Below are 139,982 nucleotides of genomic sequence, written 5' to 3' on the forward strand. Positions count from 1 at the left end.
CTGACATGGAGACACAAACATCAGCCCGCCTGCTAGTGCCCACACCGCTAATCCTAGCCTTTTAGGAAGCTTAGATCCAAGGTTTACAGTTCCAAGACAGTTCGGCAGACGCTGGTCTGCAGGTGTGCTCAAGTCCCCAAGTTCAAGTCCTGGCATTGGCACACATATGCTTAGGGGTGTGTGACAGCCTCACAAATGCCCCTAGTGAGAGGAGCCATCTACAGGAAGCAGGGCACAGAGTATCTGGGTAGGTGACAGGGATGTTCCACAGCCTTGTTCCCCAAGGACTAGCTCCCTGCCCTGGCCTCCACCTAGCTACTCCAGGCCCTACCCTACCTACCAGAACCAGCCTGCAGCCTGTGGGGTCCCATGGCTGGATGGGGCCTGCAGGGGCGACTTGCATGTCACCTCTTTTGCCAGCTGCCGCCCCTGCTGAGCCACCACCCCTCCAGCCTGCCAGGCAGCCCGGGAAGGGCGCCCAGGCCCCTGCCGGCACCTCCCAGGCTGCGGCCCTCGCTGGCTCCACAGACATAGGCGCCCTGTTCCCAGCCAGAACACCAGCTCTCTGTCTGCACCTGGGCTGGCTTCCGGGGGACTGGGGTCCACACAGACCTGCACTGTGCCTCTGCAGAGCCCCTCCGTGGCATGGCCTGGCTGCGGCAGCACCATGAAGGGTGCTGGCTGCTGGCTGCCCTGCCAGGCTGGGCAGGAAGGTGGGTATGGGCTCCTGGGGCCCCACTTCCCACTCAGGGTGCTAACTTTGCTCCCCTGGGACCTGGGCTACTGTCCCCACACTCCTGTCCTTGGGGTTCTTGCAGGCTGATGGGCAGCTCGTGTCCAGACCTTGCCAGATACCATGTGGGGAGGACAGGGGCCCGGCCAGGAGCGTGTGGCCCCAGTGCACAGGCCCTGGACAGCCCTGGGTGGGGGAGGCCTGCGGTCCCAGGCTGGGCAGGGCCCTTGGGCCAGGAGCTCAGAGTGGCTGGGGAGGTGCCAGCACCTCCGGAGGGATGGAACTGTGGCTGTGGGTTCTCTTCTCCACTGCATTGTGGTGCTGGCCAGGTGTCCAGGTGGGGCGGGGTCCATAGGGACTCCATGCAGAGTGCATGCCTTTATTCCAGGGTATGCCTAGATGGGCTGTGGCAGTGGCCACTCCCGTGCCTCAAAGTAGCCCCTCAGGTCTTCAAGGCGGAGTGGGGGGAAGTAGGGGCCAATGCGCCTGCGTATCCACCACTTGCCCTCAGCTGAGTGCCTGCCCTGTGGGAGGCTGAACTGGTACCGGTAGTGCTCTCCTCGGACCCACCTGCAGGACAAAGCACAGCCTGGAGTCCTGGCCACTCATGTCTCCACCTGTCTCCCTCACCATGTGGCTTCCCAGAGGAGCCCCGGGTCCTCCTGAGTATGAGGCTGAGATGTCTGCCACCTGAACTACACAGTGTTACTCAGAATTCTATTTTGACTTGTTAGTGTGTAGTTTTGCTTTTTGTATGTGTATGTGGGAGGGGAGGGGTGCTGTTCCTAGGGCTTGCACTCAGAGCCTGAGTGCTGTTCCTGAGCTTTTTCACTCAAGGCTCTAGAGCCACAGCTCCACTTCTGGCTTTTCCCCCCCTGTGGTTAAGAGATAGCAGTCTCACAGGCTTTTCTACCTGGGCTGGCTTTGAGCTGTGATCCTCAGATCTCTGCCTCCTGAGTAGCTAGGATGACAGGCATGAGGCACCAATGCCTGACTATAGTTTTGCTTAAGTGGGCGCTTGTGGTGCGTTATGTACACCACAGTCTGCCGGCATTTCTGCACCAGTGGAAGTGAGCTGCAGGAGCATGTCTCCTTTATGTGCTTGCCCTCCCTCATTTGTAATCATCCTGACCACTCCAGATGGGCAAAGCCTTGCCTGCCACAGGATTTAGCCATGGGACGCAGCCCGCAACTTGAGGGCAGAAAGTGCAGCATGCCTGCGCTGCGGTCTCCTCTGTCCTGGTGTCCTTGCTGTGACAGGGCTGGCGCCCCCCATGTGAGGTGGGGCTATAACTCCTTCATCACAAGGATGTCTGGCCCATCATGTAGGCTGGGCCCCATATTGTCTTGTACCTTAGCTGCCCACTGGGAAGCATGGTGACCTCTCTTGCTGATTTTATAGCTTTTGCTATCTTGAGGTTTTCAAAATTCAATGAATTTTGGTTTAAATTTCTTTGGGATCTACTTAGTTTTTTGACTGTAGGTTTGTGCCTTCTGGGAAGGTTTTGGACATTACTTTTATTTTTTTAATAGTATGGGGCCTTAATAAGTCTGAACTTGGGGCCTCACAGTTGCTAGGCAGACAGTTAACCAAGTAGGCTATGTTATTCCTGTTTTGGCTGTTTCTCTTGTGCTTTCACCTGGGATGGCCTGTGACTGTGCTGTTCTGGGTCTGTCTGAGTAGCTGGGCCAACACGAATGTGCTATTGCTCCTAGCCAGGCCTTGCATGTTTTCAGGGCTAGTCTTGGGTTATGACCCTCCTGTCTGTGCCTCTCCTATAGCTGGCATCACCGGGGGTAAACTGCCATGCCCTGCCTCCGCTATTACTTCTTTAGGTGCCCTTCCAGATCTATGCCTTTTCTCTTTTCCTCAGGGACCTCTTTACAGCCCACAGGCTCAGGCTCTGCTCACTTGGGGTCAGGGTCTCCCCTCTGCCCATGTTGGCTCATAGCTTTTTCCTGTCTCCAGTCCCCCCAATCTTCCCTCCTCACCTCTGCTGAGTACATTAGTATGGCTGTGGCATTCCTCAGATCTGAGCCTTCCACTTGGCTCCTCTTACACAGTTCTTCCCTGAGCGGACTGTAGTGCTCATTGTTGCTGTGTGCATACTGACCACTGGTGCATCTGCCAGTGATAGCAAGGCAGGGTTCCTGCACTGCTATCACCTCCTGTCCCTTCCAGCTCTTCCTGGTTCTTGGTATAACAAGTGGTTTTTCATCTTAAAATTTGGGGCCATAAGGCAGAGTGTTTTGCCACTGTCTGGGAAGAGGAGTGTGGTGCAGTGGCCAGGTGTGCCAGGGCTACAGGACAGAGGTTTCATGCAGCTTGCCAGGAGGGCCTGGGCAAAGGGCAGCTGCCCCCAGAGGTAGCCGGAGGCCGGCCCAGGAGGGGCTCTGGAAAGTGCCCCTTGGCTGGGTTGCCAACCTCGGCACAGCTGTGCCGCTGCCCCCACAGCCCTGACAGCCGGGGTGGCTCCAGGGCACAGCTGTCCCCAGGCTTCTCAGGGGAAAACAGGAATGTGTCTTGTCAGAATTCATGGCCAGCAGGATGCAGGGAGGGTCGAGGCTAGCTCAGGACTACTGTTCCCTTAGTTGGTGGCTGATGCTGAATTCCACACTCTGTGGCAGGGTACTCAGCCCCAACAGGATGCAGCACTATTGCTCCCACACCACTTGCCCCACTCTCTGGCCTGGGGGGTCCTACTATCTTCCCCCTAGTTCCTGCTCTGCTCTAGCCCATCACTCCTACAGACTCTTATCTTTCCACAGCAGGTCAGGCACCAGTATCTTCTGGTAGCCCCCACTGCCATCACCAGGAACCCCTTGATCTTCCTCTTCTGTTCCCAGCCCCCTAAACACTCATTATTCCCCATCTCTGGCTCCTGCAGTCCCTCCACACGGCCCAGCCTGATCTCCGCTGGACCGATCCTGTGCCCCTCCGGGTCAGGCACAGAGCAGGCTCTTGGAGGGCTGTGAGCCAGGGTGTGCAGGCTCTGCCACCTCTGCCTGGCCTCGTGGACATCACAGGGTGTGGTGTCAGAGCAGCTGCCTTGCTCCTTGGGGCAGGTGTGGCTGCAGGTCGGCTGCAGTTGAGTAAGGTGACTGGCATTTTTGGACCAGGGGCTCTGGAGGTCAGTGGTCACCTCTGCAGGAGCAGGTGGAGGCCATGGGCCTGGGTGTGGGGCAGGCAGCCCCTGCACTTACCTGGGCGGGGATCGGCCCTCGAAGGGGTTGAGGGCCAGCAGGGACAGGACCTCTGCATCACTGGCCAGGAGCTTGCCGGCTAGGTGAATGATCCACTCGTTGTGCTCATAGGTCTGGGAAGGGAGGCAGTGCTGTGAGGTCCATGCAAGCCCAGATGCAGCTGCCTTGTGCCACCCTGCTCCGCCCTGCTGGCTGTGAGCTTCCATGATGGCCCACATGCCCTCCCTGGCTGGAATGGGGAGTCATGCCATGCTGACCTTGAGGGACCACACCACACCTCTGGGGTGCCTGCTTCCTGCTCTGCCGAGGGCCGTCTTCACCTCCCTGCAGGCACCAAGTGCAGCTGTCCCAGGCTTGCTCAGGGACCGGCTGTCTGTTGGGCCTTCCCCTCCCTAGCCTGGTGTCTACCTGGCCAGACAGCAGAGCCATGGTTGCCAAGGGGCTGGGGGAGATGGACCAGAGGGCCTGCTCTAGGGATGTCTCCATCCTATATTCATGGCCTCTGCAACGGCAGGGGGCCGTGTGAGCCAGACAAGACACTGTTGAGGTAGAAATGGGTCAGGGCTGGTCCTGGTGTCCCCTCAGATGGAAGGTGAACTCCCTGTCCCCCCTCTCCTGGTAGATTCTCGTGATTGCATAGTTCCCACTGAGTCTGTGGCCTCAGGACGTGGCTGGGTCAGGGTGCGGGGTGGATGCTCTCACCTGGAAGGCAGCGAACCACATGAGCCAGTCCAGGCGGTAGTGATAGGGGGAGATAAGGCACGGCTGTCTCCAGGGGTTGCCGGGCTTGCACTTGAACTCATAGTCCTCCCACATGGTGTCAGGTGCGCTGGCGTTAGTGCTGGCTGTGCCCTGCAGGATCACCTCTGTCCTCTCCTTGGTGATGCTGGGGGACCATCAGGGCCCGTGGGTCAGGGCAGCAGGGGATGGGGATGCTGGCATCACGCACACCCCTCAGGCAGGCCCAGGGTGGACAGACAGACCATCTCCCGCCGGGCACTGGTATGTGGCAAGGTGTGGAGAGCACAGGTGCAGGGCTGGCTGTACCTTCCAAAGGCCCCATAGGTGTTGACGATCCTGAGTGGGCTGAAGGAGGTGTTCATGACCTGCCTGGAGCTCAGTAGGTTGAGGACCACGGGTACGCTGAGCCAGGCCACCAAGGCGCCCAGTGCGAGGTTGACAAGGCGCCGCACCCTGCAGCCTGGCCAGAGGGGGAGGTGTTCTCACCCGCAGAGCTCCCAGCCACCATGAGGAGCTGTGCTGTCCCCAGCCTATCCCGGAGGGCCCTGGCTGCCACCCACCCCTCTGGGTACAGGGACAGGCCCCGCTGGCCATGCAGGGCCTCCTGCAGTGTGGCCACACACTTCCCTGGTGTGGTGACATGTTTCCCCCATGTCTCCAAACAGCAGCCCTCCTAGGGGCTGGGCCCACGCTCTGTTCCCTGTGAGCACAAGGGGACTCGCTTTGTCTCACCTACCATGTCTGGGCTGTGGCTGGGCCCCTCGGGCTTTCTTGTCCTGCATCTTCAGGACACGGCCTTTGAGGCCATTAGGCCCCGAGGAAAACAGAAAGCCCAGTGCCATGTCATCAAAGCAGGCGAGGCTGGGCACGATGGTCAGCCAGTTCAGGAAGCTCAGGTTTCCGCTGAGGATGAGGATCACCTATATGGGGTGCAGGCCTGAGTGGAGCCTCCAGGACCTGGGGTCTCCCGCCTTGGCCCCACCCAGGCCCTGTGTGAACATGCAACTCCTGCAGAGACCCTGGATATAGTTGTTACTGCTTATGGGGCAGTCTATAGTGGGCTGGGCCTGTCTGGACTTCCAGGCATAGCCAGGCCTTGCCATGGTGACTCCTGAAGGCAGCCTAAGGCAGAGGCTCCTCTCTGGGGTTTCAGGGCCCACACCCAGCCCAGGGGCGCTGGAGGAGAGGCCTCCAAGAGCTTGAACTTGTGAGTACACACAGGTTCTCACAAGGGGTCGGTGGCAGCAGCTGGTTGGCTGTGGCCACAGGCCTCTCCTGGAACCCTTTACAGTAACTGCACCAGCAGAGTGGTGGAGCAATCCACCGTGCAGAGCCGCATCCCATAGAGCAGGACTGGTACAAGCACTGGAACAATCCACTGTGCAGAGCCATGTCCCACAGCCCAGGATTGGCACGAGTGCTGGAGGGATCTACCGTGCAGCACCACATCCCACAGTCCAGGACGGCCCCATTTTGAAAGCTTCCTGGAACCTGGCGGCCAGTAGGCCTCTGATGCCACAAGGCTCTCTTGAACACTGAAGAGAGGGGAGTTACATGGTGCCTCTAGGATGCTGTGGGGGGTCACAATGTAAGGACAGTGTCCCCAGGCCCATGTCTGTCTGATGGACAGATTTTGCAGCAGTATTTACAGATGACACTGTGCAGTTAGCCTGTGTAGACACTGCCAGACTACTCTCTAAGGAGTGGCTGATGGGATACAAGGCCCAGAGTTACTCGCCAGCACCCCCAACACTTGGTGCTGCCAGCATCCAAACTATGGCAGACATAGACAGAAATGGGCGACAGGGTTGGCCCCAGGCTGGGCCTCTTGAGGTACTGTTGGGGATGCCTAAGCATTCTGGGGCAGCAGTTCTGCTTCTCATGTGCCATGGGCCTGGTGTTTGGTAGGTGTGGGGGGAGGCAGGTGGCTCTCTTTGCAGAGTCAAATCACTGGGCATCCAAACAGCTGGATGTGGCTTCTACTTGGTGTCCCTTCCCATGAGCTAGTGACAGAACTCAGGTAATTTCAGGAGGTGCACCTAACTGAAGCTGGCCAGGGTTGGGGTGGCCTTTGAGGACACAGCCAGGAGCCCTACAGGAGCCAGTGTCCAGCACCCTAGGCAGAAGGGGTCATCAAGGTCTGTCCTGCCTGTGTCCAACTGTGTATGTCTTCAAGAGCACTGTGTCAGGAGGCCACAGGCCACTGTGGGGTGACGGGATCCTCTGTGGCCATGGAAGTCAGAGGGACCACCCTCGCTTCTGCCTGTGCAGTATGGCTGGCTGGTCACCCTATAACCTACCTTGACCCACTTTGTCTCCTTCAAATGTCCACATGAGGACAAGCAAGTCATAGAAATGAGGGACACCACACCTGTGAGCATCCTGCACCACCTGATCACACACCTGTAAGCCCTCTCTCACATCACCAGATTACACCTGTGAGCCCATGTCACCAGATCACACCTGTGAACTACTGTATCACCAGATCATGCCTGTGAGCACCTGGCATCACCAGATCACACCCGTGAGCCTCTCACATTACCAGATCACACCTGTGAGCCCACTGTCACCAGATCACACCTGTGAACCACTGCATTAACAGATCATGCCTGTGAGCACTCAGCATCACCAGATCATACCTGTGAGCCTCTTACATCACCAGATCACACCTGTGAGCCCTCTCTCACATCACCAGATCACATCCGTGAGCCCCTGTACCACCAGCTCACACCCATGAGCCCCTCTCATGCCATCAGATGACACCTGTGAGCCCCTGGTGTCACCAGATCATAGCATGCCACAACCCGAACTTCCTTCCCTTCCTCTCTGCACAGCAAATGGAGAAATGACTTCAGCTTCTCAGGATGCCACACATGAGTGGCTGCAGTGCTCTAGGAAGGTGAGGTAATGGTTCCAGATTAGTAGGATCAGAGGTTAGGTTCTGTGTTGGAGGCAGGGGCTGGAACCTCTGTGGCCCAGGTTAACACTGGATATTGTAACAGGACACCTGTCCCGAAATGTCTGGCTGTGGGCCTCCAGGATCTGGCACGGGACAGGAAGACAGGGACAGAAGAGGCAGAGAAGCGGGAGTGCCTTAGGATATCCAGCTAACATAACTTCAGAGGTACACAGTGAGCACTGGGGGATCAGAGCTGGAGTTCACAAAGGGGCTTCTGTGTCTGATGACCAAGGCCGAGTGAGACTCCTAAGCCTGTACACAGGTAAACTAATGCTAGTCAAGGTCCCTGTGAACCTGTCATGAGATTCTGAAAACAAATGCCCAAAGGACAGCACTGACCTGCAAGGAAATGAGCTTCTGGTCAGAAGAGAGCCCACCACTGAGGAAAGGCCACATGAGACACATGGCAGCTGAAGTGAACAGACATGGACACCGAGGCCAATCAGCAAGAACAGGAATAGGGAAGAACCTAAAATGAACAGGTAAGAATGCCACCCCAGGAACACAGGAGACAGGGGCAGGGGGACCGTGGTTGGAGGATGGCCCTGGGCAAAAACATGAGCCCCTGCCCAAAAACTAACTACTAAAGCAAAAATGGTTGGAGCAGTGGCTCAAGTGGTAGAATGCCTGCCTAGCAAGCAGGACCCGAGTTCAAGCCCTAGTACCACCAAAAGAAAAGAAAAAAAAAAAAACTAAAAGAGAACATAGTCACAGTTAAGGGAAATGAGGCCTATAAAGGAGCAAGTGGTAATCCCACAGTGGGGAGGAGGACCTGTGGCCTGGGAAGGGGCTGTGAATGCTCCACAGGAGCAGGAGCAGCGCAGGCTCGTGGTACAGATGCACAGAACCGAGGACAGCAGCATCTGGTCCATAGGAAGTTCAAGTTCCAGACTAGGAATGTTGGCAAAGAAAATATAAAGAAATAAAGCCCAAAATGTCTCCAAACTACTAAAAGTGACACATGTCCAGATCAAAAAAATCCCAGGAACAGCAGCCAGGGCAGACTTGAAAACAACCAGACAAGGTTCCCCTTGGTTCAGCTGCCAGATGCCAAGGGAAAGGCATTGTCCAGAGGAGCCAGGCGAGGATGGTGGCAGACCGCACAGTGGGTGCCATGCAGGCTGGAAGGACAATGGAGAGGCCATGGAACCAGAATGTAAGAACTCAAGAGGAATGCTGAGAACAGAGGAAACATGAGAAAAAAAAAAAACACCTGCGATGTAAATGGGTCTACACAAAGCAATGCAGAACACTGAGAAATCTGAATACAAAAATATAATTTAAAAAGTTACAGTTGTTGGGGCTGGGAATATGGCCTAGTGGCAAGAGTGCTTGCCTCGTATACATGAAGCCCTGGGTTCAATTCCCCAGCACCACGTATATAGAAAACGGCCAGAGGTGGCACTGTGGCTCAAGTGGCAGAGTGCTAGCCTTGAGCAAAAAGAAACCAGGGTCAGTGCTTAGGCCCTGAGTCCAAGGCCCAGGATTGTCAAAAAAAAAAAAAAAAAAAAAAAAAGTTACAGTTGTCATCACTGAAGATGGACATAAATATTGTCATCGAACTTATTCTTTTGAAGCAGGATCTTGACAAGTAGCCCAGGATGGCTTTGAACTTAAGATCATCCTGCCTCAGCTGCTTGAGTGCTGTGATTACAGGCATGTGCACATGCCTAAGAGCTAACTTTTTGTCAGTCATGGGGCTTGAACTCAGGGCCTGGGCATTGTCCCTGAGCTGCTTTGCTCAGGCTAGCAAAGACCTAACTTTTGATATACTAAAGTGATGTATCAGTGTGCCTGAAGTAAGAGCCCACAAGGTTCATGCACACTGTCCATGGGATGGGGGTCTGTGAGGTTTCTAGATGAGAAACACCAGACTCTGCACTGTGAAGATCAGGCCCTGACAAGTGGTCCTGCACCATTCACATGGCGTGCTGGCATGTTCACAACTTGTGCTGGCACCATTCATGCTGTGTGCCAGTCCCGTTCACATGGTATGCTGGAGGACTTGTGCCTGTTCTCTGTCTGGCGGGCTACCACCTACCTTGCTCTTGTGTTCCTGGCTCTCAGGCCTTGCACTTGGGACCAGGATGCACAACAGTGGCTCCCCTAATTCTTGGCCTTTGATTAGGACTGGAATCGTGCCACTGACTCCTAGGACTGTGTGTCCTGTTCCTCTGTTCGCTGTTCAGCAAAGCAGTGGCACAGATGACAGAAATGGGTGACTGTGTATGCCATGAGGCACCTGGTCCAGGGATGCATCTCGGGCTCTCAGGGCCAAAATGGCTTGCTGCTGTCACATATAACATGATCTTTGCAGCTCAGGGTCGGAGACCTCTCCCAGGAAAGCCTTGAGGCCCCCTCAGCACAGAGTGAAATGGACTCATATTCCAGGTGGCCCCCAGCAGGAGTGTCCAGGTGGAGAAGGTGCTGACCCTTTTCAGTTCTGCATCTAGGCTTGTGCAGTCTACACACAAGTACGTTGTCTGTTCCAGCCAGAGCCTCAAACATGTAGGCACTCTGCAAATTTACACCCAGAGGTTCTCACCCAGCACTTCCATGTGGTGATCCAGCAGAGCGGTTCCACTGGATAGAGTGGGGCCAGCACTGGCCTCCAGCTCTGGTCATGCATTAGAAGCACCTCAGGAGAGCAGAGGGATGCCAGGTGCTCCTGGACTTAGTAGAGGGGCTCTGACAGAAGCTTGTTTCCAAGGACCCCCCTTTCGGGGGGCAGGGTGGGGAGCCACTGACCTAGAGAGGTAGGTCCCACAGAAAAGAGTTGGGGATGGTACTGTTTCTTACAGAACTTTGTGTCTCCCTGACACATTGTGCAGCTGGACAGAGAGTGGCTGTGCTCAGGGTCAGGTCAGGCCCTCCAGCCTCTCTTCATCCTCCCTCATCCATCTGGCTGTTTTTTTTTTTTTTTTCAGTAAGAAGAATGGAATTCAGCACAGAGAGCTTGGCCTGAGTGCTCCAGAGGGATCTTCTCTTCCTTGTTTTCCTTCAGTGCTGCACTGCAGCCCATCTGTGTTTACCACTGGCCAGCACAGCCTTGCTGAGCTCACCACACGCTCTGCTGATGACCAGGCGCCTGGAACACCAGAGGAAGGTGAGCACGAGGCACGAATTCAGCCTGGAGACATAGTGGCAGGTGTGCCAGGGCCAGTAGAGCATAGCTGAAAGGAAGAGGGGGGACTTCATGTGTGCTCTGGACAGGCTTCCTATGGAGGGCACGTGTGCTCACGGGACTTCCCATGGAGGGCATGCATGCTCATAGGAACTGCCCTGGGGTGATGAGTCAGGACTCCCCTCAGCATCAGCATCAGAAAGCAGAAGGGCAAGGCAGGATACAGGCAACAAGAATTTGGTCTGACATCTAACAGCTGACATCACACAGCCCAGGCACACAATGACCAAGAACCCCAGGCCAGATGGATGCACAGACATGTGTGTATCCAGGCAATGGCATGCCGCTCGTCCTGAGAAAGGAGCCCAGTCCCAGCACTGGAGCCTCAAGGCACATGCTCAGACCAAGGGAGACCACACACACAGGAGGTCACCCATAGAAGCAAACAACGGCCAAATCCAGAGATGCAGTGGAGCCAAGCCTGAGGCGGGGAAGGCGAAGCATCTCTACATGGGGCCTGCACATGGGCCGAGGGCTCCTTCTGGACAGAGAAGCTTGGGTTCTGCAGGAGGGTGTGTGGCACTGAGTGTGCATTAACACAATGGACTATACAATGACGCATTTGCCTAGTGTGGTGGTGCATGCTTCTAACCCCAGCACCTGGAAGAATGGGGCAGGAGAACTGAGTTCAAGGCCAGCCTGGGCATCATGTCCAGACACTGTCTTGGAAAAAGAAAAAAGAAATGCACTGTATGTTGTATTTTATCACAGCTCTGGTGGGGGTGCTGGCAGGACTGGGTCCCAGCTGTGTGGGGAGCTGGTGTCTCTAGGGGAGGCCATGGGGTGCCTGGCAGATAGGAGGCAGTGGGCCCTGGTGGCTGGGCACCCCATGCAGCCTCACACATCTGCCACCACAGCCTCCCGCCCACTCCTTCCACTCACCAGCTCGTCTAAGGCTTGGCTGAGATCAACCTAGTGTCCTGACTGCCTGAAGCAGGGATGACCGGGGCCTTCTGGGGTGTCCTTCAGCCAGGGCAGGCTCTCCTGCCCTTCCCACAGGCCCCCAAGTAGACAGTGGCTCTGTGGCAGGAGACCTCCAAACAGCTGTATAAATGGAGCGTGGGAGGCAGTGAGCCCGCGTGCACTCCATTGCTCCCAGAGGAAGGAGAGGGCAACCTACGCAGTCAGGGCCCAGCTCCAGCACCAGGCCTTGGGAAGGGAGTGGAGGCTGCAGGAACCCTGGCCAAGGCTCAGGCAGACCATTGCTTCTCTCCCGTGTGTCCAGTGGTGCCCCGTCCCATCTTGCTGTGGACACCGGGATAGGCAGGTGAGAAGCACTGGTCAGGGACCCTTGGCTTCCAGGGCCTGAGGGGGTAAGGCTGGAGCCTCTGCGTGCACTGTCTCATGCTGGAGCACAGGGAAGCCAAAGGGGTGCCCTCCTCCTCCTATCTTCTTGGAGGAATCCCACATGGGTGGTACCCCCTCAGTGGAGAGGAGGTGGCCCAGAGTCCCCAAGGTGCCTGCCTGCCAGGTCAGGAATCCTGAGATAAAGTTGCTTGTCCTGGCAGGTGCCCTCAGTGCCATCCTGTGCCTGCATGGCTAGCGGTGCCCCATGCAGAGGGTCACCAGTACCGATGAGAAGCGAGCACACACTGTGGGGCATAGAACCTATGCATAGAACATACGCACACCACACAGAGGAGCCGCTGAGAGACCCTACGGAAGCCAGCCTGAGTGGCAGCACACGGTGCAGTCCCAACCCCATGATGTTTGGAGGGCAGAACACAGTGGGGCGGGGGCCTTTGTGAGGCACCATGGAGTGGGCTCGCCTCTGCACACCGTCCCAGCCAAGTGCTGCAAAGGAGTCCGGGTATACCATCACTCTGGCTTGTTAGCCGTGATCCTGCACCCCTCTGGTCTGTACCATCTCTCTGCAAGCCCCAGAGCTGCATGAATGCAGAACAACCCGGACCAGTGCCACCCTGTGGGAAAGGTGACTGGAACTTTCTTTCCCCATCAGACCCTACAGAGGCAGAGCACTACCATAGGAGGGGCGAGCTGGAGGATGGCGCTGGGACAAAGCCTCAGACTTGGTTCTAGTCAGACAACAACCACACCTCTTCACACTGATAAATATGAAAACTGCTGGAGTGTACAGACTCTCCAGCGAGTGCTGCTAGGCCCGTGTGCTTGCCACAGAGCAGACCCTTACGCCCAGTGGTGCTTGCCTGGCCATCACAGGCTCTCTACAGAGGGGCTATCCTCAGATGTGGGGCAGCGTCCACATAGGTATCAGGGTGGGAGGCTAGGACAAGTCTCCACTGACCACCATGCAAAAATCTCACACTAAACCCCAGTGAGTTCACCCAGCAATGGCGGACCGCCTTCACCTCAAACAAGTGCGTTCCACATTCAGCAGAGGCAGTGACAGGATTTACCACATCAACCCATGGAGAGGAGAAAATCATGCAGCCCACTGGCAACAGATGAAAAACATGGCTAAATTCAGCATCCATTGTGACTGAAAACCAGAACCCTAAGATGAAGCCTAGCAAAGTAGAAGCAAGAAGTCCCAACACACGTGGTGAACAACAAATGGGAAGAGTGGGCAGAGCCCTCATGGGGCATCGCCTGGACCTGGGGACGAGAAGGACGCCCTTTCTGCTGGCCACATCATGGCCTGGATAGCGAGGAGGCAGGGGCTGCCATGCCACCAGGGACACAGGGTCACCAATTCTTGGTGTTCTGATGTTCTAGAAAAGTAAACTCGAGTGAGACTCAACAACAAGGGGACTGTGTATCTGGCCCAGGCCAGGGCAAAGCACAAGCCCTGCCAACCCTTACTGCCCTTAAGTGGAGTCCTGCCTGGTGGACGGAGTCAGGCAAGGATGTCCCTCCCGGCAAGGGTCATCAGGAAGCCCTATGGCAAGCTGTGCCTTCTGGGAGGTGCATGGGTGCAGCCTACCTGGAACAGGATCTGCAACACCCCATGGATGAGGCACATCCGGCGCCCAAGGAACACAAAGAAGGGCACAAGCAGCTCCAGGATGTGGTTGCCAAGTGTCTCGACGCGGTGGAGCCACCAGGGTGACCTGTGCAGGTAGTAGGCCAGTGGGTTGGGCACTGGCTGCGTCTGTAGGGACAGAGGAGTTGTTAGCCTGGGCGCAGCCCTGAGGGCCGTGGGGCCAGCCAAGGACTGGGGATTTCTGTGGGAAGGAGTTTGTGAAGCAAAGCTAGTTCTTCCTCTTTGTTTTAAAACCTTCTCCATATACAGGCAAAAGGCACACACTGGGGTTGGAGGAGACACCTCTAAACCATTTGTGCTTAATCTAGGGTGCAAGGGACCCAGAGAATGCTGTCTGCTGACTGGATGGAGTGGCAGGGGGCAGCCTCTCAGCCCAGCACCTGCCAGCAGGAACCACCACCCTGGCTGTGACTTGGCACTCACGGTCTAATCGGGCCTAGCAGGGCCCTTCCTCAGGGGGCTTCCAGGGGCTGGGATTTGAGCAGAGTCCTGAGGGACATTGCCAGGCGGCCTTGAGTAAACAGCAGAAACAAAGGCAAGTGCCAGCTCTCTGCGACAGGAAGGGACAGGAAGGGCAGAGGAGGAGTGAGGGTCTGTCTCAGGTCCTCCCGGGCTGACTTCACCACAATGGTGTTCAGCTGCCAATGCAGGTGGGTAGAGGCCTAGCCCCCTAAGGCCTCGGCAACAGGCAGTCCCTGCCCTGGCCCTCAAATCCTCTCCCAGGGGCAGCTTCTGCTATCTGTCCAATGCAGAGGAGAGTAAGAAAAATAAACAGTGCTAGCTGGGTAGACCAAAGCCAGCTTTCCACTTCCCCATGCAGTGTACACTGAGTAGTGGTAGATGTAGGTGTGCACTGGGCAACGATGGCCACATTTCAGGCTGTCCGTGGCTGCTAGGATAACAGGCACAGACCAGCAGCTCCCTGCATGCAGATGGAGTCTCACAGCCTTTCTGCCTTGACTGGCCTCAAATCACCATTTTCCTGATCTCAGCCTCCCAGATAGCTAGAACTACAAGTGGGAGCCACTGGCCTGGCTTTTTAGCATGTCTGAAATAGTATCACTTGAACGGACTGGGATAGATTACAGATAAATACAATATGTATATGTGTATAATAAATCCTAAAATGACCACAGAAGTTAAATAACCAACAATTCTAGCTAATAAGCCAAGGTAGGAACTAAAGTCATGAAAATATTAAATTCATCCAGAACAAGGCAGAAAAAGATTTTTTTTTTTTTTTGGCCAGTCCTGGGCCTTGGACTCAGGGCCTGAGCACTGTCCCTGGCTTCTTCCCGCTGAAGGCTAGCACTCTGCCACTTGAGCCACAGCACCGCTTCTGGCTGTTTTCTGCATATGTGGTGCTGGGGAATCGAACCTAGGGCCTCGTGTATCCGAGGCAGGCACTCTTGCCACTAGGCTATATCCCCAGCCCCAGAAAAAGATTTTTTAAAAAGGTATAAACAACAGATGGGGAAAGTAGAAAGAGAAAAGACTCAGTGAAGGATACACACCAATATCAAGGCATGCCTATGACATGTTAGCTTGATGAAAATGATCTCAACATTCAACTAAAAGGCGGAAAGTGTCCATCTGGAAAAAAAGACTCAGCTTTGTGCTGTCCATGGGGGGCACTTCAGATTCAGGGGCACTGGCAGCCCATGGCTGAGGGCAGGGGGTTGCCATGCAGGTACAGCTTACCCACCCCGAAGAGGGCAGGGGCTGCGTGTGGGCTGTGCTCACAGGGTAGGTCCTGGGGAAGCCTGGTAGACAGGTGGTATGTGTAGGAGCAGAAGCTCTGGCCAGTAAGGCTGTGCTGAGCCTGGGGCACTGCCCCAGGGGCCAACAGCAGCTCTGGGTCTCAGCAGTTGCTCTGGGAGCCAGGACCAGCAGGCCTTGCGTCAGGTGCTGAGAAGTGGCAGCGAGGGCTGAAGCTAGGAGGCTGGCACCTGTCCAGCCTGGTGCCAGGACTATGGGATGGTCCAAGAGGACTCGCAGTGTCCACCTTCAGCCCTCAAGTGGCTCCAGGTGCAGCTGCAGCTGCAGATGGGGGTAAGGATAGAGTGCCCGGATGGCTCCCTCCCTGTCCACCTATGGACAGCACCTGTCCTAGAGGTGATCAGCCCCTCAGCTTCCACAGGGCAGGCAGGTCTGTCTGGAGGAATGGAGACCCAGGCCCTGGCTGAGGGTAGAGTGGGGACCAAGAGAGCCTGGCTATTGCAGGAATAGTGCATGCCAGGGGGTGATGGTCACACAGCAGCCCCCACCTGCAGCCTGCCCCCACAGACCTGCACAGGACAAGGAAAACCAGTTACCAGTGGATTTGCAATCAGGAAGGAACAGACACCCATGCTGCCAGCCAGCCAGCAGGGAGACACTGTTGAAATCAGTTCATGACCTGAGGTCTGGTGTATGTGTGTGTGTGGGGGGGGGGGTGGCGAAGGAGAGGGAGAGGTCCTGGGCAACGGGAAGGGGAGGTCCACAGGACTCATACCACCAGCTGTCTGTGCTCACCTCATAGTGGAAGTCCATGCAGGTGAGGTCCCTCCAGCACTGGTCTCCCCGGATCTTGATGAGGCCCTGCAAAAGGGAAGCAGACAGTGTGAGTGGAGCCCAGCGTTCTAACACAGAATGAGTACAGAAATGAGGATAAATGATTGAAATTGTGTTTATGTAGATGAATACAGAACAGTGAAAGCTGCTGACATTGTTTTAAGAAGGGAGAGAAGGACAGGAGGTGATAAGGAGTGTGTACACATGCGGGAACATCACAATGAGCTTCCTCTCTTATGCAACCATCACATGATAATACACTTAGAACTGCATTTTAGGCCTGGGGCATGGTAAACAATAATGCAGCCGTCTCTCACATGAGTACACACCCTTGGATGTGGACACCTCACATGGAGGGTGTGGGGACGATGCTGAGGAAGGACAGGGCCCTTGCATACAGGAGATGGAGCAGTGACTGGCAGCAGCTGGGGAGCCCAGGCTTGGGGTGGCAGTGTCTCCTCACCACTGAGGCACTGCTGCCCTGAGGGGCTCCCTGCTGGTGTGTGGCACTGGTGGGATGAGCTTCCAGACCAGCAAGGATCAGACAAGACCCAGGGCTGTGAGGAGTGAGATTCGTGCCAAGCAGTTGCCCCAACCACCCACCCACAACCTGGGGGGAAACATGTGCCTCATTCCTGTTCTCTTGTAAGTTATCTTTTGATCCTCAGTTTGAGACACATTCCATTCCAATTTCTGTGCCTTCCATACTAGGCAAGCTGGAAGGAGAAGCAGCTACATAGAACACGTGTAGGCTCCTCTGATGGTGAGGAACCATCTCTTACTACAGCTACACCTCCATTCCTAGAGAAGTCTGGTTCCCCCACCATCTAACCACCGTCCATCTACTCGTCATCCCACCACCCATCCACCTTCCATCTATTCATCATCCCACCCACCCATCCTTCCACCTTCAACCTCATAACCCCCACCATCCATCCACCTTCCATCTACTCATCATCCCACCACCCATCCACCTTCCATCTATTCATTATCCTACCATCAATCCACCTTCCATCTACTCAGCATCCCACTACCTACCCACCTTCCATCTATTCATCATCCCACCACCCACCCACCTTCCATCTACTCGTCATCTCACCACCCATCCTACCACCTTCGACCTACTCATAACTTCCACTATCCATCCACCTTCCACCTACTCATAATCTCTACTATCCATCCACCTACCATCTACTCATCATCCCACCACCCATCTACCTTCCATCTACTCATAACCCCAACCATCTATCCACCTTCCACCTACTCATCATCCCAACACCCAACTCCCACCTTCTCATCATTCTACCACCAGTCATGTTTGTCACCAACATCCATCCATTGTCCACTCATCATCTACTCACTCAGCCATCTACCCAGTATCTACCCACCATCCATCTACTAATCCATCACCCCCTCAACCCATCAATCCATCTATCTTTTCCTATCAGTGATGAGGCTCTAGGTTGACACTGTCAAGCTCAGGAAGGAAAATGGCCAGGCCAGGCAGTGCACAGATTACTGCTATGTGGTATGCAGAGGTTTCTGCAGCTGTCCAGCAAGTCATTCTGCACAGGGCAGGGCAGTGTAAAACCCAAACATGACCAGTACTAGACCGAGAACTCATAGCATGGAAATGGACTGGTAAGGTGGCAGGGAGGAGCCAGGGCCACACAGCGCAGGTGAGGTGGCAGAAGGAAGCTGGGCGCACATGGCAAGGGCGAGGTGGCAGAGCGGAGCAGCAGGGCCCCTGGGTGATGATATGCATACGTAGTCACCAATGCCTTAACAATCACAGGGGGTTGGGACACAGGAGTCAAGCTGGCTCCTGCAAGAACACATGTTGTCACGTGGGCTGCACAAGACATAGGAACTGCTGTCCGTGAGGGCCATGTCCTGCCTCTCTAGGTACTGCTGTCTCGGCTCACCATCTTCCCCCCTTGCCAGCACAGGGTGCCACGTGTGGCGCAGGGAGCCACGTGTGGCGCAGGGCTCTGAGCAGGGCTCCACGTCCCAGAGTGCTGCTATTTAAAACCTTGCTGGATGAGTTGCTCTGACAACCAGCCACCTCCTAGAACACAGTGAGCTTAGATCACCAAGCTTGAGGAATGGCAGCTAGCCACAGCCAGTGCACTGCACGTGTGCAGCTGTGTGAATATTGGGTCTGGACAGGTCAGGCATGCTGGCTGCCCACGATGGGAGGACACCTTTCCAGCAGAGACCCCATCTTGTCCCAGGTGGTAGAACTGCTGGCTTCTGAGGAAATGCACACACTGGACAGTGAAGCTCCGTGCCACAGAAGCCAGCACTGAACCTGCATTCCTCAGAATCGGGGAGCAAACCAGGAAAAGAAAAGACACTTAAAAACCTGAGGCATCTTTGGGGATGGAGGGTGCCCAGGGCGAGGTGGGGGATGGAGAGTGTGTGCTCTCGGCTGTGCTGCAGACATCAGATTTCCCACGGGTCCTTTCTCCCAGAGTAGTGTCAGAGAAACAAAAGCTTCTTTGAGCCCTTTCAACCCAAAATTAATTTTGAAAAAAAAATTGCAGATAGGTCCTAATATGCCAGATTCTAAGGGAGCCAGCTGACCTTCCACGGTCCTACTTGTAAAGAAGATGCCCAGCCTCGGTGTAGGTGGTGGTACAGATGAGCCTTCAAGGCTCCCAGAACTCAGAGCAGGCCTCAGGCACCAAGAGAAAGTTACCCCGATGCCCACATACAAGAACTTTTGACCCAAGGCTGTGAGGAGTAGCCAAGAGGAGTCTGAAAAATCCTTGGTTGCATTTGGGGCTCGGTGACTACTGAGGCACCCGAGGGTGCTGGGCCTGAGGACGTGGCTGAGGCCTGCCTGGGTCAGCCATGCGGGAGGCCTGCCGCTGGGGCCAGAGGTCAGGACGTCTAACCGAATTCCCATGATGCCTCCCAGTCGGCCCTCGAAGGCTCCAGAGGCCGGAAGAAAGCCCCCTTTCTTCAGTTCAGCCCACGCTAATGCAATAAAACAAATGAGGATGATTGCTCTCATTTTGGAGTGAGGATGCCCAGGACGTGGGCAAGGCGGGGCCGTTGTTTGATCCTGTCTGCTGAGGGATGTGCTGCATTCCCACATTTATTTCATTATATTTAATATGATTTTACGAGAGGCACTTTGAGGCTGAGGAGGAGCTTGGAGACAGGCAAGACCTTTTGTCTCTGTGAGCTTTTCTCACTCTTCTTGCTAATGGTGTCTCTTCCCTGCTCATTAACTGTTCAGTGCCACCCACAGTGCCAAGCCCGCCAAAGCCACAGCCTCCCAGAGCGCCTGGGAGCAGAAGTGGCTCGCTAGCATGGAGACTGCTTTTTTCTGGGGCATCCTGTCAGCGCGGCACTGGCCCACCTGTCCACACTGTTCACCCACTCACCACTGCAGCCCTCCCTGGACACTCTGGTCTCCTGTTGGGTCCAGTGGTCTGTGCTCTGCTCTGGGAGATCTACAATGCCTGAGAGATACAGGTGACATTCTACTTCTTACATTCTGGTGACAAGGGCCAAGGCCAGCCCCATAGTGTGCTGGACAAGCCTGCCTGGCCCCTTCTGCTGCCCGGATACCTGTGGTCAGATGTGGCCATCACCAGGAGGCACGTTGTGGCTGTGGCTTCCCCAGTAGCCTCATTGTAAGATGCAGATATGAGAGGGCTGCACTATGACCCACCTGACACAAAACACATGTCTGTGCAGTCCAGCATGCCCTGCTGTGGCTGCATAGCTGAGAAGGGGCCACAGAGCCTCTGGCTTCTATCCCCTGATGCTCAATTCCATGTTCTACTTGCTCCAAGTCAACCACTGTCCATTCCCATAACCCTGCCTGGCTCAGGCTGCCACCTGAAGGGATCCCATGCCAGAACCTCCCTAGGCCTGGCTGTGTGTGCACTGTGGCTCGGAGCTGTGCCCACACTTGATGCCCCACTGGGCAAGCTGGTCTGTTCTGTCTTCAGCATGCACACAGTCCCTCCCCACAGGAGACTGATTCCACCAGGGCTCTGGGGTGGCTGTAAGGACAAGGCCCTGGCCTCCAAGGGCACACTCCTGGGAGAGGAGCTGCTGGCCTGGAGCAGGTGCCAGGCCCCAGGAGCAGAGAACCCCACTGCCCACATACCACCAGCACTGGGTGCTGTGGCTTGGGGTGCTGTGGCTGTTGTATAGCCAGCATTTTGGTGGGTGCCAAGCAGTGTTTCCTGGCTTCTTCTCATGGTGAATCCTGGACCTTCTTCTACAAGTCATGTTAATCTTTTGTTCAAGCATCATGGTTGATAGCGTGCTCTGGCATTCATTTTTGGATCAGGTCAACATGCTGGGAGTTTTTAGTCCATGGCTTCCCTAGTGGTATTTTCATGACTTTTTTTTTTTTTGTCAGTCATAGGGCTTGAACTCAGGGCCTGGGCACTGTCCATGAGCTTTTCTTACTCAAGCTAGTGCTCTACCACTTGAAGCCACAGCTTCAGTTTTCTGGTGTTAATTGGAGATAAGAGTCTCAGGACTTTCTTGACGCAGATGGCTTTGAACCACTATCCTCAGATCTCAGCCTCCTGAGTAGCTAGTATTACAGGAGTGAGTTAGTGCCCGGCTTCATGACAAATTTAATATCAACAGCATAACTTATCTGTGCCCTGGATCTACCTCAATGTCATCAGCCACTCTCAGAAACCATGCTTCTGTCTCTATCTGTAAACCGGCTTCCCCCTCCATCTGGTTCAGTGCTTCGGCTGCCTGTCCATGTGTGCGGGTCTGGGGCTGGAGATATGTGTGACTCACAGGAGTCCATGTTCCTTTGCAAATCAGTTCTGTACTCATTATCCCTGAGGTCGGGCCTTGGTCTCTGCCTGGCTGGGACCACAGTCCTGTTTATGCTTCCCACTGTGGACAGGTGCACACCACACGACCAGATTGTTCTGCTGGGGTAGAGAACACATGGGCATGTTGACTGGGCTGGCCTTGACCTGTGACCTGCTGGGTCTCAGCCTGCTGAATAAGTACCCCAGTGAGCCACCGTTCAATGCTAGTTGTCTGTGCAGCAGTGTTGCATGCTGCCCTGGACTGGACCTGGACTGGGGTCTGCAGAGGACCTTTCAGGCTGTCAGCTGGAGAACAGGCATACACCATCATGATGCCACGCTTCTTCCACTGAGGTGGAGTCCCAGTAACTTCAAGATGACTGCTGGCCTAGAACTGTATCCTCCCAATCTCAGCCTCCCATGTAGCTAGGATGGCAGGTGCACACTGCCACACCAGATATTGGTTGAGACGGGGTCTCATGAACTTTTCTGCCTAGGCTGGCTCAAACCATAATCCATGTGTTCTCCTATTTTTTTCTATCTGTTGAGATAAAACTCTTCACGATTATTTTGGTTGCTACAGTGAAAGACATTAAATGATTTTCAACTGTTAAATCAACCTTGCATTCCCAAGATAAACCACATCTATTTTATAAACTGCTTTTTTTTGGGGGGGGGGGTACTGGTGATTGAACCCAGGATGTTGGTAGGCAAGCACTTTGCCACTGAACTACATCCCAGCCTGTAAATCACATTTTTTTTTTTTTGGCCAGTCCTGGGGCTTGAACTCAGGGCCTGAGCACTATCACTGGCTTCTTTTTGCTCAAGGCTAGCACTCTACCTCTTGAGCCATAGCGCCACTTCTGGCTTTTTCTGTTTATGTGTTGCTGAGGAATCGAACCCAGGGCTTCATGCATGCTAGGCAAGCACTCTACCACTAAGCCACATTCCCAGCCCAAATCACATCTTTTATACTGCCAGATTCGATTGGCCAATTTTCAAGCATTTTGCAGGATACTAAGGTCCAATTTTCTTTCCTGCAATGTCCTCACGGGGCCAGGTGTCACTGTCACAGGGGTCCAAGTTTGTGCAGGACTACCGTCACCTCCCCTTTACTGCTCACAGTTTACCACTGAAGCTATCGGGGCCAGGATTTTTTTGCCTAGAATGGTGTTCTATTTCAAATTCTATTTCTTTAGCAGATATGGGGCTGTCCAGATTTCCTGTTTCCTTTCTTCTCAGTTTTGGTTGCTGTGTTTTTTTCAAGGATGCTCAGCTGTCAAATCTGTGGCCCTAAAGCTCCTGTGAGAGGCCGCAAGTGCAGCGTCATCTGACACCACTAGAGACGACAATGACAAGTGTGCTCTCAGGGCTCGGCCCTGCACCTGGCTGAGGTGCCTGGCAGCTCCTGGTGCTGACCCAGGGCTACTGCTCCTATGGGTTTTATCTCTTCATTTCTAGTGCAGCTTTTTTTCTGAGTTAATGGCTGGGGCAGTCTGCACATAAGTTGGCTGTGTACTCTATCTGCTGGGTGTAGTAGCCAAATGTACACCAGTCAAGGTCCTGCCAACTAATAAGGAGGAACCTGCAACTGTGCAGAAGCTGCTCACCACTGCTTTCTGTGGCCTGCAGGCTGGGTCACCAAGCCACTAACAATTCTGCAGGCTTGTATTCTGTTCCTCCTTCCTCCTCCATGTGGTGCCTGCTTTTTGATGGAGCAATGACCTGCTACAGCCTGCAAATGTGTGTTTGCTGAGATCTGCTCACTTCATACTATTAAATTCTTTTTTTTTTTTTTTTTTTTGGCTAGTCCTGGGCCTTGGACTCAGGGCCTGAGCACTGTCCCTGGCTTCTTCCCGCTCAAGGCTAGCACTCTGCCACTTGAGCCACAGCGCCGCTTCTGGCCGTTTTCTGTATATGTGGTGCTGGGGAATCGAACCTAGGGCCTCGTGTATCCGAGGCAGGCACTCTTGCCACTAGGCTATATCCCCAGCCCATACTATTAAATTCTTAACTGTTAACATATAAAGTAAAAATAAAAGCGACACTAGGAGAAATGGTAGCATAGATATTAGGGCAAGAGGGGATTGTGGGACAGTAGACACTATAGACTCCACTGCAGACAATGTAGCTGCAGCAGAGCCACTGCCTAGAGCAGAACCCACAGTGTTCCCAGGAGCCCGCTGGCCAGGCCTCCTCCCCTCTCCCAACCACCGTGGATGACAGTTGTGTTCATGTTGCCATTTCTAAGTGCCCTCTCTTGATGCTCATGGGTTCTAGTGGGAGCTTGCAGAGAGCAGGGGCTGCCTGGCCCAGAGAAGCCTGTGCATACATCTTCCAGCAGAAGGCCGAGGGCTGGGGGAGGAGGCGCAGAAAGAGGTGGGACCCCAGGTTTCTGCTCTCTGGGGGGCATCACTGAAAGCAGCGCTCTCCCTCGGGTATTATCTAGGCCTGAGAATTCTGAGCAATAATGACACTGGCTCAATTCCCAGAACCTCTGCAATGGAGAGTGTGAACCCACCACACAGCACAGTTCATCAGGACAATGTAATCAAGGGCAGGCTGGCTCCAGAGCACACATGGAAAATCCATCCTCTGTCCGGGACAACACACAGCCCCAGACCAGGAGCCCAGCTCCACTGACAGTAGTGGGCAAAGAACACAAACTCCACCATATACTCGCTACCAAGACCAGTAAGGGAAGGGGGAAGGGCAGAGTATATTTGCAATGTGCAACTAGAAATCTATTAGTCACTGCTTACCATTTCTTAAGTGTGGCTGAAATAGATTGTACCTTAGCAGAAAACTAGGGGAAAGCATGGGGAAATGCACTCCAGGGGAGTGGCCGGGTCCAGTCAGGGTGCAAAGGTGCAGGGGGAGCATGAGGAAGGCACGTGACTGTGCTGTCTCTGCAGGCAAGGGAGTAGAGACCCTGCTAAGCCTCTGCCTTGCACAGGCGCAGTCTCAGAGTCCCCCCAGCTGTGAGATACAGGTACTAATGTCATGGGAGATGGAGCCAGGTACCAGGGCCATCCTGTCTTTCGAGCACACGGCTCAGCCTCTGATCACGCGACTCCTCCCTGTGAGCTCTCTGTGTAGGGCTATGTGGCTGCCATAGCCTGCCCTCCTTCCATAGGACATGGGTGCTGTCATGTCAGACCGACTGCAGACAGAATGGCCTGGTGACCTGGGGGCTGTGGTGACTTCTTGCAGCCTCCACCCCTGCTGGAGGCATTGCCTGCCTGGGACATGGAAGAAGGGCCAGCAGGGAGGCAAGCACATAGGGCAGAGAGGCAGGAGGTTGATGAAGGGCAGGGGCTACCCTTCGTCACATTGCTGGAGGACGGGGTCCCAGAAGGCAGGGGGCAGAGGACCAGCCTTGCCTCTGCTGGAGTCATAAGAAGGACACAAGCCCCCGTCCAACCGTAAGGGATGTCAGTACAGTCCCCTACTGTGGCTACCGAAGGTCAGGCACTTGCTCTCCCAGTCTGGTGCCCTCACATCACAGCTGTGGGCCTCTCCAACTCAGTCCAGGGGACCGACCCATGTTCTAGGCACATGAACTACCATCAGACTACACGCCCCAAAATGGTTTTGAGCGTCTCTCAGTGGTCCTGGGGCTTGGGTCAGGCTGATGGCAGAGGAGGCCGAGGGCCATGTCTGCAGCTGTACCACTCGTCCCAGCTCTTCTTGGCTCCCACTGAAACTACTACTATCCCACCCAAGACTGTCATGTAATTGCACCTTTTAGTGCACCTGGTAATTTATATCCAGCTGGCACGAACAGTCAATCAAATGTCATAAAAGAATGTGCTAATAATGACTTGCTGTCTCTCCCAGGCATCATGGTACCTTCAGCTTTTGGCACCAGAGCAGCCTGGTAGCTTCTCCACACAGCCAGCTTCTCCACACACCTCAACGGGCATTGCCTTCGCCACTCTGCTGAGGAGGCTGGTGGTGAAAGGACACCAATGGCTCCTCTCTCAGACTCCCTGAGAGACAGACCCAAAGTGGTGGCTGCTCCACAGTGGGCCCTGGAGCCACTGCATGTAGTGCTCAGAGCAGGCACCGAGAGGCAGAAAGCACAGCGGTCTGGTCAGGCCAGGCAGGGCAGCCTGGGTCAGCAAGGGGTACCCTGGACATCACCCCAGCCTGGCAGTGTTTTAGGACTGTCAGTTCCTGAACATAACAGAAGTTCCACTTACTGCTCCGAGCATGATCCTGAAAATCAGCCACCGGAAGCCCCAGAGGATGATGCGGGATGGCGGGGTGAACTCAGGCAGTCGGGACAAGGTCCAGAGAGGGCACAGAAAGATCCCCAGGAACCCTGTTTCCAGCAGCTGTGACTCCCACCCTACAGCAAGACAAGGAGAGGTGGTGACAGTGAGGTCAGCAGGAGCAAGGCCATGATGGCCCTCCCGTAGCCCAGTCCACTAGGCGAGGCCATGGCATGGCATGGCACAGAGACAGCACTGGCCAGGAACATAGCAAACAGGATGGAAGCAGAGTAGCCCAGTGTTTCAGTGACTGCACCGCAGAGCGGCCTGCCCTCCTGAGAGGCAAGCAGCACAAGTGCCACATCTGAGCCCACCTTGGATCTGCTGGTGGGTATTTGTGGGAAGTGGGGTTGTTTTTGGCAGTAGTAAGGTTTGAACCCTGGGGCTTGAGGTTTGTAGATGGGTGCTCTACCACTTGAGCTGTATCCGTAATCCCCTCCCTTGTGGAGCTTGAACTCAGGGCCTTGGTGCTGTGCCAGAGCTCTCTGGCTCAAGGCTAGTGCTCTACCACTTGAGCCACAGTCCCACTTTTGGTTTCTGAGAGGTTAATTGGAGATGAAGAGTCTCACAGGGACTTTTCTGCCACCTCAGCTTCCTAGTATCTAGGATTATAAGCGTGAGCCACCAGTGCCCTGCCCCTTTTAAAAATAGTTATATTATAAAGGTGATGTACATAGAGGTTACAGTTACATAGCCCTAGCCCTTCTTGGCTTTATTTTTTGAATTGTCTCACTTTTGGCCTGGTAGGCCTGTCCTGGGATTCTTCTGTTTACATTTCTTCCCTAGCTGGGATGGCGGGGACATGCCACCATCACCATACCTAGCTAGCTGCGATGGGGAATCTCACGAGCTTTTTGATGAGTCTGGCCTTGAACCACACTCCTCCTGAGAAGCTAGGATTACAGGCATGAGCCACCACAGCCACATAGGAGCCTATTGTTCATTAGGTCTACATGAAACAAGTTGAGCTTTGACTATTTCTCCCAGAGATGCATGCCAGTGCGGACATGGCACCATGCCCAGGGGCCCTCCGTTAGTGGGGGTGGAGGGGATAGAGCCTATTCTGGCCCAGCTGGGAAAGAGAATCCGAGGCAGGGACCCCTGGATCTGAGTGACCCCCCCCCCCCTTTCCCTAAGCATCCAGGACACTGGCTGCCCTACCCTTCCCCGGACATGTTCTCTCTGCTGGGACTGGCATGGAACACGAGGACCACAGTGAACCAGAGCCCATAAACTCAGGTGAGCACTGGCTCGGGGCAGCACAGGCAGCTCCCCACTGCTGCCACCAGCCTCACCAGGTTAGCATTCCAGGGCTCTTGGAGACCCCAGCCTGCTGCCGGGCTCTCAGAGGGTCTCTGATGGGGACCAGACAGTGCCCACACATGTGTGTGCAGGAACGGGGAGAAGCTAGGGGAATGAGAAAGCCCACGAGGGGAAGGGGGCAGAGGGGAACCCCTCCTGCTGTCCCTGTGACTACTCTATACAGTAGGCATCATCCTAAAACAAAGAGCATATGAAATAAGAGCTAATTAGTATTAGATCATAACACAAAGTATGAAATGGATATTTACAAGGCCACAGAACCACAGTAAAGGATTAAGTAGATAAACAGGCAGAGACACATGCCCTGGGGCCAAATTATCAAGCACTGATCCTTATCCTCCAGGGCCCACAGTGCCCTGCCCAGTCCTCCCACTGTGTGTGTGTGTGTGTGTGTGTGTGTGTGTGTGTGTGTGTGTGTGTGTGTGTGTGTGACCCCACAGTGGGCTGAGGTGAGACAGGTTCTCAGCATGTGCCTACCGCAGTATGCAGTGAGATGGGAGGTTTCACCACCAGGGCCTCTTCCTGGACCCACACCCATCTAATCATGAGAGGCACCCCCATACCCTGAACAGCACCCCCAGCTGCCAAGGTCACAAAGCTTTTGGGCGATGTACTCCCCAGAACCTGGAGTCTAACTGCCACCTCCTTCTGCACAGAGGTGGGTGCAGAATTGAAACCTGTAATGTGAGTGACACCAACCAAGGCAATGGACCCGCCGCAGCAGAACCCAGAACCTCAGCTAAGTGCCGTGAGGCGGGGTTGCAGGATGGGTGAGAATGGAGACAGCTTGTCTCCTGGAGTGGAGGGTGTATGGCTGGGGCTGTATGGTCATCCTGTGGCCTGGGGAGTGAGCAGAACATTCTCATCTTCCTGAGACAACTGCTGAGCCTGGAGCTGGGGGCCTGGGGTCTTCACAGTGGAAACCATCTCCATGGCCTCCAGCCCGGGCACGGCTGTGGCCCTGTCCTCCTGTCCTGGGGCACTGGGAAGGGAAGGGTGGCAGCCCCACCTGCTCCTGTTTTCGGCTGGGATCTGAGGAGTCCCAGCAGCTGCTCAGTGCACACAGGGAGGCCATTGTTCTCAGCTTCAGCATGGCGGAGGATGCATCCCCAGAAAAAATAAATAACCAGCATGCTGCCAGGGGCAGCTTCCACGGGCCAGGCACTGGTGGGTGTTCACTGCTTTTGTCCAGCACACCAGGTCCTCGTGGAGTGGGACGATGTGGAGAAGGCGCCTTCTGTGGGACACAGGGACTGGAGACTGAACAGACCTGGCCCAGGGCCATTCCCTGCACCGGGGCCTTTTGTCAGCTGAAAAGTTCAGCACCACTCACTGCCTGTGTCGACCTGGGGCCTTCTCTGGAGGGGACAAAGGTGTCTGGCTTTTGCTCTTCCACAAGGCCCTGTGGTCATAGGGGAAGACAGCGCAGAGCCCTGGCCTGGTGCCAGCATGTAGGCAGGGAGGCTAGGGCACGGGTTGGGGCTGACAGAGGGCAGGAGGAGGGGGCACTGGGTGGTCCCCGGCACCCTGGGTGGGTGGGGAGCTGGAGTCAGACCTGCCCTGGGCCCTTCACTCCTGGCTAGGCTCTGAGGCACCTGCTTTCAGAAAAAATAAAAAATGCAGAAGCGGGTGTCTTCCTTGTTCTTCCATTTGTGCACACTGAGAAGCAGTGCAACTCACTGCCACTGGAAGTGAGAAACCAAGTCACCATGCGCAGGGATGAATGTGCCTAGATACAGCAAGCAGTCAGAGGTGAGCTGCCTGGGCCCCATGGACAGACCATGCTGACACACACGAGTGATATTTGGGAAACAACACCAGAGCCAGAGTTGCTATGTCACAGACCAGACCCCTCTATCCAGAAGGAAAACAATTTCAACATCCAGAGCCCCAAGTCCCCCGATGGCTACTCTCAGAAGAAAACTGTAACCTGGTCTCATGAGCTTTGTTGAAACTATTTCAGCTACTTAGAAAGAATAATTAAGTGTAGCACAGATGGATCCTTCAAAAGTGACAGCCACCATCCACGTGAGAAACAGGAAATCCATTAGCTCTGCCGTTAAAAACAGGGAGAAGGGGGCAATGTGCTCCCCCCTGGCTGGCTGTCACTCTAGCACAGAGCCGTCCGCCCTCCCTCACCCCAGGGGCTTCTAATGATGGCCCTGGAGGGAGCCAGGAGCTTTTAAAAGTTTCCTTAATTTTTGTAGGTTATATTTTAGGTTGAGAAGTTAAGAAATAACATACCAAAATCTTGTTCTGCACTACTGCTAGCAGAAAAGAAGGGCTGTTGGCCTAACAAACACCATGGTGTCAGTACAGGCCATGACATCATGGAGGCCAGGTGAAAAGTGACCACTGCTGCCAGGTCTGCAGGGACAACCACAGCTGCCAGGCCCACAGGGACAACCACCACCACTGGTTCTAGGGAGTGCAGTAGCTATGCCTCAGTGAGTCGGAGCCCTCCACACAACTGCCTGCATTACTTGGAAGTGGACTGTCACTGTCTCAGACACCACACACAGATGCCAGGCTGCCCCGTGGTGACCTCATTCATCAAGTGCCACCGAGGAGCACCATGGGCACACTGTTCAGAGGCCTGTCCAGGCTGGCCCCCACAGGTGGCCACCTAAGGCTTCCCCACCCAGTAGACTCAGTGCCTGTCCTCATATCTGGGACTGCCCATGGTGGGGCACAAGAGGGACTGACCCAAAGCGATTCCTGAGGAAAGGTCTGCTACTATGGCTTCTCCCTCAGGCCCTGCTCGCTCCCCTCATGTCTGGAGACCACTACCGTGGACAGCTGGGGGCCCGGCTACTCACAGGAGCCCCCTCCATACCGTGGGCCTCCCTGGTCACATCCTAAGAACAAGTCCTGGTCTGGGAATGTGGCTTTAATGGTAGACTGATTGCCTAAGATGCATGATTCCTCAGAACCACATAAACAGAAAAGGCCAGAAGTGATGCTGTGGCTCAAGTGGTAGGGCGCTAGCCTTGAGCAAAAGCAGCTCAGAGACAGTGCCCAGGCCCTGAGTTCAAACTCCAGGACTGGCAAAAGTAACAACAAAAAACCAGTCCTATGAGGATGGCTGACTACTACTCAGTCCATGAGAAATACAGCCTGATGAAGGGTAGGTGAGCCATGGAAGTCAGAATTTAAAGCAGAAATTAGACAGAAAAGGAGAGCTCATTTTCCTTTTTGCAGTACTGGGTTTTGAACTCAGAGCCTGTGCTGGCAGGCTGGCACTCTACCACTGAGCCATGCCTCTAGCCTGACCCTCCCCACCCTCTCATTTTCTTGAGATAATGATGTTTCAACTTTTCTGCCTGGTCTGGCCTTGAAGAGAGATCCTCCTAACTCTTAACTTCCCAGGTAGCTATGTTTACAGGCAGGAAAAACCGGCACCCAGCTGGGAAAGCATTTTCTAGTGTATAGATGCTTCTGGAAGAGCTGGCTAAAGGCTTCACGCTTTAAATATAATTACAGCAATTATATGCTTCCGATCCTGAAGTCTTTAGTAAATTGTTAATATGTATTTTAAGGATGTCCTTGGGCACTGCATAGACAGGAAGTGACCTCTACAACCTATGTGCCCTCACTGTGACCCCCATAGCCGATAGGTCCCAGCGCCTGTCACGGTGCTGGTTAATGCTCGGTTGCTATGACAACCAGACTTCCGGCCTGGTGTCCCCTGCTGCTCAGACCCCTGCAGGTGTCACCAGCCAGCCTGGAAACAGGATCTGCAGTGGGAACCCCGGCAGCTTTACAGTCTCTGGACAAACATGGAAATGCTTCCCCCGGACGGAAATTAGACTTAGAGACAGAGATTTTCTAAGATTAATGTATTCCAAATATTTAACATACATCACACTGAAAGGGCACAGAGCACAGAGCATTCCTGCTCTTGTTTCTTTCTTTCTTTCTTTTTTTTTTTTTTTTTTGGCCAGTCCTGGGGCTTGGACTCAGGGCCTGAGCACTGTCCCTGGCTTCTTCCCGCTCAAGGCTAGCACTCTGACACTTGAGCCACAGTGCCACTTCTGCCATTTTCTGTCTATGTGGTGCTGGGGAATTGAACCCAGGGCCTCATGTATACGAGGCAAGCACTCTTGCCACTAGGCCATATCCCCAGCCCCCTGCTCTTGTTTCTTGTGTGTGGAAATGACCTGCGGCTTGCCCAGCCTCAAGCGACAGGCACAACCCTAAGGAAGTGCTGGCATGCCAGCCCCAGAAGCCACTGCCCAGGACAGGACTCCACGCAGCAGGGGCACTGCCAGGACAGGACTCCACACAGGCACTCCAGGGGCACTGCCCACCCGGGCCTCACAGCCTCCATGAGGATGGGACTCCACGCAGGCATTCAAGGGGCACTGCCCACCCGGGCCTCACAGCCTCTGTGAGGACAGGACTCTACACAGGCGCTCCCCACCCAGGCCTTTGAACACTCAGAAGTGCAACATATGTGAGTGAGGAGAAATGTAATGCACTTTAGGCTTAAGCTCAGCTGACACAACGTTTAACTGGCAATGTGGACCTGGCACCTGTGTGCAGCACAGGTCCAGACCCTGATGGCCAGTCACCTTGGGCAGCACCCACACAAGTGCCTGTGAGGTGTGTGATATCCAGAGTGAGCACAGGCAGATGCTCACCTCTGCGTGCAGGGGCAGACCCTGTGCCCCTGAAGGGCTCCTGGGCCTGCAGAGCCAGTGGCAGCCCCATGCAATAGAAATGGGGTGTCCAACCACCCAGACAATTTCACACACAGCACTTGCAGGTTTTCCTGGGTCCTCCCCATATTTGATGGCCTGACTTGTCCTGCCTGGGTTTAACATGTCCAGGTACCATGTGAACTTCTATGTGCCGGAAACAGTGCGGGAGTCAGTATGCCTAGAAGAGGGTAGACATCATCCACCACCTCCACACAAGTCCACATCAGAGGCTACACCAGGGTGACTGGGGACATGCTGCTCTTCCCTCTCTCCAACCCCTGCAGTGCCCTCACCTGAGAAAAGTGGGGCATTACTAGTGCTGCTGAGAGGTTACTAGTGAGAGCACAGCTGGCTGGGGCCAGGGATCCGCTGACGGGCTGGGGATCTGCTGAGGGGCCGGGGATCTACTGAGGGGGGGCTGGAGATCTACTGAGGGGCTGGGGATCCACTGAGGGGCAGGGGATCTACTTGGGGGGGGCTGAAATCTACTGAGGGGCAGGGATCTACTGAGGGGCTAGAGATCTAATGAAGGGCTAGGGTTCTGCTAAGGGGCTAGGGATCCGCTGAGGGGCAGGGAAAGGGCAGCGACCCAGAGCACCACTGCCTGGGGACCATATACACATGGAGACGGCCACGCACACCCTGAAATGGGAGGAACCCCCTCAGCCATCTTGCAGTGTGAGGTAGCATGAGGCTTGAGAGTCTGAGGGACTCACGAGACAGAGCTAGCCTAAAGGGGAGAGGAGGGGCAGGCCCAGGAGCAATGTGAGAAAGGCTCATATCCTGGGGGACTGGTAGGGTGGGAGCACCAGCCATGTGCTCCTGGTAAGGCATGTGGGTGAGGGCAATGTAGAGAAGGGCTGGCACAGAATGTGGGTGAGGGTGGTGTGGGGAAGGGCTGCCACACACACTGTGCACACATGTGGGTGAGGGCAGTGTGGGGAAGGGCTGTAACACACACTTGTGCACAGCTTGTGGGGAAAGGTGGTATGGGGAAAGGATGCCACACACTTGTTTGTGCACAACATGTGGGTGAGGGCAGTGTGGAGAAGGGCTGCCATGCATATTTGTGCACAGCTTGTGGGTGAGGATGGTGTGGGGAAGGGCTTCCATGTGCACCTGGCACAGCACGTGGGTGAGGGCGGTGTGTGGAAGGGCTATGCACACTTGAGACGCATTAGCACCATCTAAACTACACTGTGCCAGTCTCCTCCCACAACCCCACGCATGAGACTGCTATTGTGACACCATGGAGTTCAGCCTCCCCCTCTAAAACTTCTGTTTTAAAACATCAAAGTTTTCATACAATCCTGGCATGAAGATGTGTGCTGGGCAGCCCCCGCCTCTTCCTGCCCCCTTGTGGTGCAGAGGCCGGGTGCAATGGCACTGCATTGCCAGAGAGGCCTGGAAGACAGGTGGTCTGGGGGCACACGGCTGGTGCTACAGGTGCCAGGCAGGTTGGCGGCTGTGCATCACCACTGGTGTACAACCCCGGTGATGGGACTCTGCACCGTGTGGTGTGCACAGGCATCGGGGGTGGGAATCTGTACCTCATGGTGTCCATAGGTGGCTGGCTGCCTGTACTGGGCCAGGAAGAGGGGGCTCCAGCTCACCAGGACCCCTCTGGTGTCTTCCCATGCACAAGTGGACAATGACTCCTCTAAGAACATTGTTCTAGGCCACAGGAGGGAAGGAGGCTGCTCAGGAGAACATAGCTGTTGATGCTGAGTCTTGTACCCAGCATGGAAAGGCCCTGTCCCTGTGGGCTACAGGATCCTTGTGGTACAGAGGGACAAAATAGTCAGTGGAACCCAATGTGGCAGACACAGAGAAGCTGTGAACAGAAATCTTCATGATGTGGAAAAGGGAACAAATGAATTGTTTGATTCTGTTTTCTTAAGATCATGGTTCAAAGCCAGCCCATGCAGGAAAATCTGTGAGACTTTTTTTTTTTTTTGGCCAGTCCTGGGGCTTGGACTCAGGGCCTGAGCACTGTCTCTGGCTTCTTTTTGCTCAAGGCTAGTACTCTACCACTTTGAGTCACAGTGCCACATCTGGCTTTTTCTATTTATGTGGTGCTGAGGAACTAAACCCAGAGCTTCATGTATACGAGGTGAGCACTTTACCACTAGGCCATATTCCTAGCCCCCCTGGCTTCCTTTTGCTCAAGGCTAGTACTCTACCACTTGAGCCACAGTGCCACTTCTGGCTTTTTCTGTATATGTGGTGCTGAGGAATTAACCCAGGGCTTCATGCAAGCACTGTACCACGAGGCTATGTTCCAAGCCCCCTGTGAGACTCTTATTTCCAATTAATCACCAGCAAACCAGAAGTGGATCTGTGGTTCAAAGTGGTAGAACACTAGCCTTGAGTGTAAGAGCTCAGGGACAGCACCCAGACCCTGACTTCAAGCCCCATGACTGACAAAAATGAAGTTGGAAGTGGAGGTATGGTTCAAGTGGTAGAGGGCCAGCCTTGAACAAAAAACAAAACAAAACTTAGAAACAGCACCCAGGCCCTGAGATCAAGTTGCAGTACTAACTGGGAGACAGACAGAGACAGAGAGAGGGAGAAAAAGGTTAAATATTTGCACCACACAATTTGGAGTCAATTGGTGAAACATGACTAGAAATGAAAAAAGTTATACCACAAAAGAAGAGACAACTATTAACTACAGGAAAAACAAAATTTGATAGAAAAAAAATTATCCTAGTTCACTATTTGGTTCGGGAGGTGACACCTTAGGAGAGGCGCAATAACTCAAGCCATAATCAATCAAAACTGGTTCTGCCTACAAGGCAGATAGCCTGTCACTCACAGTGGGGGAGTGGACGACACTGCCTACAGGTTCACACCAAGTATAAACCTGACCGACAGTTTTATGTGCACAGTGCCAGTGGAGATGAAGGGGCTTCCTAGAGAGCAGGGTTTGGGGTGAGGAGATAGCTCTGCTTTGATTTTGGCGGTTCTGGGGTTTAAATGTGGCACTTGCTGGCAGGCCTCATCACTGAGCCATGCCTCCAGCCCTGTACTTCCCGGTTACTTAGGCACTGACCTATTTGAGACTTCTCACTGTAGCTAGGATAACAGGCACAGTGCCACGTCCACTCTTTGTTGAAATGGGGTCTCAATGACGACAGAGTCTTCAGGCTGACCAGGAACTGTGGGCCTTCCAACCACAGCTTCCCAAGTAGCCTGGATTACAGGTGTGAGCCACTGCACTCAGCTTGTATTGCTGCTTTGCACAAACCAGGCAGTATAATTAGGCCAATCCCTGCACAAGTCTAGTGTTTTTTTTTTTTGCCAGTCCTGGGCCTTGGACTCAGGGCCTGAGCACTGTCCCTGGTTTCTTTTTGCTCAAGGCTAGCACTCTGCCACTTGAGCCACAGCGCCACTTCTGGCCGTTTTCTATATATGTGGTGCTGGGGAATTGAACCCAGGGCTTCATGTATATAAAGCAGGTGCTCCTGGCACTAGGCCATATTCCCAGCCCCTAGCTTTTCTTTTTTAATAATGAAAAACACAATTTGGGGCAGGGTATGTAACTCCATGGTAAGAGTGCTCGTCTAGCACCTGCATGGACCTGGGCTCTCCTGCCAGCAACACACGAAAAATTAAGCAGAATAAAGGAATACTCTCTAAGCCATTGTCTAGCTAAAGTTCAAAGAAGCCTGAAGTTGATCAACTAAAGGCAGTTTATAAACCTGAAGACAGCAAGGGCATCAGTGCCAAGGGTCACAGCCCACCCACCTCATGACCAGCCGCTGAGTGGCTGGGGTCTCAGCTGGCAGGGTGGGATGGGGACAGGGACAGGGGGCAGTGGTCACCTGTGAGGACATGGTCACTCCCAGAGAACAAAGTAAATGAATTGTGCTGTCAGCTCAGGACACAGGAGAACAAGAAATTCCTTCTCCCCCTGGAGGAAGCGGCACTCCACAAGCAGTAAAAATTAAGTTAGAATGCAGTTTCAAAAAGTCTGAGGGTCAGAGGTTAGCGGCACTGCACAAATAAAGAGTAAAAATAAACACAAGTTAAAATATTAGAAAATCTGGGACTGGGACTGTGGCTTAGTGGTAGAGTGCTTGCCTAGCATTCATGAAGCCCTGGGTTCAATTCCTCAGTAGCACATAAAAACAAAAAGCCGAAGTGGCACTGTGGTTCAAGTGGTAGAGAGCTAGCCTTGAGCACAGAGAAGCTCAGGGACAGTGCCCAGGCCCTGAGTTCAAAGCCCCAGGACATGGACACATGGACACACACACACACACACACACACACACACACACACACACACACACACACACACACACTAGAAAATTTGGTAAATAGAACTAGGCTTAGAGGAGCATCAGAGGAGCTACCCTGTGACCACTGTTCTGTCCGGGATGAGGGGAGGCAGTGGGGACGGTGGGTACTAAGCAGAACTAGGAGTGTGCTTCTAGTAAGACCCTCATGGCAGGGATTCAGCAGAGGCTACTCCTCTGCCCAGCTGACCCCATAGTGAGAATAAGGAGGGGACCACCTTCCTTATGTGCAGGGGCCGTGCCGGTGCCACATGCAGGGACCACGAGCCAAGCATCCCTCCTCTCCAGTGTAGTACTGATGAAACCAGGCTGAAGCTCAGCCAGAGGACTGAGGATTGGAGTGGAGAGGCGGCAAGAAGGCACCCAGCACTCCAGAGCCCTCTTGGCAAGGGAGGAAAGCAGGCAGAGGAGAGGCCCCAAGCAGCACAGCACTAGTGATCATGTGACTAAGGAAAGGCAGACTTTCAATACATCTTCTGGGTTCAACTCAGTGTCAGCACAATTGCTAGGCGGAGAGGGAAACGCATGTCAGGCCTCCTAGGTGTCAGCATTTAGAATGACTGGAGAGCCATTTCACAGCCAGTACACCACATGTGACCCCATGTCATGGCACCAGGCCACCATGTAATGCTCCCAACCACGTGGCTGGACACCAGAGAGCCAGTGTTCCCCTGGCAGGGCGAGAGGCTCCATGGGGGCTTGAAATGACACTGTGGGGAGCTGAGGATATCGCAGGGCTGAGTTAACAGAGGACCCCAGGAAGGAGGCATGGGCTGGGCCTGTGGGTGACAGCCTGGCAGCTGGGCGAGGCCATGTCTGGCCACTGAGGCTGCCTGTGAGTACAAGCATACTTTAATGAAGGAAACTGCTTTCGTGGATGTGGAGGCTGGGAAGAGAATGGTGGACTGTACTGGGAGCAGTGGACATGGGTGCTGGCCTCGCGCAGCCCAGCATGGAGGTGGGCAGGTCTGGAAGCTGTTTGGTGGGACCTGCTGGGCGGGTGGCTGGACTAATGGCTTCCTGCAGGCACTCTTTGCTCCAGCATTAATGAGTCTTAATAAAAACTTCCAATTGAGCCAGTAAAACCCTCATTAAGCTGTTTTAAAGCATGAATTTAAGAGCAGCCAGGGTAAAGGGTCACATGGAGCATTTAATTCACACCGGCTGGTGGGAGGTGCTGCTGCCTAAGGCAAACACCCAGGGGTTCAAGCATCCCAGGAAGAAAACACCCCAGGCAGCCTGGGCCTGCCAAGGACAGCCCAGAGGGCAGACCAACAAGGGGAGGGAAGAATGGAGCTCCCTAAACCCAAGGAGACTCCAAGCACTAGGACAAAGGACAGAATTCAAAACCCACCCCCAGCATACATGTCCTGCCACAAGACCTGGCCCTGCACAGGGCTGGCCCTGCCTCCCAACTCACTTACCCAGTCCTGGGCTGCCTTCCCACGCTGCCTGCATTTGCAGGGAGTGTAGAGACCCTCGGCAGTGCAGCAGGTGGGCAGCAGGCCCCAAGGCCCAAGGCGGTCCTCGGTGACCTGAGCGTGTGATCATGTCAGGCATCTAAGCAGCTTTGAGAAGTGGTTCTTCCACCACCACCGCCCCTCTTCAGAGTAGGGTAAACTGAGCATTTATCAGTGGAGGTTCTTATTAAAATGAAGGCATCTGAATCCTCAGGCCCTAATGTGTCTACTTTGACCCTGTAAGCCTGCAGGGGTGCTATGCATCCCAGATGCTGGTGTCTTACACCTATAATCCCAGCTATCTGGAAGGCTGAGATCCAGAGGCTAGCCTGGGCAGAGAACTTCTCAGGACCCTTCTGAATTGGGAGCAGTGACACGCAACATTGCCTCCAGCCTACCCCACCCCCACCCCCACCCAGGCCAGCTGTATGGGAGGCTGGGATCAGGAGGGTCCCAGTTCCAGGCCAGCCCTGACAGAAAAGCCTAGGAGAGCTCATTTTAATGGAAGAAGCTGGCGTGGTGGCACCCTGCCAGCCAGACACAGTGGGAAGCAGAGTAGGAAGATCATGGTTCAAGCACACACCCAGCCAGGGAGCAAGACTTTACCTCAAGGAATAACCAGCACAAAAATGGGCTGGAAGCATGGCTGAGCAGCAGCGTGTACACCAAGCAAGGACAAGGCCCTGAGTTTGAACCCCAGTACCAGTAAAAAGGAAACATGGCAATAGTTTTCCTATGAAGGAATGTTCCCCAGGTACAGGATCTGGAATCCTTGCTCCAGACTCCACAGCTCCCTTACCCTTGGCTGCCCCAGCTTCCATCTTGGCAGGCTCCACCTCGGACTTCAGTGCAGGGAAGGGGGTTGGGGTGTGTGTGTGTATCTGCTGAGCCTGGTGTGATTCCTGGGACAAACAGTCTACACACATGCAGCCTTGCCTCCCTCCACCACCACCAACCTCCACCCAGGGGTCAGGCAGAGATGGCGGGAGCACACACCTCCACTGTCCACAGACCACTCAGAGGAGGGGCCCACACTGCCCAGGGCCACCAAATCAAAGATCCCAAAGGACTCAGAAAATGCACTAAAGCACTTCCAAAGCCCTGGGAGAATTCCAGTCTCCTCCTGAAGGCCCCCACCAAAAAAATCCAAGAACTGAGCTGGAAGAGGCCTGTGTGCCCAGCAGGGTGGCCTATGAGGACCCCTGGCAGGTCTCCCTGCCCCGTCACAGCCCTGGGACTGGATGGCCACCCCACTGGCCTCCCCCGTGGCTCAGGCCTGAGTGGGAGCCTGGGAGTGATACCTGACAGGAAGCTTGGGGATGAGATGCTGAATCAATCTTAGGCACAAGGCCAGGGCCTCTGTGTGCAAACCTTGCTCACTGCACACAGAGCCCACACGCTTGCTCCCCCAGGGCTAGCGGCAGACTGGGAGCCCCATGGGGGTCTGCAGCCATGATGGGCAGCAGTGCATGCTGGGAGGGCACTGCCAGGAGCTGCACTGACATGGAAGAACAGGGGCCCTAGTGCTCAGCCTGGTGGTACCCTCCATTTTCTCTACAAGAAGCAGGAGTTCTGAAAGGACACACTGCCCACTGGAAACAGGAAGTGGTCAGCACCACAGGGCATGAGCAAATCACTCCAGAGGCTCTGACTCTGAATTCAGGTTACCCAGAGCTGCTGGCACCGCTCAGCAAGCCTGGCTTCCCACAGAGGAGGCAGGCCACAACCAGTGCATCTTCTTGTGCCCAGGAAAATACAACTGTACCCACCTCTCAACTCTTCTGAGATCATACCTGTCCTGAACACACAGCTCGAATACTGGCAAGGAATAAGCCAGTTCCAAGGCTGCCACAACTGAGCAGGACCTTATCTTAAGACAGTCGAAAACTGTGTTAGAAAAATGTGGTCATGGGGCTGGGAATATGGCCTAGTGGTAGAGTGCTCACCTAGCATACATGAAGCCCTGGGTTCGATTCCTCAGTACCACATACACAGAAAAAGCTGGAAGTGGCACCGTGGCTCAAGTGGTAGAGTGCTAGCCTTGAGCAAAAAGAAGCTCAGGGACAGTGCCCAGGCTCTGAGTTCAAGCCCCAGGACTGGCAAAAGAAATTTTTAAACCACAACAACAAAAAACCCAAACCCATATATAACCAGCAGCTAGCGCTCTGGACATGCAGCAGTGGAGGTTCAACATATTTCAAGGTTTTGACTGCTGAGGGGTGCATGTCAGGGGACACTGTCCACAACCTAGCACCCCAGCCCCCCAGACAGACACAACAACTGAATTAAACTGAGATGAGAAGCGGTGCCCGCTGGGAGACTTCAGTTCCTGTAGACACCTGGAAGGAGCTAGAGAAGGAAAGTCATCTGCTCCTTCACCTGAAGGCAGACACCACCGCTCCCTAACCCTGCTCTCATCCCCGGGACACCAAGGGTGAAGGGGACACCCCCACTCCCTAACACTGCCCTCACCCCCAGGACACCAAGGGCAAAGGGGACACCACCACTCTCTAGCCCTGCCTTCACCATCACAGCTCCAAGTGATGCCTGTAGCATGTGCTTGGTGTGCCTCATCATGCCAGCCAGACTGCCTCACCCCTCCCCAGCACACAGCTTGGGAAGGCTGGAGTGGGGCCAGTGAGGCTGTGGGGTTGTGGGGGCCCACTGAAAGAACACTGCTGTCTTAGGCCTGCCCTGTCATCTGCTCCAGCTGCTCCACCAGCGTGGATTGGGGACCCAAGCCGAACAAGCCGGCACACCTGGTGACCCTCCTCCTTGGCCACAGGCATGGGACACACAGGCCCGCACAGGCACTGCCACCAGTGTGGACTGGGTTCCTGAACCACACAAGCCAGCATGCCCTGTGACCCTCCTCTGTGGCCACCTCCCAGGCACTGACCTCATGGCTCCTTGCCACCAGAGCTGCCTGTAATACACACAGGAGGTTGTAGAACCTCCCAGAGCCATCTGGAAGGCTGAAACAGGCTCTCCACATGGGAATGCCGGACACAGGAAAGAGATACATACCCCATATAGAAACTCGTGCAGATTTTCCTAAAGGTTTTTCACTTACCAAAAGAATACCTGAAAAACAAAAGAAGAAAACTGCATTACAATTTTTTCTTGCTTTGGCAAAATTCCTAAGCTAAGCCATGGCCTCTCTCCACTACACGAGGCCCATCACATGAGCCCAGGACTCGGGTCCACAGGAGTGCCGCCTAGTAGGCGGCAAGGGCACACTCTGCCCCACGAGTCCTTGCCCTGCAGAGCCCAAGTAGGGAAAGTACTTCCATTGGATGTGGATCCCAAAGCTTGAAGGGACTCCACTAGCTTGACACTAGACAAGGGACCTTAAGTCACAGGAATTCGGTGGGCTCTGCTTCCCCTTTCCAGCAACTGGAAGCTCTCCTCCCCAGTGATCCCCCTCACTGGGACCCCATCCAAATGATGATGCTGGTGACCAGGTGGCTATGCCTCCGTGACCCACATCACACCTTCTAGAACAATGATGGACATGGCATGAGGACAGCAAACATCAACAGGAGCATTCCTGCAGGATCTCAGGACAGACAGACTCCTCACTCTGCCCAGGCCAGACCTCTAAGCAGGCCCACCCCTGGCTTCAGGAATGGTGTCTTGCCCTCTCTGCCACACATCAGCACCCAATGGGTAAGGCTGACACAGACAACAATGTGAAGAGCCCTGAAATGCCACAAGGAGTGAGAAGCCAGGCCCAAAGTCCCTGTGACAATCACACAAAATGTCTGGAGCAGGTGATCCCACAGACAGAAGCACAAGTGGTTGCCAGGGACCGGGACAGCTTGACAGCTGAGTGCAGGGTAATTCTTTTGAGTGATAAGAATGTTTTTATGGGCTGGGAATGTGGCTTGGCTTAGTGGTAGAGTGCTTGCCTAGCATGCATGAAGCCCTGGGTTCGATTCCTCAGTATCACATGAACAGAAAAAGCTAAAAGTGGAGCTTTAGCTCAAGTAGTAGAGCAATAGCTTTGAGCAAAAGAAGCTCAGGGACAGTGCCCAGGTGTTCCAGGGTTGTGAATATAGAAACCACTGACTTACATGCACACACCAAATGCTTCAATATTATGATATGTGAATTATAACTTAATAAGGACATAAAGGGAGTAACTGTTGTTTAACAATGTAGGAATGAAAGGAAAGGTCTGAGATTTCCCAGGAACCCACCATGTGGGGTAGGCAGGACTTCTGGGGAGGAGAGGGACAAGGATCACATGACCTTACAGGTGAACTGACACATTCACAGTTGTGGGGATGCTGGCTGCATACGTAGAGGGGGGTCCCCGATTGACCCTCCCCTCCTCCTGTCCTGGGGCCGTATGGCCAGAAGCCACTCCTATGCCTTCTGGGTCTGGAACCGGAAGGAGTAGTTCAGGCTCGGCCTGCCTCCTGGCTCCATCTCGGGTCCACGTGGATGCCTTCAAGATGGCTCCACTGGAGCCCAGGGGCAGTCCTATTGGGGCATGACATCAGCTTGTGGGGGGAGTCCCAGGATGCCACTCTTGCTGAGACAGCCCGGCTCAGCCAATTAGCCAAGTCCTTCCCTTCCCGCCTCCATCACCGTAATAAATCCTTCTCCCTGCCCTCTGGGCGGCTGAGACCCATTCAACCATCAAGGTGTCTCCCTGATGTCTCTCTTCCTGCCGCTGCTCCTGACACGTGAGGGGAGGGGGTGGAGGGGGGTGGAGGGGAGGCGTCGGCAACCTTTCCTCAATTTAGCGTAATCCATGAGAGTAAGCTTTTGCCTTCTGCTGGCGGAAGACAAGGCCGAGTGCTCTTTGATAGTTTTTGGGGTTCAGGCATTTTCCCCAGGAGGTAGGGGAAAAGGGGTCCTCAGAGGCCCCGACACACAGTTGCTAGACAAGCCCTGGGTACACATACTCTACTTCTGAACACACCTCTGTAACATTCCATAAAACCTTTTAACAGCCTGCCTAACTTTGGAAACAGTCCTACCCAATCAATTCTCCCAATGAATAACCTTGCTGTACACAGAGAGGAAAGTGGTTGACGTCTGAAACCCATTAAGAGCAGAAAACAGTTGATTTTTGTTGTTGTTTGCTTTTTATTATTTTAATCATGCCAGTACTGGGGCTTGAATTCAGGGCCTTGAGCTTTTGCTTAGCTTTTTCATTCCAAGCTGATGTTCTACAACTTGAGGTAGAGCTCCACTTCTGGCTTTTTGCTGGTTAGTTGGAGATAAGAGTCTCACAGATAGATCTGCCTGGGCTGGCTTCAAACCACAATCCTCAGATCTCAGCCACCTGAGAAATTAAGATTACAGGCGCGAGCCACCAGAACCCAGTTAACTTTCATAGCTTTTGCTTTTTTTTCTTTTGCAGCTGGAATTTATTTAATAGACATTGGAGTTATTCTAAGGATTTTCTGTTTTGTTCTTTAAGGGAAGTCATGGCCTTCCTTACCCTAAGGGGTCTCTCTGTCTCTGCACTGTACCTGTGAGGGGGTGCTCCTGGCCAGATGATGTCTGTGCAGAGGAGGACCCCTGAGTCCTGCTGAGTCTGGTACCTCAAGCCTGCTGTTCCATCCAGCCTGGCCTGCACCACCCCTCCCCTCCCCCATGCTTCCTTCTAATGACCCTGCTGCTGGGAATGTGGATAAATCATAACACAGCAAAGCTGTGAGCTAAAGCAGTAGGCTCCGTTTCTAATAGTGAAAATCCAGAAGGGGGTTGTAAGCACAACTCAGCTGGTAGAGCACCAGCCACAGAGCAAAAGCCAGATAGCAAGTTCAAGTCCCCATCTCAGACAAAAAAGAAAAAGGGAAAAAAGAAAGTCCAGAAGCTGCAAGTGAAATGCTGGCGGTGGTGAGTGCAGGACCTGGGAGGCCTGGGGATCTGCCCCTGCTCCCGAGCTCCTGCCCATCCCCTGCTCCATGTTAGGGCAAAAAGGCAAGTCCACGCTGCCAAACCACATTGGAGTGTTGGGACATAGGGACATACCAAGGTGCTCACAGGAAAGTATAGACATCTATTTCAAATTTTTGTTGGAGAAGACTGAGAAAAATTGTTTAAGGCGAAGAGGAAGAATAGAGAATACAAGACATTGTGTACAGTATGAGCCTGTGCTCTCGGACGGGGAGGGCAGAACAAATAAGAGGTGCAAAGTGCTGCCATTCAGTGAGTAGGGCTTGGGAGTAGCTGGGGGTCAGCCCCCTGTGGGTGTTCCATGCTGACCTGAGTCCGACCCCATGCTGAGCCAGCCCATCCCATCTGAGGTCTCACAGGCAAGGCCCTCAGGAGGGAGGCGCCCATGCAGCCTGGGAGCTGCCACCAGCTCCTCCAGGTGGCTCAGGAAGAGAAAGTGGTCTTTAGCATTACCGTAGAGGATGCCACAGGCCCTGCCTACATCCTTTGAAGAGAATCCATGGTCCCCGTCTGGGAAGGAAGCACCACAGCAGAAGAAGGTCCCCGAGACACCCAGCTTGGCCCATGTTTCAAGAGATACTATCTTCTTCCTCAGGGGTTGGGAGGTAGAAGGAAAGGAGGACTGTGCCTCACACTGAATGGTGGCAAAGAAACCTTGGGAGATGGAGCCAAAGTAAAGAACAGATTAAAACAAAATAAAACAAAACCGTGTAAAAAAAGAAAAAAAAACCTCAGCTTTTGAGAAGAGCTGATGTCAACTGTGAGGCTAGAGGTGAAGCAGGAGCAGTGGTTATAGTGGCTGCATGGGGAAAAGCCAGTCCTAGTCAAATTGGATTCTCCTTAAAATCACTGGAACTTCATGCAACAACAGTTAGCAAGCTCTGGCTCTGCCTAAAATGTTAAATTCCTGGGTGAGACACCCAAAGTCCCGTAAGAAATATGTAGCCAACCGCTGAATAAACTGGACCAAGTCCCCAGGGCAGAGGTGCGTGGGTCCCCGTACTCCAAGGCTGGCAGAGGCCCCCACCCCCACCCCATGCTGCACTTCTGCCCCCACCCTGCAGAGAGGGACAGGGAAAAGTCACCCAGAGGAGATGCTGACCTTTTGGCCTCACCAGGTTTCTGAAGCCAACTCAGTGGGGAAAGTCAGGTTCTCAGAGCATGCCACAGCAGAGAGCTGAGTGGCGCCACACCTCAGGGTCTTCCGCCCAGACCCACCTGACCAGTCATGAGAAAGACCACAGGGGTCAGCACCCCACAGAACCTGAATAGCACCCACACCACCAAGGTCTTGGAACAGAGGAAAGAGCCTGAAGAGACACACAACTAGGACCCCTGTAGTCCTGGGTGGGGGCCACATACAACTAGATGACCCCTGAGGTCCTGAGTAGGGCTGTGGACCCAGGAAAGGGAAAATTAAGGAAGTGTGACTCATGCATGGATGCCAGTTAACAAGAAGTGCAGTGAATGCACCACACCAAACAGAACACTAACAAGGGGGACTGGCTGCACATGGCTCTGACCACTCTAAAAGATAAAGCTTAGTGAATGCAACGCGTCTCCCAGGAGAGCAGTTGCCAGCCTCAGCCCGCAGGCAAGCCGACATGAACGGTGGAGACACTGGTCCAGGATAGGAAACGCTCCCTGTGCTTCTGGCCACAGTGGGACCTCACTGCCGAAGTGACTGGCCAGTGCCTGGCACACAGCCCAGGGCTCCAGCAGTAAACCCACAGCCAACCACACTGCAGTGTGTGGTCAGCACTCTGGCAGAGGCACCCTCTCCTTTACTCTGATGGAGAGAACATGTGCTCTCAGTTCCCTCAAGATCATTCTGTAACCCCTGGCCCCCTGTGCCTCAGGCAAGTCAGCCCACATGCCATAGCATGGGGCAGCTCACATCCTAGCCACCTGCCGGCTCTCAAAGCCAGGAGTGGCTGGTGACACTTGCCTGGTGCCCTTGCTGGACAGGTGAGCAGAACCTGCCTGAGAACTTGAGAAATACCAGCAACCCATGCAGGGAGCCACAGCCCCCATCTCCTCTCCAGCTCTCCTGCATGGCCCTTTGACCCACTAGTCCTCACTAGTCGTCTGGGCCATCCAAGTAAGAGAACCAGACACCTGTCCGCCATCACAGACCAAAAGGATGTTTTGTAGAACTAGTTTGTCCATGATGGGGGGGGGGGGCGCAGGTGAGGCTCTGACATCACTCCACGGCCTGTGATGCGAGGGATTGAAGACAGCCCCTGGTGAGTCATGAGATGTAACACTCATGTCCTCCAACATGTCCAGTCTTAGCCCAGCCATGTCCATGGCAGATGAGGAGGCCACAAGTTCCAGAGCCCAGCCCAGTCTATCCACTGAGGATCAGGAGGCCACGAGCTCCAGAGCCCAGGCTCGCCTAACTGCAGTCCCACACTGCTCAGGGATGGGGCCTAGACATGATCTTGGTTCTATGGACCAGATCCTGAGTCCATGCCTTCTCCCCACATCCACACATAATGCTCATGTTCTCAACCCAAGTCCACATGTTGTGCTCAGGTCCTCTCCCCACGTCCATGCAGTGTCCATGTCTTCTCCTCATATCCACATGCAATGCCAGGCCAACCCATGTCCACACATGGTGTCCAACTCCTCTCCTCACAGATCAGGTAGGCATATATACAATATCCAGAAAATGTCCACTTGAACCATGAGTCTCCTTATTTCTGCCTCCTAAGTATCTGGGACTACAGCATGAACCATTGGTACCCAGCCAGAATATCTTTTCTTTAAAAAAACAAACAAACAAGATTGTATTTTTGGCCACAAGCCTTCAGGAAAAACTTAACTGTGGTGCTAATGCTTCCTAACTGGTGTATTTCAGACTTGATTAAAAGAACTAAGTTTTGGGTGACACAGAGGCAGCAAACTATGTACCCCGCCTCCCACCCCACCCCAGCCCCTAACCCCAAGTTGCGCCAGGTAGAGAGGAACTCTGATGTCTGCAGCTTTGGCTGTCAGCAATGACAGACACAAAAACTCTCCCTGGGTCTGGGGAGGAACAGCAATCTTACAGGAGCAGCTTCTAAGGAACCGCTAAGAACCCCTGCCCCAGGTCCTAGGCTGGCTTGCCTGAGGGGCCTTACTGAGAATCACTGCCCCACATCCCCAGATGGCTGGCCTGAGGGGCAGCCATGCTCCAAACGGGGAACAGATGGAACAGCAAGCCCCTCCTCCAGTGCAGGGGGGGGTGCACAAGCCCATAGCTGGTCAGAGGACAGCATGGACATCAAGGGCCAAGTGGGAGCTCCCACCTCCACCCTTGCTGTTTGAACAGAGGCCATGATTAACCAACTCCACTCCCCTGGAGGAAACCCACCCATCTTGATGCCAGCCACCATCCCAGCATCCCCACTGTGGAGTAACAAACACAGAAATCTAACAGAACACAGGCCCATGGTGGAGCAAGTGGCTGCCACGAGCTGCTACTTTCATCTTCTGGTAACACATAGCTTAATTTACTGTTCTGCATGGCTCAGCCACACAGGATATGCCAAGATGTCCCTGAGTGTCTCACGGAGTGACAGCAGTTCACTCAGTCTCACCCAGGCCCTACACACATGAAGGCCCCATACCCTCTGGGACACTCAACACCACATCAGCCTCCTACATGATGCCTGGGGCCTGTAACAGCATCCAGGAACCTGCATACCATCCGGACCACCTAGCACCATTCAGCCCATTGTGCCACCGCAGGCCTGGCACAGCCGCTGTGATCCAGACAGGAACCCCAGGTCTCATTACAATAAAGCCCTTCGGCTCAGACATTGGATGTAGAGGCCACAAATGTCTGTGCTGAGAAGGGTGGCCCAGACCTCAGGCCCAGAGCAGCCCCACAGACCATCAGGATAACGCAGAAAGGCCAAGTGGAAGTCATCTCCAAGGTCACATCCCCACAGTCTGCTTAAGGTCCACCATTAGGAAGGTCAGAGCCATGTTCAAGGGTCCTTCAGGGGGCAGGTCTGCAGAAAGTCAAGCTCTCGCCAGGCCTGCTTCTCAGGAGGACATTCAGCTCTTGAATAAAACAAGGCAAGGAACTCCCAAGCCATTCACATCTGACATCTCCACATAGGGCCCATGTCCTCTTTCCATGACCACATAGTGCCCATGTCCCCCTCCCAAGTCCACATAGTGCCCACAACCTTAACTCACATCTACACATAGTGTCCGCATCCTCTCCCATATCCACATAGAGTGCCCATCTCCTCCTCCCACATCCACACCTACTGTCCATATCCTCTCCAAATGTCCACTGTCCACGCCCTCTCCCCACATCCACACACAATGCCCATGTTCTCAACCCAAGTCCACACATTGTGCTCAGGTCCTCTCCCCACGTCCATGCAGTGTCCATGTCTTCTCCTCATATCCACATGCAGTGCCAGGTCAACCCATGTCCACACATGGTGTCCAACTCCTGTCCTCATGGTCACACAAAGTGCCTGTGTCCTTTCTTCACATGTCCACATATCCTCTCCCCACATGACTCCTACATAAGTGCCCATGTCCTCTCCTTATGTCCACAAGGACACCAAGTCCACGTCCTCTGCCCACGTCCACATGGATACCAAGCCCACGTCCTCTCCCCATGTCCACAAGGACACCAAGCCCACGTCATCTCCCCACGTCCACATGGACTCCAAGCCCACGTCCTCTCCCCACGTCCACATGGATACCAAGCCCACGTCCTCTCCCCATGTCCACAAGGACACCAAGCCCACGTCCTCTCCCCACGTCCACAAGGACACCAAGCCCACATCCTCTCCCCATGTCCACATGGACACCAAGCCCACATCCTCTCCCCACATCCGCAAGGACACCAAGCCCATGTCCTCTCCCCACGTCCACATGGACATCAAGCCCACGTCCTCTGCCCACGTCCACAAGGACACCAAGCCCACGTCCTCTGCCCATGTCCACATGGATACCAAGCCCACGTCCTCTCCCCACGTCCACAAGGACACCAAGCCTATGTCCTCTCCCCACGTCCACAAGGACACCAAGCCCACGTCCTCTCCCCATGTCCACATGGACACCAAGCCCACGTGCTCTCCCCACGTCCACAAGGACACCAAGCCCACGTCCTCTCCCCACGTCCACAAGGACACCAAGCCCACATCCTCTCCCCATGTCCACATGGAGACCAAGCCCACATCCTCTCCCCACATCCACAAGGACACCAAGCCCACGTCCTCTCCCCACGTCCACATGGACATCAAGCCCACGTCCTCTGCCCACGTCCACAAGGACACCAAGCCCACGTCCTCTGCCCATGTCCACATGGATACCAAGCCCACGTCCTCTCCCCACGTCCACAAGGACACCAAGCCTATGTCCTCTCCCCACGTCAAGGACACCAAGCCCACGTCCTCTCCCCACGTCCACAAGGACACCAAGCCCACGTCCTCTCCCCACGTCCACATGGATACCAAGCCCACGTCCTCTCCCCATGTCCACAAGGACACCAAGCCCACGTCCTCTCCCCACGTCCACATGGACACCAAGCCCACGTCCTCTCCCCACGTCCACAAGGACACCAAGCCTATGTCCTCTCCCCACGTCCACAAGGACACCAAGCCCACGTCCTCTCCCCATGTCCACAAGGACACCAAGCCCACGTCCTCTCCCCACGTCCACAAGGACACCAAGCCCACGTCCTCTCCCCACGCCCACATGGACACCAAGCCCACGTGCTCTCCCCACGTCCACATGGACACCAAGCCCACGTCCTCTCCCCACGTCCACATGGACACCAAGCCCACGTCCTCTCCCCACGTCCACAAGGACACCAAGCCTATGTCCTCTCCCCACGTCAAGGACACCAAGCCCACGTCCTCTCCCCACGTCCACAAGGACACCAAGCCCACGTCCTCTCCCCACGTCCACATGGATACCAAGCCCACGTCCTCTCCCCATGTCCACAAGGACACCAAGCCCACGTCCTCTCCCCACGTCCACATGGACACCAAGCCCACGTCCTCTCCCCACGTCCACAAGGACACCAAGCCTATGTCCTCTCCCCACGTCCACAAGGACACCAAGCCCACGTCCTCTCCCCATGTCCACAAGGACACCAAGCCCATGTCCTCTCCCCACGTCCACAAGGACACCAAGCCCACGTCCTCTCCCCACGCCCACATGGACACCAAGCCCACGTGCTCTCCCCACGTCCACATGGACACCAAGCCCACGTCCTCTCCCCATGTCCACATGGACACCAAGCCCACGTCTTCTCCCCACGTCCACATGGACACCAACCCCACATCCTATCCTCATGTCCACATGGATATCCAGCTCATGTCCTCTCCCCACATCTACAAGGACACCAAGCCTATGTCCTCTCTCCACGTCCACAAGGACACCAACCCCACATCCTATCCTCATGTCCACATGGACATCCAGCTCATGTCCTCTCCCCACATCCACACGGACATCTACCTCATGTCCAATTCTCACACATTTACAGATACTGACACTGTCCTGCTTCCTAGGCAACCTGAGGTACCATTTCTTGGGAGACCCCAACACTCCCACCTGTGGACCACAGAGTTGTCTTTGTGACTTCCACATGCTCCATTACCACCTTTGGTCCCTGCCATCAGGGCCAACTCTGATTCATGACCCAACACTGTGCCGGCACTGGCTGGCAGGGAAGGGGAAGGAGTAGAGAGGGCATGCCTCCAGGTCAAGCTCCTCCCTGTGTTCCTGGAGAGGCACACACCCTCTGCCACTGCCTAGCCGATGTGAGGCCATTGCTCTGCACTCTCAAAGGAGGGATGTGAGCCAGCTTTTCAAACCAGAGGCGCCTGAGATGTGCCCTGCAGAGAAAGACACCCACACCATGATGGCTGACAGGCCCATAACCACAGACTTCCCCACTTCCACTTACCAGACCTGTCCCACGTTGACCAGGGACAAGTAGAGGACCCAGAGAACAGCCATGAGGATCATGTTGGCACAGCCAGTCACCAGGATAAAGGCTGAGATGCCCAACCCGAGAAGGGCAAAGAGGTCCAAGTTGAAGTTCATATTCGACCAGTCTAACAGCCAGAAGATGGTCGGCGCATAGCTCCAGGCATCCCAGCTGGCCTGGCCCTGGAAGTACTGCTGGACACTCTTCAGGTACAGCTTACAAGGAAGCAGGCCTCGGTCACCAATCAGGGCCTTGTTCTGCTGGAAAGCTACCAAGAAGGCCACACCTGGAAGAAGAACACAAGGGAATGTGAGCAGCAGGAGCCTGTGGGCAGCATGGATGCTTTCCAGACACACGGGGTTGGGGGGAAGAGAAGGTAGCACAACCGACTGGTGGTTTGACATCTGAACTACACTCTCTTGAGTTCCTGGGGCAGGCGTGCTGCACGTGTGTGATGTGTCTGCTTGCGTGTGACACAGGCAAGCTGACAGGAGACTGCCCACTTATCCAGACTGTATGAAATGTGCACTTTTCCAATCCACCTGGGAACCGCCCTGACACATCACCCCTCCTCAGGGCACCCTTGCTGCCTCTGGACATGGCACTATGTAGATGCCACTGCACAGGAGGCTGAGCAGAGAGAACGCTGGGCACCATGTGCAAATGTCAGAGATGCTGTGCTCCATCAGCACACACAAGCCTGCTGCCCTCCTGCAGAAGCATAGTAAAGGCTCCCTACAGCCTCTGCCAGGCAAGAACATGTGCTGGAGGGTGCATCCCACAGTACAACACACAGCCAGCACCCCTCAGTGCCAGATGCCCTTCTCCCGGCACAATGCAACCCCAATATACAGGATTACAATGAAAGGTGAAGTTTTCTCTTCCCAACTTAATAGTTCAAGAAAATTAGGTCAAGCTCTGGAGAAAACTTCCTAATTACAAACAAAAAAAAAACCCAAAACATAGGGAGAGATTGGACTTAGGTTTGAGAAGTCAGATGCCTGGTTAATGTCAACTCCTATGGTACAAGCAACTGAGCAGGAAGAAACATCGCAGACATTGCAGCAGAACCAACCTGCTTCACAGACTTGGGCCCTGTGAGGGGAAGTTGCTTTGCCAGAACCTGCCTAGCCTCTCCCTGGGGCCTGAGCCTAGGAAACTTCACCTTGCCAAGGATAGCTGGAGACACCTTAGAAGGGGCAACATGTTTTTTTGTATTTGGGGCTGGGTGAGGCTCAGGGACAGGGAAATTTTTTCTTCCTCTTTTTTCCCCTTTCAGATAAAAACCAGAATAGAGTTGCCCAGCAACTTGGCCTCTGTGGATTGCTTTTGCTGACAGCTAAAACCCTTGACACAATAACCCTGAACACATTTCCATCAGTAGAGGTGGCAGTGCCCAGCAGTCTGGCAGCATCTTATAGAGAGCTGTCAGGCCAGGCAGCAGGCTGGCTGGGATCAGCAGCCTGGAGAGAACAGCTCTCCGTCTCTATGTACCCAGAGTCCGAGAAAGCTCAGCACAGCACCCAATAGGCAACTCTAAGGCTTCTTTCTGGAGCTTTCCAGGGAACAGCTAAGAGCAGGAAGCATGGGTGCGGGCAAAAGTGCTACCACCAGCGTCCTATGCCTTGCGTAGCTGAGGGAGATCCAAGTGAGCTCAGGAGGCGGGGGAAGAGACAGGGAAGGGGGCAGGGCCAGGTGAGCGCAGAGACAGGGGCAGGGCCCAGGTGAGCACAGGGGCGGGGGCGGGGCCCGTGTCCGGGGGAGCGCCGGGGTCAGCCGCCCACGAAGAGAGAGGAGTTCCAGGAGAGCTCGGAGGGGCGGGACCGCCCCGAGGACTGGCCCGGGGATCCCCGAGCCGAGGACTGGCCGGGGAATCCCACGCCCCGAAGACCGGTCCGGGCGCCCCCGCGCCGGGCAGGGCTGTGGGAGGCCGGTGGCCGCCTGCGCCCCCCAGACACTCACAGTAAACGAAAGCCAGGGCCCGCAGGAGCACGACCCGGGTCAGCCAGAAGGTGCCCGCGCGCAAGCGGTCGGGGCAGCCTGCGGGATCGCGACCCGGCGCGGGCGGCGGCGACCCAGGTCCCAGGCCTGCGTTCCCGACCTTCCTTCTCCTCAGCGACTCCTTGTGCGCAGCCATTTGCACGACGGACTCCGCGCCTGCGCGAGGACGCGCGCGAGGCCCCGGCCTCCCGCAGGCCCCGCCCCATATTCAGACCCGGCTCACTGGGCTCCCGGGTTTGTTCCTCCCGGGGGCGCGGCGGGAAGGAGACAGTGGGTGGCGCACTCTGAGGATCCGGATCCTGTGCAAGGCTAGTCCAGGCCAAGCAGCAGCCAAGCAGAGGCTTCACCCAGAGATCCTGGGCTGGTGGCTCACAGCGAGCGTGTAGCTTAAGTACATGTATGAGAGGTTGATGGAGATACATTGTATACGTGTGGAAACATCACAATCTCCCCTTGTATAACGAATGTATGGTAACTTACAGAAAAACTCTAAAAATAGACCTACTTTATCCTGCTGTGCCATTATTGAAAGTATTTCTGAAGCAGTGCAAATCAATATGACAAGAAAGACTTGCGGGGCTGGGAATATGGCCTAGTGGCAAGAGTGCTTGCCTCGTATACATGAAGCCCTGGGTTCGATTCCTCAGCACCACATATATAGAAAATGGCCAGAAGTGGCGCTATGGCTCAAGTGGCAGAGTACTACCCTTGAGCAAAAAGAAGCCAGGGACAGTGCTCATGCCCTGAGTTCAAGCCCAGGACTGTGAAAGAAAGAAAGAAAAAGAAAGAAAGAAAGAAAGAAAGAAAGAAAGAAAGAAAGAAAGAAAGAAAGAAAAGACAATTGCAAACTCGTTATTGCAGAGCTGTTCACAATAGCTAAACTGTACAATGCTCAGCCAAGGTGCCCAACAAGGATGACTGGATAAAGACACAGCTCATACATGCTATGTTATATTACAAAGTCACAAAGAAACATCATGCCATTGGCAGAAAAATGGATAGAATTGAGAACACACTATTGAACAAGATAAGCCAAGCCACTATTGAGCAAGATAAGTCAAGTCCTGAACAGTAAATGTTTCACTCATGTGTGGAAGCTAGACCTAAAATACATATTTATGAACATTACACATGTATATAATACACAAACACGTAGAACATGAGTGTTTTGGGAGATGAGGGGAAGGAGAGGGACAAAGGAAGGTGGGGGATGAATAATTTTGAAATACAGTACAACCATGTATGAAGAGGACAGAGGGAATCTCAATGAATACTTGTTCAATAGGAGTTGGGAGGACTGGGAAAGAGGAAACAGTAGAAGGTATTTTCTTTTTTGTAAATATTTTTGTTATCATAAAGGTGATGTACAGAGGTGTTATAGTTACAAAATGAAGTAAAGGGTACATTTCTTTTTGGACAGAGTCACCTCTTCCTTAGTTCTCTCCCAGTTTCTCCCTCCTGTTCCCACATATAAATTGTAGTTTGTTTTCAAGTGTCTAGTGAGTACCACTTCTGCATTTGTTCACCTTTTGTCAACAGAGGGTATTCCGAGCAAAACATAGTGTACATTTATGTCTGAAATACCAGGTTTACATTGCTTGGTGCAATTAATACACACTAAAAAATCACAGGAAAGAAGACAGGCTCTGTTTGGGGGAGTACCAATGGGAAGGGAGGGGTTCTGACCAAGAGGGTGAATGAAGATGAGTATGTTTGAAACAGTTTGTTCACATAGATGGAATAGAGCAATAGTCCTACTGAAATTCAAGAAGGGTAGAAGGAGAGGAGGGAGCACAACAGTGTGAGGCTACTGGGATATAACATATGGAAATGTTACAATGAAACCCCCTTGTGCAGCTGATGCATACTAATAAGACACATTTTTTAAAACTAAGAGAAAAAGGCCACTGAGAAGTCAGGAGGAGGGAAGAACAGACACATGGCCTGAGCAGACCCTTGCTTTTGCTTTCTGATGGGGGAAGGCTTGTCACTGCTTGGAAGTGCACAGGAGTGAGGGCCAGCCCTAGGGTACTAGACTAACTGTGGGGCTCTTGGAAGATCATTTTTCAGCACACTTTGCATATTAGGCCCTGTTCCTTTGTGCATACTGCAGATGGCTGTCTTGGTTTTAGCATCTTCTTGCCTTTAGCCTTTCAACTTTTATCCTGCTGTTTTGACATCTAAATTACCAGTGCTTACATGGTCAAATGATCGGAGTTTACTGTTTGTTTACTCCTCACATCTGCAGGGAGTGAGAAGAGGGCAGGAACCAGCCACGAATACTGGATCCCCACCAAGTCTAGGCCAGAGCAGCACTTTCTGGGACCCCTCTCCAGCCTCCAACCACTCACCCTAGCCCAAATACTGGGATAATAGCATGTAAGTACATCTTGCAGTGTGGTTTATTTCAGTTCTTTGTGAGAGAACCTCCCTCAGGAGCTCAGCTGTGAAGTGTGACCCCTAACAGATGTTGCAGTGGGCAGTACAAACTCTGTCCGCATCCTGCAGTCTCTCCCAAGGGGCAGCATGTACCTAAGGCCATCAGGTCTTGGTATCCCAGGGACAGGCAGGCCAGAAATCTTGGGGTCCTGGGAGAGAGTCAAGATGGCCTTCCCCTCTAGGCTAGAGGGTTCCAGGTGTGGAGTGGCCACCAAGGCCACATGCGGAGGGCATCCCAAGCCTGCAGAACCAGCAGGTGGTGCCTGCAGGCAGAGCTGCAGAGGTGATGGAAGGCAAAGAGGGACAGCTCTGTCATCAGGTGTGACTCTTTGCACTGTCGTTCAGGTGGGGACAGTCCTCACAAAAGACCCTTTGTCCACAGCTTCCCCTGTGGGGGCTGAATTGTCCTCCTCACAGGAGGGCACAATGAGGCATTGTGCAGAGCAGAAAAGGGCCTCTTGTTTCAGCATCCAGCCCTCCAGCTCAGGCTTGGCCCAGGGCTCCCTCTCTGGGTTTGTCCAGGGTGGGCATGGCCAGTGGAAGGGTCTGTTGGGTGAGCCTGCCCTCTGCATCTGTGTTTCCTGCCAGGTCCAGCTTCCTGGGACTTTGTCTGGAACTGGCTGGAGAGCAAGTCACATGGGCAAGGCAGGCGCCAAGGAGAAGCTGGCAATGGCTGAATTCTCATCCATATCAGCCTGAGTTTAATCAAAAGTGCCCTGCGGTATTATTCACGGGCAAACAGGAACCAAGTTCTGATACAACACGGGGACAAAGCAGCCACGAGAGGCAAGGTCCTATCTCTAAGGGGTGTGGCAGGAGTAAGGAGGGGGAACTGTGAGTACTTGTTGCAGAAGATCCTTTGGGGACCCAAACTCCACATAGGAGATGGCATGGAATTGTGAATGTGTTAAGTGCTGCTCAAGTCTTCAGTGGGCTATGGCTATGTGAATTTCACCTCAGTTGGAACAACAAACGACAACACTAAGGTTGGATATGCCCAGCACTTGGAAGGCATAGCTCTCACTCGAGCAATGGGTCCTTCACTTACCCCAAGCCTGATTTTGTCAGACACTTCATAGTTGAAAACAACTTCGGATACAGCTGGGCCATGGGCCCTAAGATATGACACACAGAAAATGGAAACTGCGGGCTGGGAATGTGGCTTAGTGGTAGAGTTCTTCCCTAGTATGCATGAAGCCCCAGGTTCAATTCCTCAGTACCACATACAGAGAAAAGGCCGGAAGTGGCGCTGTGGCGCAAGTGGTAGAGCACTAGCCTTGAGCAAAAAGCAGCTTAGGGACAGTGCCTAGGTGCTGAGTTCAAGCCCCAGGACTGGCAAAGAAAAAGAAGAAAATGGAAACTGCCAGTCCAGTGGAAGCTGGGTGTGGTAGTGCACATCTGTGGTCCCAGCACTTGGGGAGACTGAGGCAGGAGGACCTCAAACTCAAGGTCAGCTTAGGCTACCTGTAGAGGTCCTGTCTTGGCAAAACTTAATACCCAGATGGAGCTGTCCATCTAGGAAATGCATGCATGGGTGGGGGCCAGCAGGCTGGTGGAGCCAACAAGACCTGGTCCCAGCACCCCTCAGCACAGGCCCTCTGTCAGCCCCAGGCTCTGCCTTGAGCTCTCAAGGTGGGCAAGGGAGGCTCCTGAGCTACCCTAACAGGCAGAAAGCTAGAAGAATAGGGTAGCAGAGGGGAGCGGCTTCAGGGACCCATAAAAAAGAATGGAGATAGGGAATCAGTTAAGAGGAGCAGCCTGCAGAGACCAGACTGGGTCTGTGGAGGCCGGAGCATGCCCACCCCTGGTTGGGCTCTGTGCCATGGCGGCCCACAGCCACCCCAGCACAGCCAAGGGGCTCCCAGCCCGCAGCTGCAAGATGCTTCCAAGAGGAAAGAGGCCCCTGTCAACACCTCGTCCAGCTGTCCCCAGGCACCTTGGACCACTACCCCCACTGCATCAGCGCCATTGCCCCTGACATGCAGTGGCAGCTGTCTCTGGCACCCGCCCGAGCCCAGCTTGGGCCCGCGTTGAATTGTACATCCTTCATTTACCCCCATTTTTCATGTTTTGAAGTCTGCTGTGGAAGCAGGGTGGGGCCCCACAGCACTCACATCTGTTACCTTCCCCTGAATAGGTGGTCACTTTGGGCTTCTCCCATCCCTGCTGTCCAGTGGCCAACACTGCCAGGGGGAGGCTGGCAGGTGCGATGAGCGGGCGAGCAATCATGTATGTACTGTGCCATTTGTGGGCCAGGCTGAGGTAGGGCCTCCTCTCCCACAGCCTAAGCTCACACCACATCCGAGGGGCCACAGATGTCAGCTGTGTGTTCCAGGGAGTGGAAGCAAAGCTCTTAAGGGGGTCTGGGAAAACAGGGGTATCCTTTTCCTTGTTTCTTTTTTGAAATTATGTTATGCACTATCAAAATCTTGGACAATGACCTGAAGTCAGAACCTAGAGGCCTGTGGCCTTGGCTCTGTCTTCAGAAATATATCCATCTCTGCATTGGTCATACATTGTCCCATTCATGCTATATAACCAACAGTCCCAAGCCTCCAATCATGTCAGCACCCAGTGCCAAAGCCCTTGTGTTGGCAGAGAGGCAGAGCCTGGAAGCTCCTGGCTCTTCTGCCTCCAGGAAGCTTGGTGCAGGACTGGCCTAAACCTCTGGATGTTGCTGCTGCTTCTGCTACCACGGCTACCAAGTGTGGGGGAGGAGAGGGCTGCCCCACATGTCAGCCTCTAGGCAATTCACTAATGCCTCCCTTGCACCTAGAAAATGGTGAAGGTGCTTTTATGGGCCTGCCTCATTAGCCAGGTTGCTGCGGGACCTGAACTCACTACAGTGGTTAGGACTGGAGCTGGCCCATGTCCCTCTTACTGCTCATGGGTTCTTCACGGTGTTGTGTTCATTCAAAGCCACGTGCCTCCCTGGCTACCCTGGAAGCAGCTTTTCTCTGAGGGGGCCAAATGTGCACTGTGAGCAAGAACAACTCTCGTTTGGACTCAGAGTCCAGCTTGCAAAGATGGACACAGGTACATACTGGCAGACCATAGGCTGGACTGAGGCTGCTTGCTTGCTTTCTCTTTCTTTCTTTGTAGTTGAACTCAGGCCTTGCACTTGTTTGGCTGCCTCTACAATTTGAGTCATGCCTCCAGCCTTGCTTTTTAATGTTTATTTTGAAGATGGAGTCTAGCATACTTTTATGCATGGACTGGTCTTAGAACTGAAATCCTCTGGATCTCAGCCTCCTGAGTAGCTTAGATTACAGGCATGTATCACCAGTGCCCAGCTTGTGTTTGTTATTTTCAAGGTAGAGTCTTACTTTATGTTCAGTTGAGCCTGGACTGTTCCTCCCATTTGCTTCCCTTTGTCACTAGGATGACAGGTGCACAACACTATGTCTAATCACTGGTTAAGATAGAGTTTTATGAAGGTTTATTGCCTGAGCTGGCCTTAAATCAAACCTCCCTGATTTCTGTTTCTCAAGTTCGCTGTAGCTAGAGCCTTTGCCACCACCTGTGGTTCAGGGTGTGGTTTCTGAATTACAAGGCCCACCTGCATCCTGTTCCTGGTCGACAGCCCCTCCCAGACCCTGCATTGTGTCTCAGTGTCCAGGAGGGCCTGGCATAGAGCAAGAGATGGAGAAAAGGGCCAGGCTGAGGTCAGGAGACCCAAGGACTGCAGTGGTACGAAGGTCCACAGAACATGGGGCTGGAGTGTGGAAGATGAGCACTAGGAATGGGGCTGGGGGCTTGAGGACCAGATGACTGGTGTCAGACAGAACAAATCTATTGGCATATGTATGTGGTCCTCACTCACCTAGGGATGGCTATGGGTGGAGCCCCTGGGATCTTGCCAAGGGTGATTTTGGCTGCAGGAACACTCTCTGCATGTTGAACAAGAAGTGCTGAACGCCAATGGTTGCTGTTGGAGTCAGCTGTGCTTGAACCCCAGTGGGGTGGAGAGATGGATGAGGACAGCCAGAAGCTTGGGGATCCACAGCAACAGATGCCAATGGGTGCGGAGCAGACACCAGACCTACCCTAAATGCATCTGTGGTTCCTGTGCAGGTGTCACTGCAGAAAAAAACAAACACTTGGTCAGGTTTTGCCCCTTCCCCAAATCCTTTCAAACTGAGCAGAGCCCAGGCAAGAAGTCCTACCCTGCTGTCAGTGGCCACCAAGACTGGTTTGTTTACCAGGAGTGCTCCTGGGATGCAGGGAGGGGGGGCCTACAGTGGAGACGCAGACAGGAAGGCACAGATGGGCTCACCCCACCTGGAGGCCGGTGGCACCTGAGGATCCTGGCCTTACAGCAGGCCTTATGTTGAAGTGGGCATGGAAGAGCAGCCCCAGGCAGGGACTGTTGGGAATACTTGCTGAATAGGGTAGGGCCTTTCCTGTGTGTGAGGAGGGGCCAGGAATGGATCATCAGCCCAACTAGAACTTCTGCCCAGCCAGCTCTGCATCCTTGGGACCACTGAACTAAAGTAGGGCCAGAAAGCAAGGTGCTTGGCCCAGGGCCCTGGCGTCTGTTAGAGAAGCTGGACTCCTAGGGGTCCCATGCAGGACCCAGTAGCCCCTATCCTGCTTCTCTGGCGACTTGGTGGGCGAGACAGTTGTCTTCAGGAACTGCTGCTCTGAATTCACCCTTCTCTACTTGTGCATCTTGTTTCTCCTAGACCAGCCAGTAATTAAAAGCATCAATTAATCTCTGGGATTAATGACGGATGGGATGCCAACTTCCCAATGCACTGCCCTTAACACAGAGACAAGAGAGGCCCAGGCCAGGGCTATGGACACACAGGAACATGCCGACCTGGTGTTCATGGGCCTCCCCCACCCGTGGACACAATGTCCCCTAACTCCTGGATGGGAGCCAACCAGACGGGCTGAGGGGGAGAAGGGCAGCAGTGGTGGCCTCCTCTGCCGCCACACTTGGCCCCACACAGACCCAGAGCTTCCTGGCACTGTCACCATAAGACAAGGGCGTGGAAAGGCAATGGAGCAGTCTTTGTGCCGGGGCTGGGCCCCTTCTCTGTGGCACAGACAGAGCCACCAGTCCATACCACAGTGGGTACCTCTTCTGGGTTTCCATTTGCTTTCTGAGGTGCCAGGGACCACTCCCTGGACAATTTCAGCTAGCCAGCCAGTCATTTCTTCCCTTTGAGATAGCAAAGCACTCCAGGTGATAGTCGTCAGGTCTGGGGGGAGGTCAGACGGACTGGAATTAAGCCAGCACCAGCAGGAGAGGCTGTGGGCAGGAGAGAAGATCTAGGAGAAGATAGGAGATTGCATCCTTGAACAAGGACCTGTGGCCTATGAGGTGGGTCAAGAGATGGCTCAAATGCTGCCCCCTTGACCATGAATCCATGGTGGCACTCTGTTGTCAAAAGCACCATGCGTTTGCTGCCTCAGGGCCTTCGTACAAGTTGGTTCCCACAGGGAGTGCTCTCTTCCTTCAGCTCTCAGATGAACTGTCATCTTGAACCTTCAGTGGCCCTCTTTCCTACAGCTGTGAGATGGCTCTGGTTGTCCCTTCCACAGATACCCAAGACAAGCATCCCCCAGTGGATGGTCCCTCAGGGTCTCAGGGGCTGAGGGGTGGTATGCGTGTGACCTGAACACAGAGACCTCCAGGGGAAGGAGAGCCAGGGCTGATGGTCGGTGGGGAGAGGCCAGCCTGCTCCTCACCTGTGCCCAGGGCTCTGGACTAGATGAGGGCCAGCGCTGGAGGTTGCGGTGGCTGTAGTGGGCACACCTGGCTGGCACGGTGGGGTGGAAGGCTGGCCCTGCAGTTCGGGCCGGTGGTGCCGGGCTTAGAAAGGTGCACATCTGGAATGTTCTGTGCCGACGTCACCCCCTTGAACCTGGCCACACGGGGAAGATGCTGGCCCTGCATCCATGGCTGTAACCCGGCACCCCAGGCAGACAGCCTGTCAGGAGACCCATGCCGGGCATCCCCACGGTCGCTGTCTGGGAGGGGACCACAGCGCCCGCCGCCGCTCCCAGGGGCTTCCAGGCCCCGGGGCCAGCTCGCAGGGGAATCACAGGCGGGTTCGGATTCGTGGCCCGCGCTGGCCTCGGGGGACCTGTCCCGGCGCCGACCCTGCGCTCTCTCTGGGGTCCGCCCTCCCCTTCCCACCACCAGCGCCGAGGCACCGCGGCCTGGCCTCGCCTCCGCCTCCGCTGGACCACCCAGGCCTCCCGCCAGGGCCTCTGCGCCCCCGCTCCGGGTCACGCCCGGAAGGCTCGGAGCCCCCGCGTCCGGCCCCGCCATCCGCCCGCCGCCCCAGGGACGCGGCCGCCCTGGCTGGCCCCGCCTCGCCTGAGTTCCCGCCCCCGGCCTCGCAGCCCGACCGGGGCGGTCGGGCTGCGCGAAGACCTCAGCTCCAGTCACGATTTGGATCGCGCGGGATCCAGACCAACCGGTGGTTCCTGCGGGCGCGCTGTGCCGAACTCGTTGGTCATTTTCGGCCTCGCACCTCGACGTTCGGGCTCAAACTGGCTTCTGCGGGCTGCCCGAGTCCCTTAGATCGGCTTCACCGGGCACCACGGGGCTGAGAGGCATGGGGAGGTCGGAGAGCTCCGCAGCCCCTTTCCTCCCCTCTCCTTCCCGCCAGGGGAAGTGGGCCGGTGCCGAAGGCAGGCTGCAAGACACGGGGCTGCAAGGCGCGGGCTGCAAGGCGTGGGGTTGCGGGGCGCGGGCTGCAAGGCACGGACTGGCGTGGGGCTGCCAGGGAGCAGGCTGCAAGGTGTGGGGCTGCGGGGCGCGGACTGCAAGGCGCGGGCTGGCGTGGGGCTGCTGGATGCGGGGCTGCGGGGAGCGGGCTGCAAGGCGTGGGGCTGCGGGGCGCGGGCCGGCGTGGGGTGGCTGGGCGGGTCCCCCGCCAGGGCGGGGCGGGGCGTTAGACTCCGCCCCCAGGAGCCGGGCGCGGGCCAACCGGGACCGGGGGCGGGGCCTCGGTCCCCGCTTAAAGAAACTTGTCGCGGGCCCCGGACCCGGGACCGAGTTGCGGCGGCGGCGGTTTCGGAGCGGTTCGGCCGTCGCGGGAGGAAGGTTGGGCCGCGCGCGGCGACCTCGCGCCACAGAGCGCCGACCCGGGCCTGGCCTCAGCGCGCCCCTCCGCGCGGCCCCGATGCTGGACATGAGCGAAGCCCGCGCCCAGCCACCCTGCAGCCCGTCGGGCACCGCCAGCTCCATGTCGCACGTAGAGGACTCGGACTCGGACGCGCCGCCGTCCCCCGCGGGCTCCGAAGGCCAGGGCCGGGCGGCGGGCGGTGGGGTCGGCGTCCGGGGCGAGGCAGAGGCGGCGGACGAGCGCTTCCCTGCCTGCATTCGCGACGCCGTGTCGCAGGTGCTGAAGGGCTACGACTGGAGCCTGGTGCCCATGCCGGTGCGTGGCGGCGGCGGCGGCTCGCTCAAGGCCAAGCCGCACGTGAAGCGGCCCATGAACGCCTTCATGGTGTGGGCGCAGGCGGCGCGCCGCAAGCTGGCGGACCAGTACCCGCACCTGCACAACGCCGAGCTCAGCAAGACGCTGGGCAAGCTGTGGCGGTGAGTGCGGGCGGGCCGCGGCGGGGACCGGCCGGCCCCACACAGGGCTGGGACGGGTGGCAGCGCGCCTTGGTCCCGGGCTGCGCTGCCAGTAGGGAGCTGGCGCCTTGTGCGGGAGCCAGCGAGTGGGTGGAAGGAAATACTTCGGGCGAATGCAGCGCTCTCTCCTCTCCCCAATGCTGCGGAATCGGGGTCCGGGCTGTGAGCCGCAGCCCCAGCTGGAGGCCGGTGGGCACAGGGTGGGCACCGAGCTGTGCCCTGGAGATGTCTCCTCCCGAGAGAGGACCGGGACTCTCAGACGCCCCACAGCTCATGCTGAGGGTGTCCAACGGGGCTCCACATTCCCAGCCCAACCCACTCTGCCCCTGGGTGGAGAGGGAAGGGAGGAGTGAGTGTGAGTTCCGGCAGTTGTGTGGATGTAGTTCGACGGCAGAGGAGAGCTTGTCTCAGCACAGTCTCCTCTGCTGGAGCTTATAATAAAGGTGGACAGGAGTGTGTGCCGGTCTGTCGGTTTTCTGTCTTCTGTTTGGATCTGGATACAGGCATGGGTTGCTGTGAACTGGCCTGGACAGCCCTGCCCCAGAGGTGGTTAGAGGGAGGCTAAGACTGGAAGTCCAAGGGGTTTTGCTGTGGCACGGGTTTTGCTGTGGCACCGGAGGCCTGGGAATGGAAGCATAGGAGTGCCAACCGGACCAGGCATGGTTCTGGGTAGCCTGGTCAGTGTGCAGTGTGGCTCTTGTGGGGTCCTGCCTGCTGTCTCTAGCTTCCTGGGAAAGCCTGGAATGGGGAAAGTCAAAGGAGGAAGGGGGAGGGTTTGGGTCTAATTCGTATTGTAAGCAGGAACCCCCCACCAAGCCTTCCCTGAGGGCTCCAGCCTATGGGTCCCTGCTGGGGGGGGGCGCCCTGGCACCCCAGCCCGTGCTCCTGGCCACTGGACACCATGGGGCTCACATGCAGCACCGGCCAGACACAGGTAGCACTGGAGCTGGGTTGCCATCGCTGCCTTGCTGGGTTTCTCTGCAGCTTGCTGAGTGAGAGTGAGAAGCGTCCATTTGTGGAGGAGGCTGAGCGGCTTCGTGTCCAGCACAAGAAAGACCACCCAGACTACAAGTACCAGCCTCGCCGAAGGAAGAGTGTGAAGCCGGGCCGAAACGATGCGGATGCGGGCACAGAGCTGGGCCACCACCCTGGCGGGGCCTTGTACAAGGCTGACTCAGTCCTCAGCGACTCCCACCACCACAGCGACCACACAGGTGAGCTCTGGGGCCCCACGGAGTCTGAGAAGCACCATTGGGGAAAAAGGCAGTCTGAGGCTGAGCCATGGGGGAGGAGGGGGCTTCTTCCAGGGTAGGCACCCAGACAACCAGACTTGCCCCCAGTTGCAGCTGTTCCTGATGTACCGGGGGAGGGGGGCTGCCTAGCCTTGCAAATCCCATCCTCTGACTGCTCAGCTTGGTCCAGTGCTCCTGCGATGGATGTTTTCAGCTAGACTCAACCACACTGTCTCCTGTGTGAGCTTCCACCCACTCGGGGTCAGGAGCCCTAGCTTCAGAGTCAGGCTGATGGGTGGGATCCTGGTAGCCAAGCAGCTGCCCTAGAGCTGCCTGAGACCCTGGCCTCAGCTTGCTCGGATGTGACTGGCTTGTTCACTCCAGTGGGCCTAACAGTTGCAGCTTCTTCCCTCCCCACACACACACCGGCTCCTTGGGGAGGGCCCTGAGCTTCCTGCAGAACACTGCTGGGCAGAATTTTCTCTGCTGAAGAGGTCTGGATCTGAGCCGGCAGGAATTTCTGGGAAGTAAAGAAACAAAAAGCCGTTGATTCCTACCTGCGGCAGTTAGCCGGGCTGCCCATGTGGCCGCCGGTCCCACCCCAAACCCACAGAGGAGGCATTCATCCCTGCAATGTGCTCTTCTCCTTAGGCCACACCCACGGGCCGCCCACCCCACCCACCACCCCTAAGACTGACCTGCACCCTGGGGGTGCTGGGGGCAAGCAGGAGCTGAAGCTGGAAGGCCGCCGTCTGGTGGACAGCGGACGTCAGAACATCGACTTCAGTAACGTGGACATCTCAGAGCTCAGCAGCGAAGTCATCAGCAACATGGATGCCTTCGATGTCCACGAGTTCGACCAGTACCTGCCCCTCAATGGCCACTCTGCCCTGCCTGCTGAGCCTGGACAAGCCACATCTGCCAGCTCTTACGGAGGTACCTCCTACCCCCCCTCAGGGACAGCCAATGTTGGGGCGTCTCCTGTGTGGGCCCACAAGGGAGCCCCATCAGCTTCAGCATCGCCCACCGAGGCAGGACCCCCACGGCCGCACATTAAGACGGAGCAGCTCAGCCCCAGCCACTACAGCGACCAGTCACAGGGCTCTCCCGGCCGCTCTGACTATGGCTCCTATGGCACCCAGGCCAGTGTCACCACAGCCACCCCTGCTGCAGCTGCCAGCTCCTTTGCCGGTGCGCAGTGTGACTACACTGACCTGCAGGCCTCCAACTACTACAGCCCATACCCTGGCTACCCACCCAGCCTCTACCAGTACCCCTACTTCCACTCCTCTCGCCGGCCCTATGCCTCGCCCCTGCTCAATGGGCTCTCCATGCCGCCCTCCCATAGCCCCAGCAGCAACTGGGACCAGCCCATGTATACCACGCTCACTAGGCCCTGAGTTACCACTGAACCCGGGGGGATGCACTGTTCTTGGGGGACAGCTAGGGTCTCCAGGTCTCCCAGAAGTGTGCACTAGGGATTGGGAAGTCAGCCAGGCTGCCTGCACTCCAGCAAGTACCTGATGAGCCTATGGGAAACCAGCCTTTGTCCCGGTCCCAGATGCCCTTGCCTTGTGATCTCCAAACTTCTGCCAGCAGACAGAGCTCTCTTCTGTTTCCTCTTGTTTAACCCCCCCGCCCCCTTGTGACTGCTGATTCCAAAATGACAGCCATTCCCCCCTCTATGAGGACCCATGAGGTAGCAGTGCCTCTGGGGTTTACATCTTAGTACATGAAAGAGGACAAAGGAAGGAAGGGTCCCTGAGCTCTCCAGGCCAGGCAGGCTCTGGTCCACACCAGCCCCAGCACTCCTGGGTCCACGGGATGCTGTGTGGTAGCCTCAGCCCATCCAAGGACATTTGGGATGCATTCGTTCCAGCATCTCTTGGGACCAGCTGGGAGATGGAGGTTGTTCCTTATAGTCAGTGATCTTCCTGGCAAGGTTTGGCTGAGACGAACATGTCTGTTTTTGTGTGTTTATTTTTGTTTTTGGTAATTCGTATTTTTAAAGCTTAAATGTGTTTGTTTTGAAAGCTGTTAAAGACATATTTATGTTCTGTATTATTTTATCTTTAATTAATGAAGTAATTTGTGCAGAGAGTAGAATTTAAAACAGTAAGAAAGCCAGGGAAGCTTTGCAAGAGGGGTAAGAGGGAGGTGGAGTGGCAGCGTTCATCGGTGTCATGTCTGTGGCTGGGCCTTGGGGAGACCCTGAGCTCCAAAAGCCCCAGAATTTGGTGCTTTGTGAGGGCAGCGATCTGCCTTGTGATGTCTGATCGTGACAGCACTTCCCAGCCTCACATTGGACTTCAGAAGGCAGGGTTTGTCCTGCCTGCTAGGCTGCCAAGGGTAGAAGACAGAATTCCCTGCAAGCTGTGGGCTGCAGAGCTGTGATGATTTTGGTTCTTCCGCAGCAGACGCCACCTACCAAGCTTTGAAACTAAACCCTCCTTCACTAAGCGCTCATAGCTAGAGAATAATTATTACCTGATCTGCCATACTGCTTCTGCGGGCTGCGCAGGTGATAACTGCCTACTCTGTGGACTCTTGTGCCTTGGAAACTTTGTACATTTAAATCTGTTGGAGAAGTGGCTTCTTTTTACTTTTTCTACTTTTCCTACTTTTTTCTAGAAAAAAAAGTTTTCTTTTTTCTCCCTCTTTTTTTTTTCTTTTCTTTTTTTTGCATATGCCTTTCTGGGGCTTGGGGGTGGGAGCTGCAGCAAATGTATTTATAGGCAATCTATTTTTCTCGATGTCAAGTTTGAGAAGACTTTCGCTGTCACCTGCATTTCGCTACTTTCTGACCAAGCAGTGCTAACTTTTGTACAGATTGATTTGATAAAATAAAATAAAAAATGCTTTTTATCTATTTGGGCCACGTTTTGTGCACTGATATTCGTGAGCCTGGGAATCCAGTGGTGAAGATTTCCTAGTGAGGCCAGGACTGGCTCTGTTGTAGATCTGACCCCAATGGGCTGCTTGGAGCCAACCCAGACTTCCCCGGCACTCAGCATTCCTAGTGCCCCTCAACGCTGCTGTCTCAGAACTCAAATACTTGTGTGGTTAGCATAGTCCTTTCTGGGGATGGTGGGGTTGGGGGTGCTTCAGGAGGTAGAATGGTCCAGACGACTTGCACTAGGGCCTTAGATTCCTTTGAAGCCAATCTGACAGTCTCTGGAGGCTAGGTAAGCTGATGGAATTTTTTAGGCCTTGGCTCGGAGCCAGATGGGAATTGGATAAAAGCTGCCCTGTGGGAGCCAGGCAGAACTATCTACTTGGAGGAGTTTCTGGGGAGAAGATGGTGGCAGGGAGCGGAGATGAATGGGTGTATCAGGACCTCCTTGCCATGCCTCTTGGGTGCCTGTGGCTGGTGGAGGCCTCATAGGCTGGGGCTGGCCATGCTTGGGCTTCTCTGGAGTTTCTCCATCTGGGGACAGGGGAGGGCTATGCCACCAGGAGCACAACCAGCAATTTTCACATGTGGCTGGAGCGGTGGTTGTCCTTCCGTGCCCCCCCTCCACCCCCCGGCACCTGATGCTGAGTTCTTCGCCCTGCTCAGGGGAGCCTGCTGCTGTGTGTTGCTGCAGGCAGTGTTGAAGAGATGTGGCTGGATTTTAAACCATTCTGAAGACATGTTGGGCCACGGAGGAAGGGGAGTCCAGAGGGCCCACAAAGACAGAGTTCACGGGTGCAGGGCGCCTGTGTGGATCCATCCCAGCCCACTGCACCTCCAGCCAAGGGCTGTCCAGATCCATATGGCCCTCAAAGACCCTGCATTGATGCCTCAGACCAAGAACTCCAGGCCTCCGGTTGCTGACAAAGCCTTGAGGCCCCGTACTGTGCCTGGGCTCGCTGTGGGCTTGCCAGGTTCCTGAGGCCGCGATGGCACTGCCAGTTTTGTTGGGATTTGGCAAGATTCCCAGGCTTTAACCCCTGGGGCTCAGACCCTCTGTCTCACCAACACCCAGGAGCAAAAGTGAACTGCCTATGCCTCCCTTTGCTTGCAGGGGGGCACCAGCATCCTGGCCATGGCATCTGCCCTCCCCTTGTGGTGCCCTGCGTGGGCTGGCTGTGGCTGAGGCTTCCTCTCAGCCCCCTTGGTCCTCACAATGAGCCCGAGGCCAGCGTCCTTGCAATCTTCCCTGCTGGGATGACCACACTGAGGTCATGGCTGGGGTGGACCTCTGGCTGGGGTCACTGTCTTGTTCCCCCGGCTGTGCAGATTTTTGAGGTGTCCCCCCTGTCTAGCCGCATCCTAGAAGAACTAATGGCAGGCGCCATTTCCCAAGCCGACTACAGCCTACGTCCGAGTCTCCCCAACAGCGACCGTTCCATCAGCCCATCCCATGGGTAGACTGGTGGGGAGAGTTCCTCATTCCTCATTTTCCTCACCCAGGCTCTGTGGCCTCTGGCCCCCACAGAACATAACAAATGCCTTGCACAGACAAAAGAACTAGTGCAGCGGCTCTGCCCTTGTCTGATAGACTGGAAAAGTCCCTCCAGCCTTCCCGGGAGGGCTGAGCTCCTGGGAGGGGCCTGTGCCTCCCAGCCTCCAGCTCCTCAGTGCCCTGTATTCTGGAAGGAGCAGAGCTGTGCAGGACACGTCCCCAAGGTCTGTTCTCTCTCCTGTGCAGATGGGCATGGGCAGCACCTCATCACCCTCTGCTTTTTCCTCCCTTTGGTGTTGACTCTGGGCTTCTGGCTGCCTCCAGGAGACTCGGTTCCCTCACTTACAGTTGAGAGCAGGATATGGGGAGACTGTGGACTGGGTGTACGTAGATGTCACAGAATCATTCCTACCTCCAGCCATCTCCAACTTTGTCTGGCTCATTGGCGAAGTAAATTGTTAAGAAAACTGGGCAGGCGCCTGGTGTGGGTACAGTCCTGTAGGTGCCAGTCCCTGGGACTGAAGCCCAGCAGGGCACCCTGACTTGTGTCTAGGCATGGAGCAACTTCCTGTGGGAAGGTAAGATAGCCAGTTGGCCTCTCTGTGCCTCAGTTTCCCCTATGACTATGGGGTTGTGACAGACTTCCTGAGTTTCCCTGAGGATTAACTGAGCTGGACTGGGGTGGCTGTGCCCAGCACACTGACCATTGTAATTTCTTGCCTGTCATTGTCATCCCCAAATTTCAAGGCCACTTATCCAGTTAACCCTGGGCTCTGGGTGGGGTAGACACTCCTCCCCAAGTCTCCCCCAGCCTCCCTGCTCCTCTTTGGCTCTCTTCCTTTTCCATGAGTTTTAGATCAGAATTGGGGCCACTTTTACCTGGGAGGGTTGGCCTGGTCTAGGGGTTCCAGGATTTTTGAATCACTGAGGTTGGTGGTAGGAAAGAACGAGGTGCTCAGAACACACACACACACACACACACACACACACACACACACACACACACACCTCTCCCTGGCCAGTTCCTGGATTGGCTTTCACCCCAAATCTTCAGGCACCTGTCCTGGGGAACCCCACAAAGGGTTAAGGGGTGCAGGCAGCCGTGCCCATAACTGGGCAGGCAGAGTGGCCTGGCTGGTACCAGGCCAAGGGCTTGGAAGGCGCTGCATTTTAATGAATCATTATTGCTGGGCAGTCCTTTGTCTTTCTTTATCCGGTGCACAATAAAAGAATTAATTAGACAGAAAATGGCAGGGCAAGGAACTGACAAGTCATTAAGGGCTACTGAATGACCGATGAGATGCAGGCCGGGTGGATTTCGGCTTCGGAATGATAATGGCGGGCAGAGTGCTTTGTATGCATGACCAGCAGGCCTCCTCTGCTGCCATTGTGAGCCAGAGTGGACATGGGGCCTTACTCTCCAGGCAGAGCTGAGTGAGCCGACCTGACAAAACCATGTTTTGATGTCTGTGTGCTGGTGAGCATTAGGGCTCAGGCCCGGCAGAGATTGTGGTGAGGGTGTTCTGCCCTGGACTTTGTTTCCCTGCTGGGGAACAGGCGCAGTGGGTATGTGGTGGTGGTTAGAAAAATAGGACTGGGGAAGGAGGAGAGGAGTAAGAGGGAGGGGGGGAAGGGTGAGGCCAGGAGGAGTGGGAGGAAATGGCTGTACCCAGCTCTGCCTGCTATGGCCCTGGTTATCCAGGAAAATGAGAGCTGGATATGGGCTCTCTGTGGATCCATGTACTTCACAGTGGCCACCAAGTGTCCAGAATGGGGGAGGCCAGGCCAGGAGCAGAAAGGCCAGTGAATTATAAGCTGCCCATTAGCCTCTGGCCAGCAGGAGGCTCAGGCTGTCCCCTGCCTTATAGCCTCAGCCCCTGGGTTTCTGTTCAGAAGCCATTTTCCTCTGTGGGGGTCATGCAGGGTGTGGAGAGAGGGGTGGAAACCCCAGGACTGCCCCCCGAGTGAGGAGAACAGTGGAAGTGGATCAACTAGCTGGTGTCAGCCACCGTCCTGGGGTGGATGTGAAGGGGATGAGATGCCATGCTCTTTGCCATGCTTTGGGGGCTGGTCCACCTCAGGGCTGCACCTCTTTCTATCCTTTAATTGACATGAAGATCTGGGAGTACAGCTGGTAGCTCCAATACTGCCTGTGAAAATGGAGCTCATTGAGATTCCATCCCTTTTGCATGAGCTGTGGTTAGATGAGAAGAAAGAGCTGGGAGCCATGGTGAGAACCACTGGTGACAGGCAGGGCAGTGCTGTCTGGGCTCCTAGGGCCGGCAGTTCTTTTTTTGTTGTTGTGTTGTTGTCAGTCATAGGGCTTGAACTCAGAGCCTGGGCACTGTCTCTGAGCTCTTTTGCTCAAGAGCTAGTGCTCTACCACTTTGAGCCACAGTGCCACTTCAAGTTTTTGAGTAGTTAAATGGAGTCTTACAGGAGCTGTTCTAGAGGTGTTGGCTTTGAACCACAATCCTCAGATCTCAGCCTCCTGGGTAGCTAAGAGAACAGGCATGAGCCACCAGTCCCTGGCTTGGCAGGAGTTCTTGCTGCTGTATGAAGGGCTCCATATTCCATGCTCTGTGTGTGCCCCCAAACATGCACACTCAGGGAGCAGGATGAGGCTTATATTGTCCTCTAGAAAGAGGAGGCCTTGGGGCTCAGATGGCCCTGGACCCTGTCTCCAACAGGCCACAGCTGGGCAGGGCCTTCTGCTTGAGGCCCAGAGCAGACCAGTTCCTCTCCGTCCCCTGCACTCTGACAGAAGGCACACGACAGGTTTGGGAACTCAGGTCTGGCCCTGCCAAGCTCACTCTAACAGACACTCCCTTGCATGTTGCTAGATGCATGTAGGCATCTCTAGAAGCCTGGTGGGCTTCCTACACCAAGTCCAGGCACTGGAGGCTGCAAGGCCTGGCAGGAGTCGAGACAACTGGTAGGCTTAGCAGGAAGAGGCTGGCTAGAGCATTTCCTTTCACTGAACATCACTCCTGGCTCCTCAGCACTCCAGGCAAATGGAAATCACAAGCCCATCCAGTCCTCAAGGGGGGTGGGGTGAGGAGATGAAGAGGAGGAAGAGAAGGACAAGGAGGAAGAGGAAGAGGAGGAGGAGGAGGAGGAGGAGGAGGAGGAGGAGGAGGAGGAGGAGGAGGAGGAAGAGAGGAGGAGGAGAGACAGAGAGTTTTCACTGCTTTAGGAATGTAGGCAGTGTCTGGGGAGCCCAGGCTGAAGCTGGAGGAAGACAGGAGCCTGAGTGTTGGAGGAAGGCATCCTGTGCCTATCTGGCAAGAAAATCATATTCTTGCAGATTAAGGCCCAAGCAGGCCTGGTTTCCTTTGGAGACAGATGACATTCCCTTTTCTATGGGGTCTCCCAGCCCTTGCACCTGCCTTGCTCTGTACTATGCGGGGGGTGGGGGTGAGCTTCTAGAGGGGGTGACTCCCCTGTTCCAGGGTGCTCTGTCACCCATGCCTCCCATTTGCAAGCTAATTCCACTGGGTCCGTGGGTGGCTGCGGGCGCGGCAGAAGCGTGGTGTGGGCGCAGCCGCTCCCTGCCTCGTGTGCCTGCTGGTTACCCAGCAGCCTGGCAGCTCATTTGCATGAAGCGCGAGTCTCCCTCCCCCACCCCTCCTTTATTCTGATTCTGTGAAGCTCAAGTGTGCAGAACACACCCAGAGACACCAGGAGAACGCTTGGCTTCCCTGACATGAGTGGGAGGGACACAGCAGCAGGCAGGCACTGGGGCCCCGCTCAGACTCAGTTTACTCTGGGAAATGGACCAAGGGCCCCTGTCTGAGAGTGGCTGGACACAGGAAGTGAGCAGCCCATAGTGGGAGCAGCAAGAGGTTCAGTGCCCAGGGTGAGTGCTAGGTTGTGTATAAGATGCCAATGGGGGCTGGAGCAGGGACCAGTCTGGGTCCTGAGCCCCAGGCCGGAGCTCAGAGTGGAAGGGCTGGGACCCAGCAGGTTCTGTTGAGGAATGCCCAACACACAAGCTGTGGAACCAAGGCACCAGCCCCAGGGCCTGGGCCTTAGGGTGGGCGCTCTGGGCCCTAGACCAAGCAAGGGCAGTCCTTGGAGGGCAATCCCGCCTGCTCCCTCTGCCCCACTACATCCCAGTGAGGATTGAGGCCAGCCAGAGGCCACACAAGTGACATTTGGGGACCTCAGCTGGTGACATTCGGGGACCTCAGCTGTGCTGGAATATCAAAACCATGTTTTCTTACCTGTAAGTTCCCAGAATGTTTCAACCCAGATTGGTTGCATTAGGGCTTGGGGACCACCAAATGATAGCAAGAAAGTCATCTGGAATTGAGTTAGAGACAGCAAGTGAGGAGGGACACAGAGGTGCAGGACTGAGGTCAGATGACTGCCCCCCCCCCCGCCCCCCGCAGCCCACTGTTGCATGGCCTCAGCCCGCCTGGAACACTGCTTTGTACCCAAGCTTTCTGGGCCCGATGATATCGCACAGGTGCAGCATGTGGTTCCCATGGGATCCTGCGCCCCCAGAAAGACCCCAGGGCCCCAACATGGCACACTTGTGCTGTTTCAATGACATCTAAAGCATCTTGAGCCACAAAGCCCTCAGACCCAGTGCTCTCAGGAAAGACCATGAAGGGGGGTGAAGGGACAGATTAGGAAGGGTTCATCAGACAATCCTGGGAATGCTAGAGCAAGGAGGTGAGGGGGTGGCAAGGCTCCCTGAGGAGTCTGGGCCTCCAGAGCTGTGGAGCTGTGGTACCTCAGCCCGGCCCAGCGGCACAGGAGGAAGTACCCTCAGGCTGCCAAGGGTCTCTGGGATCAGAGCAGTAGCCAGGGGACCTGGGCTGCTGGGTCCCCTCTTCTGGCTTGCCTCCAGGCAACTATAGGGCACAGGCCTTGCCTTTGGGATGATAGAAACCTCTGGAAGTTGCCCAGCAACACAGAGCATGTGTGAAATGCCCTTCGCATCATTCAGTTTAAGATGGCCAGTTTTATGTGATGTGACTCTTACTTCAATAAAACACAAGTTGTGCAGTGCCAAGATGACTGGGCAGGGTGACTCTCTGGACACTGGCATTACCAGACAGCCGTGTGACCTCTCCCAAAAGCTAACAGACAAAATGCAACTCCAGGATACTGGGGGGTGGGGCACGGGTAGGAGTCCAGGACCCACACTGTCCTGTGGTTTGAAGGAACAAGCTGGTCAGCTGAGCAGTGGATGGGGGCGCTGCCTTCCCCAGGCAGGGGGTAAAATTTGGATTGGAGAAATACAAGTCTCTTGGCCGAGCTGGGTCAGCAGGCCTGGTGGGATCCAAAGGGCCTTGCCCAGCTGGGGGTGGGCGAGGAGCCTAATGGCTGTCAGCCTGTCCTTCCCTGAGCTGCTGGAGCCGCATGGAGGAGCCAGCAGAGACCATAGCCTGACCTCCCAGGGGTGGAGGCCTGCCCGAGAAGCATCCTGGAGACTGTGGTTGCAAATATGGAGCCAAATGCTAGAGCCAGAGCCCTCAGCCTGCCCAGGCATGCAGGGGTGTGAGGGTGTGAGGTGCAGGCAGCCAGACACACACACTCACTCCTCGTCCCTCCCCCCGCACCCCCACTACACATGGATGTATTTTCCAGGCCTCCGGGAAAGTGTTGCTGGTCAGAGCTTGAGGGACCCTCACACTTCTTTGCTGGATGGGGAGCCCGGATTTGGCCCCCAAAAAGGCTTTGGGATCCTGTAGGGGCCAGGAACTCCCCCCTGCCCACTGTCCCCTGAGGCAGCAGCTCCCAGATGCTGTGGGAGGCAGACACACCCAAAAGTGCACCCCATAATGTCCTTTGTCATGTATGCCCACTGGGGGCTGCTGCTCACTCCATCTCCCAAAGCAGACAGAACGCAAGAGGAGCCTGCATCCAGCTCCCCACTGAGCCATGGGCCCCAGAGAAGCCACAGTAGGCAGTGTCTGGAGAGCTCAGTGTCTATGTTAGGCTTCATGGCAGAGCCTGGGCAGTGGCAATGCCACCTCCCTTGCCCTCAGGGCTCTCTGCCTCAGGGTGGCTTCTGGAGTGGATGGGGAAAAGCAAGTCTGAGGCTGCCTGTCACTCAGGCCTGGGGTGGAGGCTGTCTATGGTGAGGTCTTCAATCAGAGGTCAGCTGTCCTTTTTTCCCCAGACATGGTGTCTCTGTGCATGATGTCAAGGATTATACCAGCTGCCACGTGAGGACACCTGCTCTGTTCTGAACACCCCAAAGCTGGAGCATGCCTGACCTTGTGGTAGCCGGGGTCCAGTTTTGGAAAATCCCTCCTCCATGTCTCCTGCCTGGGCCGTCTGCTCCCCCTCTGGGTATGAAGGTGTGTGCAGGTGGTACAGGAGGTATGTAGAGGCATGTGGGGGGGGTGGGGAGGGTGTGGAGGCTTGTGGAGGTACATAGGAGTGGGAGGTGTAGAGACATATGGAGGCACATAGAAGCATGTGGAGGTGTGTGGAGGTGCACAGGGGTACATGGAGGTGCGTGGAATGCATAGAGGCATGTGGAGGTGCGTGGAGGTGTGTGGAGTGCATAGAGGCATGTATAGGTGCATGGAGTGCATAGAGGCATGTGGAGGTGTGTGGAGGTATGTGGAGCACATAGAGGCATGTGGAGGTGTGTGGAGGTGTGTGGGGCGCATAGAGGCATGTGGAAGTGTGTGGAAGTATATGGAGTATGTGGAGTGCATAAAGGCATGTGGAGGTGTATGGAGGTGCATGAAGGCACATGAAAGCTTGGTGCTCGAGGACAGGCTGGTGTCACCACTGCCGCTGAGGTGACTGTTAGAGAGAGACACTGTTAGAATTGACCTGTGTCCGCCAAATCTTCTCACAATAAAGTCACAGCCACCTAGGACTCAGAATGTGATGTGTGTGTATGTGCCTGTGTGTGCACGTGCGTGTGCGTGCACGCACACGTGCACATGTGGGTGTGTGCCAATCCAGGGCCTTGAACTCAGGGCCTGGACACTGTCCCTAAGCATTCTTTGCACAAGGCTAGTACTCTACCACTTGAGCCACTTTTAGAATGTGACTTTATTTTGTTATGAGGCCTTGAAAGGAGTGACAAGGCACAGTCAGGAGGTTCCTGGGGAGGCCCTGGTGCAACCAGACAGGAGGAGGAGGTCAGGCTGCAGGTGTTCAGAGACCACCAAATGCTTGCCGGTGGGAGGCTCAGGGCTAAAGGCTGTCCTTGGCTGCTCCACAATCTGGAGGCTTCCTGGCCTCTTGTGCTGTTCCCTGCTCGGAACGGGGAACCTGGCCCTTCTGAGTGCTCGTTGCCACTCAGGACTGTGCCTGTAGAAGTGTGCACGGTGTGGACACACGCTGGTGTCCTGGTTGATCTTTTCTGAAATCAAACCTCAATGCTGACGTGGGGATGCCAGGCTGCTGTCAGAGCAGCCGTTGGCAGACAGGCTGCCCTGACAAACGGGGAGCTTTGTTTTTCTGGCGGAGTTTAGTACTGAGGTTTTCTTTCTTTGCCAGAAGTCATTAATGGATATTTTGTGGGTTTAGGGGGGGGAGGCCTGTTATTTTTCCCATGGTGGATTGAGCTCCCTGTGCGGGGCCAGAAAGCTCCCAGCCCTGTACAAATATCGCTCCGCCCAGAGCTTGAGTGGAGTGCCGTGGGCGCAGGTGAGCCCTGGGGACCTCACTCACATCAATATTTACTCTAGGGGAGGTGGTGCTGGCCAGCCCCCATCCCCAAGGAAGGCCTCTCAGACACAGGCAGGCAGGGGAGAAGGTGGGCCTGTGGACGGGAGGGGCCACAGCCCAGGGAGCCAGTCGACACTCAACAACCCTGCACCATGGGCACGCTGTAGTCACTCCCTTGGGAGCCAGGACTTTTCAGGACCTGCCTGACTGCTCACCAAGCCTGTAGGTCCCAGGCCCTGCTCCTGTGACAGGTCACCAGGAGGGACCTTGTCTCTAGGGACAATCACACACATCCAAGCTATGATGGAGACAGAAACCACAAGAGACTCACAAGCCTCCTGTGGCCTGCAGTGGACTGTGAGGGTGCCTGTGTGTGCGCACACGTGTGTGTGAGTGGGGGAGGGTGTCTCTGCTCAAGCTCCCATCTGCTGGGCCTCAGCCCACTTCCTCCAAATCCTTACCATGCCAAGGAAGAGCCTAGTATGGATGTGGCTAGAATCTTGCTGTCTCAGGATGAGCGGGCCTCCCTTGGCCCAGCCAGCCTCTCAGGAGAATCTATGCTCAACATCTTTTTTTTTTCATTTCTTTTTTATTATTAATTAAATGTTGTTGACAAGGTGTTGTGCAAAGGGGGTACCTCAACATCTTCTTTCTAATCCCCCCAGATAGGGCTTGGGCTCATGCTTGATTACATGGAAGGCAGAGACAAAGCTGGGCGCGATAGAAAGGCCGGGTTAGCCAGCCTGCTGGCCAGGATGAGAAAGTGAGCCAATGAGAGAGGGAGTAAATGAGGGACAAAATGAATGAATGAGAGAGAGAATGGATGATGAGGGCATTTGCTGTAATAGTCCTGTGAGGTTTGACTCAGAATTTTTTTGTCGCTTTGGCTGTACTGGGGATTGAACCCAGGGCCTCATGCATGTCAGGCAAGGGCTCTGCCCCTTGCGCTGTTCCAAGATTGAGGGCTTGGAATTGCTGAGAGGTGTGAGTGAGGCTCCATTGGCAGATTTCCCCAGCTCTGCTGGCCTTGCCAAGCGTTGTAAAAACACATCGGAGACACAATGCCCCTGCATGCTGCCTTAAGGTGACAGGTCAAACAAATGTGTCCTCTGGATTGATGGCCTTCAGGCCTGAAGCAGAGTCTGTCAAGGGCGATGTGTTTCCTGCAGAAAGTCTACATTGGGGTGGGGTGGTGAATGGGTTGAGCTCACAGGAAGCATCTTCTAGACTTCCACATGAACATAGCAGCTGTGTGGAGCAAGCCCGTACAGAAAGCCATTGGCAAACCTCACTCTTCAACAGTCACCCGAGTACCAGGGGGAGAGGGGAGACGTAAAGTAGACAGGGGTGGTCATATTTTCGTGCTCCTGTATGACTTGCCTTTCTGGGGAGAAGGTGCAAGGAGATCTCAGACAAGTCTGCTCAGCTCTGCCTCCCTCCCTCACTGGGAACCTGGGGCCACTGGAGTCGGAGTGCCACTGGGCTTCAGCTGGCTGGGGGTTGTGCCAGGCACCAAGCGTGCAGTGCACCAAGGGTGGCACTGACAGTACAAGAGCACCTAGAATAGAAGAGCAGAGCCTCCAACACTGGCGGAGTCCCGGGGCTGACAGAGCCCCTAGCACTGGTAGAGGCCCAAGATCCCTGAGAGGACCCTCCAGGCTCAGGGGCAGAAGACCTAGGACCTGTCTTAGACCTTGTCCCCCATGGTATGGCAGCTGCCCTGGCCAGTTTCAACGTCCAGCCCTTCTGCCTGCTAACCTTGGGTGGACTTGGACTGTTATTCTTGCTTCTGTCCACATCAAAAGTCACCATGGTTACCAGGGTGATGACCTCCCTCCAAACTCCTGGGACTCTTTGCTCAATCCTGAGAGATACAGGGTATGGAGGTTCCACAAGACAGGATGAGAGGACCCCAGGAGGACATGAAGCCCACCAAACTAGCCGCCCAGGTTCACATGCCTGGGTGTGGGGAGCAGAAGCTGGGGTTGGGGCCCAACACACCACTCATCCACCCAGGCTCTCCTTGGTGAGCAGCTGGGGCCAGAGGAGGCTGAGCCATTCCTCTGACCACTGAGCACAGGGACAGGGACAGGAGATGGGGTGCTCAGGGGCAGTCCTCCACTCAAGGCTGGTGTGAATCACCCTGGCAGGGAGGTCTGTGGGAAGTGGCCAGGCCCTGGTCTGGCTAGAGGCACCTTGAATCTCCACCAGGAACCTAAAATAGTTCCCTTGGTGTCCAGCACAGGCAGAGGCTGCTGGCACCAAGGGTGCATGTGGCAGAGCTACAGGCACTGGGGATGGACTGCCAGGCCAGGTAACTGGAGCCCAGCCCAGAGACACAGCCCAGCTGTAGACTGCCAGGGACACTGTCTCCCCATAAAGCCGCATGCTGCTGTCCTGCCCCCCTCCACCAGCCAGCAGCCTCCTCCCTAGCCCTGAGTCCCCGCTTCTTCTCACCTGCTCTTCCACTTCGGGGAATGGCCAGCTGCCAGCCCGCACTGGCCTATGGGGTCCCCTTGGGGGACAGGGAGGGAAGCTGCCCTGTGGGGAGTTATGAGGGAGGAAGCAGGCAGCCTGGGGAGCCCAGGCTGGCTCTGGTCTGCTTGTTGATGCTGGATGGCCAGTTTGGTGTGTCCACATGCATGGCCTTGGTCATAAGCTGATTTGGGCCCAGCTGTCAGGAGCAAGGGGCCTGGTTACTGCTTCTCCAGGTGACATCTGGGCCCCTTTCTGGTCAGTCCAGTTCCCCACCTCCCCACACGGCCCTGCTGTGGGGAAGGATTGGTCATCTCAGTCTCAATTGTGAGGCTAGCCAGGAGGCCAGGCAGAGGTGAATGCAAGAGGCAGGCTGGCAGTACAGGACCTGCTAGCTGCCGTGGTTCCTGTGAGGCCAAGCTCCTCAGCCCCCGGCTGTTCCGGCGCACCACGCCCTGCTATGCACCCCTCTGCTAGGATGTGCTGGCTTTGCACTCCAGATGTGGACAGGACCAACTCCAGGCACAGTCTGGGGAGGGGCCATGCCCATGGTAGACCCTGGGGCTCAGCGCTATCTGCTCATCCTGCACAGGGGTCCACAGTGTGCCTGTGGCATCCAGCGATTGCTCCAGGTCCTGGGGACCACGCCACCTCAGTACTGAGCCATGCACCTCCACCTAGATAAGTACACAGGAGCTGGAGCTGGCCCACGTCTGCCCAAGCCTGGCCTCACAGCCCTGCTTGGCCCTGGGCTCGTCACTTCCCTGGCTGGCTTCAGTTTCTTTACATGTGTGTCATGAAGGTTCTGATGGGGGGTGTGGCCTGGGGACTAGTTTGAAGACCCCACCAAGCTTGTAGGGACCCTACCCCAGAGGACTCAGTTCACCACTGGTCAGGCCACCAGTGGGCCAAGGGGACCAGGTGAGGCTTCCTGTGAGCGGAAGTGATGGCCGAGGCCCTGGGATGGGCCAGGCAGACGGCAGTTGCTCTAAGCTCTCATTTATGGCCCTGGCAACTGCAGCCTCCTTTCCACCCACAGCCACATGCCCTTCACCAACGCGGCCTGGGTCTGGGTAGGTTCTAGTAACTCCTGTTTTTCCTTTCCCAGGCCATTGCTGGAGAACATCCATAGCAGCCTCTGACCAGGGCTCCTGCTCCTCTGAGTCTCAGTTCCCCCTCTGCAAAGTGGGCAGATTTATTCTTTGATGCTATCTGAGAGGCCTCCTATGTCCATCACAGCAATACGATGCGACTCCAGCCATCAGGCTAGCAGGACCCAGCAAGACCCAGCAGGACCCAGGTGGCCCTAGGGCCACAAAAGGCCATGGTGTTGGACTTCCCACCTGCCCCGTAGTAAGCTCTTTGGCATTGAGGTGGAACCCTAAAGCCTCTCCACATGGTGGGGTGTCTCCTTTCTTCTCCTCTTTTCTGAGTCCAGCCCCAGGCCCAAAAGTGGTGAGCAGAGACACAGGGTAGGGGCAGAGAGGGCCAGCAATTATGACTTAGAGAGGGGTGAAGCTAGGATGAAGGGGAACATTGAGCCAAGAGCAGATAGAAGGAAAACTCCCAAGAACCGGCAGCCTGCTGGATCCTCAGAGGTGGCCAAGCAGGAGAAAGTGCTGGACATCGCTGGGCGATGGTGTCATGTCGGAAGGCGGGTCCTGGTGCTGCCCTGCTGGGCCAGGAGGGAAGATGGGAACAGCAGGCTATAGTCTCTGCCACCAGCTTATCTGCACAGGGCGCGCTCAAGTCTGAGGATTAATTTGGAAGCAATTAAAATTCTGTGCAAAGCAAGCAGAGAGGCAGGGCCAGGCAGCCGGCAGGCCAGTAGGAAGGAGCCCTTCTACCACCAACACAGAAATCTAATTCTGATGGACTAAGACAGGCACAGAGCAGGGAATCTCTCCAAGAGATGGAGGAACATCAAGGGACGAACCCACCGTGCAGCTGCAGACACACGGCCTCCCTGTCATCCTCCTCCAGACATCCTGAGGCTTCACTGACCCCATCCCTGCCAGCCACAGCCTGGGAGCTCTGTCTCAAGTCCACTTCACCTGATTTTCAGAGGGGGGCAGCCAGGAGACCAAGCTCACTTCAGGCCACCAGGGTCTCATGTTTGCAGCTGTGCAATACTGAAGTGCCCTTGATGGCCATGTCCTGTCCAGGGTACTTTGGGCTGTCTAGGGCCCCCTCCTCTCCACTGAACCACTGAGATGCGATGCACGAGGCTGCGTTGCTGGCATTTAGAAAGGCCAATTGAACCAAGGCAAGATTGGGGCTAGTGGAGGGCACTGTCTGGGGTAGGGCCCAGGCTGCCTGTGTCTGGGAATGTGAGGAGCACTGGGCTGACTGCACGTTTACAGACTGTCCCTTCTGACTCCTGGGGTCCATGGCTATAGGTGAGAGCAGAGGTCCCTACAAGCAACCACAGGCATCTCAAGTCCATGAGAGCAGGGAGTCTGCCCTGTCTGGGGCTAGGTACCAGGATCCACAGACACACTCCTAGAATGGGGCTCCCCAATGTCTACATCCTCAGATTCCTGCACCCGTTCAGGTCTCAGAGCGACCAACCACCAGTCCAGGAAGTAGAGGGCGTTTTCTGAGGCACTGCAGCCCTGGGGGCCGGGCAGGGTGTGACCTGAGGAGAGTTACAGATGCATGCACTGGGCAGTCTAGGGTGAGCTGGGCTTCCTGCCTCCCTCCTGCCACCTCCTAGCTGCTGGCCAGGCTGCGTGACACCCCAGGGATAGAAGGGCAGAGGTGGGATGGTGGCAGATTTTCTGAGGAGGTAGCTCAGCAAGTGCTTATGTGTGGAGGATAAGCATGAACTCGGACCCAGGCTCCACATTACCCAGGATGGTCAGGGCAGGGCAGTACCAGGTCTGTGTCCCATCCTGACTGGAGGAAGGCAGGGCATGTGGCAGTTCATGCAACAGCCTATAGACTTGCAGCCCAGGCCCCCAGCAGGCAGGCCATGGTGAGGGCAGGGAGGAGGGGAGGGGGAGGGCATCTGCCCCCCAGGTGAGGAGGGAGACAGCCAGGTGAGGAGAAGTGACTGGGCCAGGTCACTCAGCAGTGTGGGGCGAGGCTTTGGGCCAATGTTGACCTCACTGACCGATGACCTGGTGTCCCCCACACCTAGAACAAACATCTGAACCCCACCCTCAGGTGCCTTGGGGGTTCCCAAATTTCCTTCTGCAGCGCCTGCCCAGTGGCTCTTAGGACATCACCTTGCTGTGATCCTGGCCGGGGCTTTCAAGGTATCAGAGTAACTTCCGCTTTGGGGCCCTTCTGTCAAGGAGGGGAGCGGGGCTTTCCTGGCTGGAATGCAGGACCTGCAGGAGGCAGGAAGGCACTACGGAGGAATGGAGGGGACCACATTCCCTCAGGGATGGCTCTGCCTTAGGTTGCTGCAGGGTCTAAACACAGAGGTGGAAAGGCAGGCTCACAAGGCTCAGGACCCCAAGGATGGCGGAGGAACTCCAGGGTCCATGCCAGCTGGGCAGCCCACCCCTTCCTGGCCTGAGTGCTCAATCACAGGGGGAGCTTGCAGGTGTGTGGTCTCTCCTGTTTTCCCCTCCCCCACTGGCTGTGAGGTGTGTCCCCAGGCCAGACCCTGGAGTGGACTCCACTTCCCCATTTGCCCAGAAAACTCCCTGCCAGGCTGCTTGGCCAGCCACCGGGGCTCTTCCTCAAGACCTTCCTTCCTCTGCTTCCAGAGAGAGCAAACATGGCCAGCCCTGCCCAGCCACACCGATGGAATTCCCTGGTGACTCATGTGTCTTCTGAAGCTAGCCTCTCCCTGACAGGCAGGCAGGGCCACACACAGGGACTGCAAGCCAGCCACTGACCCGGTCCTCCAGGGAGACAAGCATTGGGTGACCAGCAGTCCAGCAAGGTGTGTCCACCTCCTGAGAGGACACAGTCCAGCTGAGAGACTCCCAGGTCCCCATCCCACTCAGCCTTGGTCTTCGCCTGGCCTTCAGTCAGCCCCAGCCTGCAGGACCAGTGGACACTGCCACACAGGGTGCGTGCTAAGAGGACCCTGGGGCTGGATGCAGTCATCCGGGTGGTATGATTCTGGAAGCTTCCTTTTAGGTATATATCTCCTATATTATAGTGAATATATATGTCCTATATTATAGCAAACACATTTATTTAGATCAGTATTTCCCTTGAACATTGTCCCCTTTCTGCTTTTTCCCAGGGGGAGGTTTGGATTCTGGAGGTCCTGATGATGATGATGGTAGTGATGATAATGATGACAATGGTAACAGAAGAGATGGTGGCTTTTGTCACTGAGCAAATGCCAGCAAGGCTCAGTATATGAAGTAATTTCTTCCTCACATCAGCTATTATACTGACGCTTAGCTCTAATGTAATAATATCAGCTATTATTGCATTTTCTACAAATAAGCTGGCAGTAGAGCTTCCCAAAGGCCAGGGTGCCTGGCCTACCTCAGGTGTCGACTCCCAGGCCTGGCCTTGGGACCACAGGACCTCTTCCCCTCAGCCCCAGCACACCAGGATCAGTGTACATGTCCCCATTCTCCAAACACTACTTGGGGACCTGACTCAAGGCCACAAGTACCTCCCAGAACACTGTCCCCCAAATTCATGTCCATGCAGAACCCCAGAATATGAGCTACTGTAGAAAGGTCCACACCTGAGATGTGTCCCTGAATGCAATGAATGAGGGGCATCTTTATTAAAACGCAGATGCACACAGACACCTACAGGGGAGAGGCCATGGGCCAGAGGCGGGCATGGAGGGGCAGGGCCACAAGCCCAGGACTGCCTGCCACACTGGATGTGGGACGAGAGGACAGATCCTCACCTGGAGCCTTGAAGGTGCCCAGCCCCAGCCCACCCAGAGCACCTCTCCAGGGTTCTAGCTCCCCGCTGGGAGGGAGCAGAGTCCTCCATTCACAGCCCAGCCTGGGTGACAGCAGCACTACCCCAGGTTTCTCCCTGCCTCTGGTCCCATGTGCAGACCCAGCCCAGAGCCAGGCCCCTGCGACTGAGTTGTGGGTGCCTCCGCACATGACCATAGGCCTCTCCCAGGGGGTTTCTGCATCTATAAAGTAGGGTAGAGGTGAGGGCTTGGTCTGCTGCAGGGACTGCTCCAGCCCAGCCCCCACCAGTACTGGCCCTCAGCACCCCTGTCCAGGCACAGAGATGGCTTCACCCTGGTCTCCTCTCTGCATAGTGATGCAGATGAGGCTGCTTCCCAGGGCTAGCCCCCCCTCCCCCCCCAGCAGCCACTCCACTGGCAACAGCTTGCTTCTCCTGTTAAATTCCAGCCTGGTTGGGTTCTGCAGCTCCCTACCCATTGCTCCCCTCTGGCTTGGCGACTAAGCAATGCCTGGCCCTGAGAGGTGCATGGAAGCTCTTTCCAGCAGGCGTGGGTTGGGTGGAGAATGACCTCAGAGGGTGGGGTGGCCAGCCAGGCCTTGGGGGACCAGGCCAGCAGGTTCCCAGGCCTTGCATGATGTCGAGCACTGTGCCTGGACCTCTAGAGTCCATGAAGAAGGGGAGCCCTCATTCTCTGCCCACCAGAAGCCTGACACTGTCCAGCTCTGTCAGCCCCAGGTGGGTATGAAGAGGACATGGTGGGAAGGCCAGGCAGGGGCTGGCAGTGGGCTTTGCTCCCACAACCTGGGCCCCAGTGTCATGGGTGCAGGAGGCCTTGCACTCTGCAGGGAACAAGAGGACACAATGTGGGCCAGGCGTGGGGTCTTCAATGGAGCAAAGGCTTAGGAGGGGGTGTGGTCACTCTGGCCAGATGTCCATCTGACAGTGATGCTGAAAGCTGCAGCTCTGGCCCAGGGTTAGGATATGGATGAGGCCTCAGTGGGGTCTTTACCCCTGGATGGACTCACAAAGGGGATGAGATTGGCAGAAGCCAGGGCCAGAGGGACAGCAGGCTGAGAAACATCCCTGCTTAGCCCTGCTGGGGTCTGGGGGGAGCAGAGTCTGCAGTGGTGCTTCAAGGAGAGACAGGGCAGCTTAGCCAGCATGGGGGAGGGCCCCTGCTTCCCACACCTTGTCTCCTGGGGTCCAGATTCAGGGGGGCAGAGCAGACTGGGGAGCGGCCAGTCTGTAGTCTGCTGGTTCACGGCCTGGCTGTGCCTCCTGCCATGATCACTGTTCATTCCTATGATGAAAGAAAGCAGACTCCAGTGGTCAGAGAGAGGCTGGAGACAGGTGTCCTGTGCCCACAGCCCTGGCTTAGGCACAGATTGTCCCTCCCCACAGAGTCATTGGCCCTGAGACTGCTGAGGGTCTGCTGGGCTTCAGGGTGGCAGAGACACCTAGGTAGAACCCAAGTTCCCCAGGCCCAGGCAGTGGCAGCTGGAGGTCCTTGGTGGTCTGTGGCTCATGCCCCACTGCCTACCCCAGCTTCACAGGGTTGGGCACTGGCCCTTCCCCCACCTGTGTGTGCTACGTTACCCATAAGCCACCTGGGCCTCCAGGAGCTACGATCCAACAGGATCTCAACAGCATTACATCTGATCACATGACGTGGGGCCCCTGCTGAGGGGCCTGTGGAGTCTGCTCAGACAGACTTCTGATGGGGGGGGGCTGGTACCCACCCTCGGCATTCCACGGCGGCTCACTCCTGCCCTCCTGGCCCACAGCCTCATGGGACAGGGGCTCTGCCCCAGCCTTCAAGTCCTGTGGGGAAGGGACCAGGGCACGGCTTTGGGTTTGAGATTGTGTATAGTGTGCCTACCCTGATTCAAAGGGCCAGGGGCAGGTGAGTCACAGCTTCCAAGAGCCTCTCAGGTGGCGACCAAGGACGGGGCTCATGCTTCTGTCCCTAAAAGCCCTGACATCCAAGAGAAAGCAGTGGAAGGCCATTTAGCCCCCAAGACCATGACCACCCAGGCCTTGATAATTGTTCATCTACCCATTCACACACACACACACACACACACACGTACGCACACTCAGACATGCACACACATCCATATATCTACCCACTTACTCATCCATTCATCCATCTACACACCCTCCCACCATTTCTCTTCCCATTTGAAACTCAACCATCCATCTGTCCATTTGTCTAGCCCTCCGACCCTGGGTGAGATGATGGATGGGAGAGGAGCCTTAGCCAGGACTCTGGCCCCTCACAGCCCCCCTCCAGTCAGGCAGGCTGCCCAGCCTGCAGCTGTGAGCTCCAGGTGGGAGTCTGGACCTTCTGGCTCCCGGCATTGCAGCTGAAAAGCATTTCCAGTTTATAGCCACGTCATTACTCATCCTCCTTTGGGCCAGGAGAGCTTGGGGAGGGAAGATGTGCCACAGGTCCAAGCTGATTCAGAGAAGAAATGACGTGAACACTGGACACAGAGGGACTTGGGCAGGGTGCTGAGGTGTAGGTGTGTGAGGGTTCCATGACACCCACTGGGAAGGACTTTGCTGGGCCCAAGGGCACAGAGCCAGAGTATCCAGAGGCAGGAACTGGGAGGGCAGGCGCCTGGCCTGGACAAGGGATGGGCTTGGACGGGCTGCCAGCCAATACAGTTAGACTGCCAGGGTCCTGGGAACAGTAAGGGGGTGCTGCAGGAGGGGCTGGTAGGGGTGGGGCCCCTTGGGAGGGGACACACCGAGTCCTAAGGGGACACTGTTTGAGGGTTGAATGACTGTCATCACAGCCCTTACCCACGAAGCCTGAGGCCAGCTAGGCCAGAGGGCTGCAGTGTGCCTGCCTCAGCAGTGACCCCCGGGGTGCCTGGAGGTACCAGTCTGGCAGTCCTGGACTTGGAAGAGGCATGGGGGACTCAGAAGGGGCATGGGGCCATGGGGAGCACTTTGGTGGGCCTGGAGCACACAAGCTGCCGTCTCCATAATTTCCCTGGATGCAGAGGTGGCAAAACCCAAGCCCCAGTCCATGCTGGTGGCAGGTGGGGCCCATGCCCTCTGGCAGCTTGTGCCACTGCTATGGACAGGACAGAGGACAGCAAGGCAGTGGAGGCAGCTGGTCCCAGCCAGAACCCATCCTGGATGGCCCAAACTAGCCACTGGCCCTGGGCACAGGGCCATGGTCCCTCCTTGCCCTGATGAGCAGCCATGTAGGTCTTGACATCCTTCTGCCCCAGCATGGTTACTCTGAATGATGGAGCCTTGTCTGGAGCTGGGAGGGTGGGGGCTGAGAGCTGGGGGGGGCAGTCAAGGGGCCTCCTCACCCTCCCACTCTTCATCAGCCCCTTAAGTCAGGGGCTGGGGCAGAGGGAAGGGGCAGGCTGAGGTTTCATTCTGGGTGGGGTCAGAAATTCTTGGAGACCACTTCTTGGAGTATGCGGATGTTGACTGGGATGTGCACCCTTTCTGTTGTCTGCTCTTTACCAGAGGCAGGGAGGGGCCCAGGAGACTCTGCTTTCCCCCCAGGGCCCATGGACCCATAGATAGGATGGACCCCTAGATGGGGAGAACAGCTGTGGCCGGACCTGGCCACTCCAAGTCCAGTGTGTGCCTTCTGTGGTCTCTGCACTGTGGCTTCTGGAGAGACATTGGGGCCAAAGTCTCCCTGCAGTGACCCTGGCCCAGGGTGGTGGTGATTTCTCTGCAGCCTGAGTGGGGGCCCAGCAGCTGGCCCCGGGTGATCCTGGGCTGGAACCATTGCAGAGATGAAAGGCATCACGGTGGGACGGTGGCCATAATTCACTTCAGCTTGCCTGCTGCCAGCGCCTGCCAGTGAGTGTGTAATCTCCCCATTTCCAAGGTCCAGCCTCTTCTGCACACTTGTAATTAGGGGGGCTCTTTCTCTCTTGCCACACCAACCTCAGGCTCTAGCTGAGGACAGAGCTTCCAGAGTTTCCGAGGAAAGCCCCGCAACTCCAGGCCAGTGGACTCTCTTCAAGGACCCCAGAGTGGCTCCAGCAAGGAGGGAGCAGGGGAGGCTGAGCAGGGGAGCCAAGGCCCCTCCCCCCTCACACCCCCTCCCTGGGCATCCGTGGAGGGGCCAGTGCTGCTGCAGAGAGCTTGGGCTGAGAGACTGGATCTGCCTGGAGCTAGCCCTGGAGATGCCAATGCCCGCCTACCCCCTTCCATGGTTTCTGTGTTCACTTTGGGGATTTGGGACAATTATGTACAGTGGTTTGTGGTTTTTCTTTGGTAATTTCCAGTTACCAGCCTATGACTGCCCAGGACCGAAGCCAGAAGCAGGGATGGCACCTGAGCCACGATGCTGGGAGAGCCTGGACTGGCCCACGTGGGAAGTTAGTGCTGCCCATGCGGGAGGGGCCCTGGCCCTGCCCCTCTCCCCAAGGTGTGGAACTTTCCCATCCCCCCATGCCTCCCTCCCCACCTCACCCCCGCTGCAAGACTCCCTGCCTGGGGAAGGGTGGTAGCATTGTACCCCATGATGGCCTCTTGACCTTAACCAGTTGGCTCACCTCCAAGTGGCTGCTGTCTTCCAGGTCAGGACTCATCAGCCTCTGGGTGTGGGGACACACCCTTGCTGTCCCAGCTGCACCAGAAGATGATATTTAAGGTGAGCCCCAAGCAAAAACTCAAGATCATATCTGAAAAATAACCAAAAGCAAAAAAGAGCTGGCATGAGCATGGTGTCCAGTGGTAAAGTGCTTGTCTAGCAAGCACAACATGCTGAGTTCAAACCCTATTACCACCACAAAGAAACAAAAGAAACTGTCATTGTTCCTTTACAGAGGATTTAATAAAGGAATAGATGCATAAGACGTGCTCATCCAAAACATTTTAGAGCATGCCTAGCACACCGAGAGAGCCGTGGAGATTCCCACTGAGGACCATGGAGCCCTGGTCTGAGTGTCTGTGCGGGGCCCCAGGTGGCTTTCCTGTGGATGCTGTGGCCCCATGCTGCCATATCCACACAGCATGAACAGAATCCATGCCGAGTGATCCCGTGTGGGGGCCATTTCCTGAGAGAGTGATCCCACACAGGTAGCTACAGCCACACTGACCTGTGACCCCTACGTAGGTAGCTGTAATTGTGCTGACCAGTGACCCCACACAGGTTTGTACAGCTCTGCTGGCCCATGACCCCATGCAGGCAGCTGGCCCCAGCATGGTCTTAGTGGTCTCCAACTTTGTGTGGCCTCCTGCCACGTGGAACCATATGAATGGCAGAATCCTGATGCAGTGACCCAGTGTGGCTTCCAAACCCAGCACTGAAAACATCTCACCTGTACTTTGCTCCTGCTCAGTCACTTGCTGGAGAGGGTGGGGAGAGCCAGCGCCATGTTGGAAGATCCCCTGGCCCAGGGCCAAGGCCTCCTCTGCACAGCCAGCACAAGACCCACCCAGGGGCTCCTGGGAAGGTGACCTTTGTTAACTGGAGCAGACAAAGCTCCATCTTGGGGTTTGAGGAAATAAGTCTTGGGAGAAGACCTGGCCTTTGGCCCCTCAGAAGACACAAATGGGTCCCACTCCACAGATACTCAGGAGATGGACCACACACGTGCGTAGGCCATGACTGCCTGGGCCACGCATGTGCTTAGCCTGATTGCCCAGGTCACACACATGCACAGGCCATGGCTTGCTCAGGAGACAGGAGGGCCTCAAGTCTTCTGGGGCCCAGAGGCTGGAAGCTTCACTCGGAGACGACAGTGAGGCCCGAGAAGCCGCCAGGCTGTCCCCACCACAGTCCCAGGGTGTAATTAGGGATGTGTGGCTGTGCTGTGGGGACCACAGGCCAGAGTGAGAGTGGCTGGGCCAGGAGCTCCAGCACTGACATCACACACTGAGAGACCATATCAGCATGTCACTGGACTGACCACCAGCCTCCAGCCCCAGATTTGGATGGCAGTGCCCCAGAGTGTGCACAAGAGCTGGAGTCATGGCCTGCCCAGGGGCTGCATGTCAGCTCTGAGCTTTGCTTCTGTCTTCCTCAGACCCTCCTGAGGTTCACAGCCCAGGCCTTCCTGAGGGGTCCTGCTGGAGGGTGTGGGCAGGGGAGAGGGGCTCAAGCTGCCCCCATTCCTAGCATGCAGATGTCTGCTCATCCCTTCCTGCCCCTGCCCTGCTGGACATGGCCCCCTGGGTGGTTGGGAGCTGGAGCTGTCAAATACAGAGCTACCAAAGAAACAGCATTAAAAGCAGGAGCCATGCTGGTGGGACTCAGCCCTGAACCCTGGCCTGACCGGCTGCCCTGTTCCTCCAGAAGACGAGGGCATCTTCCTGGAGAGGTGACCTCACACATCACCAGGATGCTGCTGGCCGGTGGGGGACACAAGACCCTGCCTCCACCACCCTGCAGCCTTACCCCTCCTTACCCTAGTGCCAGCTTCCGCTGGGCTTGCCGGATGCTCATACAGCCTCACCCCTTCACTTCAATGTGAGCCCCCATGCCTGTATACCCCTTCCATGCAGCCGCCACCCCATGTTTTAGATGCCAGATTTTTTGCAAGCCTGATTCTCAGGACTCTAAGAGCACTGGCCCATGCTCCCACTCTCAGCAGAAGGCCTGTGGGATTTGTGGGATCGATGCTTCCATAGGAGACCCCAAGACCCTCTCCCAACTCTGCCTCGTGCCGCCAGGAGGAGCCTGCAGCCACCATGCTGCTTGGTGCTGAGCAGTATTTACTCATCTTGGGGGAAGAATGATGTTAGACTCTGTACTCCCAGGAAACAGAGACAATGAAAACTTCTAGGGAAGGCCAACCTTGAAGGCAGCATCTCCACCCTGGCAGGGGCTCTCTGGTAGTCGTACCGCCATTTCTAACCTGGTCCAGTGTGGTTGGGGAGGGGGCCCAGCATGGAGACAGCCAATGTGTTCACTAACTATTCTAATCTCCCCCTTCATGACTTCTGGTGCTGACATCATGCCCAGAGCAGGGTCCCTAGCATGACTTCATAACAATATTACATTTCGTTTTCTCTGTGTGCAGAGAGGTTTTTGTGCTCTGTGAAAGCTCTTCGGTCTGCCTGGAGTTTGCTTTTGTGCACACCATAAGGTAAGCAGGTTTTTGTCCATACATCCATTAGCAGACCCCTGTTCCTGCCACAGGCATCAGGGACCCCATCCTTTTCACCCAGATTCCCAGCGAGCCCCATGTCCTTGCATGCATGGTACCATAAACCCATCCTTTCCCATCCACTCAAGTCAATCTACAGGAATGAAGGCCATTGGCCTGGTTACATGTGACTCCAGAACAGCTGGTTAATTGAGTGACAAGAGCCGAGGGCCAGATGTGGGGGGCTGGCATAACCCAAGAACCAGCTCTATTTTCAGTGTTAGTTAGCCAGGCATTCCAGTGCTCATGCATCCACTGACTCATGCCAAAAACACGTGCCAAATGTCTGTGGGTGACAGCCGCTGGTGTGGGCTCTGGGACCAGCTTTGGTGGATGCAGTTCTTCACCTTCAACACATTCTAGAAGTCAGTCACATACCATGGTGTTTCTGTAGGGAGGCGGGGTGTGTCCACACACAGTGTGGACACTGCGCTAGTCAGGAGGTCCTTCTTACAGGAAGAGGCATTTTTGTCAGGGGCTGATGCACAGAGTGGAGTCCAAAGCAGCCAGGGTGGAGAAACTCCAGGAAGAGGCAGAAAGGACCCATGGTAGAAAGAACACCCTGGAAAAACCAGGGCTGCCCTATCATGCAGAACCCTCAAGGGAGCCAGTAGCTTCCCAGGAGCTCAGTGGGGTGAAGGCATGTCTTTCCTCCCCATTGGTTTGGAGGTGGGAGCATGGATGAGCTGTCTGTCCAAATCTTATCCATCATACCCAGGCTGGCCTTGGGCAGTCTCTGCCTCCCTGGGCATCCCAGTGGGTCCTGCCCCAATGTTGCTCCCACAAGCAGTCCCTGGCAGCTGCACTTTCCTGCCCAGTGGCTGCTTTTCCCTTGCCTAGTGGCTGCCCTGCCCAGAGCCCTCCCTCCCCTGCCCAGCAGCTGCCCTTCCCCTGCCAGTCAGCTACCTTAGACTCCCATTGGGCTTGCATCCCACAAAACTGTGTGGTTTTCTGACAACCCTCAGCCCTGAGATACCCTTCTTCCTTGGAAGCCAGCCCCTGTGCCCCACACAGCCTTTTGTAAGCTTGAGGAGGGTCTGGGCACAGCAGTGATCCAGGCTCCCAGGAGACTCATGGGTGGTTTTTGAGGGGACGTGGAAAAACGGGTCACAGGGCAGGAGGTACTGTGACTGGGTTCATGAAGTCATATAAAGAAGCCCACAGGGCCAGGCGCCAGTTCTCATGTCTGTCATTTCAGCTACTTGGGAGGCTGTGATCTGAGAATCGTGATTCAAAGCCAGCCAAAGCGGTACTAATTATTCCCTATGAGGGAAACCATAGAGTCCTTCTTTCTTTGGTTTAGGCTAGTCATAGCAGAAGATCACAGGGTCCAATAGCTATGCCCTTATGAACACATAGATGATGCTAAGTGAAATGAACTTCATGTTATGGAAACGAGCATTATATCACTGTTGTAATCATTTTCAACATGCCATGTGAAACCGTAGCTTTTGTTTGTCTTCCTCTTGTATTCCCTTCCTGTGGTTGTGCCTGCACTATCACTGTATCCCATCTGAGTACCCTGGATACTGTATATACTTGTATTAGAACTAGGGAAGGGAAAGGGAATATCAAAATTGAGAGACAAAGGATAAAAAAACAAATGACTCCAAAAGCAATACTTACAAAAACCATTCGGTTTAAACCAACTGTACAACTCATGGTGCGGGGAGAGGAAAAAGGGGAAGGGGGAAATGAGGGAGGAGGTAACAAATTATACAAGAAATATACCCCACTGCCTTACATATGAAACTGTAACCCCTCTGTACATCACTTTGACAAATTAGAAAAAAAAAAAAAGCCAGCCAAAGCAGGAAAGTCCATGAGACTTGTATCTCCAATTAACTGCCAAAAAAAAAAAAAAAAAAAGTGGAGCTGTTGCTCAAGTGGTAGAGCACTAGTTACAAGCACAAAAGCTCAGGGACACAGTCCAGGCCCTGAGTTCAAGCCCCAGGACTTGTGCAGCATGTACACACACACACACACACACACACACACACACACACACACACACACTCAGTTGCTGTGGACAGTCCCAGGGGCCAAGCAGCTGGAGGTGTCTGGTAGGACAGAAGGCAGCTACTGCAGACATCCAGGAGGACTGGGCCTGTCCAGCCCCCAGGTAGCAGTGGGGGCTCCCATGAGGGTTGCAGGCCCCTTGCTCCATGTAGGTGTGAGGGTGGTTGGGCATGTGTGGGGAGCTGGGGAGCGGGTGCCGGGTGGGCATGGGGAGCTTGGGATCAGAGGCCTGGGGGGTATGGGGAGCTGGGGCACAGAGGCCGGGTGTCAGGCTGCCCAGAGGAGGAGCCACAGGCCCATGGGGAGGTGGTAATTGGGCTCTGGCTGAGATTTGGGCCACAGCCTCAGGGGCTGTGGTGCGAGTGCCATGGGGGAGGTGGCGTGCTTGGCACAGAGCCTGGCTCTGCTCCGCCGGCTGTGGAATTCCTTGTCTGATCCGCCTCCAGATTGGCCCAGGAAGAAATTGGGAGAGAATTGACTGGTGCCATGTTATAGAGGCGTGTCCCCCCATGACAGACGCCAGGCGACTGTGGTGGGAACTCCACCCCCCTCCCTCCCCTGGGTACCGGGGCTCTGAGGCGCCCCCGCCCCCTTTCCTGCCCCCCGCCCCCCCCCCCCCGCATCTCCAGTCAGCGAGCCAGGCCTAGGAGGGCAGCCAGGAGGCTGGCAAGACCTCCCCCCCCCATCAAGAGGCACACATTGCCAGAGGCGGGACCTGGGGTCCCCTGGGGGCATGTGCTATGGGTGTTTGTGGAGATAGGAGTTGGTCCCCCACTGGGACGCAGGCCAGGCCCAGACCCAGGGTGAGGGTGGTCCAGTCCCCACAAACACCTAACACAGGGCTGTTACACTGGGCAGAATCACAGACCCCAGGCAAGCAGAGCTGGGTGGAAGGAGCAGCCTGGGAGCAGGGGAGATGGGAGGAGCAGCTTGTCAGCAGGGGAGCATGGGAGGTGGGGGGGAGCAGCTTGGGAGCAGGGGAGATGGGAGGAGCAGTCTGGGAGCAGGGCTGGGCAGGAGGAGCTTTGCCCACAGACCCAGGTGCCAGTCATTTTTCTTAACCTTCTAGTCAGTATTCCAGCATGAGCCACCATGGAGTCTGGGGAGGTGAAGGACCCAGGTGGGCTTCCTGGAGGAGCCAACCAAGGCCTGTGCCCTGCCATGGCCCAGCCGTGGAGCCCTTGCCTGGCCAGGGAGCCTTCAGGGAAAGGAGCACATGTTTCTACAGGCTCCAAGCATGGGCATTGCTTTGGGCTCTGGACTCTTAATGGACTGGAACCTATCCCCCCACCCCTCCCACCCCCATCCATCTTCCCAAGTGTGGTGGAGAGTTATCCCAACAGCCCAGACTTGTGCAGAGTCCCCAGGGTGGCCTCCCAGGCTGGGTTGGGGCCTAGGGAGGGGTGGAGCCAGGCAGAGCCCACAAGGAGGCCCATCTAGGATGCCAGGGAGGGAAAAGCACCGGAGAGTTGGTTTTGCTTTCAAAGCCAAACAGCCTCGCCAAGCCAGTAGGCAGGCACTTGTGAGAGATTCCATCCTGACAGACAGCAGAGCATGGGGCGATCACAAGGGGCTTAGGTAGGACAGACTGGGTGCTGGGTGTGGCTGCCGTGCAAGGGCAGCCACAGACAACCTGGTCCAGGACAAGCTCCAGACCTGGGCCCAGGCATCTTAGATGAGTCCTGCACCCCAGTTCTCTACACTGTTTGCTGAGTGGGCCGCATGGCCTCTGCTCTGCTCCCACTGTGTGGAACTCTCACCAAGCCAGGGGCCCTGCCAACACCTGTGTCCAGAGTGAACATGACCAAACACCGATGTCCACAGCAGGGCCCTGCCCATACCTGTGTCCAGAGAGGACACCTGTGTACAGAGTGTGGCCCTGCCCACAACCATGTCCAGAGTGCCAATGGTTGCCTTTTGTGCTGCATCCTTAGTCCCGGGCCTTGTGGTCTTGGGTCACTGGCAGGTGCTGGGCAACCACTTCTGGAGTTATCACCCACCATGCCTCTCCACTGAAATTATCCGCCACTATGGCTCTCCACTGGAATTTCCCCACCATTCCTCTCCACTGGAATTGTCCTCCACTATGGCTCTCCACTGGAATTACCTCCATCATGCCTCTCCACTGGAATTATCCCTCACCATGCCTCCCCACTGGAATTACTCCCCACCATGTCTCTCCACTGGAATTATCCCACCATGCCTCTCCACTGGAGTTACCCCCCCCACCGTGCCTCTCCACTGGAATTACCCTTCCCTGCACTTCTCCTGGGTCCTGGGGAGCACTAATCCCAGGAACAAAGAACATTTTGTCCCAAGCCCTGCTATTGGGCCTCCTGTTGACGGCTTATTCTGTTGCACTTGCACTTTAGTGGCACATTAATGAGAACTCAATTTCTGATGAACATCTGCTCCAGAAGCCAAGGATTGGGACAGAGCGGGGACCTGCCTGAAGCATCACCCACGGACTACAGCAGACTGGGGAATGGCCCATGGCACTGCCCATGGCTCATGGTGTTGTCCATGGGTGCTCCTCTTCTCCTGAGGATGGGTGACCCACCCCCAAGGCTGCCTGGAGTCTGCTGTAAAATAGGTCCAGTGTCTGTGTCCAGAGCCCTCCTGCTGAGCTGTCCACCACCTGGTGTCTGTGTCCAGCTGTTCTTTGCTGCTCTGGGAGGGAGCAGCAGCAGGGTAGGGGCTATGAGGAGCCAGGCTGAAGTGGCTACTCACAGCCAGAACAGGGTGGGAGCAGAGCCCAGAGGACAGCCCCTTCTCCCTCCTCGTGCCCCCTCCCTGGCAGCTGCCGGAAGACAGCGAGGGCCTAGCTGGCTGGGAGTGGGGTCTGAGAGGCTGGAAAGGGGGAGGGGCGGTGCGGCAGTGGGTGGCAGGGACCTCCCATTCAGCCAAGTTGTGACTTGGCTCTGAGAAGAGGAAGAATGAAAGGACCAGCTGGGTCCTGCCCATGGGCCAGCTCCTGTCACCTCCCCATGCCTAGGGGCCATTCTGTTCCCTGCCTCTTCTGCAGATGGGGATACTGAGGCACAGAGAGCCCATTACCCATTCTGCTGCTTGTCATGCCTTTCATGTTGTTCAGGACTACCCTGGCATCTCCCAGTCTGAAATGCCACTGCCAGGAAGCTATATGGACCACAGGACCAGAGCGTCTGCATGCCCAGCCCCTGACCCATGGGCAGGCCTCAGACCCATGCTCACATCCCCAGGGCCTGGCCTGGGGCTGCCTCACATGCACCTTGCTGGCTGCAGCCCTGGCCACGGCTAGCCTACAGGGCCGCCAGGAACCCAGGCCCTGCTGGGCCCACCCACACCTCCCACCCCGCCAGTGCCCGCCGTGCCCTCCTCCGCGTTCACGGCTGGCGGCAGGGCCTCCTCATGTGGGACCGGGCAGCCACCTGCTGCCCACAGCCGCAGCCACACAAAGGGCCCTTGTGAAGCGGGAGGGCGGCAGGCGGCGGACAGTGCCTCCCGGCCCAACCCAGGCTCAGAGCCCCGTTGTGTGGGGCAGCCGCACTGGCTGGGCAACACGGAGCCAGGCTGGCTATCCCCACCCCCCCAGCTCCTGCCCCACCTTGAGCAGTCCCTGCCTCAGCCTCCCTGCCCCAGGGCCAGAGCCTGTGCCAGCAGCCCTGAGACTTCAGCAGCCCAGCATCCATCCTGGCCAGGCTAGAAGCCTGGTGACTCCACGGCATCCCAGCTTCACCTTGTCCCCAGCCCCCACCCCCTTGGTATCTGGCAGGGAGTACATGGAAGCTGACTCGGGTGTCCTACAGGCCTGGAAGGCCCCGCAGAGAGGAGGGCTAGCCATGTCTCCTCACACCACCGCTGGGAGGCCTGAGAGCCACAGTCCCAGGGGATGGGAGGGAAGTGGTCACCGGTAAACCTCCAGGGTCCTTACCCTGAGAACCCAGGTCCCGCAGGGCAGAGGAGCCACGAGCCCTGTTGCATTGGCAGCAGACAGCTCAGGCATTGCCTGTCACTGGGCTCTTGGAGGTTCAGCCTCCTCTGCCAGCTGTAGGGAGATGGGCCACTTGGGGTGGCTAGACATCCTGCCCTCATGGTGGGATGGGACCCCAGCCTGAGAAGTCCCCACAATGGACCAGGGAGGTATAGGGGTTTTTGGTGTTTGGGAGGGAAAGTAAGGCACAGAGAAGCTGAGGGGAGCCATGGGATGGGCAGCATTACTGGTTACCAGCCACTTAGATCTAGCCATTCCTGAAGCTATTGCCCCATCTGACAATGCAGAAGTCAGGACGAGTTCCATATTTCATCAGAGACCTTCAGGGACTGGAGTGGAAGGAGAAGGTAAGGGGAGAAGGCTGCTCAGGGAGAGCTTGGAGATCCCTCCATCCCTTCCCTCTTCCAAGGAACCCAACTTCAGTGGCCCAGGCCTGGCCTTGGTGCCTGTCCCTGCTGCCTACAGCTTCCTGGCCTTCCTACAGACACAACAGCCTTCTGCTCCCCTGTGGGGTCACCTGAGCTGGTGGTCGACGAGGACCTGGACACAAGGTCCATTCTCAGAGTGCACGTGGTTGCTAACCCCGAGGCCCACTGGGTAGGGGTCCTGCCTCTCTGGCTCATCCCTGTCTTGTCCACAGGCCTGGGGTGCAGGGGAGCTGTGGTGGCACTGCTAATGGGGGTCTGTGATCTGATTGTTGTTGTTTTCAGTACTGGCCTGGGCTTGATAGGTAATCGCTCTATGCTTAAACCATATTACTTTTTATGTATATTTTATTTTGAACCCAGCTGGCTTTGAACTCACATCCTTCTGCCTCTGCCACCTGAGTAGCAGGGACAACAGGGCTGTCTCACCGGTGTCCAACTTAGGACTCAACTTTGACATGGTGAGCAAAGTGGGGCTGGAGTTGGGCTGATGGGTGGGTGAGCCTTAGACCTGTGCAGCAGGTGATCCAGCATCCCACACTGCAGGGACTGGGCCTTGCCTAGCCTGGGGGACAGTTGGATGAGCATCATGGGGGGCATGTCCTGGAACTTGGGGCTGAGGGCTTCTGGACACCCCAGGCTCATCCCTCAGCTGGTGTGCATGGAGGCCCTGCCATGCGGAGCCACAGTCCCATCCTGCTCAGCTCAGAGACTGGCTGCCTGAAGTTTGTGCAGGGCTGTGTGTGTGCACATGTGGGACTGTACACACGTGCATGTATGAGAGTGTTAGCATATACACGTGTGTGTGTGTGTGTTCTTTGATTCCGGTTCCTGGAGGTGCACCAAGTGGCAGGTTCTGTGGATGGTGCTGAAAGTGAGCAGGGTGCCCTTGAAAACCACCTGGGGGTACTTGAGTGTTTACTCTGCTTCCCTTGGCCTCAGTTTCCTCACCTGGGAGGAGGGGCAAATATCCGGTCTGGACAGAGTGACCTGGAGCCACATGGCAGTTTTAGATCAGTGACTCACTGCGGTATGGGACACTAGGACCCCTCCAGCATCCCACCCCAACCCTGAGCTTAGGGAACATTGATGCTTCCCTGGCACTCAGCTGGCACCCTACGAGGCACCTGATGCCCATAGGTGACTCAGAATTTGCTTGTGAGGGCCCTGGCCTGAGCGTCAGGCCCCTGGCCCCTACAGGAGATTCCATGCCCATGGAGCAGCAGCTCGCCTCAGGCCGCTGGCTCAACAGGGCAGATGGAAGAACCATCTGCTGAACCAAGGTTGTGATAGCAAAACCACTTACTCCTTGCTCTGAGGGAAAGCAAGGCCTGGGCTGGTGATTTGATGCTCGTGGGCCTGGAAGAGAGGTCTGGAGCAATGATGGCCCTGCACAGAGTAGCTGCCAACCTGCGGATGAATGATTCAACTCCAGCCCAGGGGAAGTGGTGGGATAAACGTCCAACCACTCAGGAGCCCTGTTCCCCTCCATGGGAAATCCAGGCCTGTTGAGAGCTGCCCCTGCACAGCGTCTCACACACACACACACACACACACACACACACACACACACACACACACACGTACGTCAGAAAGGAGACCAGTCATCTGCCTGTGACCAGTTGGAGCAACTGAGCCTTGGCAGTGCCACCCCCATCTTCACCCTGAGGCTCTGGTGGCCAGTAGGAGGTGGCAGGCCAGTGTGGGGTGAGCTGGGGCTCAGAGGCTGCCTAGGGGCTGGTGTGTGGCTAGGCCTTGGTCTTGGGGGTCAGGAAAGGACCAGGCTGAGGATGTGGGCTAGCCACTCCATCCTCCTCTTTTTGTTGAGGAAGGACCTTACTGACCCCTCCCTGGGATAGCCTCTGCCTCCTGAGTACTGGGATTACAGGTGTGCACCACCACACCCAACTCCTCTCCCCTGGCACCAGCGTCCAAGGAGTCCCGAGGTCTTGGGGACCAGGTCCCTGGCAGCCATTTGCATCTGCACGGCTCTAGGTTCCTCTCCCCTCCTCTCCCCTCCTCTCCCCTCCCCTCCCCTCCTCTCCCCTCTCCTCCCCTCCTCCTCCTCCTCTCCTCCTCCTCCTCCTCCTCCTCCTCCTCCTCCTCCTCCTCCTCCTCCTTCCTCTCTCTCTCTCCCTCTCTCTCTCTCTTTCTCTCTCTCTGTACTGTAGTATTACAGGGGATCTTGGACCTACAGCCTCAGCATCGCTAGCCTGGGCCCCTGGCCCAGCATCCAAATCGATGTGTGTTTCTCTGTCTCCAGGTCCTGTTCATGGCTGACCAGCAGGACCCTGGGGATCAAATAAAAAGGCAGAGAAGAAAGTGCCACACCAGGGTTGGCCTGGGTCCAGCTGGTGAGGCCGAGAAAGTGTTGGGAGTGGGGAGTACAGGAGGGGTGAGGAGGGGCAGGAGGGGTGAGGCCTGCAGGCCGGAGGCAGGGGAAGGCTGGAGGGTGGCTAGAAGGACAGGAAGAGGTCAGGGGAAGGACTCCCACCTAGGGCTGGGGCCCAGTGGAGTTCCAGGGTGCTGCCAAGTTGGAGCCTCAGACCAGGGCAAGGCCACACTACGTAGGGTGTGGCTGGGCAGGGCTAGACTCAGGTGTGAAGCGCTCCTGCAGGAGGGGTTACTAGGAGCCAGCACAGGGCAGATGGATGACAGTGTTCATGAGTGGCTGAGGGGCGTCTCCTGGGTCACAGCAGGCACATAGCACAGGCAGTGGCCACAGGGGGGAGGGCCTATGAGGATGGTGACCTTGGGCAGGAGGCCTCCAGAGAGGGACTGGCTTCACACAGGGCCTGCTCAGGCCTGGATGTGGGGCAGCTGAGGGGCATTGGGGGTTGGGAACAGCCCTGCGGGCTCTGTGCCTGCTGCTGCATGTCCTGGCGGGATTTCCATCTGGATATGGGAATCCTAACCATAAAGGAGAAGACACAGCAAGGGCCTCACCTCACTCTTGGATGGAATGGCCTCACTCCCACAGGCCTGGGACAGGGACAGGAACAGGGACAGCCCCCCTGTGTCCACAGCCAGCCTTGCAGGGCACGGCCAGAAGGGTACGGCCAGCTCTGCCCTCGGTGACCACAGAGCCCAGCCCCTACTTCTCCCAGGCCTGAAGATACAGAAGTGTGCCAGGACCAGGGCCCCCAGGACTGGGTGATAAAGCTGAAGGGTCCCAGGCCCCAGAGACCCATACTTCTCTTGGCAGCCTGGGCTGGGCTGGGCTGAGCTGGCGCACACCTGCTTGGGAGTGGGCTGGGGGGCTTCCGGGGCTGCAGCTGTTGGTCCCGAGGACAGACATGGCCTCTTCTACAACAGCTGGGCCGGAGGCTTGGGAGCCAGGGGAGCCCCAGCCCGGGCGGCTGGCCCTGCAGGAGTCAGTTACAGCGGCTGCAGATGCTGGGGGAGTCAGGGGGAACAGGCCTGCAGGTCCCTGGAATGAGGGTGTTGTCACTAAGTGCTCCCGGAGCAAGGGTGATAAAGTGCTTCCAGCAGTCTTGCTTCTGAGACCTGGAAAGTGGGGTGGCAGAGAGAGTGCTCCCCCTCTGAGGCCCTGGAAGGGAAAAGTGTCACCTCCCCGTCCCTAGCTCTGAGGGCCAGCATCAGCCAGATGGGGAGCAGGGCTGGGTTTCAGGAAAGCAGCCGCCCAGGCTGCAAGCCCATCTGAAGAGTAGGTGGTGACCAAGCCTAAACCATAGAAACAGATTCCCCTCCCTCCCTCTGTCCCCCCTTCCCTCTCCCCTAGCCTATACCTGGCTCCAGCTCTGAGGGCCCCACTTTGATGGGCCATCGTGGACTCATTGGGGTGCAGCTCAGGCCCCTCCAACAATGGCCAAGCCCCCCCCCCCCAGGGTCCTCTCCCTGCAGAGCCAGTCTATACCCCTCACCACGCCTGCAGGGCTGAGCATGGGGATGTGGCTGTGCACAGGGCATGGGTCAGGGCAGCCCCAGCACCTCGGGGCCAGGCTCTGTCCACCTGCTCACCTGGCGGCCATCCCTGACAGCCGCTTCAGCGTGGGACGGGCCTGCTGCCCAGCTAGGGACGTGCCGGCCTGCCTGCAGCAGAGCCAAGCAGCCAGTTTGCCGGGATTTGGGGATTTTGAACCAGCTGCTGTGGCAGGTGTGGCCAGCCTGGCAGAGGGGACTCCACGGGTGCCTGGAGGGTCGCCAGCCAGCTGCTGGGGGCCAGGCCTGTGGGCCTGGCTGCCCGCCCGCCCTGAGGCAGTAGGGCCAGCAGAGGGAGACTGGGCAGTGGGTAGGGGGGGTCCCTGCCCCCGCTCCTGCCTCACCCTGTCCTTGCCTCTGAAGAGGATGGGAAGGTCAGGCCACCACTGGGCCCTGAGTCTTGGCCTGAAAATTTAGGATTTCCATCTGGATATGGAATCCTAACTATAAAGAAGATGACACAGCAAGGGCCCCACCTCACTCCTGGGGCTCCAACCCTTCCTGGGGTCTCTCCCGCTCCTTATCAAGCTCCACCCTCCTCTCCTCCTGAGGTCTCACTCCTTCTCCTGGGACCCCACCCTGCTCTGGGGCTGGGGCCCCACCCCTGCTCTGGGGTCTGAGTCTGGACCAGGCTGGGTGATGGGTGCCAGTCTGTATGTGGTGCCTTGGGAACTGCTTGGGCGCCCCCCAGTGTCAGAGCCCGCTTATTCTGACGATGACAGAGGGGCTGTGGGTTCTGGGATTCTGAGAATCTGAGGCCTGGGGCAGATGCCACCGGCTAAGTTCACTCAAAGCTGAGGGTGAGAGGTGATTCTGACCATCTGCTCATTTGGGAGGTGGAGGGAGATCCAGGAGGAGGCTTCTCAGGCTGGGGTCCCTGTAACCAGGCCTGGAGAAGTGCCCACATGGAGACAGGCACCTGGGGCACAGCATGGGATGGAGCAGGGCAGGGCTGTGTTCCCCTGGACACAGGGTAAGGCCACACACCCCATCTTTGACAAATATTGCCTGGAGTACTGACCACCATATCTGGAGTCAGGTGGCCCCAATGTTGTGAGGGGCCACTGTGGTGGAATCAGTGGACACCCAGGTTGGAGAAGACCACAGGCTGCCATGGGACTGTGTGAGTACAGGGCTGGCCAGGAGAGCAAGGCAGGGCCCACCCCACAGGGCTGCTAGGGAGGAAGGCCCAGTTCCCCACTGCCCACCCGAGGGGCACCACAGGCGGCCCATCCCCACTGCCCACCCAAGGGGCACTGCAGGGAGGCCCATCCCCACTGCCCACCCGAGGGGCACCGCAGGGAGGCCAATCCCCACTGCCCACCGAGGGGCACTGCAGGGGGGCCCATCCCCACTGCCCATCCGAGGGGCACTGCAGGGCAGCCCATCTCCACTGCCCACCCAAGGGGGCACTGTGGGGAGGCCCATCCCCACTGCCCACCCGAGGGGCACTGCAGGGAGGCCCATCCCCACTGCCCACTCGAGGGGCACTGCAGGGCAGTTCCTGAGGCACATGCAAGCTTTGCCCTCTCTTGTTTGTCCACACCACATACATTGATAATGACGCTGATCCCTGCATGGGCCCCATGTGAGCTGGAGATATGTGAGCTGGGACAGGGGGAAGACACTCCTGGAAGGAAGGGGAGGGGAGGAGAGAGGTCGGGAGGGGGGAGGAGAGGGGAGGGGAGGAGGAGAGAGGAGAGGAGAGGAGAGGAGACACAGAAAGCTGAATTCCCAGCCACAGCAACAGGCAGGAACTGCTGGGAAGGAGAGCACAGGAGAGACCCTGGTTCTGGAAGCTTCTGCCCTCGACCTAGCACAAGAATTGTGATTCAAAGAGGCCCCAAGTCTCTTAGCAGGGTCCTTATCCTGAGCAGCCCTCCAGTGGCCCTCTGGCTGGACATCTCCATCCTCCCCAGCTGGGTCTCTGTGGTGACCACAGTGGCCACCAGGTGGCGCCAGAGGCTGCTGGCCTATCACCCTGGAGTTTGAACAGCTGCTGCTGCTTTCACTGCCCCTGGGGCCAGGAAGGGAATCCCAAGCTGGGAAGAGGAGGGCTGGGGCGTTCCCCAGCTAGCGGAACAGGGAATGTTGGGGTACACAGTGGGATGACATGGATCCCAGGAAGAGGAAGTGAAGGGGGCAGATGGACAGCTGCTGGGAGGTGGGGGACCCCCTTCTCAGCCGCTGTGGCTCTGGACTCGGCCCCTGGCTGGAGCAGCCATTTGCTTCCCAGTAATGGTCACAATGTCAACCACGAGCCGAGGGACAGGCAGAGCCCACAGTCCTCAGGCTGCCTGCCTTCCCATTCAACCTCCTCCCTACTTGGTTAGGAGGGAAGATGGGATCAAGGTCTAGGCCTTGTCCCCAGGGACACAGGGCAGCTGATGGCTGCAACCTTCCATTCTCCTCAACTCTGCCTCCCAAGTAGGCTGGGATTATAGGTGTGAGCCCTCACACCTGGCTGTATAGGTTTTTGTTTTTTTAATTGTCAAGATGATGTACAGAGGGGCTACAGTTACATACTTAGGGTAGTGAATGCATTTCTTGTCATACTTGTTATCCCCTTCTTAATTTTTCTCCCATCTTCCCTCCCCCATCCCTCCACCTTGCTTTCATCATTTTTCCCCCTATGATGGACATTGTCATTCTAATCTTCAATGCTTATGAACTCTATGAATATTAACAATAAAACAATGTCTTCCAGGTCGGGTGATCAACCAAAGAGCTGGCGATAGGCTGGCGAGCTTGTCATAGGACCCCCTCATGAGCTAACGTCACTTGCTTAGCACCACCCCAGGGGGAAAGCCCGCGAGAATGGGGGGCACATGGGTTGGCGAGAAAGTTGGGGGGCTGGTTGCAAAGCCAGTTCTTCTGGTTCCGGACCCAGAGAATTGTGGCCTGCTTCTGCATTCCCCCAGGGCTGGGGGGAAGGGCGGCTTCTCGGGAGCGCTCTCCATTGCTCTTCCCCCTCAAGGCCAAAGCTGAGCCCCAACATAGTCCCATTTGTCAAGTCTCTCTCCAATATGTTGTGCCTCTGGAACTCTGTTCAGGAAGCTCTTGCCTGTGCCTGCAAGTTCTAGTGTCTCTCCTACTCTGTCTTGTAGTAGAGTCAGAGTTTCCTGTCTGAAGTTGAGGTCTTTGATGACTTTTAGTTGATGTTAGTGCATGGTGATAGGCTAAGGTCCACTTTGAGTTTTCTGCATATGGCTGCCCAGTTTTCCCAGCACCAATAGTTGAAAAGGCTATGGTTTTGTTTTTTGTTATTTTCCATTCTGGCTGTATAGTTTTAAGGAAATAGGTGCTGGCTAGAAACTGTGGTCTGAGGCAGAAGTCTTCTGGGAAGCTGCAGGTTTGGCTCTTGAGAAATCCAGCCAGTTAGCTGTGTCCCACCAGGCCATGAGGGCTGTCCATGGCCACTTCCACAAAGACCTCCACAGCCTCTCACGCCAGTGCTGACCGGGTGGCGGGTGGCAGGCTTTCCAGAGGGACACAGACTCTCCAGCCCTCAATTTCTATTTGATTTGATTTGATTTTTTTGCTGGCTCCCTGCAGCCTCCATGGCTAGGACACGTGGGGCCCAGCGCGACAGGGGGCAGCGTGTGCCTGGCAGCGGGTGTGGACTCAGGACCACTGAGTGACACCAGGTGGACAGGACAGCTGCCGCCCCCTCTGTCCCAGGCCCCCCTCCCCCAGCCACACTGCCAGTTTCTGTTCCTGTCCATCAGGAGCTGAGCAGCCAGAGCTGAGTGCTCCCTCCCACCCGCTCGTTTAATGACTTGTTCTCTAATGAGAACTCCTGTCTCCGAATGCCATTAGACTTTCAAATTGAAAATGAAATGAAACACATTGATGAATCACTAAATTCTTGCATATTATGAAAAGATAGTGTTCCATTTGTATCCAGTGAGTGAAATGGATTTATATTGATTTAATCGTTGATTGATTGAATAAATCGAGGAGAATGTGCTTGGGACTGGGACATTAGCAACTTGAACAAGCTTGGCATGAGTCAACAGCAAAATGCATGTAAAGGCAAAGCTGAGGGAGCGGGGAAGGCACAGGAGCCTCCCCCACATCTGGGTCACAGGGCACTCCATGCCTTCCACGGGGGGTGGGGGGAGGCTGTGACCCTTGGGGGTGTGGGTCTCATCCTCAAGGCCCCTGGTGGAGCCCGGAGTCCCTAGGAAGCTTCAGGCTCATGCCCTTGTTTGGCACCTCCCTCCACCAGACAGGGGGCACCAGATCCATTAGTGTAGGCCTTCAAGGGTGCAGCCAAGGCCCTGGCCCCAGGGGAGGCCTCCTTGGGGGCCTGGTTCTGTCACTTGGGGTCCAGAGGAGGGGACAAGGCTCTGGTTCCTTCCATGAATGGCATCTTTCTACTAGAAAGCCATGGGTTTGTGACCTTTTCTGAGTGATGGGATCTGCAGTTGGTGATGGAAGCCTCTGCGGGAGCTGGTGCCTGACGGGCAGCTTCCTGAATGTCTGCAGATGGACACAGGTGACCCTGTGAAAGTCTGGCTGCCCCACACCCACAGGCCATGGCACCATCCCAGGCCTGGCTCTGGGTAGTGGCGGGATGAAGGTGGGGGCCGCAGACCAGTGCCTGCCCAGCTCTCTGCATGGCTCCCATCACCACAGGCAGAACCCCTGACCCAGGCCATCCCCTCCTGGCATCACTGGAGGGGAGAGGAAGATGTGACCCCTTTCCCCTCACTAGGCCCTGCTGAGGGCCGTGGCTGGATTGGGCAGGACCTTCAAGTCCCATTCTGGGAGAAGCTGTACCCCAATGTGCTCCTATTTTAACAACAGGGAAGAGACCCCACTAGAGTCTGAGCCCACTACTTCCTTCCCCACCACCCCAGGGACCTAAGGATATTCTAGAGTCTTCTCAGTCTGTAGGGATCCCTAAGTAGGGCATTAACACCCTGCTCTGTCTCCTAGCTCTCTCTCAGGTCATCTTCATGGGGCCTACCTACTGACCAGTTCTCAGACTGTGTGGCATCCACTGCTCTTGGGGACACAGTGAGAACCCCACAGAGCTACCACCACATTCTCTAAGCCTGGCTGGGAGCCACCCAAAGCCCTGTGCCCACTTCCCTGTGCCTCAGCCCTGTGCCCACTGCCCTGTGCCTCAACCCTGTGACCACATCCCTGTGCCCACAGCCTTATCCCTATGCCCACGTCCCTGTGCCCACTGCCCTGTGCCCCTTTGACTGCCTGGCCCCTGCTGAGGAGCTGTCACACCTGCTGATATTCCTCTGATCTCTCCCAGCAGAGGGCAGCCTGCCTGAGGCTGAAGCCGGGGAGCGAGCTGGCTGGTGTTTACTGTGCCTGTGGCTTTCCTGGCCCCAGGGCAGAGACACCACTAGCTCTGGAGTCTCCCATATCTAAGATGGTGTGGGTGCCTGGGGTCTTCTGTTTGACCTGGTGCAGGGTTAACTGGAGAAAGGGCATTCCAGGCATGAGGTATAGGGTATGGCCATAGGAGAGCCTGGCATCACATCATAGTGGCCTGCACAGAAGGGCTCAGGGGAGAGGGCCTTGCTCTTTCCTCCTGAATAATTTCAGGGGAGTCTGTGTGTCTGGAAGTCTCTGGGGATGGGGTGGCATGCACTATGGTGTGGGGCACCATGTCAGGAGCGGTGGGGCCACTGTCCAGTTGCCATGACTCCCGGCAGCTGCTAATCCTCCCCGGTGCCAGGCTGGCCCTCCACAGTGTCCCCAGGCAGGCCTGAGTAGTGGCGGGATGAAGATGGGGGCCTGATCCTCCTGCCCAGGGCAAGGGCCAGGGAGTCAGAGCCTCCTCCCACCCCCAGGGTGCAGTTCCACCCTTGGTGGGTTTCAGAAGGTTCTGGGTGGACCTGGTGTCTGGGGTCCTGGTGTCTTGGGGGGCTGGTGTCTGGAGGGCCTGGTGTGTGTGGGGTCTGCCATCCTCTAGTGCCCTCTGGTCTCAATCCCCAGAGGCTGGTCAGCATGAAGGTGGTGGGCGCCGCCCTGTGTGGGGAGACGCCCTCAGGTGTAAGTTCAGTGCCTCACAGATGAGTAACTCCGGCACCTGGAACTTGGCTGCCCTTCAGCAGCCTGAAAGCAGGAGTCCCTGGGTGGAGGGGAGGGGTTGCCCTCTTGCTGAAATGAGGCCCCTCAGTGGAGGATGGGAACTCCAGCATAGGACTGGGGGGGCAGCAGATGGAACTCCCCCCAGCGGAGACCCACCCTAGAGGAGGACTGGACCTCCCTCAGGGGAGACCCAGAACAGCCTGGGATGCCCCTCGCCAAGTAGCCCGGGCCACTGCCCACCATCATCCCATCATCCCCCTCCTCTCTAGTGACCCGTGGAGACCCACGAGATGTCTCCTTCAAGGCGCAAGTGTTTCTCCCCTCGCTGGAAGGGCCTTGCCGCCGGAGGCCCAACCTCCCGAGCTGGGGCCTCCAGCATGGACGGCAGAAAGAGGGGCGTCGTCTAGTCACTGCCTGCAACAAGAACTGCGGGCTGGGCGGTGTGTGACGGTTCCAGGGGAGCGGCCACCCCGCCCCCCGCGGGCAGACCCGCCCCGCCCCAGTGCCCGCCCCTCTGCCCGCCCTCGGTACCCGCCCGCTCCTCCCCGCCCCCCTCCCCCCCCCCGCCCCCGCCGGCGTCCAGCGCCCGGAGTGGCGGGCGAGCATCGGGCTTGGCTATCCTGACACTTTCCCAGGCAGGTGAGTCTACCGCCGATCCCCTGTCTGCTCCCCCACGCTGCTCCCCGGGGCACCGCGCACCCGGACCTTGCATGCCCCTGTCCACGCCCCCAGCCTCCGAGCACCGCGCCTCCGACCCGGGGAACCGCGCCCCTCAGACCGCGGGCACTTCCCCAACCCCGCGCCCTGGGGCACCGCGCCCACCCCTCCGGACTCGTACCCCCCACCTCCACTCCAGACACTGCGCCGCCCAGCACGCCAGCTCGCCGCAGCCAGCCGTGGGCAGCCCTCTCGCTGCCCCTGGGGCCCGGAGGCCGCTGGTGTCCAGGTCGGTAGAAACCTCCGAGTACCCGAGGGCCCTGCAACCGGCGGTCAAGGACTAGGGACACGCGGAAGGGGCGTTGGCAGAGCCAGGGGTCCGCGGAAAGGCGTCAGGGATGTAGGCATGTCCAATTCCGGGGTCCCCCAACTCTGTGGTTTGGTGCGCACAAGCGGGAGCCTGCTGGGATTGGAGAGGCTGGGTGTGCCCTGCCTGCTGGGAGGAGAGGTGCAGGGACCAGCCAGTTGCCCCTGACATGTCGCCTGGAGACCATCAGTGCCCCTCCACAGGAGGAAAACCGAGAGCATGCTGGAAGGTGCTGGAACCTTCTGTGGCTGGCTCCTCCTGCCTGCCACCAGGTGCCTGTCTCTGGAGATGACCTCCAGGTGCTAGGGGCCTGCCCCAGGAGGTGACCACTAGGTGCCAGGAGCCCCAGGATAGAAGGTTGCCGCTGTGGGGAGCAGATGGAGCTGGAGGTCTTCTGAAGTCAGTGCTTCCTGGGGCGGCTGAGGGGGAGGAAAGGGGCCACCTTGCCCCTCTGTCAGCAGCGACCAAAGGCCATGGCCAAGCAGGGCTTCTCAAGTGAGGGTTGATGCTTCCTTCCGTGCTCTTCAAACACCTTCTGGGGGCACGCAGCACCCCTGAGCCTCTAGGATGGCTGGGGAGGCCTGGCCTCCCCACTGCGAAACCTAACTTCCCACACAAGCCTCAGTCCTCCCCCCCACCGCCCCTTGGGGGCGGGGTGGTAAGAATCCTTTGACTTCTGCCTTCGGGATTGTGCAGTGCTTTGGAGGGAGGTAGGAGGGGGATCCCCAGCAGTGCCACAGGAGGGGCCTGTAAGCCCTGGCTGACTTCAGTGTCAGCAGCCCCCAGGCTAGGCAGATTCGCTTCCAGAACTGCTACCCGGGGTCAGGCAGCCAGACCCCAGTGCTGGCTGAACAGCACCTGAAGGCAAGGCTGGGAGAATTGCCACAGGTCCCCAGACAGTGCTGGAGCAACGTGGACAGCGTGGGCCTGTTCCAGTGCTGGCCAAGCAGCTCCTGTCATAGTGGGAGCTCAGGAGCCAAAGGCCTATCATCAGCTACTCCCTCACTGAATCCCCCCACAATGGAAAGGGCTCTGGGGGCAATTTTCCCATGAGCATGTAATTTTTGTGACTAAGAAGATTGCTCTTAGAAATAATGGCTCTTACAGAATTATGTTCCAAAAGGCAGCCATGGCTCTGGGGCCTATTTTATTCTTTGCTGCTCTGCACTGTAGTGGGGAGTGAGTGTTTACAGGCATGGCAGAGATGGGTGTGGGGGCGGGAGGGGTCCAACCTGTGAAGCCCTTCCAGGATCCTGGGTGCTGGAGCCCCTGGGCAGGGTCTCCGTGGAGCCTCAGAGGTTAAGAGCTACTGACGAGACTTAAGATCAAGCATGCACTGAGGGGCCAGGGAGCCTGGGGCCTGCATTGGTGAGGCCCTGAGTTTGTGGACAGCCCCAAGGGTGGACAGCCCACCATCGGGAGCTGTTCCATCAGCTCCGTCCTGCCACCCTGGGGGCAGCAGCATGGCCTGGAAACCCCTCATTGGTCTTCTAGGGAGCGTCTCTGGAAGCGCTCTGCAGCTGCACTGCTGTTCTGTGTGCTCATGCGGCAGCATCCCTTTCACTGCAGCACTGTCTGTGCTCCACAGAAGCTGCCTATGCTATCTGTGAATATTGAGTGGGGGGACTACTGGCCCACAGAGCACATCCTAGCCCTGCCAGGTGCCTCTAGGGAAGCAGCCATGGGCCCTCTGCATCCCTAAGGGAGGCCACTCCTGGATGGCAGCCCAAGCCATGGGGGTGAGTATGGGCTCCCCACCTGGGGATACTCCTCCATCCCAAGGAGTAGAGCACCGCTCTAGGAGTCCCCCACTGCCTCTCGATGTCCCCCAAGACTGGCCTTGATCTTTTTATTAGAACTTGTTTTGTGTTGTTTTTGCAGTACTGGGCATCACATCCAAGGCCTCTTGCATTCTAGAGAAGTGCTGTCCACGAAGCCACATCCCTGGCTCAGCAGTTATGTCTCCACCGCACTCCAGGGTGGCAAGGCCTACATGGGGCAGCTTCCTCCTGCCCAGGACAGAACTTGTGCTGGCTGTGGAGGCTGCTGGCCTCTTCCTCCTCCCTGATTCCCCTCCACCCTCCCCTGCAGCCCTCCCGGCCCCAACGTCTCTTCCTGTCTCTGCCTCTTCCAGGTCACTGATTCTCTCTTCAGCGCTATCAGAACTCATGGATCCTGACTGTGTGGGATTGGGGTTTTGTTTAAACCACTGATATTTTCACACCCAAGGTCTGTGACTCCTAAAGGAACACATGTGTCCACCCTACCAAGTTTATTTTCCACGCCTTGCTCCAAGACCCACACATGCTCACATGTTCTAATCATGCTTGTTAAGTCGTGTGGTTTTCATTTCACCTGAAAGGAATCCCTGGGTCCACCTTGCCGTGGATGGTGTCCTGGTGCACATTTCTTCAAATGATGAGCCCTGGGATCATGAGGACATGGGATGGGGGGATGGGGGATGGGGGGATGTGGGGATGTGGGGATTTGGGGATGTGGGGATTTGGGGACGTGGGGATGTAGAGATGTGGGATGTGGGGATGTGGGGTGTGGGATGTGGGGTTGTGGAGATGTGGGGATGTGGGATCTGGAGATGTGGGGATGTGGGATGTGGGGATCTGGAGATGTGGGGATGTGGGATGTGGGATGTGGGGGTGTGGGGATGTGGGGATGTGGGGATGTGGGATGTGGGATCTGGAGATGTGGGGATGTGGGATATGTGGATGTAGGGATGTGGGGATCTGGGGATGTGGGTTGTGGGATGTGGGATATGGGGATGTGGGATCTGGAGATGTGGGGATGTGGGATGTGGGGATCTGGAGATGTGGGGATGTGGGATGTGTGATGTGGGGATGTGGGGATGTGAGGATGTGGGGATGTGGGGATGTGGGAACTGGAGATGTGGGGATGTGGGATATGTGGATGTAGGGATGTGAGATGTGGGGATCTGGGAATGTGGGTTGTGGAATGTGGGATGTGGGAATGTGGGTTGTGGAATGTGGGATGTGGGATGTGGGGATGTGGGGATGTGGGGATGTGGGACGTGGGGATGTAGGATGTGGGATGTGGGGATGTGGGATGGCAGATATGGGATGGTGGATATAGGATGTGGGATGTGGGATGTAGGGATATGGGGATGTGGGATGTAGGATGTGTAGATGTAGGGATGTGTGACATGGAAATGTGGGATGTGGGGATCTGGAGATGTGGGGATGTGGGATGTGGGATGTGGAGATGTGGGGATGTGGGATGTGGGAATGTGGGATTTGGGTTGTGGGATGTGGGATGTGGGATTGTGGGATGTCGGATGTGGAGATATGGGGATGTGGGGATGTAGGGATGTGAGATGTGGGATGTAGGGATGTGGGGATGTGGGTTGTGGAGATGTGGGATGGCAGATGTGGGGTGTAGGATGTGGGGATGTGGGATGTGCAGATGGGGAATGTGGGGAAGTGGGATGTGGGGATGTGGAATGTGGGGATCTAGAGATGTGGGGATGTAGGATGTGTGATGTGTGGATGTAGGGATGTGGGATGTGGGATTGTGGGATTTGGGATGTGGGGATGTGGGATGGCAGATGTGGGATGGTGGATATGGGATGTGGGATGTGGGGATGTGGGGATGTGGGATGTGGGTTGTGGGCATGTGGGATGTGGGTTGTGGGCATGTGGGGTGTGGGGATCTGGAGATGTGGGGATCTGGAGATGTGGGGATGTGGGATGTGTGATGTGGGGATGTGGGGATGTGAGGATGTGGGGATGTGGGGATGTGGGAACTGGAGATGTGGGGATGTGGGATGTGGGAATGTGGGATTTGGGTTGTGGGATGTGGGATGTGGGATTGTGGGATGTCGGATGTGGAGATATGGGGATGTGGGGATGTAGGGATGTGAGATGTGGGATGTAGGGATGTGGGTATGTGGGTTGTGGAGATGTGGGATGGCAGATGTGGGGTGTAGGATGTGGGGATGTGGGATGTGCAGATGGGGAATGTGGGGAAGTGGGATGTGGGGATGTGGAATGTGGGGATCTAGAGATGTGGGGATGTGGGGATGTAGGATGTGGGATGTGTGGATGTAGGGATGTGGGATGTGGGATTGTGGGATTTGGGATGTGGGGATGTGGGATGGCAGATGTGGGATGGTGGATATGGGATGTGGGATGTGGGGATGTGGGGATGTGGGATGTGGGTTGTGGGCATGTGGGATGTGGGTTGTGGGCATGTGGGGTGTGGGGATCTGGAGATGTGGGGATGTGGGATGTGGGGATCTAGAGATGTGGGGATGTGGGATGTGTGATGTGGGGATGTGAGGATGTGGGGATGTGGGGATGTGGGAACTGGAGATGTGGGGATGTGGGATATGTGGATGTAGGGATGTGAGATGTGGGGATCTGGGAATGTGGGTTGTGGAATGTGGGATGTGGGAATGTGGGATCTGGAGATGTGGGGATGTGGGGATGTGGGGATGTGGGGATGTGGGGATGTGGGATGTGGGGATGTAGGATGTGGGTTGTGGGGATGTGGGATGGCAGATATGGGATGGTGGATATAGGATGTGGGATGTGGGATGTGGGGATATGGGGATGTGGGATGTAGGATGTGTAGATGTAGGGATGTGGGACATGGAAATGTGGGATGTGGGGATCTGGAGATGTGGGGATGTGGGATGTGGGATGTGGAGATGTGGGGATGTGGGATGTGGGAATGTGGGATTTGGGTTGTGGGTTGTGGGATGTGGGATCGTGGGATGTCGGATGTGGAGATATGGGGATGTGGGGATGTAGGGATGTGAGATGTGGGATGTAGGGATGTGGGGATGTGGGTTGTGGAGATGTGGGATGGCAGATGTGGGGTGTAGGATGTGGGGATGTGGGATGTGCAGATGGGGAATGTGGGGAAGTGGGATGTGGGGATGTGGAATGTGGGGATCTAGAGATGTGGGGATGTGGGGATGTAGGATGTGTGATGTGTGGATGTAGGGATGTGGGATGTGGGATTGTGGGATTTGGGATGTGGGGATGTGGGATGGCAGATGTGGGATGGTGGATATGGGATGTGGGATGTGGGGATGTGGGGATGTGGGATGTGGGCATGTGGGATGTGGGATGTGGGTTGTGGGCATGTGGGGTGTGGGGATCTGGAGATGTGCGGATTTGGGGATGTGGGATGTGGGATGTGGGGATTTGGGATGTGGGACGTGGGGATGTGGGATGTGGGATGTGGGGATGTGGGGATGTGGGATGTGGGTGTGTGGGATGTGTGGATGGGGAATGTGGGGAAGTGGCATATGGGGATGTGGGATGTGGGGATATGCGGAAGGGGGATGTGGGTATGTGGAATGTAGGGACATGGTATGTGGGGATGTGGGGATGTGGGATGTGGAGATGTGGAATGTAGGGATGTGGGATATAGGGATCTGGGGATGTGGGATGTGGGGATGTGGGCATTTGGGATGTGGGATGTGGGGATGTGGGATGTGTGGATGTGGGGATGTGGGGATCTGGAGATGTGGGGATGTGGGATGTGGGATGTGGGAATGTGTGATTTGGGTTGTGGGATGTCGGATGTGGGGATGTGGGGATGTGGGATGTGGGATGTGGGGATGTGGGATGTGGGGAAGTGGGGATGTGAGGATGTAGGGATGTGGGATGTGGGGATGTGGGATGTGGGATGTGGGGATGTGGGATGTGGGGAAGTGGGGATGTGGGGATGTAGGGATGTGGGATGTAGGGATGTGGGATGTGGGGATGTGGGATGTGAGGATGTGGGATGGCAAATGTGGGGTGTAGGATGTGGGGATGTGGGATGTGCAGATGGGGAATGTGGGGAAGTGGGATGTGGAGATGTGGGATGTGGGGATGTGGGATGTGGGATGTGGGATGTGGGCATGTGGGAATGTGGTATTTGGGATGTGGGATGTGGGCATGTGGGATGTGGGATGTGGGTTGTGGATGTGGGGATGTGGGGATCTGGAGATGTGGGGATGTGGGATGTGGGATGTGGGGATGTGGGATCTGGAGATGTGGGGATGTGGGATATGTGTATGTAGGGATGTGGGATGTGGGGATCTGGGGATGTGGGTTGTGGGATGTGGGATGTGGGATGTAGGGATGTGGGATCTGGAGATGTGGGGATGTGGGATGTGGGGATCTGGAGATGTGGGGATGTGGGTATGTGGGGATGTGGGGATGTGGGATCTGGAGATCTGGAGATGTGGGGATGTGGGATATGTGGATGTAGGGATGTGGGATGTGGGGATCTAGGGATGTGGGTTGTGGAATGTGGGATGTGGGATGTGGGATCTGGAGATGTGGGGATGTGGGATGTGGGATGTGGGGATGTGGGGATGTAGGGATGTGGGATGTGGGATGTGGGATGTGGGGATGTGGGGATGTGGGGATGTGGGAATGTAGGGATGTGGGATGTGGGGGTATGAGGTTTGGAGATGTGGGATGTGGGGATGTGGGATGTGGGATGTAGGATGTGGGGATGTGTGATGTGTGGATGGGGAATGTGGGGAAGTGGCATGTGGGGATGTGGGATGTGGGGATGTGCGGAAGGGGGATGTGGGGATGTGGATATGTGGAATGTAGGGACATGGGATGTGGGGATGTGGGATGTGGAGATGTGGAATGTAGGGATGTGGGATGTAGGGATCTGGGGATGTGGGACGTGGGGATGTGGGATGTGGGGATGTGGGCATGTGGGATGTAGGATGTGGGGATGTGGGGATGTGGGATGTGTGGATGTGGGGATGTGGGATCTGGAAATGTGGGGATGTGGGCATGTGGGATGTGGGATGTGGGATGTGGGGATGTGGGGATGTGGGGATGTGGGATGTGGGGGTGTGGGGATGTGGGGATCTGGAGATGTGGGGATGTGGGATGTGGGATGTGGAGATGTGGGGATTTGGGATGTGGGATGTGGGAATGTGGGATTTGGGTTGTGGGATGTCGGATGTGGGGATGTAGGGATGTGGTATGTGGGGATGTGGGGATGTGGGATGTGGGGATGTGGGGATGTAGGCATGTGGGATGTGGGATGTGGGATGTTGGATGTGGGATGTGGGATATGGGGATGTGGGATGTGAGGATGTGGGGATCTGGGATGTGAGGATGTGGGATGGCCAATGTGGGGTGTAGAATGTGGGGATGTGGGATGTGCAGATGGGGAATGTGGGGAAGTGGGATGTGGGGATGTGGGATCTGGAGATGTGGGGATGTGGGATGTGGGAATGTGGGGATGTGAGATGTGGCATGTGGGAATGTGGTATTTGGGATGTGGGATGTGGGATATGGGATTGTGGGATTTGGGATGTGGGGATATGGGATGGCAGATGTGGGATGGTGGATATGGGATGTGGGATGTGGGGATGTGGGGATGTGGGGATGTGGGCATTTGGGATGTGGTATGTGGGGATGTGGGGATGTGGGGACATAGGGATGTGGGGATGTGGGATGTGGGTATGTGGGGATGTGGGGACGTGGGGATGTAGAGATGTGGGATGTGGGAATGTTGGATGTGGGATGTGGTTTGTGGGGATGTGGGGATGTGGAGTTGTGTGGATGTAGAGATGTGGGTTTGGGGATGTGGGATGTGGGGATGTGGGGATGTGGGGATATGGGATGTGGGGATGTGGTTTGTGGGGATGTGGGGATTTGGGATGTGGGATTGGGGATGTGGGGATGTGGGATGGCAGATGTGGGATGGTGGATATGGGATGTGGGATGTGGGATGTGTGGCCTGAGGGTGTGGTCAGGGGAACATGGGGATATGGGGGAAAGGAGATTTGTCTTTGTAATTGGTAGTGTTTGTCCTGTACTCTCCCTTCCTCTGGACCTCTTCTTCCTGTTGTTGAAACTTCACTTGCCTCTGCTCAGTCCCTGGCATCACCAGGGCAGGGTCCTGTCATGAAAGCCTTTGGAGTGATTACTTGGGCCACTGGATTTGCCAAGCAGGACTGAACCAGGGCTCCAGGTCAGCACAGCTGATGGCTGAGCCCTGTGCCCTCAGCCCTTGCACCTCCTCCAGCTGCTGCCATTCTGGCATTTCATGGGTTTGCTTGTCCTCAGTCTCCATGCAGCAAGGGAGGCTGGTGTGCACCACACCTGTGTGTGCCTCACTCTGCACCTGGCCCTATGGGGTGGGGGGAGCTCTGTCCTTGTGCGTAGGGGCAGAGCCCACATCCTGGCTGCGCTGCCCTATGTGAGTCTAGCTCAGCCTGGCGGGCACACGCAGAGAAACTCTTGATTAGGGAGGCCCAATGGAGCCAGTGCTGGGGAGAGCAGGAGGGTGCTGTACATGCTGCTGGGTGTGAGGGGCTTGACTCAGCCCTGGTCTCGGCCTCCGCTTCACCTCCCCCACTGGCCACCTCTAGAGCCTTGTGCCCTGGAAGCGGGGGGGCGGGGGGGCTACGACAGGGATGCTCTGTGTCTTAGTACTGGCCTCACAGCTCCAAGAGGCCTCTAGGAGAAACTGAGGCCAATGGAAGGGGGCCTTCAGGTGCAGATCAGGGTAGCCATGGCATTACCAATAGCTGGCCTGCCTCCTGAGCCACTGCTGCCCGATGCTGACTCCATGGCCCCCAGCAGTCCTTCCTCTTCTGCCTTGTTTTCCAAACAATTTGCTTGATGTGATTCCTGGCCCAGTTGAACGTGACTAATGGTGTTTACCTGCTGCCATTGGGCGGGCGGCGTCGGGGCTGGCAGGACAGGAGGAAGGAATGCCTGAGTGTGCTCCCATCCCTGTGTGTGCTTCTGTCCAGAGTGTGCTCCCATCCCCTGAGCGTGCTCCTGTCCCCTGAGCATGCTCCTGTTCCCTGAGCATGCTTCAGTCCCCTGAGTGCGCTCCTATCCCGAATGTGCTCCCATCCCCTGAGCGTGCTCCCATTCCCTTCTCTTACAGGACAGACGCAGGTTGGGGCTTGGCCTGGGCACCACCATGGAGCCTCTGTTCCTGGCTGGAACACTGGGCTGGAATGCCTCTGCTGCCCCCGGAGATGGCTACAACAGGACAATGGCCAGGCCAGTGCACTCAGCCGGGGCCCGGGCAGTGCTAGTGCCTGTGCTGTACTTGCTGGTGTGCGCGGTGGGCCTGAGCGGCAACACCCTGGTCATCTACGTGGTGCTGCGCCATGCCAAGATGAAGACGGTCACCAATGTGTACATCCTCAACCTAGCTGTGGCCGACGTGCTGCTTATGATGGGGCTGCCCTTCTTGGCCACGCAGAACGCGGTCTCCTATTGGCCTTTCGGCCCCTTCCTGTGCCGCCTGGTCATGACCCTGGATGGTATCAACCAGTTCACCAGCATCTTCTGCCTGACCATCATGAGTATTGACCGCTACCTGGCTGTGGTCCATCCGCTCCGCTCCGCCCGCTGGCGCCGGCCCCGGGTGGCCAAGCTGGCCAGTGCTGCCGTCTGGGCCTTCTCCCTGCTCATGGCGCTGCCACTGCTGGTCTTCGCGGACGTCCAGGAGGGCTGGGGCACCTGCAACCTCAGCTGGCCGGAGCCCGTGGGGCTGTGGGGTGCAGCCTTCATCACCTACACATCTGTTCTGGGCTTCTTCGGGCCGCTGCTGGTCATCTGCCTCTGCTACCTGCTTATCGTGGTGAAGGTGAAGGCGGCGGGCATGCGCGTGGGCTGCTCACGGCGACGGCGCTCAGAGCGCAGGGTGACCCGCATGGTGCTGGTGGTGGTGGTGGTCTTCGTGGGCTGCTGGCTGCCCTTCTTCATCGTAAACATTGTTAACCTGGCCTTCACACTGCCCGAGGAGCCCGCCTCAGCTGGCCTCTACTTCTTTGTGGTGGTCCTATCCTATGCCAATAGCTGTGCCAACCCTCTGCTGTACGGCTTCCTCTCTGACAACTTCCGCCAGAACTTCCGGAAGGTTCTGTGCCTCCGCAGAGGCTATGGTGCAGAGGACATGGATGCCGCTGAGCCTCGGCTGGACAAGAGCGGGCGAACACAGGAAAGCATGCAGGCACCCCAGGGCCGCAAGGCTGACGGGTGCATGCAAACCAGCCAGCTGTGAGGCCTCATGGGGCCTCCACCATGTCATCCTCCAGATCGTGGGGTGTGTTCAGGGGTTCCCAGAGGGGGCATGAAGACAAGGCCAGGCCATGAGTGGACACCGGCCAAGGTGTGGTGACAGGTTGTCTCTCCCCTCAGCCTGTTCGGCTAGGCAGGGATCTGGGGGCATGGAGAAGGGAGGCCTTGCCCTCCACTCCCACCCTGGCCTGACTCCAGTCAGCCCCATGGGAGGGTGATGAAAGGCCAGCTTGAAAGCTCTGACTGAAGCCATGAACTGGTGACCCCACCCCAAGGCATGCTGGACCTGCCCGGCCCCCACATGTAGCCCCCTGGTCAGTCCTGCATGCCACTCTCTAGATTGGAGCCCTGAATGTGTGTGGATACAGCCCCAGGCTGGGCAGCCCACTGGCCTCTACAGTGACACTGGAGACATGGGGGGGGGGGGCAAAGCTGTGGCTGGCCCTGCGCAGCCAGTGCCTGCTGAACCCCTGAGGTATCTGTTCAGAGCCCCATGAGCCTGCCTGCAGCCCACATCCTGACCCACTCTCCTTGGTCTGCTGCACACTGCTGTCCAGTGAGGGGGTGACCCCCTCTGACCCTGGGGCTCCACAGTGGGGGACACTGCTATCCAGTGAGGAGGTGGTTCCCCTCTGACCCTGGAGCTCCACAGTGGGGGGACACTGCTGTCCAGTGAGGAGGTGGTTCCCCTCTGACCCTGGAGCTCCACAGTGGGGGGACACTACTGCCCAGTGAGGGTGTGACCCCTCTAACCCCAGGGCTCCATGGCATGGGGACACTGCTGTGCAGTGAGAGGCAACCCCTCTGACCCTAGGGCTCCATGGCAGAGGTGAGGTCAGGTGCAGACCTGAGGCCAGGTCTGTCTAGAGTGGTTCAGTGGAGTGCAGAGACTATGAGGACACCAAGAGTCTCTGGCCCCTCTTCCACCTCCTGCTGGAGCTCTGGCCCAGGAGAGGGAGGCATACGGGACGGGGGAGAGCTGCCCCCAGAGCAAATAGCAGAACCTGGAGCAAGCTGTGCAGTCAGTGCCACATGGGGAGGGCATATGCCAGCCTGGAGGAGTCCAGCTGGCCTGGAACTGCTCCTCTCAGCCCTCCATGACACTCCAGAACCCCAATAGTCACACCTCACTGGGTCCCCAGCACCACAGACCTCTGAAGCTGCGAGGAGAAGCTGACCCCACAGCACTATGCTTTGGGGATCCCCACCTGATGAGGCCAACCCCACTGCCTCTCCTGCCCCCTTCCCCCCCCCCCCACTGTTGTCCCAGTAGGTACCTGAGCCAGGCCAAGCAGGCTGTCAGGGGAAGGGCTGGGGCTGGGACTCAGAGGTGACCCCAGGCAGAGGTCAAGCCTTAACGAATGCTCCTTGTGAGGAGGCTGCCTGTGCTGGAGGACTGCTCCCTGAATAAATTAGAGAATAAATGTTTGATTCATTCCCAGAGCAAATATTGAGAAGTCAGGGCACACTGAAGCATTCTGTGGGTGTGAGGCTGCTCCTGACCAGCCCAGCCTGGGCAATACTGGGGGAGGGGGCAGCCCAGCCGAGTGGGGAGTGGGCACAGCTACCGGATAAGACAGTGCTTAAAGGGGGTTCAAAAAGGTGGAAGTGGGAAGTGGTGGGAAAGGGGCCCCTCCTGGTCTCCCGGGGTTGGTGGCAGCTCTGATGGGGTGGGTGGGATTTGGGGGCCTTCAGAACACTGCCCCCCACCTACCAGAGTTAGCACCCCAAAGTGGGTGGGCCCTGGGTTCACTGAGGCGCTTCCTTAGCTCCTGCCTGCCATAGACCTCTTGGGCTCTAGATGAAAAGTCACTGGATGCAGGTGAGGTTTAGCAAAGCTTCCCTTTAAATGTGGGAACTCTTACTTAAGATCCTTGACTTTGATGGCAGAATAAAAATTTCTGGACAAATCATCATGGGAAGAAAACTTGATAGACCTTTATTAAGTAAGCAGGCAAGCAAGTAGACAAACAAACAAGCAGAAGGTCAGGGGCACACTCTCACAGAGTATGGGCGCTCTCATAGGGAGATGGGAGACACAGCTTCTTGGTTGTAGAGGTATCTATGTGGTAAGGCAGGGAGTCTGGCTTCAAAGTTATGTAAAGACAGGTGCTTTGTTTTTGGCTCTAATCACACCTGGAGTTACTTTCTGAGTTTCCAGGTGAGGATGCATCCTGGAGGTAAGGGGGCTCTGCCTTGAGGCCTGCTTTTGAGGCAGGAGGAGGCTTAAGTTTGAGGAAACAATTTTCTTAGGAAGGAATGCATCCTGTTGCCTCTCTTTGAAGCAAAGATAACAATTCCATGTTTCTAAATACCGTATTTCCGAGTTGCTGTCACCAGGCCTCAGTTTCTTCAAGTTGCCCTGTTTCATTTTCCCCTAATTAACTTTGTTCCCTTAATCTTAAGGGAAGTAGAGGGGCAAGCCTTAAGCTTGAGTTTTTGAGTTCCTAGCAGCCCTTTACCATGCCTCCTGTTCTTCAGACTGCCCTGCCTCAAGCCCATTGCAAACAGCCCAGGGGGTTGGGGTGGGGGGGCGGGGGATGGGAAGTCTCTGCCTGGACCCGCTTCTCTCAGCTGGTTTGATTCAAGACTCTGTGGAGAGCCCGTGGGAAGTTAGGTGTGTACCTGTGTGCCCTCGTCCCCTGGCCCACCTGCGGTGGCCAGCATCCTCCTACAGGACGGACTCCTACAGGAGGGATGGGGTGGTGGCTGGACCCACTCCTCACAAGGCTTTTGGTCTGGACACTCCCCATCTTGCCACATCTCTTGCCCAAGCCTCTGTAACTGCAGCCTCTTCGAGACCCCAGCCTCAGGGGCTCTGTGTTCCTCTGTAGCACCTGCCTTGCCACACTGTGCTCCCCAGCCTGCCCCTCCACTTCCCCTCTCACCCTGTGCTCCCCAGCCTGCCCCTCATCCTTCCCCATCTCACCTTGTGCTCCCCAGCCTGTCCCTCCTCCCACACCTCCCTGCCCTGTGCTCCCTGGCCTGCCCCTCCTCCTTCCCCATCTCACCCTGTGCTCCCCAGCCTGTCCCTCCTCCCACACCTCCCTGCCCTGTGCTCCCCAGCCTGCCCCTCCTCCTTCCCCATCTCACCCTGTGCTCCCCAGCCTGCCCCTCCTCCTCCACCTCCCCACCCTGTGCTCCCCAGCCTGCCCCTCCTCCTTCCCTATCTCACCTTGTTCTCTCCAGCCTGTCCCTCCTCCCACACCTCCCTGCCCTGTGCTCCTCAGCCTGCCCCTCCTCGCCCACATTGCCTTGTGTTCCATAGCCTGGCTGCCTGGCAATTTCTGGAAAATACATTTTCCTTAAACAAGAATGGCAGGCTTTGTTGCCCATTTGGTGTGGGACCCTGCTGTCCAGTAAGGCTCAATGCCAAGAGCACAGGTGCCAGTGCTGTGGGCCTCATGGGGTTGAGGGTGTAGGGACAGCAGTGGCCAGCATGCTGGGCTAGGCTCCCACAATGGACAGGCTGCCTTGTCCAGGGCAGGTGGGATGAGCCAGGAGAGCCTTGGTGAAGCCGGGTCCCCTGGCCTGGCTACCAGGTGGCAGGGCCACTAGGGAGAGTGAGACCCCAGAGTGTTCTGGGGATCCTGTGGGATGTTCTGGAAGGTTCTACACTGTACATATGTCCAGGGACACTGCCTGGCAGATGCACCAGAGGCCCCAAGGGGACTGAGTAGGAGATGAGGACCCAGACACTCCCAAGGTGCACGACAGGCATCCATCCAGGCAACTGTGGGCAGCCACAGGGCTGAGCGGTCCGGGCCCACACTGGTCTTTGCCGCTGTGGCAGTGGGTGGATGGGTACGCTGGGCCACAGGGCCACCATGCATGACTGTGAGGGTGCAGGGCCAATGGGCCACCATGCATGACAGTGAGGACACAGGGCCACTGGGCCACCATGCATGACAGTGAAGACGCAGGGCTACAGGGCCACTCCGGGAGGCTATGAGGACCCAGGGTGGCACAAAGCCACCATACCGCAGTTGTGGGGGCGCTGAGCCACAGAGCAAACATCCTGGGCTTGCCTGCTTTATGGTCTCTGTCTGCCTCGATGGGTTTTATTGGCTACTGGGCTCCAGCAGCTCACAATGACCTTGCTCAGGAAATCCGCCTGTGGGGCAGGGCAGAGGAGGGGTCATAAGGTTTCTGTTTGCTGGGTGGGGTGGGGTTCAGGCTGGGGATTGCCTGCCATAGCTGCCACTGGCCCTCTGGCTGAGGACACCAACACTGCTATCACAGTGGGAGTCTGGGGAGTGTGGGGCTGCAGGGAGCAGGGCTAAGTGTCACAGAGAACCAGGCTGAGTGTCACAGGGAGCCAGGCTGAGAGGCATCAGGGAGCCAGGCTGAGGGGCAGCAGGGAGCTGAGTGTCATAGGGAGCCAGGCTGAGTGTCACAGAGAGCCAGGCTGTCACTGGGGTCAGGCTGAGTGTCACAGAGAGCCAGGCTGTCACTGGGGTCAGGCTGAGTGTCACAGGGAGTCAGACTGAGTGTCACAGGGGGCCAGGCTGAGTGTCACAGGGAGTCAGACTGAGTGTCACAGGGGGCCAGGCTGAGTGTCACAGGGGGCCAGGCTGAGTGTCACAGGGGGCCAGGCTGAGTGTCACAGGGAGCTAGACTGAGTGTCACAGGGAGCTAGACTGAGTGTCACAGGGAGCCAGGTTGTCACTGGGGCCAGGCTGAATGTCACAGGGAGTCAGACTAAGTATCACAGGGAGCCAGGCTGAGTGTCACAGGGGGCCAGGCTGAGTGTCACAGGGGGCCAGGCTAAGTGTCACAAGGGGCCAGGCTGAGGTATGTGGGCTCTTTCACTCCTTAAAGTCCCTCTCCTACTCCATCACCATTTCCTGGGGCCTGGCCCCTGAACTTAAGTCCTGGGGGATGGTGTAGAGGAGGGTTTGGGGAGGAGATGGGAAAGGGGTGAGGTGGGGGGATGGATAGTATGGGGGAGAGTGTGGATTAGGGAGGGGTGGGGAGGGGATAGAGTAGAAGTGGGGGAGGGAGGGAGGAGGACAGGGAGGGCATGAGGAGGGGGTGAAGAGGGGGGAAAGACAGTATGGGGGAAGGTGTGGAGTAGGGTGTGGGGAGGGTATGAGGGAAGGTGTATTAGCACTCATGGGGGCTTGTTCACTCTGGGGTAGAGGAGGAGGGGCCAGGGGGCTACTGAGAGACCTCAGCTAGGGCCCCTAGCCTGTCTTCCCTTCATGCCAGCCAGGCTCCCGACTGCAGGGCACAGCATGACTGGGGTGGTTCTTGGGCCCCAGGGGGATAGCCAGCTTTATTATCCCACTGGGCCTCATATGCTCGGGTGCAGCAGGCTTAGAAGTTGCCTGAATGCCACCCTGCGGTGTGCAGCTCGGTGATGGAGATGTGCGGACCCTGCCTGCCTGGCTGCTTGCGCTTTATAAAGGTCCCGGCAGGAGCATCACCCTCAGTCCTGGCTGCTCCAGATGTGAGGTTTTGGAGGGTCTTCAATGGGAGAGAACCACAGGAACTTTGCCACAAGCTTTTACAAAAGCATTACCCATGATAGCCAAGAGCTGGACAGCTGGAAGCTTAGGGACGGATGCTGGGTGGTCACATGTGCTGACTCTACAATGGAGAATCACTGGGTCCTGGGGAGGAATCGGGCTCCCACCCTGCTCCTCAGTGCCCTGCCACCCAGTGGGAAGATGGGGGACAAATACATTGAGGTTCCAGGACAGGTGGACCTCAGGGGCAGTGGCACCCCAGGCCCCAGGGCTGCCTGCTGCCCCCAGATACTAGGGCTCCGGGGGTGAAGGTGCAGGTTGTGACTGACCACCCCACAATGGAAAATTTCATGTTGTGCGAATTTCACATGATGATTTAAAATTAGATTTTTTATTGGAATTCCACTCAGCCAGAAGGCCAATGTGGGGGGACTGCCCCCTGCCTTGAGCCTCCCTGAATCTCATAGGGCCGTCCACGAGAGCGTGTGTGGGTCCTAGTGGTCTCCTTGCCAAGAGCGAGATCCTGATTTAATCAGTGTGCACAGCTGGGCTGGGGGCAGGGTGATCCCCTCCCATCTCCGGTTGCTGAGCCCTGGCGGTGCCCAGGGCGAGGTTTGCATTGATTTTCTTCTCTGCCTCTTCACCAGGGACGGCGTCCTTATCACTTGGCCTCCCTCTGGCTTTTATCACTGCAGAGAATCTCCCATGCTGACTCAATCCTGGGCTCTTCCAGATTTATCTATTTATTTTTTTAGTCCCTTGCGACTTTCAGAGAAAAGTGCCTCTCCCCTGCCCGGTCCGTGTCAGCCTATACTGGCCCTGAGGATGGCGGTGACATTTGCTCTTGTCACTGTAGCCAGGGAGGCTCCAAGGAGGCTCAGAAAGGAAGGAGACCTCTGCTCGGCTCTCAGTCACCTAGTGGAGACTAAGGAAGCTTATTATAAAACAAAGGGAGGACAGGCATACCAACATGGTACAGACTTGGGTTTAGGCATCCTGGTGCCAGTGGCAGCAGCACTCAGCGGCCAGCACTTGTGGCTGGCATTCTACTACTCGAGCCGCATCTCCTCTTTAATCTTTTGCTGGTTATTTGGAAATAAGAGTCAAAGATTTGTCTGCTCCAGCTGGCTTTGAACTTTTTCTCTGGTCACAGCCTCTGGAGTAGCTAGGAATATAGGTGTGAGCCAGTGGCGCACCTGGCTCCCCCCCCCCCCCCCCCCACTTCCAATCTCTTCTTTTTTGGTGCTAGGGATCAAACCTGGGACCAGGGCTCTCCCACCACAGCATAGTCCACCCTGAGGGATGGGTCTATCCAAATGCCCTTCCAAAACAGGTGCCCATCCTTGAGAAAACTATTTTCCTTTGCAAACACGTTTGTGATCAGAGAGTCATTTTACTTTCTCTGCATATGTGTCTTTCTTTAGAATATTCCTGCTGGGGAGTGATGGCTCACTCCTGTCATACTGGCTCCTGGGGAGCCTGAGATTGAGAAGATTGAGGTTTGAGGCCAGCTTGGGCATACACGGGAGATGGCTTCTCAATTAACAGCTGGGTGCAGCCATTTGCTTCTGTCATCCCAGGCAGGTGGGGAGGCTCAATTCAGGAGGATGGCAGTTGATGAACTTGAGTCAGCCTGAGCAGAAAAGTCAATGAGCTTTCATCTTTACAGAAGCTGGTGGTGCTCATGTGGGCTACAGACCAAGACCTGGGGGGGCAGGGATGGCGAAGGTAGCCTGGAGCCCCTGGCCCCCTTCCTGTTTGGGCACCTATGTCTCTGCGGGGATCTTCTGCCCCCACACTTCCCATGAATGCAGGGAAGTGGCACTGACATGCCTGCAGGTTGCCTGGCACCGCAGGGGCAGGTCCAGCCATTCCAGCCAGGAGCTGGCACAGGCCAAGGGCCAAAGTGCAGCATGAGCTCCTCCCACCCTTGTGTCTTGGGTAGGGCTGGGGTGTCCATGGCAGGGCCCAAGCCTGGGCTCCTACTTCCCACCTGTGCCCAGTCTGCAGCTGGTGCCACCAGGATCTGCATGGTGTGGCCAGGCCAGTGGCTCCAGACATTGCTCTGGCCAGGGCCCGGGGTTATCCCCACAGAACACACACTATGGGGAGGGTCTGGAGAGGATATGGGGAGGGAGGCCCCAGGAAGGAGGCCAGAGTGAGCAGTGACCTGGACTGGGAGGAAAGGCCCCTCAGGGCCAGTGAGGATGTGTGGTCAGGATGGCCTGGGGGAACACCCATCTCAATGGCTTCATTGTGAAGGTGATAGACAGAAGCTCCTGGATGTGAGTCCAGCAAGGCCACCGATGTCCTTGTGATTGCCAGGGGAGAGGGACAAAGCCCAGGCCCTACTCCTCAGTGGGCCCCCACAGCCAGGTCCAGGCTCAGGGTGACTCCCCTGGGCCCAACCCCAGGCATGGGCCAATGGAGGCCCTACTTCTTGTACCACTCCAGATAGGAGGATCCTGTGAGACCCACCACTCACCTGGTATTCACCCAGCACGAAGCCTCCACCCTGCAGGCCAGTGCCGTGCTCTGGCCACCACCTTCCTTTCCCTACCGCACTGGGGGCACCAGGCAGGGGCAAACATCTGCATGGTGAGGCCTTGTGTGGATTTTGATGAACCAGAGGCTGGGCGCCCAGGGGCACACTAGGCTCGGTGCAGAAGCTTCCACCCATAGCTCTCAGCCCTGCATGGCCACATGTGACCATCTCACTTGCAGCCATCCCACAAAGACAGGCCATGAGTCCATGTGGCTTCCGTGGCAGCCAACCACAGCACACAGTGGGCAGTCGGATACTGCTGGCATTTATTGTACTCTGGGTCTGCGGGGGAGGGGCCATAGGGCGAGGCCACAAGGGCCATGGTGTGGGGCCACAGGGCAGGGCCACTGGAGGTGGCCACCGGGGCCACGGCCCCTAGAGCTGGGCGGTTGGAGCCACCAGGTGGCCACTGAAGGTGATGTACAGGTCTCCAGGCTCTCCGTAGATGGTGTTCTCTTGGTCACGGTGGAACATGCGCACCCAGATGGTGTTGCTGGCGACCAGTGGCAGCAGCAAGCTCTGGGCCTGCATGAGGCTGCGCTCGTTGGGCTACGCGTACAGCACGGCCATGGGCTGCTGGTCTAGCATGATGTGCAGGTAGGCCTCCTTGTAGTTCCAGGTGTGCACATGCAGGCTCAGGAAGTACATGCCAGGGACGATGCAGCGGAAGTGGCCCAAGGCCAGGTTGAAAGTGCTGTCCAGGTTTACAAGCTCGGTGTCAAAGGGCACCACCTGGAAGCTGTCCCTGCTCTGCAGACCCTTGCGTCGGCCCACCGAGAAGGTCGTGTAGGTGTGCTGGCAAGGGGCTCCTGGGGGGCCCACCTGCCCCTTCCGGCCTTTGTGGCCTGGCTGGCCATGGAGGCCCTGAGGGCCCTCCCTCCCTCTTTGTCCTGAGTGGCCTCGGACACCTGCCTCTTCCTTCTCTCCTGCAGGGGATCAGGTTGGAAGCCCAGGATCAGGGCCCAGTCTCCCCTCCCCTATCTGCCCCTCCCCTCCCACACAGCAGGCTAGGCCAAGGGCTGACCTGGGCCTTAGCCTTTCCTGGCCTCAGTTTCCTCATTTGGAAGGTGGGCTCTAAGCCTGCCCCTCCTGCAGGCAGTGAGACACCACTCCACTAGGTGTGGCTGTTCTCAGGCCTGTGGCAAAGATGGTGGGGAGTGGATATGTGGAGGTCAGTGCAGGCTGCTGAGGAAGGGCCCAGCACAAGAGAGCCAGGAGCTTCTTATCCAAATCTGACCAAAGCACAGACCACTGTTCAGGATGACACAGGAGCTCTCAGGCCAAAGGGGCCTCTCACCTGCCTACTGGGCCCTGGGGACACTAGCCCCACCATCTTCTGGGTCCCCAGTTCCCCCACTTGGCTCACCTCCCTGCCCAGTGCCAGGCCTGTGATCACCTTTGAGGATTGTGATGTCAACGGTGGGATGCACATGGGGTGGTCCTGCCCATGGGTCCCCAGAGCTTGCCCAGGCATTTGGGCTGGAGGCCACAGCTGGGGACCAGGCCTGGTGGCAGCAGGGCACACAGGGCCATCTGGAATTCCCCAGGACTGTCCAGGCTCCCAAGGGCAGTACCAGAGCCAGGACCACAAGGGCAGAGACTGCCATCTCAGTCAGGTCTGCAGGGGAGGAGGAGAGGCACTTAGAGCCCCACAGTGTCCACTGTACCCCTCCCTGGATTGGTAGGTGACTAAGGCCCATTAGATGGATTGTCAAGAAGCCAGGTTGGCTCTGCCTGCCCACCTGCCAGGATCCCATAGGATAGGCAGAGCCACCATGGGATGGGCGGGGCCACTGTGGGATGGGCTCTCCCAATAAGTTCTTGGGTGTGTGTGTGGGGTCACCCTAGGAGAGGGCTTAAGGCTGCTTCCAGGAAAGGCAGGCCTCCAAAGCTGGCTCTGGGAGAGATCTTTTTAGAGGCCCAGATTAGGGGACAGAGTTGTCCCCATTCCAGCAGACACAGAAGAGCCCCAGGACACTTAACTGTGGGGTGGGGATAGTCCATAGCTCCTGGCCCTGGGCCTCCCTTCCCAGAGGAGCCCCAGGAGTGGGGCTACAGGACATGTGACCATGCTCCACCATGGCCCTCACTAACCTGGGCCTCAGTTTCCTTCCTGGCCAGGGGCCCTGCCTGGATGCCTTCCTGGGCAGTAGGCCAGGTCAGCACCCTGGAGCTTCCCTGTGGCCACTCTGCTGGGTGAAGACCAGCCCCCACCCCCAGGAAGCCCTCACCAGGAGACGATGTCTCAGACCCCCAGAGCCCCACAGACCGAACCCAGCTGGTGGAGCCACAGCGCGTGGCCAGGTCCTCCCAGGTAAGTCCAGGCAGCAGTAGCCCCACAGAACTGCACTGCACCATGTGTCCCTCTCACCGCTGCATCTCTGGGTCTCCAGGGCCCCTGAACCTGCAGTTTTCAGACCTGGGCTGAGCCTCCTCGATACTGGGAAGAGGGGACCCAGTGTGCTGTGAAGACCCCCAGCTCCCACAGCTCCCTATTACTGTTTCACGTAGCACTGCTGTCTGCTCTGCCGACTCCCACCTCAGTGCTGCCCCAGCTGCCACTGTCCTAGCGGCCCAGTGAAAGGGGCCTTTCATGCTGCCTGGGTGCCTGAGGCTTCCTGTGCTTCAAGACCCACAGACTAGGCCAAGGGCCAGCTCTGCGGAACGACAGGAAGCATGCTCAGCGCTCTCCCTCCATCAGCCAGCCACCTACCATGGGGTCTGTGAGGCTAGCCGAGAGCTCTGGGGTCCTCCTACCAGCTGCCTTGCCCCCTGCCCCCTGCCCATGGTGGGTCTGGGGTGTGAGAGGCCTCAGGCTGGCTAGAGTTGGCGTGATGACTGGGGCTGACATCCCCTCCACCACAGGAAATGGTGCCTGCTGCCCACTTGGGGTGGTGAGAAGTCTAGAGTGGGGGGTCCAGGGCTGCCATGCTGCACCGGGCTAACTGGCCACTGACCTGTCTGATGAGGAAGTGTCTGGCTGCAGGCAGAGGTGCCCTGGAGAGGGTGCATGGTTTTCTATGAGTGTGTGTGTGCACACTCTCTCACACACACACAGATGCACACGCACACAGGCACACTCCAGGACACTCTCAGAGGCCTCAGCACGAGCCCCATCTTTTCCAGGGTAGCGCCTCACTGAGCTCTATACTGGGCAGGGCCCAGCAGCCACTCTGAGGACAGCTGTCTGCCCCCACTGTGGGCTGTGGCAGCACAGATGGGTGGGTTGGCTGACTCACCCCCACCCCTGCAGCCCGAAGCACCTTAGCTTGTCCAGAAGTGGACCGGAGGGGGCAGCCACGAGGCCTGGGCACTGACCCCTTGCAGTCCTGGGGGCCTGGTGGGGGCTTCTCTAGTGGGTGGCTCCCAAAAAGATGGACACCTGGGTTTGAGTCTATTTCTCCTTGTCAAATAGGCACCACTGTAGCTCAGAAGGGACTGGAGGGGCCTCCCCCAGTACCACCCCTTGGTACCCACAACAGCAACAAAGCTGCCCCTGAAGAGGCAGCCTACAGTGCCAACAGGAGAATGCTCTAACCTACGGGGTCTTCCTGGCCCCTGCCTGGGAAAATGTGGGCTGGGGGGGGCAGTGCCCACAGGCGTCCTGCTCTCTGTGAGGCTGGGTGAGTACACAGGGTGACTCAGCCAGCAGGACAGCAAGTCTCAGGACATAAATAGCCCTGGCTCAGAGAGGCCACCCAGATTGCCCTGACGACAGGGAGCCAGGCAGGCGTCATGCGCCCCCCTCCCCCAGCAGCAGAGTCTTGCAGCACAGGGGCGGTGGGGCACCTGCACCCTCCCTGCCTGGGCCCCAGTCCTGAAGTCCCTGCTTTCTTCTCTGGGGAGCTGGGAACAGGTCCAGGTGCAGGCCCTGGCACCTTGGCATCACAGACACTGGCCTCTTTCATGGAACTCCAGGTCTTTCTCTACTGGTGAGGGTCTTCTAGGCTCCTCAGGAAAGTTCTCTGGAGACCTCGACAGCACAACTGGGAGATGGTACACCTGGGGACAGGTCAATCAGGACAGCACAGCCAGGACAGCATGGCCAGGGGGCCTCTGTAGCTGCTAGGATAATATTGTTAATGACCAGGAGGTTGGGGCTCTGTTGTCTCTGGACCCAGACCAGAGTCTGAGTGTGAGGCAGGAGACAGAAGGGAGTCTGGGCCCAAGGAAATGCGGACAGCGGACACTGGTCTGGGCATTGGGGCCGGTCTGGGCAGGTGCTTGCTGCCCATGAGGGTAACTGTGTGGCCAGGCCAGGTGGCAGCCTGTGTCCCGGCTTCCCTGGACCTTGCTGTGGAGGACCCCAAGGCCAGCTCCAGGGTACCGGGACTACTGGGTGATGACGGGGGTGGCACACTGCAGCTGGCCACTTCTCTCCCTCCCTCGCCTGGGTGTCATGGAATGCCAGAGACACCTTCACTTCCTTGCTCTGGCCTAGTGCAGGTGGAGGGGCCCAAGGATGCCCAGGGTGGACATCAACCCTCTGACTGCTGTGTGGCCCTGGAACTGAACTCTCCTCTCTGTAGGACCCCAAGCTGTGCCTGGTCTCACAGCAGGTGGGCTGCACAGGCCCTCAAGGGAAGCAGAGGAGGCCCACCTCTGGATGCCTTGGTAAGAGTTGGTGGTCTAGCCAGGCAGCTCCGGATCCCCACCCCCACTTGCAGGGGGAGAGGTGTGGTCTGCCTGGCAGACCTTAGACTCCTCTGTGGAAACCAGGCCCTGGGGACACAGTGTAGGGTTGCAGTAGCACTGGTGGTGTGGCCATAGAGCTAAGGTGTCTGGGTGGGAGCTCAGAGCCCAGAGACCCTCCATTGGCACTTCCCTCAGTGTAAAATGCCCCTGCTTATCAGACTGGCCATTGGGAGGCCTAATGTGGTTTAAATGTGCTGCTCAATTAGAACAGTGCTGATGGGTGCCTCCCCAGGCTAGTTGGGAGCATGAGAGATAATGAACTTACCCCATCACCACACACACCACTTCTGGCACCAACCAGCCTATCCCTCCATCCCAGCTGCAAAAGTTCTCGGTGCTTTGGGCAGAGCCGGTCTTGGCTGTCAGCGATGAGGGGCTGAGGGCCAGACAGGCCAGGGAGAGGCCTGGGAGAAGTGGCCTCTAGGGGGAAGGAGGAAGGGAGGAGAGAGGAGGAGGAGAGAAGCAGGGGAAACTGAGGAAGTGAGGCTTCTGCGGCGGACCCTGGGCACAGCAGGACCCTACTGTTCTGCCCCTCTCCAGGAAAGTGCTTGACCACTGCTGCCCAGGCCAGCCTGGGGTAGCAGCTCCGCCCAGACCAAGGACACAGGATGAGGGACAGTGTTCTGTCTCTCCCACCACTCCCCCAGGCAGTGGACCCTGCAGGCTCTGCCCAGCCTGGCCCCTGGGCACCCAAGGTTTCTGGAAGTGGAGCCCCTTGTCCCCCAGTGCAGCCATTGCCTCACAGTGTCCACCCTGAGTGGAACAGAGTAACCCCAGGCCCTGTGGCCCCTGGCCCTGCCTAGTGGCCTCCTCCCTCCCTCCCTCCCTCCCTCCCTCCCTCCCTCCCTCCCTCCCTCCCTCCCTCCCTCCCTCCCTCCCTCTCCCTCCCTTCTTCCCTCCCTCTCTGGTTCCATCTGGGGCTTGAACTCCGGACCTTGTGCTTGCTAAGCAGGTGCTCTACTACTTGAGATATTTTTAGCTTATCTTTCCAATAGAGTTTCCTGTTTTGCCTGGGGCCAGCCTGAACCTCAATCTTTCTATGTACTACTCCTGAGTAGCTGAGATTACAGGCATGAGCTGCTTCCCTCCCCAGTCCCCTACAAACTGGGGCAAGAGCCCCTTGGGCCTGGGACTCAGAGACAAGACCCCTTTCAGTCTCCAGGATGTGACCTACCTCCCATTTGGGGTGAAGTTTGCTGTATTCCCCCTGCCAACCTACCCCTGGGGACCTGGAGCACTGGATAGTGAGAGCTACCGGGTTGTGGGTAGACATGAGGTGTAGCCCAGGGTGGGACTCAGCCTGAAGAATTATTCTGAGAGTGGTCAGCCACAGGAAAGACTTTAGCCAGCCTCAAGGGCATGTGAATTGAGGCTGGGGCTTGGGAATATGGGGGGGGCATGTGGTGACCCTAACAGATGCCCAGAGCCCCAAAGAGCACTGTGAAGGTGGGAGGGGCCAGCCATGTTGCCAGGGGCAGATGAGCTGGACAGCCTGCTATGGGATGGACACATCTAGGGCCACATGGGGCTGGGCTGTGGGGGAGCTGCCACTCTCTCATGTCCTCTAAGACTAGGGGACTCTCAGTCCTCAGCTCTGACTCCTTGGTGGGCAATAAGGTCCCCAGGCCGAGCCTGGCTGCACAGGACCCCAGACCCCTGTCCATGTGAACAGCCCAGGAGACCACCCTGGGCTGCAGAGGTGCAGAAAGCAAACACGCTCTTTATTCAGGTTACTGGTAGCCGGCCAGCTGGAGGACAGTGGGGTAGCGGTGGCGGTGGGCCATGCACTTCTGGCGGTCAATGAAGAGGCTGTTGGCTTTGACGGCCAGGTCCTTCTCCAGGGCCATGCGGGAGTCCTCCAGGTTGCGCAGTGCCTGCTCGGCATCCTGCAGCTTGTCCCTCAGCATTGTGAGTGACATGTTCAGCTCCTCCACCTCACTCAGCAGCCTGTGGGAGGGGAGCAGTGGGAGGGGGCTCAGGGCTGGGAGCAGGGTCCTAGACCACCTGGCCTTTGGGGCTGGGAGGAACAGGTGCAGGAGTCCAAGTCTGGGACATTCCAGAACGCCACAAAGTCTCATCCCAAGAAGCCCACCAGAAAAGTGGCCCTGGAGCCACTGGGGAAAGGTTAGCCAAATCTCCATAGACACTGGGGACCAGGTGTGCATTAAGGAGGTCCTCCAAGCTCACGGGGGCTGGGAACTGGGCCGCAGCGGCACCCAGTGGCAGTGCCCAGCAACTGCAGTCTGACCAGCCCTGAGCCCTTTGTGTTTGGATGTAGTAGGGCTGGCCCTTGGGTCTCCAGTTTCTTGAACACATGGAGGGGCAGAGAAGAAGGGAGACAGGAGACATGGAGGTGTAGAGAGGAAGAGGAAGATGACACGCTTAGATGGGCACTGCACACACAAGTTAGAAAAACAAAAGACAAGACCTGGTACGCAGGGTGAGTGGGTGACCCTGCTGGCCTCTCTGCCCTGGGACCCCAGGGGCCAGCCTGCCAGACCCAAGGCTCCTTCCAGAAAGGTCACACATGCTCCCCTCCCAGCATCGTGCTGGTGCCCAGCATCACGCTCATGCGTGGGGAGCTTCAAGGATTGGGGGAGGCTGAGTCTCTGGGCAGCTCAGGGGCTAGGGCCAGGACAGACAGCACACCTGAACTGTGCCCTGTCCCGGCACAGCTCCACGTTGGGCCTGCGTGCACGCTGGTACAGGCGGGTCTGGGCAACACGCAGTGGCGCCTCCTTGTCCTTGATGGCTTGCTTCAGTGCGGCTATCTGGTGCTCCTGGTCAGTGATCTCCCGAAGCGTCTGCATGGGGCAGGACAGTAGGCTGGGCCGGGCTGGGCCGGGCTGGGACAGGAGGCAGCCCTGGCCACCCCACCCAGGGCTGTGCTCAGGCAGCACTGTCCATGGGAACCCGACAATTCAGGCTGGGCAGTGAAGCCTGTTTAATCACAGCTCTGGCCTGAGGGGCCCCAGAACTAGCCAGGAAGTCAGGGGACTGGGACAGATGAGGCTGCATGGAGAACCAAAGGTCAGAGCCATGAGCTGGGTGGACACCCAGGCGCCAGCGGGTGTGCCCCGAAGGATGGGCATGCCCTGAGTGGAGATGGGTGTGTCCTTAGTTCAGACAGGTATATCTGGTGGGCTTGCCCCCCGTGCTCACCCTCTGCAGGTGGTACTTCAGCTTGTTCTGCGCATCCTCCAGCTCCTCGCAGCGACGCCCAAAGGCCCGGTTGACAGCGTCAGCCTGCAGCCGCAGGTCCTCTGAGGTGTCCCGCAGGATGGAGTCGATGAGCGACCGCAAGTTGACTGACCCCAGGCGCTCGCGCTCTGCACGAAGCAGCATGTCCTGGGTGTACTTGGCCCACGACTCTGGTGTGGAGGCGCTGGGGGGGGGGGGAAGGAGTGTCGCATGGGCCACTCAGAGGCACCCCTGCCACCCTCAGCCCCCCAGAACACGAGTCCCCATGTACCTTGCTGTGCCCCACAACCACTGAGCACTGGGAAGTGCACCTGAGTCTGCTCAGGTCCTGCCCTGCCTGTCACAGGAGCAGGCAGTGTCCAGAGGCCTGGGTGCTGGGGGCCTCGTGCAGGGCTGGGTGGGAAATCAGGCAGTGGACTGGTGGGAACCACCGTGGTGCTGGGCCCACCTCTCTGGGGGATGAGTGGAGGGCAGGTGGGTGGTGGAGGCCCTACCTCTCTGGGAGCTTGGTGGAGGGCAGGTGGGTGTGTGGGACTTACCTCTCCTCAAACTTGGTGGAGTGCAGGTGGAACTGCACGTCCGTGCTATTGTTATGGTAGCGGGAGCAGGTCTGATCGATGTTGTAGGACTCTACCTTGTCCGAGAAGCCCATTTCACACGCCTCCTTTTGCTCTCGATTCAGCCTGGAGAGGACCAGGGCCAGCATGGGCCAGGGAACCAAGGGGCAGGGCAGGGAACCCCAGCTCCAGGTTTTCTTTCTTTCTTTCTTTCTTTCTTTCTTTCTTTCTTTCTTTCTTTCTTTCTTTCTTTCTTTCTTTCTTTCTTTCTTTCTCTCTCTCTCTCCTTCCTTCCTTCCTTCCTTCCTTCTTTCTTTCTTTCTTTCTTTCTTTCTTTCTTTCTTTCTTTCTTTCTTTCTTTCTTTCTTTCTCTCTCTCTCCTTCCTTCCTTCCTTCCTTCCTTCCTTCCTTCCTTCCTTCCTTCCTTTCTTTCTTTCTTTCTTTCTTTCTTTCTTTCTTTCTTTCTTTCTTTCTTTCTTTCTTTCTTTCTTTCTTTCTTTCTTTCTTTCTTTCTTTCTTTCTTTCTTTCTTTGCCATTCCTGGGGCTTGGACTTGGGGCCTGAGCACTGTCCCTGGCTTCTTTTTGCTCAAAGCTAGCATTCTACCTCTACCACAGGGCCACTTCTGGCTTTTTCTGTTTATGTGGTACTGAGGAATGGAACCCAGGGCTTTGTGCATGCTAGGCAAGCACTCTACCACTAAGCCACATTCCCAGCCTCCAGGCTTTCTTTATTTAGGGTGGTCCTGGCCCTTTGGCCCAGGCCTTGCCAGCAGTGTCCAGAGCAGCCCCCCAGTGGGAGGCTTCAGTTCCTACGTTGGCTCACATGACCCGCCCTGCCCACCATGAAGTGGCCTGGTAGCCCTGCCCTCTCAGTCAAACCCCCAGACAGCCTGCACAGGGTGGCATGGTGGTGTCAGGAGTCATCCCTCAGACCCCCCCAGAGCTGGTGTCAGGTGTTATCCCTTGGGCCACCTGGAGTCGGCAGTGACCCACCGTATCTGGTTCAAAACTTGCTGGATGGTCCTCTTCAGGAGCTCTTGAATGTACCGGATAAGCTCAGCTTCCTGGGGGAGGAGGAGGTGGCACCACTTGAAGAGAAGCTCCCCAGTCTCTCTTCCCAGTGAGGTCTGAGGGGACCACAGTCAGCAGGCACACACCAAGAAGAACTGAGGTTTGGGTCTGCCTTTGCCATTGACCCACCCTAGGCTTCTTTCTCCTGCCAGATAGTTCCATTTTCCATGTATGAGCTCTCTTCTCTCCTGTCTGTGGGCCTGTCTGCAGCCACATTGGGACACACAGGTACCAGGGCCTCCCAGGCCCCTGCAGCCCTAGGTGGTCCACATTTCACCCACAGAGTGGCCCGGGGCTGCCTCCCTTGCTGTGCCCGAGACCACCCGCCCGGCACCAGGTGAGGGGTGGCACCTTGAGTAGCTCCTCCTCCACGTAGTCGCGCACGAGGTCGGGGTGCTGGCGGCGATCACGGCACTGCAGGTTGTCGATGGCAATGGAGAAGGGCAGGGCGCTGGCATCCAGGGCACGCTCCAGACGCAGCTTCTGGGCCAGGAGCAGGTCGGTCTCCGAGGTCAGGTCCTCCACCTCCTGCTGAAGGTTGGACTTCCAGCAGTGCATCTCCTCCAGGCGCTCCCCCACCTTCATCGTGGAGTCCTGTTGCGTGCGCTGGGCCAGGGCGCCAGTCTCCGCTGCCAGCTGCTGGCTCTCATGCCGCTGCCGCTCCGAGAAGTCGCGGTCTGAGAAGGCCTGGTGGTAGCGGGCGTAGGAGTTCTGGTACCACTCGTCCATGAGGTACTTGGCCGTGCGGAAGCCGGCAGTGGCCAGGCCTGAGGACGTGTGGGCACCCGTGTTGCAGGCCACATCATACACCTTGGGTGGCAGCTCGCAAGGGTCGATGGTCTGTGGGGCCGGCTGCTTAGTCAGAAGCACCTCAGTCTGCGCCATGGTGCCGGCTTCCTGGTAAGTCAGGGGTGAGGACCAAGGGGGGAAAGTCACTGGGCAGTCAGCCAGGCACAGTCAGTATACTGGTCAACACCAGCCACTGTCCAGGGGCAGTAAGCCTCCTGGTTGCCCAAGTGACAGTGTACACACTAAGGGCCTCCCGTTGCTGGGCAACAGTGAGGGACATTCAGGGAGCAGAACTGCCATCTTAAAGGGCCAGGCAGGCCCTAGCCCTCCTCCTCACCCCAGCTGTGGTCCAATGACAGCCCAGGGGTCATGTCCCCTGGAGGTCCCAGGAGCCAGGCCTCTGTCTCCATCCTTGGGGACTGGGCAGGGAGGGGTCCTGCAGCCCTTGATGCTCCGTCCTTTTTGTGGGTCTCACTGTCCTTTCATCCTTGGCCTTTCCTTGGGCTCAGGTCTGTCCAGCTGGACTCTCACAGAGGGGGTCTGGGCCATTTGTCCCACTAGGCTGGCAAAGCTGGGGCGGGGGGGGCGGGGCTGGATCCTAGGGGAACCAGCAGATTCCTATAGCCCTGATAGAGAGGTCTCCAATCCCATGTGATAACTCCAGCCCCAGCCCTGCACCCCCACCCCATGGCCTATACCCCATCCACCTGGATGGAGTCCCTTCCTCAGTCCCAGGGGGCAGGGCCCCTGCTCCCGCCTCAGTCCGAAGCAGTGCCTGCTGGGACTTGGCCACACCTGCACCTGGGGCTGCTACCTGAAGCCAGACACCCCTCCCAACCTCTGACGGGGTCTGGAGCCAGACACCAGTTGTAGTTCATCAGAAAGAGACAGATCCTGTTCTGAGTGGCCATCCATGGCACCTGAACTGCCCGGCTGAGATCAACTGGACAGGAAACACCTCTTGGGGCAATACCCAGCATGCCCAACAGAGGGCGCCAATGGCCACGGATTGTTCCAGACACTTGTGCTTCAGGATGCTCTGACTTGAGTCCCACAATGCCTCTGATCTCCACTTTCCTGGAGATGCTCCCAAACTCAGTCCTTGTAACAGAAAATACACACCCCACCATAACACAAGACCCTCAGCCCCATCCCAACTGTTGTTCTTCTGTTCAGCCACCAACCCCAGACCTCCTTGGTCTCCTTGGACGCTCCTGCCTGGTCTAGCCCTGAGGGGTGTACTCAGGGCTAGATGTCCCTAGCAGGACATCTGGGTGACCAGCCCCTCAGTCCTTGCTGATATGACCTCCCAACAGCAGACCATGGAGATAACATAGGGCCTTGTAAACATGGGCTTGGAGCAGGGCCCAGTCATGCACACCTGTAATCAAGCCACTGGTGAGATAGAGGTTGGGGATGAAGGTTCAAAGCCAGCCTGAACATAAGAAGTTTGAGAGACTCCATCTCAACGATGGCTGAATATGGTGTTGCATACCTCTCACCCCCAGCAATAGGCAAAACCCAAGTAAGAGATTGCGGCCCAGGCCCTACCTTGAAACTAACCAGTGTCAAAAGTGGCTGGAGGTATTTCCCAAGTGGCAGGGCATCTGACTAGCGAACACAAGGCCTAGAGTTCAATTCCCAGTACTGCTAAAATAAGTAAATAAATATAAATAATGAAGGTGGGCTTTGAGGCCAGCAGTGCAGAGGCTCCCCTGGAGTCCCTCAAGTACAGAGGCTGGCATGTACAAGGGCTAGTATGGTCTGAGGAGTTCCCTCCAGCTCTTTGTGACTCCGTTTCCTCAGGTGGCATCAGCAAGCTCTCCCATGTTCTGTGTTCTGTCTAGGACCTGCGTTTTTATTTTATACTCTGTCTTTCCTTGAGGCCAGGGTGGTGGACAGCTGGCAGAGTCCACCTTGGCCCTCAGCCTCAGTGTCTAGGAACTCCTGGGCTAACAGGGGAAGTTGTCTCCCCAAGACTCCCCAGTGACAGGACAGTCCCCAAAGCAAGGCTCCCAGTCTTCTTGCCATGAAGGCTGATAGGACTTGACTAAGCCTCTGGAGATGAGACTGGGCCAAAGCCCCTGGTCTGGCCCTCCATCTGAGCCCCATCAGTTACCATCACCCCCAGCCCAGGCTGGCCCTCCGTCCAGAGATGAGATGTGCTCACTGGGTGAAGGTGCTGGGAGGCTTTTGATCCCGGTCCCTGGCGCCAGCCACACCCAGCCTGACTCCATCCTTGAGGAAGGGGCTGCAGTCACTGGATGCTATGCTAGATGGCTATGGGGAGGCAGAGGGCACAGCCAGGGTAGGGTAGAAGGGGCACAGCCAGAGTGAGAAGGGGCAGAGGGGGCATAGCCAGGGTGGGTTGGGTAGAGGGCACAGGTGAAGTATACTGGGGCAGAGCTGGGCTGAGCAAGGCAGGTGTGCTCAGGTTTATTAGATTTGTTTCCAAATTGTATTGAGATAGGAGAACTGGAGTCTCAAGAAATGCTAGGTTCCAGAAGAAAGGAGCCCCAGAGCGTTCTCCCTAGCCACCTTAGGGAGAGTCAAGAGGGCCCAGGCCCATCCACACTGTGTCTGTCCCCAGAGAACAGGCAGGACAGGGACAATGAGAGGAAACCAGGGCAGAACACCCGGCCCTGATGCCCTCCTTGTCCAGCGCCCACTGGCCTCAGCCAGCCCAGAGGTGACAGGAGGGCTGCTGGCCCAGCTACAAGACAACTCCACACTGGCCTTGGTTCTGGGGGTCAGGGAGGTCCCCAAACCCTGAAACTGGGCACAAAAGGCTAGTGACCTTGGTCTGGCCTGCAAACCTTCCCGTGAACATCTTTTTTTCTTTTTTACCAAGAAATTTTTATTAGCATATATGGATAGAATGGGTGTGATCATCCATGACCTTTCGTCTGTGTGGGCCTCGGATGCTGATGGTCACTCTGGGATAGAAGTACTCACTGCCCATCCCAAGAGACTTCCTGACACCATCGCTGGCATGGGCTTGGGCATGAAGGGCCCCTGCTGCTGAGCCCTGCCGGCTGGCCCTGAGGCCTCAGACCCTCCTTCCACTCTGTCCTCAGCCTGGAAGGTTCCAGATGGGGACAAGAGCATGTTACCTCCACTCAGCCTCACAGCCTCCTCTAATGCTAAGTGCATCGTGGGAGCCCTGGGAGGCTGAGTGGGACAAGGTCATACAGAGGTGGTAGAGCTGGTAGAGGACTCAGCCATCTGGCTGCCTTGATCTCCGGGCCAGGCCTCCCCACCTGTCCCTCCTGGAATCACCTGACTGGAGCAGACCCAGGTGTGGCCACATCAAGTCATCCCTCAGTGGAAAGGAAGTGGCATGATAGGAAATTCCACAGCCAGCCCTGCAGCACAGAGCCAATGCTATGGGCAGGAAGGGAGCAGGGAGGGGGTGGGGCCTGAATCAGAGTAGGGACCAAAAGGCATCAGATCCAAGTGATGGTTCTTGGGTCCCTGGCCTGAAAGCAGATGGGGGCCTGTGGCAGCCTAGGCTGTCTTATCTACCTCCAGGATCCAGGGGTGCCCCGCCTGGCCCTTGGCAGCCATCAGCATGTGGTCCAGCACCCAGGTTGTCCCCACATGGGGCCTCGCTTTGCTTGTATGTGCATCATCTCAACCTCTCCTCCCAAAGCTGTGTGGCCTGGAGCCCCTGCCTCAGTTTCTGTATCTGTGAGATGGTGAAAGGACCCTCCCTCCTTTGTGGGTAACCAAGGTACAGGTGAGAGATATGCATCTGAGGCTTGAAGCAAGGGGAAGAGCCAAGAACAAGAGACTAGTGAATGTCCAGAGGTGCAGAAACAAGACTACAAAGACACCTTGCCCAAGAAATGCAACTGACGTGAGGACTGGGTGGGGATGAGTCCTGGGCACCGGCCATCATCTGTGCTCACTGGCCAGGCCACCTGGAACACCAATGCCACCCCTGCCTGGGCCTCCCACCACTTTGATGACAAGAACTCCACTCCACAAACACAGGGCATCTGAGCTCTGGAAGCCCAGAAACAAGATATGCAGAAACATGTAAGATTTCATTAAGAAGCTGGGCAAAGTAGCTCAAGCCTGTAATGCTATTTGGGAGATATAGATCAGGAGGCTCTCAGTTCAAGACCAACCTGGGCAAAAAGATTGTGAGACTCCATCTCAATCAATGGCTGGGAAACAGAACAAGGCCCTGGAGCTGTCCGAAGGATGAGGCAGCTCAAGGGGTCTTAGGGGCCTCTGGAGCTGGTGGGGACTCCTGAGGAGAGAACATCATCCTTGCTGGCCCCAGATGCCTTCA

The 139,982-nt window shown here is 56.6% G+C and overlaps 5 protein-coding genes across 5 annotated transcripts; 2 read left to right on the top strand and 3 right to left on the bottom strand.

Annotated features, from left to right (window-relative positions):
* Window positions 1-929: 929 nt before the first annotated feature.
* Window positions 930-56,748, bottom strand: Lmf1 (lipase maturation factor 1). The gene is made up of 12 exons (XM_048333061.1): window positions 56,643-56,748; window positions 52,042-52,236; window positions 50,056-50,365; window positions 40,282-40,292; window positions 25,350-25,498; window positions 16,301-16,366; window positions 13,727-13,894; window positions 5,415-5,598; window positions 4,985-5,138; window positions 4,640-4,823; window positions 3,938-4,050; window positions 930-1,303 (listed from the first exon to the last, which is right to left on the bottom strand). Exons 1-12 carry the CDS (start codon window positions 56,746-56,748, stop codon window positions 1,129-1,131), a joined length of 1,815 nt encoding a protein of 604 aa, XP_048189018.1. The 3' UTR covers window positions 930-1,128.
* Window positions 56,749-61,566: 4,818 nt separating this feature from the next.
* Sox8 (SRY-box transcription factor 8) lies at window positions 61,567-64,751 on the top strand. Its single transcript, XM_048332694.1, has 3 exons — window positions 61,567-62,080; window positions 63,104-63,333; window positions 64,003-64,751. The coding sequence occupies exons 1-3, from the start codon at window positions 61,662-61,664 to the stop codon at window positions 64,749-64,751; spliced, it is 1,398 nt and encodes a 465-aa protein (XP_048188651.1). The 5' UTR covers window positions 61,567-61,661.
* Window positions 64,752-106,876: 42,125 nt separating this feature from the next.
* Window positions 106,877-117,952, top strand: Sstr5 (somatostatin receptor 5). The gene is made up of 2 exons (XM_048332603.1): window positions 106,877-106,918; window positions 116,208-117,952. Exon 2 carries the CDS (start codon window positions 116,244-116,246, stop codon window positions 117,333-117,335), a length of 1,092 nt encoding a protein of 363 aa, XP_048188560.1. The 5' UTR covers window positions 106,877-106,918; window positions 116,208-116,243; the 3' UTR covers window positions 117,336-117,952.
* Window positions 117,953-125,743: 7,791 nt separating this feature from the next.
* C1qtnf8 (C1q and TNF related 8) lies at window positions 125,744-126,975 on the bottom strand. Its single transcript, XM_048333137.1, is given in 2 exon segments — window positions 125,744-126,294; window positions 126,765-126,975. Coding segments are annotated over 2 exon segments (762 nt in total).
* A 4,818-nt stretch (window positions 126,976-131,793) lies between these two features.
* On the bottom strand, window positions 131,794-135,778 carry Tekt4 (tektin 4). Its single transcript, XM_048332992.1, has 6 exons — window positions 135,245-135,778; window positions 134,816-134,886; window positions 133,804-133,947; window positions 133,226-133,448; window positions 132,713-132,867; window positions 131,794-132,010 (listed from the first exon to the last, which is right to left on the bottom strand). Exons 1-6 carry the CDS (start codon window positions 135,776-135,778, stop codon window positions 131,794-131,796), a joined length of 1,344 nt encoding a protein of 447 aa, XP_048188949.1.
* Between the last annotated feature and the right edge of the window lie 4,204 nt (window positions 135,779-139,982).

This window comes from Perognathus longimembris, chromosome 23 (genome assembly GCF_023159225.1).
Source record: "Perognathus longimembris pacificus isolate PPM17 chromosome 23, ASM2315922v1, whole genome shotgun sequence".
Lineage (NCBI taxonomy): Eukaryota > Metazoa > Chordata > Mammalia > Rodentia > Heteromyidae > Perognathus > Perognathus longimembris.

What these genes read in the sequence shown, in the direction of transcription:
- Tekt4 (XM_048332992.1), bottom strand. Translation starts at nt 135,778, where the DNA reads ATGGCGCAGACTGAGGTGCTTCTGACTAAGCAGCCGGCCCCACAGACC. An exon ending in TCCACCAAGTTTGAGGAGAG is followed by an intron (nt 133,449 to 133,803) that starts GTAAGTCCCACA and finishes CCCCCCCCCCAG; the next exon opens with CGCCTCCACACCAGAGTCGT. An exon ending in TGAAGTACCACCTGCAGAGG is followed by an intron (nt 132,868 to 133,225) that starts GTGAGCACGGGG and finishes TGCCCCATGCAG; the next exon opens with ACGCTTCGGGAGATCACTGA.
- Sox8 (XM_048332694.1), top strand. Translation starts at nt 61,662, where the DNA reads ATGCTGGACATGAGCGAAGCCCGCGCCCAGCCACCCTGCAGCCCGTCG. An exon ending in ACGCTGGGCAAGCTGTGGCG is followed by an intron (nt 62,081 to 63,103) that starts GTGAGTGCGGGC and finishes GTTTCTCTGCAG; the next exon opens with CTTGCTGAGTGAGAGTGAGA. An exon ending in CCACCACAGCGACCACACAG is followed by an intron (nt 63,334 to 64,002) that starts GTGAGCTCTGGG and finishes TCTTCTCCTTAG; the next exon opens with GCCACACCCACGGGCCGCCC.
- Sstr5 (XM_048332603.1), top strand. Translation starts at nt 116,244, where the DNA reads ATGGAGCCTCTGTTCCTGGCTGGAACACTGGGCTGGAATGCCTCTGCT.
- Lmf1 (XM_048333061.1), bottom strand. Translation starts at nt 56,748, where the DNA reads ATGATTGCTCGCCCGCTCATCGCACCTGCCAGCCTCCCCCTGGCAGTG. An exon ending in GACCACCTATTCAGGGGAAG is followed by an intron (nt 52,237 to 56,642) that starts GTAACAGATGTG and finishes GTCCTCGCGCAG; the next exon opens with GCGCGGAGTCCGTCGTGCAA. An exon ending in GCATGGACTTCCACTATGAG is followed by an intron (nt 13,895 to 16,300) that starts GTGAGCACAGAC and finishes CTGTCCCTACAG; the next exon opens with ACGCAGCCAGTGCCCAACCC.